The 144,179-nt window shown below is 42.3% G+C and overlaps 2 protein-coding genes across 4 annotated transcripts in view; one reads left to right on the top strand and one right to left on the bottom strand.

Annotated features, from left to right (window-relative positions):
- The window catches only part of prkg3 (protein kinase cGMP-dependent 3), a 38,404-nt gene extending 37,013 nt beyond the window's left edge, over positions 1–1,391 (top strand). For all 3 annotated transcript variants that reach the window (XM_029631892.2, XM_065008917.1, XM_029631896.2), the window contains one exon: positions 324–1,391. In XM_029631892.2, the coding sequence (XP_029487752.1) occupies positions 324–410 (87 nt within the window). In that variant the 3' untranslated portion in view covers positions 411–1,391. The remainder of the gene's footprint in view (positions 1–323) is intronic.
- Positions 1,392–42,654: 41,263 nt separating this feature from the next.
- Positions 42,655–99,216, bottom strand: LOC115108023 (prospero homeobox protein 1-like). Its single transcript, XM_029631891.2, is given in 6 exon segments — positions 42,655–50,876; positions 72,849–73,043; positions 82,689–82,796; positions 90,004–90,308; positions 90,311–92,012; positions 98,876–99,216. Coding segments are annotated over 5 exon segments (2,430 nt in total). The 5' UTR covers positions 91,947–92,012; positions 98,876–99,216; the 3' UTR covers positions 42,655–50,690.
- Positions 99,217–144,179: the final 44,963 nt, after the last annotated feature.

Here is a 144,179-nt window from a genome sequence, read left to right as displayed (position 1 = left end):
GCATGGTGCACATTAATATATGGGAGGTGCATGCAAGCAGATGAGGAAATATGGCTAGGATGGAAGAAAGTATATAAGAAATCCACAAAAGAGCTAATGTAAACCAGGGAAAAGACACACACTCCCCTGTGCCCAATAAAAAAAACACACAACCCTCCCCAAAGCAACAAAAAATATGTTTGATTATCCTCCCCTATTTTGGACCTCAGTAAATGTGTTTTGCCCTTAAGTAGCTGCAATTTATTAACTGTCATATCCAGTGTGACTGTCATTCCCAGGCAGCCAATGATATGAGCTCCCCTTCCCCCCCTCTTTTCCTCCAGGGTCCGTGCTACATCAACTTTGATCGCTTCCCCTTCGACCAGGCTCTGGCTGATGAGGAGTTCTCCGGCTGGGACAAAAACCTCTGACTTGAACCAGAACCTGAACCAGTCCAAGTGAGTCAGAGTTCAGAGGTCACGGGTTCACTGATAGATTTACCCAGATCTTCTTGGTGACATTGGTTTACCCCTTACCTTTAAGACTCTGAACGCAATGTAGGGGTAGGGACACGTGTGCTCATTGAAAGCTGTATGTGTGTGTTGTGCCCAAAAGAAAGATTAATTCATTTTTAAAAAGTTTGGATGTAATGTCTCATGCTGGACAAAGATATGGTTTTACAGTTGACCCTCATTGTACTTTGTAATTTAGGATGCCATTATTGTTAGTCTTTGTTGCTTGTAACATATACTGTCTGTATAGAATACTCAATGTATGTGTTTCACATTAAAATAAATGTATACGTCACCAATGACCCTTAAATGTATACATAGAGGAGAAAAGGTGCTTCAGTACATGTCAACACTGCTGGGTGGAGGCTGAACAGGAATGCAGTCTGTTCTAAATGGAATCCTATACTGTGGTTTGGTACAGAGCACAGGTTTGGTATCACGTCAAGTACTATATAGTATTTGAACATCATTACACACTTCCTCAGTGTCTGTTAGCTTGACTTAAGCTATTTTACTTGACTGTGGTGAATCAATCAAGTCATCAGACCTCTAATGACAAATAACTCTTATCAGGAGGGAATAACAAACAACAAATCAATATGCCTAATCTGTGATGGTGGTCTGAAGTACATCTGATTTATATTGGATTAAAAAGGAACTGGATGATTGATCAACGTGTTTGGTACAAGGGGAGTACAAATTGCCATTGACAATACTACTATTATGATTAATAATATTTTGTATATGCTGCCAAGGACAGCTTCCAGTGTTTGTTACTACTGTTTTTCATTTGTGTAAATCTTCCAGGCCATCTTTGTATACTGAACAAAATATAAATGAAACAGTGTTGGTTTCATGTTTCATGAACTGAAATAAAAGATCCCAGACATTTTCAATACACACATTTGTTTACATCCCTACTAGTGAGTATTTCTCCTTTGCCAAGAAAATCCATCCACCTGACAAGTGAGGCACATCAAGAAGCTAATTAAACAGCATGATAATTACAAAGGTGCACCTTGTGCTGGGAACAATAAAACGCCATTCTAAAATGTGCAGTTTTGTCACAGAACACAATGCCAAAGATGTCTCAAGTTTTGAGGGAGAGTGCAATTGGCATGCTGATTGCAGGAATTCTACCAGAGTTGTTGCCAGAGAACTGAATATTTTTGTCTAGCCATTCATCCGCCTCAATCACCTCATGTTTCAGCATGATAATACACAGCCCCATGTCGCAAGGATCTTTACACAATTCCTGAAAGCTGAAAGTGTCCCAGTTCTTCCATGGCCTGCATACTCACAAGACATGTCACCCATTGAGCATGTTTGGGATGCTCTGGATCGACGTGTATGGCAGCGTGTTCCAGTTCCCACCAATATCCAGCAACTTCGCATAGCCGTTGAAGAAGACTGGGACAACATTCCACAGGCCACAATCAATAGCCTGATCAATTCTATGCAAAGGAGATGTGTCACACTGCATGAGGGAAATGTTGGTCACACCAGATACTGACGTGTTTTCTGATCCACGTCCCTACCTTTTATTTTATGTATCTGTGACCAACAGATTCATATCTGTATTCAGTCACGTGAAATCCATAGATTAGGGCCTAATTTATTTATTTCAATTGACTGATTTCCTTATATGAACTGTAACTCAGTAAAACCTTTGAAATTGTTGCATGTTGCATTTATATTTTTATTTAGTATAAATAACAATTTGTTCTTAAGACTCACCTGGTTAAATCAAATCAAATTAAATGTATTTGTCACGTGCGCTGAATACAACAGACCTTACAGTGAAATGCTTACTTACAGGCTCTAACCAATAGTGCAAAAAAGGTGTTAGGTGAACAATGGGTAAGTAAAGAAATAAAACAACAGTAAAAGGACAGCCTATATACAGTAGCGAGGCTATAAAAGTAGTGAGGCTACGTACAGACACCGGTTAGTCAGGCTGATTGAAGTAGTATGTACATGTAGATATGGTTAAAGTGACTATGCATATATAAATAAAGGTTAAATAAATAAATACAGTGTGTTCAGAATGTATTCATACCACTTGACTTAATTCCACATTTTGTTGTGTTACAGCCTGCATTCAAAATGGATTAAATAGATTTTTTTCTCTCTCACCTGTCTACACACAATACCCTATAATGACAAAGTGAAACATGTTTGCACATTTTTGGAAAATGAAATACAGAAATATCTAATGTACATAATTATTTACACGCCTTTGTCAATACTTTTAGAAGCACCTTTGGCGCTGATTACAGCTTTGAGTCATTTTAGGTATGTCTGTATGAGCTTTGCACATCTGGATTTGGGGATTTTCTCCAATTACTCCTTGCAGATTTTTTCTTTTGTGGAAAGACTTGAAGATTGCTGTGAACCACCACTCCCGATCTACCTTAACGTTAAATCAGGAGCGGTGGTGAACAGCAATCTTCAAGTCTTTCCACAAAGGATTCAAATCTGTGCTTTTGCTGGGCGACTCACATTCTTGTTCTCAAGACATTCCAGGGCTGCGTTTCAAAAAACACACCCTCCTCCTCTTACCCTCACCATATGCCCTAGGAGGAATCCCCGCGGCCATCTTTGTCGTTGGTCCAAATTATTAGCCAAGCAATGGAAGTTGGCAATGTAAGCCTCTCAGCCCCCATTTTTGATTGAGTTTGCGAGGGTACAATTATGTTCACTCCGGAGCCTGAAATACCCCATAATTCAATTCGCAATGATAGTACAACCACTAAGAAAACTCCAAAAATTAAAACCAACATTAATATTGAGCAGAAAACAAGTTATACAAGTGTAAGTAAAAACGAATGTAGATCAGTTAGAAATTGTGCTACTAATGCACATGATGTCTCAAAAACGTATCATAAAAGTGATTATGTTTTTGTTTGGTTAGCTTTTGGAAACATTAGCTTATGCACATAGCTTTCCCTGACATCACACTTATACATTGTCATTTTCAATTTACTTGATATAGTAGGATGTAAGGCACACACAACAGTTCCATGATGACTGAAAACACAACAATTATTGACACATTTCCGGGCAAGAGCGGTCAATTTAAAATGTATTCATTCTTCCCTTGCCCTGCAAGTGTCAACTTGTCAAACATCATGATACGTCATCAGAAATGTCCACTTAATTTGAGAGCTGAGGGGAGAGGGTGTGGCTTCTAAGTGTTTGAAATGTAGCCCAGTTTGGGCTTTGGCTATATGCTTGAGGTCATTGTCCTGTTGGAACATAAATCTTCACCCGAGTCTAAGGTCAAAGCAGGTTCTCATCAATGAGTTTTTATTTATTTGACACCATTCATTGTTCCCTCTATCCTTAACAGTCTCCCAGCGAAGAGCATCCCCATAGCATGAAACTGCCACCACCATGCACCACGGTAAGGATGGTGTTAGATGGGTGATGAGCTGTGCCTGATTTTCTCGAGACATATTGCTTTGCATTCAGGTCAAATTTTTGTCTCATCAGACCACATAATATTTTGCCCTATGATCTCAGAGTCTTTCACATGCCTTTTTTGCAAACTCCAGCCATTCTGTCAGAGGCTTCCGAGAGGCCACTCTCCCATAAAGCCCAGATCTGTGAAACACTGTAGAGACTGTTGTCTGTCTGGCAGTTTATCTCATCTCAGCCAATAAACTCTGTACTTCTGTCAGACTGGTCATTGGGTTCTTGGTCCCCTCCCTGATCCAAGGTCCATCTTGCCTGGTTGCTCAGTTTGTTCAGACAGCCTGCTCTAGACAGAGTCTGGGTTGTTCCATATTTTTTCAATTTCCCAATGATGGAGACCACTGTGCTCGTGGAAACTTTGAACACTCAAAAAAAAAAAAAAAAAAAGCTATTCCACAGATATATGACTCATCACAATTATAACTCAAAGATTTTTTGGGAGCAAAGGTTTCTTCAGAAATATCAAAGGGATAAATGTTTATTGTTGGTGAATTATTGTAACTCCTCAATAAAAAAACATATATACACAGAATATATTTTATGGTCTTTATTTTAAATTAGCAAGGTATGAGTATACAAACTCTTTTGGAGTGATGAATCACACTTCACCATCTGGCAGTCCAATAGACAAATCTGGGTTTGGCAGATGCCAGGAGAACACTACCTGCTCCAGTGCATAGTGCCAACTGTAACGTTTGGTGGAGGAGGAATAATCGTCTGAGGCTGTTTTTAATGGTTCGGGCTAGGCCCCTTAGTTTCAGTGAAGGGAGATCTTAACACCACGGCATACTTGACATTCTAGACAGTTCTGTGCTTCCACCTTTGTGGCAACAGTTTGGGGAAGGCCCGTTCCTGTTTCAGCAAGACAATGCCCCTGTGCACAAAGCGAGGTCCATGCAAATATGGTTTGTCAAGATAGATGTGGAAGAACTTGACTGTCCTGCACAGAGCCCTGATCTCAACCCCATCAATCACCTTTGGGATGAATTGTAATGCTGACTGCGAGCACCGCCTAATCGCCCAACATCAGTGCCCGACCTCACTAATGCTGTTGTGACTGAATGGAAGTCCCCTCAGCAATGTTCCAACATTGAGTGGAAAGCCTTCCCATAAGACTGGAGATTGTTAAAGCAGCAAAGGGGGGACCAAATCCATATTTGGCCCATCATTTTGGAATGAGATGTTTAGGTAGGTATCCACATACATTAGTATCATGTAGTATATATTCACATCACAAAATAACTGATTAAAACCTCTTGGTGCTAGGGGGCAGTATTTTCATTTTTGGAAAAAAACGTTCCCATTTTAAACGGGATATTTTGTCAGGAAAAGATGCTAGAATATGCATATAATTGACAGCTTTCGATAGAAAACACTAACGTTTCCAAAACTGTAAAGATATTGTCTGTGAGTATATTATCGAATAGAAAAACACCTTGAGGATGGATTCTAAACCACGTTTGCCATGTTTCTGTCGACATTATGGAGGTAATTTTAAATATTTTTCGGCGTTGTGGTGACCGCAATTTCCGGGCGATTTCTCAGCCAAACGTGAAGAACAAACGGAGCTGTTTCGCCTACAAAAATAATATTTTGGGAAAAAATGAACTTTGGCTATCTACCTGGGAGTCTCGTGAGTGAAATCATCCGAAGTTCATCAAAGGTAAACAATTTAATTGAATTGCTTTTCTGATTTCCGTGACAAGGTTGCCTGCTGATAGCAAGGCATAATGCTATGCTAGGCTATGATAAACTTACACAAATGCTTGTCTAGCGTTGGCTGTAAAGCTTATTTTGAACATCTGAGATGACAGGGTGATTAACAAAATGCTAAGCTGTGTTACAATATATTTCACTTGTGATTTTCATGAATAGGAATATTTTCTAGGAAGATTTATGTCTGTTGCGTTATGCTAATTCGTGTCAGACGATGACAACGGTCCCGTTCACGGGATGGGGTGTCACTACAGGTTAAAGAGTACAAAGGGAAGCACAGCCACGAGCTGCCCAGTGACACGAGCCTACCAGATGAGCTAAATCATTTCTATGCTCGCTTCAAGGCAAGCAACACTGAGGCATGCATGAGAGCATCAGCTGTTCCGGACGACTGTGTGATCACGCTCTCCGTAGCCAACGTAAATAAGACCTTTAAACAGGTCAACATACAAAAGGCTGCGTGGCCAGATGCAGCCATGAAGTGCTTTGAAAGGTTGGTAATGGCTCACATCAACACCATTATCCCAGAAACCCTAGACCCACTCCAATTTGCATACCGCCCAAACAGATCCACAGATGATGCAATCTCTATTGCACCTCACAGCCCTTTCCCACCTGGACAAAAGGAACACTTATGTGAGAATGCTATTCATTGACTACAGCTCAGCGTTCAACACCATAGTACCCTCAAAGCTCATCACTAAGCTAAGGATCCTGGGACTAAACACCTCCCTCTGCAACTGGATCCTGGACTTCCTGACGGGCCGCCCCCCAGGTGGTGAGGGTAGGTAGCAACACATCTGCCACGCTGATCCTCAACACTGGAGCTCCACAGGGGTGCGTGCTCAATCCCTTCCTGTACTCCCTGTTCACCCACGACTGCATGGCCAAGTTTGCAGATGACACAACAGTGGTAGGCCTGATCACCGACAACGACGAGACCTCCCTATAGGGAGGAGGTCAATGACCTGGAAGGGTGGTGCCAGAATAACAACCTATCCCTCGAAGTAACCAAGACTACGGAGATGATTGCGGACTACAGGAAAAGGAGGACTGAGCATGCCCCCATTCTCATCGACGGGGCTGTAGTGGAGCAGGTTGAGAGCTTCAGGTTCCTTGGTGTCCACATCAACAACAATCTCGAATGGTCCAAACACACCAAGACAGTCGTGAAGAGGGCACAACAAAGCCTATTCCCCCTCAGGAAACTAAAAAGATTTGGCATGGGTCCTGTTACTCTCCAAACTGTTACTACACTGATACATCATGTATTCTATATCATAACACAAGTATGGTCTTTCTCTCTCAGAGGGTGGAGGTCCCTATAATGTTGGGTCACTTGATGCAGCAGAGGATGCTCATGGTCCAGACCATCTCCCAGTACAAGTTTGTTTACGAGGTCCTCATCCAGTTTCTCAAGAATTCACACCTAATCTGTACCCTTACTTCTGACCTCTGACATGGTCCCACATGGCCTGACACAAGGGCAATGTAATACTGGTACAGCAAATAACTCTTAAGATCTTTGGGCTTATCCACAGTGTTGAAACCCACGTCATGGTCCTAAGAAGGCTGGGTAGGGGTGAGTAGCATGGTGATGGCCTCGCTCAGCCCTGTGATAGGCTAGGAGGAGTTTCTGGCATATTGCTTACATCCATCTAGTCCTATTAAGGGCAGGGGAAAGTAGTTATGTTTTCGGATTTGAACACAGCCAGTGACAACTGCTTTTTCCAAACAGGCTAATGACAAAGAGTGTATATTTCATACATCCACATTTAATCTGAAAAGCGTCCTACCATTCAGTCTGTCTCTATTCTTTATGTTGGAGCCAGATGGTTTTTCTTTGTATTTGTGTTAGCCTCTCTGGCCTATGTCTGGTCAATGGAGAAACCTGAGAGGGTTATGGAAATGGTACAGACCAGACTAGCATGCTAGATGTTAGCATTTAAAGTCACATGCTAAAGGATGACCGTTTGATTTTAAAAACAGGTAAGAAACTACCAAGTAAACCCAGGAGATAATTCTCAGCATTTTCATATGTATTCCTCTAAAACAAAATATTTTGTATTAACTTAAAAAATATATTATTTCATTGTCATGCAATTTCAAATGTAAGGGTAATGCACCCTTGCTGATCAAAGTGAACCGAAATGTATGAACAAGTTACACATTTAAATTTTTGTATAGCCCTGTATTGTTAAAACAAGAAACTGTATTACACATAGATTACACATTTCCATTAATTTCTCCATTGAAAATAAGGTAAAGTGAAGGTGTAAAATGTCAGGTGTTACTTTAAAAAAACAGGAGAGGGCACTGTTGTTTGCGATCAAGTATTCTAAGTGCACTGTCTAAGTCCATAAACCTTTCTAAATCTATGGTAAGGCAGACATTTGTAATATAGAGTGAAGACTTGTTTCAACATTTCAATATTTAATATCATTATAATTTAATTTTTTTACTTTTATTTCTCCTAAAGCCATAGTCATCTTCTTCCTGGATGTGGATTATTGGAGAGCATGTTGAAAGATCCTCTTTGCAACTAGTTCTGTGGTGGTTGAAGTAGAATCGGTCGAAAGTTGTTGTCTTACACAAATAGTACAACTATTTCCCTTCAAGTATTCCACTATCCGCTCACCTACTTCAACATTTAAGTCATTTAGCAGACGCTCTTATCCAGAGCGACTTACAAATTGGTGCTTTCACCTTATGACATCCAGTGGAACAGCCACTTTACAATAGTGCATCTAGGTCTTTTAAGGGGGGGGGGGGGGAGGGGGAGAAGGATTACTTTATCCTATCCTAGGATATCCTATTCAAGGTATTTCATCTTGTGCAGTAGTAAATCAAGATATATATATATATATATATATATATATACAGTATATATTGTTCTTTTTCATACAAAGCCATCCATTTTTCATGTACAGTGCCTTCAGAAAGTGTTCACACCCCTTGACCTTTTACACATTTTGTTGTGTTACAAAGTGGGATTAAAATAGATTGAATTGTAATTTTTTTGTCAACGATCTTCACAAAATGTAATGTCAAAGTCGAGAATAAAAAATAAAATTAAAATAAAAACACCAACATATTTTTATTAGATAAGTAACCCCTGAGTCAATACATGTTAGAATGACCTTTGGTTGTGATTAAAGCTGTCTTTTTGCAAACCTAGATGGAAAAATATTACTTGTACAATTCTTCAAGGTCAATCAACTTGAATTATTGATTATTGTTAGACAAGGATTTTTTTTTTACCATAAATTCTCAAGCCGATTTAAGTCAAAACTGTAACTAGGCCACTCAGGAGCATTCAATGTAATCTTTGTAAGTAACTCCAGTGTATATTTGGCTGTGCGTTTTAGGTTATTGTCCTGCTGAAAGGTGGATTTGTCTCACAGTGTCTGTTGGAAAGCAGACTGAACCGTGTCTGTTGGAAAGCAGACTGAACCAAGATTTCCTCTAGGACTTTGCCTGTGCTTAGCTCTATTCCTTTTCCTTTTATCCTAAAAAAAACTCCTAACAGAGCTTCAGATCCCACACGAAGCTGTCAAAATCCAACTGAACGGGAACATCATTTCGGACAGAGAGGAAAGAGATATGAGCACCCAATTGTTGCCAAATTTCCTTTCTTTGAAGAAAAAATAATGGTTAAAAGCCTTGTTAAAAGACTTACTGTCACAAAAATAGGCATAACTGATCAGTTCCTGAAGGAAATTGCAGAACGGCACAAAGTTCTGTACCAAATCTTCAAGGAAAATAGATTAAAAAGGAAACTTGTAGCTCTGATAGTCGATAAACTGTATATTGGTAACCAAATGTTCGGAGACACAAAGACTACTCCATGGCTATTCTAAATATTACAAAATTCCCATAGAGGAGTCGAATAATGGAACACCCAATACTAGCCATGGTAGGGATTGTAATTAAAAATACAGTGGCTTGCGAAAGTATTCACCCCCCTTGCCATTTTTTCTATTTTCTTGCCTTATAACCTGGAATTAAGATGGATTTTTTGTGGGGGGATTTGTATCATTTGATTTATACAACATGCCTACCACTTTGAAGATGCAAAATATGATTTATTGTGAAACAAACCAAAATTAAGACCAAACAAATTGTTAAACTTGGGTGTGCATAACTATTCAACCTCCCCCCCCCCAAAGTCAATACTTTGTAGAGCCAGATTTTGCAACAATTACAGCTACAAGTCTCTTGAAGTATGTCTCTATAAGCTTGGCACATCTAGCCAATGGGATTTTTGCCCATTCTTCAAGGCAAAACTGCTCCAGCTCCTTCAAGTTGGATGTGTTCCGCTGGTGTATAGCAATCAATAAGTCATACCACAGATTCTCAATTGGATTGAGGTCTGGGCTTTGACCAGGCCATTCCAAAATATTTAAATATTTCCCCTTAAACCACTCGAGTGTTGCTTTAGCAGTGTGCTTAAATGAAATCCAAATAAAATCCATTAAATTACAGGTTGTAATGCAACAAAATAGGAAAAACTCCAAGGGGGATGAATACTTTTGCAAGGCACTGTATATATAGAAAAGCAATAAAATACAACAATTGTTAAAGAAATAAACAACAACTACACTATACCATTCTAGATAGGGAATGTTGGAAAATCATTTATTTTAGACTTTCCATTTATAGTATTTCATAAATTGATAAGACCGCATTAGAAGAAGGATAATTAGCTAAATAATACAACTTCAAATATAAGGAATTGGAACACAAAAGTACTCAGAATTAACATGGTAGAGATAAAACACAAAGGACATAGAAGGCACAGTATGTTGGGTATGAGCGGATGTATTGTGATGGAAGGTGGGGTGTGTGGTTTTGTGTTTGGAAAAATGTGGAGTGAAGTGAGAAAAGAGATAGGGGTTGCAGACACCAGAGCCCGTGTGTGTTTGTGAGCAGGGGCTGTGAGAGAGAGCTTTCGATTTTGTGCAGATATGGGATATACATTTTAAAATAAATTATTAATATTTATTTATTTACTGTCCTATCATGATGGAACAGTCCCCAACTCTATACCCCCAGACACCCACCTGAGAGACCCATACACTAAAGAGAAGTCATCTGTTTTATGGGCCTACTATAAACAGCCAAATCAGAAACATTAATGTGATCAGAGATCTACTAAAGCAGCACTGCCCCTTCAAGATTCTGAGCCTGCCTGGCAGGGTTGGTCTTACAAAGCCAAAGCCCCCAGATATGAGAGCATAATATACAAGGAAATTCGAAGCTGTTAATTAGAACCTTGACTACCTTATACCTTGCAGGTGGGGATTCCAGTGGTGTACCCCCACCGTGGCAGTGCTGGCAACACTGGCTGCAGTAACCCATGGGGAAGGGGTCACAATCGGACATTCAGAGAGGGAGCATATTATTGTGGCCCTGGTAGCAGCACAGTCAGGTGTCCCCAGTCCACCTGACTGTGCTGCTGCTCCAGTTTCAACTGTTCTGCCTTATTATTATTCGACCATGCTGGTCATTTATGAACATTTGAACATCTTGGTCATGTTCTGTTATAATCTCTACCCGGCACAGCCAGAAGAGGACTGGCCACCCCACATAGCCTGGTTCCTCTCTAGGTTTCTTCCTAGGTTTTGGCCTTTCTAGGGAGTTTTTCCTAGCCACCGTGCTTTTACACCTGCATTGTTTGCTGTTTGGGGTTTTAGGCTGGGTTTCTGTACAGCACTTTGAGATATCAGCTGATGTACGAAGGGCTATATAAATAAATTTGATTTGATTTGATTTGATTTTGGGTGTTTCAGGGGAAAGGGGGTATCTGATCTCCATCACCTAGGACTTGACAATGGTTAATTAAATCTCCCCATTTTTCACATTTTTGCATGCCTTCACATATAGCTGCAACTGTATATGCATTCGTAAATCAAGGACTTTCATGAGTTGGGGTCTGAAATGGAACAACTGTTGAGCATCTGAGTTTATGGTTGTTTGTGGGGGAAAGGGGTTGTGTGTGTGTGTGTGCCCCACAACTGTTGCTAATGGTAATCCTGGTAAGAGGTAACAATCCTTTGCATGAACTACCTACCCTATTACAAATATTGTTCATGGAAATTAAGCAGGATTTTTTATATATATTTTTATTAGCTATATATAATACAAATTGAGGTGAGGGTGATGGAAATGCTTTTGGCAGCTGATCTGTTTCTATTCTGTGGGTGGCACTGTGTGCTCTTTTCGAAGGATGGGTCCCGGTCTCTCGGGGCCCTGGGATCCGGGGGGACGGGGGTGGTCTGCCGGTCACTGGGATGACAACCCAACTCGGGATGGGGTGGGGTTTTAATGGGTGGAATAGTGGGGTTAAATTGGTTTACTTAGTAGCCATGCAAATATCATCGTATAGCTATATGGACACTCAATAACTATGGTACTTTTTAATGGTGAGTTTACAAACATATATTATGGTAAATGGTGAAATAAGTATAAACAGTTATAATTGTAATGGCTTAGCAGATAAGAAAAGAAGGTCGGTATTTACATGGGTGAAAGAGAAGGAATATAATATCTATTGTTTACAGGAAATTCATTCAACAATTTTAGATGAATTGTGTGGAAAAGGACTGGAGGGGAGAAATATATTTCTCCCATGGGCGAAGAAACTCAAAATGGGGGATGATATTATTCAACAGTAATTTTGATCCAAATGTGCAAATTGTCCAAACAGATCCGCAAAGAAGATGGATGATTTTAAATATGTCATTGGACCAAAAACAGATATGGCTCATTAACCTATACGGTCCAAATAACCATGATCCACGCTTCTTTGAAAATATATATAATAAATGATCAACCCCACAAGCAATACAAGACTCTTATGGTAGGAGATTATAATATGTTTATAAATACCTCTATGGACTGTAAAGGAAATCACACTACAAACTATCATCCTCATGAATGTCATGGATATATTGCAATTAGTGGATATAAGCGGGCTTAACCTCTTGTACCTCTGGGGGCAGTATTTCATTTTTGGATGAAAAACGTTCCCGTTTTAAACAAGATATTTTGTCACGAAAAGATGCTCGACTATGCATATAATTGACAGCTTTGGAACGAAAACACTCTGACGTTTCCAAAACTGCAAAGATATTGTCTTTGAGTGCCACAGAACTAATGCTACAGGCGAAACCAAGATGAAATTTCATACAGGAAGTGAGCCAGATTTGAGGCGCTGTGTTCCAATGTCTCCTTATATGGCTGTGAATGGGCAAGGAGAGAGCCTACACTTTCTGTCGTTTCCCCAAGGTGTTTGCAGCATTGTGATGTATTTGTAGGCATATCCTTGGAAAATTGACCATAAGAGACTACATTTACCAGGTGTCCGCTCGGTGTCCTCCGTCAAAACTATTGCGTAATCTCCAGGTGCGTGCATTTTTTCATTTTGAACAGAGGAGAAACCAAACTGCCACGAGTGACTTATCATCGAATAGATATGTGAAAAACACCTTGAGGATTGATTCTAAACAACGTTTGCCATGTTTCTGTCGATATTATGGAGTTAAACATCCTGACCTCCATTTTTATTTATTTTATTTCCTTTATTTAACCAGGTAGGCTATTTGAGAACAAGTTCTCATTTACAACTGCGACCTGGCCAAGATAAATCATAGCAGTGTGAACAGATAACAAAACAGAGTTATACATGGAGTAAACAATAAACAAGTCAATAACACAGTAGAATAAAAGATAGAGTCTATATACATTGTGTGCAAAAGGCATGAGGAGGAAGGCGAATAATTACAATTTAGCAGATTAACACTGGAGTGATAAATGATCAAATGGTCATGTGCAGGTAGAGATACTGGTGTGCAAAAGAGCAGAAAATTAAATAAATAAAAACAGTATGGGGATGAGGTAGGTGAATTGGGTGGGCTATTTACCGATGGACTATGTACAGCTGCAGTGATCGGTTAGCTGCTCAGATAGCAGATGTTTAAAGTTGGTGAGGGAGATAAAAGTCTCCAACTTCAGTGATTTTTGCAATTCGTTCCAGTCACAGGCAGCAGAGAACTGGAAGGAAAGGCGGCCAAATGAGGTGTTGGCTTTAGGGATGATCAGTGAGATACACCTGCTGGAGCGCGTGCTATGGGTGGGTGTTGCCATCGTGACCAGTGAACTGAGATAAGGTGGAGCTTTACCTAGCATGGACTTGTAGATGACCTGGAGCCAGTGGGTCTGCATCCAGTTTGCTGAGTAGAGTATTGGAGGCTATTTTGCAGATGACATCGCCGAAGTTGAGGATCAATAGGATAGTCAGTTTTACTAGGGTAAGTTTGGCGGTGTGAGTGAAGGAGGCTTTGTTGCGAAATAGAAAGCCGATTCTAGATTTGATTTTAGATTGGAGATGTTTGATATGAGTCTGGAAGGAGAGTTTACAGTCTAGACAGACACCTAGGTACTTATAGATGTCCACGTATTCTAGGTCGGAACCATCCAGGGTGGTGATGCAAGTCGGGCGTGCGGGTGCAGGCAGCGAATGGTTGAAAAGCATGCATTTGGTTTTTACTAGCGTTTAAGAACAGTTGGAGGCCACAGAAGGAGTGTTGTATGGCATTGAAGCTTGTTTTGAGATTAGATACCACAGTGTCCAAGGAAGGGCCAGAAGTATACAGAATGGTGTCGTCTGCGTAGAGGTGGATCAGGGAATTGCCAGCAGCAAGAGCAACATCATTGATATATACAGAGAAAAGAGTCGACCCGAGAATTGAACCCTGTGGCACCCCCATAGAGACTGCCAGAGGACCGGACATCATGCCCTCCAATAAGAATATGATGATTGACAGAGTCGAAAGCTTTGGCCAGGTCGATGAAGACCGCTGTCTTGTATCGATGGCGGTTAATGATATCGTTTAGTACCTTGAGTGTGGCTGAGGTTCACCCGTGACCGGCTCAGAAACCAGATTGCACTGCGGAGAAGGTACGGTGGGTTTCGAGATGGTCAGTGATCTGTTTGTTGACTTGGCTTTCGAAGACCTTAGATAGGCAGGGCAGTATGGATATAGGTCTGTAACAGTTTGGGTCCAGGGTGTCTCCCCCTTTGAAGAGGGGGATGACTGCGGCAGCTTTCCAATCCTTGGGGATCTCAGATGATACGAAAGAGAGGTTGAATAGGCTGGTAATAGGGGCTGTGACAATGGCGGTGAATAGTTTCAGAAATAGAGGTTCCAGATTGTCAAGCACAGCTGATTTGTATGGGTCCAGGTCTATCTTAACATCTGCTATCTGGATTTGGTTAAAGGAGAAGCTGGGGAGGCTTGGGCGAGTAGCTGCGGGGGGCGGAGCTGTTGGCCGAGGTTGGAGTAGCCAGGAGGAAGGCATGGCCAGCCGTTGAGAAATGCTTGCTGAAGTTTTCGATTATCATGGATTTATCGGTGGTGACCGTGTTGCCTAGCCTCAGTGCAGTGGGCAGCTGGGAGGAGGTGCTCTTTTTCTCCATGGACTTTACAGTGTCCCAGAACTTTTTGGAGTTGGAGCTACAGGATACACATTTCTGCTTGAAAAAGCTGGCCTTTGCTTTCCTGACTGACTGCGTGTATTGTTTCCTGACTTCCCTGAACAGTTGCATATCGCAGGGACTATTCAATGCTATTGCAGTCCGCCACAGGATGGTTTTGTGCTGGACGAGGGCAGTCAGTTCTGGAGTGAACCAAGGGCTATATCTGTTCTTAGTTCTGCATTTTTTTGAACAGAGCATGCTTATCTAAGATGGAGAGGAAGTTACTTTTAAAGAATGACCAGGCATCCTCAACTGACGGGATGAGGTCAATATCCTTCCAGGATACTCGGGCCAGGTCGATTAGAAAGGCCTGCTCGCATAAGTGTTTTAGGGAGCGTTTGACAGTGATGAGGGGTGGTCGTTTGACCGCGGACCCGTAGCGGATACAGGCAATGAGGCAGTGATCGCTGAGATCCTGGTTGAAGACAGCGGAGGTGTATTTGGAGGGCCAGTTGGTCAGGATAATGTCTATGAGGGTGCCCATGTTCACAGATTTCGGGTTGTACCTGGTAGGTTCCTTGATGATTTGTGTGAGATTGAGGGAATCTAGCTTAGATTGAAGGACTGCCGGGGTGTTAAGCATATCCCAGTTTAGGTCACCTAACAGAACCAACTCTGAAGCTAATGAGATATACATGGCGGAGGCTCAATCTAGATACTCATCTTGATTATTGTCTTATGTAATTCTCTGACTATCAGGTATGAAGGTAAGTCCCAGATGTAGACAACGGCGAATTAACAATGGTTTAATAATCAAACAGTGGCAGGCAATAGACAGGTCAAGGCAGGCAAGGGTCAGTAAACCAGAGGTGGGGCAGCGGTACCGGACGGCAGGCAGGCTCAGGGTAGGCAGAGGTCAATAATCCAGAGGTGGGGCAAAGGTACAGGTCAGCAGGCAGGCTCAGAGTCAGAGTCAGGACAAGCAAGGGAGGGCGAGTAGAAAAGAGACTGGGAAAAGCAGGAGCTGAGACACAAAACCGCTGGTTGACTTGACAAACAAGACGAACTGGCAACAGACCAACAGAGAACACAGGTATAAATACAGAGGGGATAATGGGGAAGATGGGCACCACCCGGAGGGGGTGGAGACAATCAAAAAGACATGTGAAACACATCAGGGTGAGACATTGACACCAAACGTTTAAAAAGTGTTGATAGGGGATAGAATGCGTTCGGACCATCACATAATTGGCATATATATTACTCTTCCAGAATTTCCTTGTGGATGAGGATATTGGAACTTTAATCAGAGCCTATTGGATGATAACTTGCTTTTAACTAGGACAGAATCATTTATAACTGACTTTTTCCTATATAACATACAGTTGAAGTCTGAAGTTTACATACACTGTCACGTTCTGACCTTAGTTCCTTTTTTTATGTCTCTATTTTTGGTTTGGTCAGAGCGTGAGTTGGGGTGGACATTCTATGTTTTTGTTGTTGTTTTGCATTTCTGTGTTTGGCCTGGTATGGTTCCCAATCAGAGGCAGCTCTCTATCGTTGTCTCTGATTACCATACTTAGGTAGCCTGTTCCCACCTGTGTTTGTGGGTAGTTGTTTCCTGTTTTGTATTTTGTCACCTGATAGGACTGTTTCGTTTTTTCATTGTTTCACCTTTGTTATTTTGTGTTCAGATTAATAAAGTTAACATGGACACGTACCACGCAGCATTTTGGTCTGATCCTTCATAGTCCTCTTCAGACAAGGACGAGAATCGTTACAGAATTACCCATCACAAACGGAACAAGCAGCGTGGTAACAGGGAGCTGAAGGTTCAGGACTCCTGGACTTGGGAGGAGATGTCGGATGGGAAGGGACCCTGGGCACAGGCTGGGGAATGTCGTCGTCCCAAAGAAGAACTGGAGGCAGCTAAAGCTGAGCGGGGCGATATGAGGTAAGGCAACGCAACAGGCACGAGAGGCAGCGCCAAAAAAAAACATTTGGGGGGTGGCACACGGGGAGATTGGCAGAGTCAGGCGATAGACCTGAGCCAACTCCCTGTGCTTACAGGAAGAAGCGTAGTACTGGTCAGGCACCGTGTTATGCGGTGAAGCGCACGGTGTCGCCAGTGCGCGCTCATAGCCCGGAGCACTATAGGCCACTCTCGCAAGTGCCATGCGAGAGTGGGCATCCAGCCAGGCTGTGTTGTGCCAGCTCAGCGTGTTTGGTCTCCGGTACACCGTTTCGGCCCAGGGTATCCTGCGCCGGGGCACTGGGAGGGTGTAGTTCGCCCTATGCCTGCGCTCCGCCCGTGCCGAGCGAATGTGGGCATTGAGCCTAAGGGAGAGGTGCGAGTGGTATGCACCAGATCTCCAGTGCTCCCCCACAGACCGGTTCAACCTGTGCCTGCACTCTGGAGGGTCTGGGCTAAAGTGGTCATCCAGCCTGGAGGAGTGGTGCCAAGGCTACGCACCAGAGCTCCAGTGCTCCCCAACAGCCCAGTCCATCCGGTGCCTCCTCCAAGCACCAGGCCTCCTATAGGTCTCCCCAGCCTGGTGGGTCCGGTGGCTGTCTCTCCGTCTCCTCCCTCCAGGTTCTCCCGTCAGTCCGGAGCCGCCTGCCTGCCCGGCGCCGCCAGAGTCTCCCGCCTGCCCGGCGCCGCCAGAGTCTCCCGCCTGCCCGGCGCCGCCAGAGTCTCCCGCCTGCCCGGCGCCGCTAGAGTCTCCCGCCTGCCCGGCGCCGCCAGAGTCTCCCGCCTGCCCGGCGCCGCCAGAGTCTCCCGCCTGCCCGGCGCCGCCAGAGTCTCCCACCTATTCGGGGCCCGCTGTAAGGGTGCCCAGTCCGAAGTCGGTGGTGAGTGTCGCCACTCCAGAGGCGCCACATAAATGGGCCAAGACTAAGATGGAGTGCGGTCAACGTCCCGCACCAGAACCGCCACCGCGGTGAAATGCCCACCCAGACCCTGCCCTATAGGTTCAGGTTTTGCGGCCGGAGTCCGCACCTTTGGGGGGGTGGGGGGGTACTGTCACGTTCTGACCTTAGTTCCTTTTTTTATGTGTCTATTTTTGGTTTGGTCAGGGTGTGAGTTTGGGTGGGCATTCTATGTTTTTGTTGTTGTTTTTTATTTCTGTGTTTGGCCTGGTATGGTTCCCAATCAGAGGCAGCTGTCTATCATTGTCTCTGATTGAGAACCATACTTAGGTAGCCTGTTCCCACCAGTGTTTGTGGGTAGTTGTTTGCTGTTTTGTGTTTTGTCACCTGATAGGAATGTTTCGTTTTTTTCGTTGTTTCACCTTTGTTATTTTGTGTTCAGATGAATAAAGTTAACATGGACAGGTACCACGCTGCATTTTGGTCAGATCCTTCATATTCCTCATCAGACGAGGATGAGAATCGTTACATACATTTAGGTTGGAGTCATTAAAACTCGTTTTTCAACCACTCCACAAATGTCTTGTTAAACAAACTATAGTTTTGGTAAATCGGTTAGGACATCTACTTTTTGCATGATACAAGTAATTTTTCCAACAATTGTTGACAGACAGATTATTTCACTTATAATTCACTATCACAATTCCAGTGGGTCAGAAGTTTACATACACTAAGTTGACTGTGCCTTTAAACAGCTTAGAAAATACCATAAAATGACGTCATGGCTGTAGAAGCTTCTGATAGGCTAATTGGCATAAATTGAGTCAATTAGAGGTGTACCTATGGATATATTACAAGGCATACCTTCAAACTCAGTGCATCTTTGCTTTACATCATGGGAAAATCAAAACAAATCAGCCAAGAAAAATTGTAGACCTCCACAAATCTGGTTCATCCTTGGGAGCAATTTCCTATTTTCTTGAATGGATCTTTTTAGTGGATAATTTTTAGTGGATAACTGTCACTCTAGCCTTTCAATTAATGTTCAATAAGAGCTATTATCCTGCTGTATTGTTTTACTGGGATCCATAATAAATAGAAATACTCTGAATATAGACATTATGCTTTGATTTGTATGATTGCTTTATAAATGCTGTTGATGAATGTGATGTGTTTGAAGTAACCTTTTGATATTGTAATGACTTTCTCCTTTATTATGAAAATACTTACACCCTCAAAGGTCCAATTTCTTTATCCCAATCATCAATGCCAGCCAAAGCACAATTGTCTTCTATCAGGAAATGTCATCAGACCAAAGTCACAGGTAGACCAAAACCTTGACCTGCACTTTCATAGTGTTTATATACACAATGCTCAAGCCTTAATAACCACAAGCCTTACCCTTACATATTATGTGCCAAACCTCTGGTGGCCAAGTAGTGGCATCGAGGCATCATCGGTTACTCGGAGCCCGTCAGTGACACGCCAAGGGCATGATGGAATTAGTGTGATTCTCTGCTGTTACAGCTTGCTCTGGCCAAATGGTGTAATAATCCGCCTCTGGAGACATACACTCATGCACACACATCTCGCATCAGCAACTGTTAAGAATGGTCTAAAGCTATAAAAATATAGATTTCCCCACATTGCATTGCAGTAATTATTGAACAAATGGAGATGGAGAGAGACATCTGCATGTTAAAGTGTTGGCCCCTCTCTTATGCACAGCAGATGTTCTCCTGTCATTTACTCAAATTACGTTGTTTAGATACACGGCCACGGAGAGAAAGAGAGAGGGAGGGAGTGCACAGAAATGGAGAGATGGGGATAAAGTCACTTGTTGTCTTTCTTAGAAAGCACGTCATTACAAATGCTGTTTTTGCCCTTTTTTTAAACAGTCTAGCTTTATTTTACAGTCATGGAATTTTACCTGGCAATAGATTATAAGTAGTGATGATTATCTTTTGGTGTCTGTCAGATCCAGTGCACCACTATCGGATAGTCACCAATGGTGAAGGTGCATAAAGATGTGCGAATAATTCAACACAATATACTTTTTTTTTTTTTTTTAAATTGCTGGTGTCTTGGAGCCAGAATTGGTATCAATGTATGCTGTGCTTATGACGACGTAAAAAAGAGTGAAGGAGAGCAATGTACAATACAGGGAATGAGGAAGTTGTGGAAGGTGCATGGGGACCGCCATCTTTATTCACCTCCGCTTTTGATTCTTTGAGTCTTTGAATTAATTAGTGAAGGTCAATAGCATCTTAAACAATGTGCTGACATACTGTAATCTTTGACAGGGTTGATTTATCCTAACACCTGAATAACTGGATCTTACAGTGCAACATTCAAAGATCACTAATTTTGAGCCGTTGTTTGCTTATTTATCTATCTAGACCATAATGCAAGTATCTGCATTATGGTCTAGAGGTCAAAGGTCGCAGTGCAGATTTGAATTAAGTGATAAAACGCTCTTGAAGATGATCTGTTGATTTAATAAGCCGGGTTGAGATTATAAGAGAGAAAGTTTGTGTTTGTGTCCACTGAGACTGATGAAAGATAAGGAGAGTTCCTTGTGTTATATTTTGCATGCTTACTGTATTGATGCTCTGAAGTAGTTCCCAGAAAAACCTCTGTCCCATGCCTGCTTTGAGGTAATCTTCTTCCACTTGAGCTTTTAAAATGTTTGAGTTCTCTGTCTTCCTAAAACTATTCCCCCCAAAGAGATGCTACCATGGTTATTCTCATAGTGGACCTCTGAAGTGGGGAAAGGACGTTTTAAATTCACCTGTACCCTGTGTAAATGTATTCAAAGAATACACACACAATTCTGCATAGAATATTAATATATACTACACCCCTTAACTTTTGACACATTTTTTTGTGTTACAGCCTAAATATGAAATGGATGAAATTTTGATTTTGTATGACTGGCCGACACACAATACCTGATAATGTCTTAGTGGAATTATGTTTTTAGAAATGTTTACAAATACATTTCTATTAAAAGCTGTCTTGAGTCAATAAGTATTCAACCCCTAAATACTGTAAGCTCAGGAGTTAACGGTTGCTTAAATAGTCACATCATAAATTGCATGGACTCACTCTGTGTGCAATAATAGTGTTTTACAAGATCCTTGAATGACTACCTCATCTCTGTACTCCACACATACAATTATCAGTAAGGTCCCTCAGTCGAGCAGTGAATTTCAAACACAGATTCAACCACAAAGAAGGACACCGATTGGTAGATGGGTAAAAAATAAAAAAGATGACATTGAATATCCCTTTGAGCATGGTGAAGTTATTACTTATACTTTGGATGGTGTATCAATACACCCAGTCAAAACAAAGATACAGACGTCCTTCCTAACTCAGTTGCTGGAGAGGATGGAAACTGCTCAGGGATTTTCCCATGAGGCCAATGGTGGCTCTAAAACTGTGTTTTGGTTTTGATAGAAGAAAACTGAGGATGGATCAATAACATTATAGTTACTCCACAATACTAACCTAAATGACAGAGTGAAAAGAAGGAAGCTTGTACACAATAAAACATATTCCAATACATGAATCCTGTAGTCACCAAAGTAAAACTGCAAAAAATGTGTCAAAGAGATTAACTTTATATCATTATTGTGGTGGCAAATCCAACATAACACTGAGTACCACTCTTCATATTTTCAAGCATGGTGGTTGCATTATGTTGTGTGTATGCTTGTCATTGTCAAGGACTAGGGAGTTTTTTTGGATTCAAATAAATGGATTAGAGCTAAATACAGGCAAAATCCTGAAGAAAAATCTGCTTTCCAACAGACACTGGGACATAAATTCACCCTTCAGCACGTGAATAACCTAAAACACAAGGTCAAATATACACTGGAGTTGCTTTCCAAGACATCAATTGAATGTTCTTGAGTGATGTAGCTACAGTTTTAGCCTAAATCATTTGAAAATCTATGGCAAGTCTTGAAAATGGCAGTGATCACTACCAACTTGACAGGAACACCTGTGTTCATTATTGTTATTTTATTGTGTTACTTTTTAAAATAGTTTTACTTTAGTTCATTTGGTAAATCTTTTCTTAACTCTTCTTGAACTGCACTGTTGGATAAGGGCTTGTAAGTAAGCATTTGATGGTTAGGTCTACAGTTGTTGTATTCGGAGCATGTGACAAATTAAATTTGATTAGATTAGATTTGATAGTTTTGACCATCTTCCTCCTTTTTCTGTTGCCTCGACATTGACATAATTTGTCCGATATCTACAAAACTGATTTCTCATATGTACTGTATGAATGTGACTTTTCATTCAATTTCCTTAGAAGCCTTCTGTGACATCTGACGGACCAACGTGATTCAGAGAGAGGCTCATACTCCCTCCACCCTCCCAATCCCAATTCAGCCCAGTCTGTCCACATGGACGCCTTCTGTTCAGCCCTCAAATCACGACTTTTATAACAACAGATGCTTCCAAACTTGTCATCTCTCTTAGTGGCTATTGAGATTTTACTTTCTGACCCACATGCTAAGGGGTTCAATTTACTAGATGCACTGAACAGGAGAGAGCATCCAGAATGCCCATACCTAATCAAAATAATATGTCAATTTTTCTTTGTTGTTCTGAAATCCCGTCTGCAGTACAGTAAGGAGCTCAGCATCTAAAGAGGCTTTGGTGCGTTTAGGGGAAAGATGGGTCATATTACAGAGGAACAGAAGCCTGCTTGATTAATGGGCAGGATAATCACCTCATCAAATCACTCTCACTTATTAAATCTTGTTTAATATCGTAATGAGGGCCCCCTGAGCTGCTTTGGTATATTCCCCCTCTCTTTCTCCCTTTCTCTCTCTCTCTCTTTCTCTACCCCTCCTCCTCTTGCTCCCGAGTGTTTTCAAAGCCAACCGGTTAGGCTCAAAGCAAGCTATTCACTCCAATTCTCACTGCCCCTCTCTCTCTTCTTCTATCTCTCTGTAACTCTGTAATTATCTTTCCAGCACTCTCAATTGTGCCCTCGCTTGCTCTTTTTTCTGTCCCAAGCTCGTTCTCTCTTGTTTCTTTCTCACACCTTCTTCATTATTTTGTTTATAGAGCAAGAGCAATTGGAAAAGACGAAAAAAATAGAAAAAAATAGTGTCTCCTGTCCCATCAATATGTTTGTCGCTGCCTCTCTGTAGGGACTACTCTCTAGTATAGGGGTTAAGGACATGGATTGTTCTGTAGTGTAGCGGTTGCATTGACATTTTAGTCATTAAGCAGACAATCTTATCCAAGTGCATTCATCTTAAAATAGCTAGGTGGGACAAGTCATAATAAGTACAATTTTCAGCGATCAAAGTCAGTGATAGTTTGAGGGGGAAAGTCAAGTGTGAGTGTAAATTCACGAGGTTCAGGGAGATGATGTCACAGATCCCTCCAGGAACTTTCATCACGCACACCTGTCCCCTATTTCCACTGATTAGTATTTGTATACGTGTGCCTTTGGTTTCCATGGTCTTGTCGATTATTGTTACTATGTCCGTTGGTGCATGTGAGTACCTGTGCTGTGTCTTTTGGGCTTTCATGCCCTTGTGGATTGCATAAATGATTACAGGTCTCGTCCCGTGTGATAATCATTGTGCGCGTGGGTTATTTATTCGAGATACTGCTCGCTCTTTTGTTTTGGGTTTCTACCCTCTGTTTTGTTACCTGTTTGTTGCACCAATTTGTAAGTCGCTCTGGATAAGAGCGTCTGCTAAATGACTTAAATGTAAATGTAAATGTCTTCAACCCCATGCCTTTACACGGCACGCCGTAATTTGGGCTTAATAAAAACCTCTATTATGCTATTCCTGTGTATGTCTCCCGAATCTCTTCATACCAACGTGACACATGGACTCCTCTGTAGTGTAGGGATTGGGGACAAGGACTGCTCTGTAGTATGGGGGTTATTGACATGGGACTAGGGACCCGCCAGATTTTGGGGCACATCTTTTTCTGTGCATCCAGATGCTTTATTCCTCAATCATCTCAATTTATAGATGGTTGGCAAACAACACACACCTTTTTTCAATTTATAAACCAGTCTTATCCAGCTTGAGGAGTGACAGAAGTTCACTAGGGTTTGGCTTCCCAGGGTTTAAATAAGCACTTCAAACTGTGAGGTAACATTTGTCCTGTCTCCTTACAGGTGATTTGTATCTCCAGGTTCACAATGTTCCCTATCTAACTCTGATAACGCTGATCCTCCACAGTGTGAGTGGCTGTATGTGTGTGTGTGAGTGGGTGTCCGTCAGGGCGCTGGATGGGTTCTGACATCCCCTTCACATGACCTCCAGAGAGACTCCCAGACGATCTCCCTCTGAAAAGAACTACATACCATTGTCTTATTTACAGCCGTCCATGTGTCACAGAGCCATCTTGGTGGCACACACCGCACCATGTGCTTCTCCGAAGGAAGGAAGGAAGTGTCACGACTTCTACCGAAGGTAACTCCTCTTCCTGTTCGGGCAGCGCTCGGTGCTCGGAGTCGCCAGGTTTACTAGACGCTACCGATCCCTTTTTCTTTTTCTGGTTGTATTGTCTGTGTTCCTTTTCACACCTGGTTTCAATTGCTTTGATTTCTGTGGGTATATAGGGCACCTGTTACCTGCCGTAATTCGTGCAGGATTAAGCTTGTGAGTATTAGCGTTCAGTATTAGATGCTGTTTATTGTTTTCGCATTGACGTATGTGTAGGTAGTGTCGGAACTGTGGTTGTTCCTCCCTGTACTGACACGAGTTTGCATTCCTTCGAGCTCGTTGTTTGGATATTCATCTGGGCCAGTTTTGTATTGGTGGACTATGTGTACAGATCTCTACATTAAACACGCTTCTCCAAAAAATCCCTGCTCTCCTGCGCCTAACTCCTACACCTCTCACCGAGACGCACTTTATCACAGGAAGGAAGGAAGGGGAAATATCTCCCCATTGTTCTCTCCACCCCTCCCTCCCTTCTCTTTCTCCCCCTCTTCCACATTGTGAATTATAGTTGTCCCTCTATAGCCATCCCCCGGGTTTGGACCCAACTGCCACTGTAGCCGCGGGTAACAACTGGCCCAAGGTGACCCAAGGCTGTCCCTGGACAGGGAGAGATTTTAGGCTGCATCTTCTCTTCTCCGAGTGCCTCCCATTCTTCTTCCTTTATTGTTGGGGAGCAGCTGTTGCGTACCTGGCCACATATGCAGCATGTATGCTGGCTATCTTGGCAGCTAGGCTCCCTAGGCTTTAGATACCAGAGTGAATCAATTCTTAAAGATGACTTGCGTGTCACATGGGGAGGGAGTCAAGACTTAGGGGCTCTGGTGCTGGAATGTTCTTTGATAAAGGGGAGGGAGGGAAAAAGGTGCATGTCCTATTGTTTCGCCAAGGAGTGCCCTTGGCAGGGAGGAAGGCATTTTTTTATTGAGATGACTTGTTTGGTGGTGTTTTCAGCTAGCATAGGCTGTGGATGTGTCTATAGTAGCTGTGTTTGTAGCTGGCTCGTTGGTCCTACATAAACCCAAAATCCCCCTTAACCTCTAGCGGGGAGCAATCCCGTATCCGGGAGCGTAATCATAGCCTCAGGCACATTACCATAACGCAACGTTTCCTATTCATGAAAATCACAAATGAAATGAAATAAATATATTCAAACACAAGCTTAGCCTTTTGTTAACAACACTGTCATCTCAGATTTTCGAAATATGCTTCACAGCCAACGCTAGACAAGCATTTGTGTAAGTTTAGGATTGCATAATGCTATGCTAGGCTGTGCTGGCAGCAGGCAACATTGTCACAAAAATAAGAAAAGCAACCAAATTAAATCATTTACCTTTGAAGAACTGCAGATGCTTTCACTCAGGAGACTCCCAATTAGATAGCAAATGTTCCTTTTTCCAAAAATAATATTTTTGTAGGCGAAAAACGTCACGTTTGTTCATCCTGCTTGGCTGAGAAATCGACAGAAAAATACTTCAACTATAACGCATTAGCATAACGCAACTTTTTCTATTCATGAAAATCGCAAATGAAATGAAGTAAATATATTGAAACACAAGCTTAGCCTTTTGTTAACAACACTGTCATCTCAGATGTTCAAAATATGCTTTTCAACCAAAGCTACACAAGCATTTGTGTAAGAGTATTGATAGCCTAGCATAGCATTAAGCCTAGCATTCAGCAGGCAACATTTTCACAAAAACAAGAAAAGCATTCAAATAAAATCATTTACCTTTGAATAACTTCGGATGTTTTCAACGAGGAGACTCTCAGTTAGATAGCAAATGTTCATTTTTTCCAAAAAAGATTATTTGTGTAGGAGAAATCGCTCCGTTTTGTTCATCACTTTTGGCTAAGAAAAAAAAACGAAAATTCATTCACTACAACGCCGAACTTTTTTCCAAATTAGCTCCATAATATCGACAGAAACATGGCAAACGCTGTTTAGAATCATCCTCAAGGTGTTTTTCACATATCTATTCGATGATAAATCCTTCGTGGCAGTTGGGTTTCTCCTCAGTAGCAAACGGAAAAGAACTTGCAGCTGGAGATTACGCAATAATTGCGACGGAGGACACCAAGCGACCACCTGGTAAATGTAGTCTCTTAGGGTCAATCTTCCAATGATATGCCTACAAATACGTCACAATGCTGCAGACACCTTGGGGAAAACGTGGAAAAGGTAAGCTGACTCCTAGCTCCTCCACAGCCATATAAGGAGTCATTGCCATGAGGCGGTTTCAAAAAATGCGGCACTTCCTGATTGTATTTTTATCTGGGTTTTTTCTGTAACATCAGTTCTGTGGCACTCACAGACAATATCTTTGCAGTTTTGGAAACGTCAGAGTGTTTTCTTTCCAAAGCTGTCAATTATATGCATAGTCGAGCATCTTTTCGTGACAAAATATCTTGTTTAAAACGGGAACATTTTTCATCCAAAAATTAAAAGAGCGCCCCCAATATCGAAGAAGTTAACGAGTTGTCTGTTTTCAGCTCCATCCTTTTTTTGTTACTTGTTACTTACTTGTTGTTTTTATTTTATTACCCTTATTTCACAGTGGAATGTGTGAGTGGCTGATTATTCAAATCAAATCGTATTTCTCGCATGCGCCGAATGTTTAATGGAGAGAAATGGAGTTAATAAAATATATATATTAATCAAAACGTAGCACAAGACATTTACATAACAATAATGAGGCTGCCTCCTGTACTGCAGCACCAGCTGTGCCACCAGAGACTCTGGGTTCGCGCCCAGGCTCTGTCGTAACTGGCCACGACCAGGAGGTCCGTGGGTTGACGCAGAATTGGCCTAGCGTCGTCCGGGTTAGGGAGGGCTTGGCCGGTAGGGATATCCTTGTCTCATCGCACACCAGCGACTCCTGTGGCGGGCCGGGCGCAGTGCGTGCTAACCAAGCAAGGTTGCCAGGTGCACGGTGTTTCATCCGACACATTGGTGCAGCTAACTTCCATGTTGGATGCGCACTGTGTTAAGAAGCAGTGCGGCTTGGTTGGGTTGTGTATCGGAGGACGCATGACTTTCAACCTTCGTCTCTCCTGAGCCCGCACGGGAGTTGTAGCGATGAGACAAGATAGTAGCTACTAAAAACAATTGGATACCACGAAAATTGGGGAGAAAAAGGGGTCAAATAAAAAATAATGAAGCTATATAGAGGAGGTACCGGTACCGGTACCGAGTCAATGTTCGGGGGTACATGTTTAGTCGAGGTCATTTGTAAAGTGACTATGTGTAGATGATAAATAGCGAGCAGCAACAGTTTTTTTTTTAATTGGGAGGGGTGAATGTAAATTGTCCCGGCGAACATTTGATTAGTTGTTCAGCAGTTGTTACGAACCCCTTTGGCCCTGCAGTCTAGGGGGGATGGAAACGGGACCCTAAACATATCTCATGCAAATCATAATAGTAAAAAAGGAAAAGTGAGGACTAATAACAACATACAACCTAAATCTACTGTCAAACACTTATGGTTTATTTGTTAAACACACAGTAAACAGGGGGGCTGAGCTGGACCCAAGGAAGGAAATAATACATTTCCAAAAAACCCTAAGCTAGTCTTACCTGCTTCAAGCACAGCTATAGCTACATAACCAATAAAATACAGTGGGTGGTCCACCCAGTTCTAACTAGGGTACTTAGACAAAGTTTTCCTACGGGTAATGTATGCCCATGGGCGCCTTGGCTTTGTACCCCCTTTTCCCACCAACAAACAAACAGTCATACACCATAACAATACATACTCACATAGTAATGGACAAATGTGACATGTAGGTGCAAAAACGAAAGAGAGATCACTCCAGAGACAACAGATTGGGATCATTTTAAACCAAGGGAAAGGGGATGTGATTGGGTAAGAGAAAAGGAGCAGGTGTGTCTTCTGATTGGCGACTGATGAGTGACAATCGTGACTAGGGCAGAAGGAAAGAAAATACACACACAGGATACCTGTGTCCGTAACAGCAGTCTTATGGCTTGGGGTTAGAAGCTGTTAAAGGAGCCTTTTGGTCCTAAACTTGGCGCTCTGGTACCACTTGCCGTGTGGTAGCAGAGAGAACAGTCTATGACTTGGGTGACTGGAGTCTTTGACTATTTTTTGGGCCTTCCTCTAACACCGTCTAGTATATATGTCCTGGATGTCTGGGACATGCGCACTACACTATCTAGTGCCTTCCAGTCAGATGCGGAGCAGTAGCCATAACAGGCGGTGATGCAACCCGTCAGGATGCCTGCGATGGTGCAGCTGTAGAACTTTTTGAGGATCTGGGGACTCATGCCAAATCTTTTCAGTCTCCTGAAGGGTAAAAGGTTTTGGCGTGCCCTCTTCACAATTGTCTTGGTGGACCATGATAGTTTGTTGGTGATGTGGACACCAAGGAAATTGCTTGGTGGCTGTGCTTCCCTTTGTAGTCTGTAATAGTTTGCAAACCCTGCCACATCCGATGAGTGTCATAGCCAGTTTAGTCAATCTTAGCCCTGTATTGACGCTTTGTCTGTTTGTTGGTTAGTCGGATGGCATAGTGGGATTTCTTATAAGCTTCCCAGTTAGGGTCCCGCTCCTTGAAAGCGGCAGCTCTCCCCTTTAGCTCAGTGCAGATGTTGCCTGTAATCCATGGCTTCTGGTTGGGTATGTACATACTGTCACTGTGGGGACGACGTCATCGATGCACTTATTGATGAAGCCAGTGACTGATGTGGTGTACTCCTCAATGCCATAGGAAGAATCCCGGAACATATTCCAGTCTGTGCTTGCAAAACAGTCCTGTAGCTTAGCATCTGCTTCATCAGACTAGCCTTGTGAGGCCTGTGGGGTGTTCTATAGCAACATGGAGAACACAATCGGGTTTGCGAAAGTATTTTCTTTCCACAGTTTGTCGGCCAAACCGTTCAGATGCTACAGACCAATTTTCATGGTGTCTCATGGTCGGATAAACACCGCTCACCTTTTTCTGCAGATGCGGAAGTGTTACAAAAAAACTGATATCTCTAGCTTAAACTGACAGATTTTTATGGGAATTTTTTTATTACAATAATTAGATTTTCTTGTAGGCACGGACATCGACCTTAGGGGGTTTTGAGGAGAAGGAGGAGGAGGGGGCAGCAGGCTCGTCCCCGTGTCTTTTTTGGAGAGCCCCGTGTATGTCGGTCAAGTATCCAATTCCTTGGGCCATGCCAGAAATGGATTGATTGGCTGCTTCGCCCACCCCGACTGGGTAGTAGGGGAGCTTGCCTTGCCGAGACCAGTTTCCAACCCCTGCAGCTGTCCTGGTTGTCAATCCCTGTCTTAAGGCTCAAGGCTGGTGGGGCTCCGGGGGTCCCGGGGGGCGCCTGAGAGGCGATTCTCGGTACTCAACAGCATCTGAAAATCTGCCCCAGACACAAAGGGAGTTGAATGTGTTTACACCCCTCAGAAAAGAACAGAGTGGACCTGGCACCCTGACATGAAGTCACAGCACCCAGTTTAGATCCCTTAGTCTTGCAGTCTGGTTGACAGAATTTACGGTACACTGCTGATTGAGACACCGTTGCAGAAATATGCTCACAGTCTTTTCCTAGAACTTCAATACAGTGTCAAATGTTTTATTTGACCTTCACATTAACATGGAGACCCATTGTGACCAACGACGGTTTGCAGGGGAGCCATGCATCTTACAATTACACCACAAATTACACATAGAAAATACAGTAGAAAAAAATACAAAGAGCATAAGAAAACAAATCTTGTTGATAACAGGTGGTAAACGTAATACGGTGCTGATATTTCATGAACAACCCTCTGTGTGCTGTGTCTGTTTTGAAGGATAATATAAAGAGAATGCATCTTTCTCTCTTTCTGTCTCTCTCTCGCTCTCTATCTCTCTCTCACTGAGTTTATCCCATATGTCTCAGCGATTAGGCTTTGCTCAAACACCTCCTGTTCATCTAAGTAATTAAAACATTCGAATTATCAAGGATTATGAAATGCTTTAGATTTAATCCAGCTCTCCATGCATGGCCATGTCGATTCAGAGATCTGGGAGAGGCAAAGGATGCCAATAATGGCACCAAAAGACTGGATAGGAGTGTGTGCGTGTTTTTGGAGGATAATCCAGCCTTGCCCTGAGTGCCATCTGCGTTGGTTTCTCTCTCTCTCTGTCTCTCTCTCTGTCTCTCTCTCTGTCTCTCTCTCTCTCTCTCTCTCTCTCTCTCTCTCTCTCTCTCTCTCTCTCTCTCTCTCTCTCTCTATATATATATATATATATATATATATATATATATATATATAATATGTATGTATGTAGCTGGGTCCTCTCTCCTCGTACCTCTTGCCCAGATTCATGGATGAAAATACTGATGACATTATAGAGAGAGACACTGACGACAGAGAAAAGACTCTTCAAGGTGTGCTGGGAGGCCCAGGGGCAAAGACCTGTTAGAGGTTATATCATGACACTCACACAGACACACATACACAAACAGACAGAAATACAGACACACAAACATGTATGCATGAGTGTGTGTCTCAGCGCTAGTTGACACACTGACAGTTGCACACAGAACAAGCAAGGACCCAGCTTTCCAACAACGACTGCATTGTGATGCAGCTCCTCTTGGCATGTTAGTTACTTCTCGCTCTTTTTCTCTCTTTCTTTTTTCTCTCTCTCATTTTCTCTCTCTCACTCTCTTTCCCTCTCTCACACTCTCTCTTTCATTCTGTGTCTCATGCACCCTGGGTAACAGGCCCATTTTCCTTGTCTCTCAATTTGGAGCAGTGGGTAGGGTAGGAAGGAGTGGGTAGGAAAGGAGTATGAGGGGAGCAGGGGAGGGCGGGAAGAGTAACGGAGGTGCAGAAGGACGAGCTGTCCTTTGTTCTGCCTTCCCAGGCTCCTCTCCTGAGCCTCCGAGGCTCCAGTTGCGTCAGGGGCCGGCCAGGAAAAGAACCCCGGCAAGAATCAGAGAGAGGACACAATGATCTGTCCAACTGGAATCTGCCTCCAGAAAACACACACAGAGGAAGGGGGGCTGAGAGAAAGAAGCGAGAGAGAGTGGGAAAGGAAAAGATGTAGAGGAGAGAGGGACATCAAAATATTGTGTGACATATAAAGGAGAGGCAAGAGGGAGAGGAGGAGAGTGTGTGAAGGAAAGTAATTATGTAACACATTAGAAGTGTGGTAAAGCATTCATTGACATTTGTACACACACACAGACACAGATACATACCATGACTTTACCACCAGGTGTACTACATGTTGCAATGACATGCAGTCAGGATAGGCAAGGTGGTAGTGCTTACCCTATGGTAATCTAATTAAAAAAGCTGTTATGAAAGTTTTTTTTCTCAATGATGTGGGTGGTTTGTATGCTCAAAATCTCCTGAGGAGTATTATGTAATGATAATGCATGATTGTTTTGTTTTTTCTCAATCTGATTGGGTGGGCCTGGCAGGGCCTGGCTCCCCAGTTGGTGGGCCTGTGTCCACCCAGGCCCACCCAAGTGTAGCTACTTACAGAAGAATAAGATTGAAATACATATTCCCATGAAACGTATTGTGGCATACAGATGCAGCATGTATGTTTTGATGCGAAGAACTATCATTAAAAATGATGATGGCCTAATTGATAATAAAGTAGGCCTAATTTGGTGTTTTAGGATAATAAAAATAGAATGTTTTCTTTCAGCCACTGTAGGCATAGGTAATTGTTAGGCCTACATTTGGATGATGCATTTTAGCCTATGTACTGGACAAAAATCGAATAGCCATATGTAAAGTGTTGGTCCGTGTGTCATGAATCAAATCAATCAAATAAAATCAAATGTATTTGTCACATGCGCCGAATACAACAGGTGTAGACCTTAAAGTGAAATGCTTACTTACAAGCCCTTAACCAACAATGCAGTTTTAAGAAAATACCTCAAATAAAAAGTAGGAGATAAAAGTAGCAAATAATTAAAGAGCAGTAGTAAAATAACAATAGCGAGGCTATATAAAGGGGGTACCAGAACAGAGTCAATGTGCGGGGGCACCGGTGTCGAGGTGATTGAGGTAATATGTACATGTAGGTAGAGTTATTAAAGTGACTATGCATCGATAATAACAGAGAGTAGCAGCGTAGACGGGGGGGGGGGAGCAATGCAAATAGTCTTGGTAGCCATTTAATTAGATGTTCAGGAGTCTTATGGCTTAGGGGTAGAAGCTCTTTAAAAGCCTCTTGGCTTCTTGCTCTTGCTCCGGTACCAGAGAGAGTCTATGACTAGGGTGGCTGGAGTCTTTGACAATTTTTAGGGCTTTTTAAAAAAAAAATTAGTTAACTAGACAAGTCCGTTAAGAACAAATTCTTATTTTCAATGACAGCCTAGGAACAGTGGGATAACTGCCTTGTTCACAAGCTGTCCCAGACCTGCTGTTTTCAACTCTCTGGAGACAGCAGGAAAAGTAGAGAAACTCTTAATGATCGGCTATGAAAAGCCAACTGACATTTACTCCTGAGGTGCTGACTTGCTGCACCCTCGACAACTACTGTGATTATTATTATTTGACCATGCTGGTCATTTATGAACATTTGAACATCTTGGCCATGTTCTGTTATAATCTCCACCCAGCACAGCCAGAAGAGGACTGGCCACCCCTCATAGCCTGGTTCCTCTCTAGGTTTCTTCCTAGGTTTTGGCCTTTCTAGGGAGTTTTTCCTAGCCACCGTGCTTCTACACCTGCATTGCTTGCTGTTTGGGGTTTTAGGCTGGGTTTCTGTACAGCACTTTGAGACATCAGCTGATGTAAGAAGGGCTATATAAATACATTTGATTTGAAATTTGATTTGAATTACAGATATTCAATCTTGCAACCTTTCATGTGAAATCCATAGACTAGGGACCTAAGTCATTTATTTAATTTGACTGATTTCCTCACAGTAAAATCTTTGAAATTGTTGCATGTCGCATTTATATTTTTGTTCAGTATAAATGAAACATATCAAATCAAATTGTATTCGTCATTTGTTTATTTTGTCACAAAATGCATGCTATATATCATACAATAGGCAACATGTCGGTACCAACTATCATTGAGAAATTATGACATAACAAAAAATGTGCTCTCCGGTACCTACAAAAACAGCACTGCACCGATGGTGCTTACCCAGCCAATAACCTCACCACACCACATGTTGCCAGTTCAGCTGTGTAGTTAGTTATGATGATGAAATGGCTCACTGAATGCACCACACATTCTCACCACTAGATGTCCCCATACCTAAAGGCCTTCCCTTAACGAGACATATATCTGTCTTTTCTGCAATCTATTTATCCCACAGCTATCGGTCTATAGACTTGACCAATCTCATATATATATATATAAATAAAAACAAATAAAATACCTAATATATATATATATTTATATATATATATATATATATATATAAATTAAATGAATAAAACATAACATTTTCAGAAGGTTACAGTATATCATCAAAAGGGACAGTTTGCATTGGTTGAAAAGCAAATGTTATTGAGTGAAAACTCTAATTCAGTGTTATTGCATAAACTGTAAACCTGAGTGCAAAACAAGCTAACCTTGAGGAAGAGGGACATGGAGGACCTTGGTGTTTGTGTAAAAGTTGTGTGTGCAGAAGAAGAGGTAGCATTCTGTCAACATTGGGAAACGTTTGCTGCCCTGAGATAGTGGGCCATTGATTTAAGGATGGGAGTAAGGCTGTAGGTAAAGTCCACTATCTCTTCTGCTGGGAAGAGCAGAGACGGGAGCCAATGTTTGCGTGACACAGAGACACACAGGCACCAGAACAAACATGGATACCCAACGACAATGACCTCTGAACTCACTGTGAAAATAGAAGCTACTAATGTGACCCAATCAACTTCCTCATCAGGCCAGGGGCAGAGGGAATCTTGATAGTAAATACACACATACACACATACAAAGATAACCAGAGTGAAAGCATATATGTGCGAGTGTGCGTGCGTGCTTGTGCGTGAGGGTCTTCTGATGAGGAGACAGATGGTATTTGATTACATAGCAGACGGTTGGTGTTGTACAAGTACTATGCCTCAGTCCTACCTAAGGAGCCGTAGCTCCCGGTTAAGGCTAGCAAAAAGAGAGAGAGAGGGCTTTATTTTGATCTGGCTCTAAAGAGGCGCAAGTGTCAAATGCATGTTTGTTTGCAATTTCGTCATGGAGAAACTGGTGCACTGGACTTTTTATCCTGACCGTTGGCCAAGTAACCTATGAATAAAGGGGTAATAAATGGTCTAATGGGAGTTCTTTGACATATTACGGTTTCAGCCCTGATACTTTTTAATTATTCATAGTTCACATACCTGCATACTTAATTTCTTGTTCAAGTAAGCAATCTCTCCCCATCGTCCAATTACCAAAGACATGCATTATCAATGGCAGATTTTTGGAGAATTTGCCTTGCAGATAGGCAACGATACAAAGAGATGTGCAAATGTTATGCGTGAAAACATTTAGGCCTACGTGTGCTGCACACAGTGCCATGGAACGAGAGAGGCCATTTATGATGTCATGCTTCTGACCCCATCCTATTTAGAAATGTTGTTTTTGTTTTAAAAAACAGATTGCTTGATTTCCACTTCATATCAAGCCCTCCACTACCCTTACCATAGGCCTACGCTACTAAGGCTGGTTCAACAGGGGAACTACACCCACTGATTTTGCCTTGTTTTTTGGCTTGCTCCGCAAGAAATACAAAAGCAAAACGTGACTTGGCTTGGGGGGTGTGGTTCGATGTTTGTGTTTCTTGGGTGTGTCCTTGCCATTACCAAGACAAACCCATCCGTCAGAACCTTGCCCACATCTGTTGCCCCCACTCAATCGCAACAAACAAACCCCCTGCAGGTTGAGTTCAATAACTACAGGTATGGTGAGATGCTGAAGGAGGCTTTGAATAGGTCAGTAACCTACAGAGTAATATGAGAAGACTGCAATTGCTAAATTGATATAGGTTTTCTAAACTAAGTATTTTGATAACTTTCAACAACCCTTTACATAATACCATAGATACAGTGTTCTGCTCATTTAACAATGTGACCCTTTCATATTTTATTCTCATTCCCATCCAGTACAGATGCAGTGCCGACGAACATTTTGTCTAGTGCTAATGGCAAAGATATCAGAGTGGTCATGCCTTCCTGTGTGGTGTCCCGTATACAATAGGAGTTCCTTGATCCTGGTGCAGAATACACAGTACTACATCGCCATAGGGAATGATACCATTCAATTCAGTAATAAAAAAGACGACACAAGTGAAAGTTGTGTCTAGTAAAATGTTTATGCATGCCAGGTCTCTCTTCATTCAGAGACATCAGTATCAAGTCCCTCTGTCAGTCTAGACTTCATCACATTATCTTGTCTCCATGTGCTGTGTCTCCATACATGTTTTTGTGAACTCATACAGTGCATTCGGAGAGTATTCAGACTCCTTGACTTTTTCCACATTTTGTTACATTACAGCCTTATTCTAAATTGATTAAATACATTTTTTTGTCATCAATCTGCATACAATACCCCATAATGACAAAGCAAAAACTGTTTTTTAGAAGTTGTTGTAAATTTAGTTCAAATTAAAAACAAAAACACCTTATTTACATAAGTATTCAGACCCTTTGCTATGTGACTCGAAATGGAGCTCAGGTGCATCCTGTTTCCATTGATCACCCTTGAGATGTTTCAAAAACTTTACTGGAGTCCACCTGTGGTAATTTCTATTAATTGGACATGATTTGGAAAGGCACACACCTGTCTATATAAGGTCCCACAGTTGACAGTGCATGTCAAAGCAAACACCAAGCCATGAGGTTGGAGAAATGGTCACTAGAGCTCTGAGTGAAATGCTTGTGCTTCTAGCTCCGACAGCGCAGTAATATCTAACAAGTAATAGAGTGGCTTACGAAAGTATTCACCCCCTTGGCCTTTTTCCTATTTTGTTGCCTTACAACCTGGAATTAAAAAACAAAAAAAATTTGGGGGGGTTGTATCATTTCATTTACACAACATTCGTACCACTTTGAAGATGCAAAATATGTTTTATTGTGAAACAAACAAGAAATAAGACAAAAAAAACTGAAAACTTGAGCGTGCATAACTATTCACCCCCCCAAAGTCAATACTTTGTAGAGCCACCTTTTGTAGCAATTACAGCTGCAAGTCTCTTGAGGTATGTCTCTATAAGCTTGACACATCTAGCCATTGGGATTGTTACCCATTCTTCAAGGCAAAACTTCTCCAGCACCTTCAAGTTGGATGGGATCCGCTGGTGTACAGCAATCTGAAACCTCTCAGGGCTAGGCCCCTTTTTTCTCCACTTCCTGTCTGAATGACGTGCCAAAAGCAAACTGCCTGTTGCTCAGGCCCTGAAGCCAGGATATGGATATAATTGATACCATTGGCAAGACAAAACTTTGAAGTTTGTAGAAATGTTAAAATAATGTAGAGGAATATAACACAATATATATGGTTGGAGAAAATTCAAAGCAAAACCAACCAGATTTTTTGTTTTGAGAGACCATCATCTTAGAAAGACAAGTAAAAGGTCATATTGAAAATTAGCTCCCTGGATGCAATTCCTACGGCTTACACAAGGTGTCAGCAGTCTATGTTCAAGGTTTCAGGCTTGTAACTCCAAAAACAAATAATAAATATCAGTTGTAGTACAGGGACACAGTCTTGGAAATTCAGGTTTACGCACGCCATGTAAACAGGACGCACCTGCTAAAATAAGTTTCCTATTGAACATACTTCTATCCGTAATAAATGTTATAGTTTGATTACATTTTAGGGTATCTGAGGGTATCGATAAAATTCATATTTATATCCAAAAATTGCAGTTTACATTGGCACGTTATGGTCCGAAATGCTTGGTCTCAGACAAAGATCCGGTGAAAGTGCAGAGAGCCACATCAAATGATAAAAATACTAATCATAAACATTGATAAACGATGTGTTTAACATACGAATAAAGCTAACCTTCTCCTTAATGCAACCGCTGTGTCAGATTTCAAAAAGGCTTTATGGAGAAAGCACACTTTGTGATTATGTTAGGTCTGCACCTAGCCACAGAAACCCATACAGCCATTTTCCAGCCAAGGAGAGTTTCACAAAAGTCAGAAATAGCATTAAAATTAATCACTTACCTTTGATGATCTTCATCTGGTGGCACTCCCAGGTCTCCATGTTAGAAAATAAATGTTTGTTTTGTTCAATAATATCCCTCTTTATGACCAAATATCTCCTTTTTGTTCGAGCATTTTGTCCAGTAATCCGAATGCTTAAGGCACTAATAAGTCCAGACTAAAAGTTTTTTTTAAGTACAATAAAAGTTAGTAGAAACATGCCAAACAATGTTTAAAATCAATCCTCCGGTTGTTTTTGCCATAAATAATCAATCATATTTCAACCGGACAAAAGCTTCGTCAATAGGAAAGGAGATACAAGAAAGGCACGTTCCCGATCAGGCTGATCAGCATGGCTGATGAATGGAAATTTCCACTGGCCACTGATTGAAAGTGCTGTATCTCCCTCATTTTTCAGAGTAAAAGCCTGAAACAATGCCTAAAGACTGGTCACATGTTGAGGAAGCCATAGAGATCGTGAACTGGGTACTAAGTCTTTGTATGGTGGATAGGCTTTCAATGGAAAAATAGCCTTTCAAAATAATAGTACTTCCTGGTTGGATTTCCCTTGGGTTTTTGCCTGCCATATAAGTTCTGTTATACTCACAGACATTATTTTAACCTCTTCAGTCGACCCTCTACTTTTTTGAACATTCTGTTAAAAATCGCGCAACATTTCAGCGCCCTGCTACTCATGCCAGGAATATAGTATATGCATTTGCTTAGTCTGTGTGGATAGAAAACACTCAGACGTTTAAAAAACTGGTTAAATCACTGCTGTGGCTTTACCAGAACGGCATTTACATCGAAAAGCACAGGAAAAACTGATCACTGAAAATGGGGAAAATATATCCATGCGCTACTTGAACCCATTGATAAACGTGAACCACAATTAATTGACTGAGGTTGCAGTACCTACAGCTTCCACAGGGTGTCTAGAGTCTTGTCATTTCCCTTCGAGTTTTTTCTTGGTCAAACACATACAGGACACCGTATCTAATCCGGTCTAGGACCGGATATTTTCGTTGAGTTTCTAGCCGGACATTTGTCCAGACGGACAGCTAATGATCTTTACATCGCCTCCTGATGAATTTTATCGCTTATTAACGTTTACTAATACCTAAAGTTGCATTACAAACGTATTTCGAAGTGTTTTGTGAAAGCTTATCGTCGACTTTTTGAATTTTAAAAAATGACGTTACGTTTTGAAACGATGTTTTTTCGTTTATCACACAGTCTACATATAACGATATCTAGGCTTTATATGGACCGATTTAATCGAAATAAAGACCCAAATAGTGTTTATGGGACATCTAGGAGTGCCAACAAAGAAGATGGTGAAAGGTAATGAATGTTTTCTATTTTATTGTGCGGTTTGTGTAACGCCGAAATGCTAATTATTTTGTTTACGTCCCCTGTGGGTCTTTTGGGGTGTTGCATGCTATCAGATAATAGCTTCTCATGCTTTCGCCGAAAAGCATTTTAAAAATCTGACTTGTTGCCTGGATTCACAACGAGTGTAGCTTTAATTCGATACCCTGCATGTGTATTTTAATGAACTTTTGAGTTTTAACTAATACTATTAGCATTTAGCGTAGCGCATTTGCATTTCCAGAGCTCTAGTTGGGACGCAAGCGTCCCGAGTAGAAGCAACAGGTTAACAGCTGTGGAAATTTTAGAGTGTTTTCTATCCAAATCTACTAATTATATGCATATCCTGTCTTCTGGGCCTGAGTAGCAAGTAGTTTAATTTGGGCACACTTTTCATCCAAAATTCCGAATGCTGCCCCCTACCCAAGTAAAGTTAAGCAATGGCTTTTTTTTATGGCCACTCTTCCGTAAAGCCCAGCTCTGTGGAGTGGTCCCATGGACAGATACTCTAATCTCCGCTGTGGAGCTTTGCAGCGCCTTCAGGGTTATCTTTAGAGTCTTTGTTGCCTCTCTGATTAATGCCTTCCTTGCCTGGTCCGTAAGATGTTAGGGGGCGGCCCTCTCTTGGCAGGTTTGTTGTGGTGCCATATTCTTTCCATTTGTGACTTCTGAAGGTAATTGGTTGCATCAGATCTTGTTTAGGGGCTGCGTAGCAAAGGGGGTGAATACATATGCACACACCATTTTACAGTTTTTGATTTTTTTTTGCATTTTTTGAAACAAGAAATTGTTTTATATTTCAATTCACCAACTTGGAAAATTTTGTGTATTTAAGTTAAAGGTTGTAATGCAACAAAATAGGAAAAACACCAAGGTAGATTAATTATTTTGCAAGGCACTGTTTTTTTTTACAAATTACACAACATATATCCAATAGACACAAATCTAAGTAGGAATGAATTAAGACTATATACAGTCAGAAGTTTACACTTAGGATGGAGTCATTAAAACTCATTTTCAACCACTCCACAAATTTCTTGTTAACAAACTATAGTTTTGGAAAATCGGTTAGGACTTCTACTGTGTGCATGACACAAGTCATTTTTCCAACAATTGTTTACAGACAGATTATTTCACTTATAATTGTCACGCCCTGGCCATAGAGAGGCTTTTATTCTCTATTTTGGTTTAGCCAGGGTATGACTGGGGTGCATTCTAGTTTCTTTATTTCTATGTTTTCTGTTTCTATGTTTTGGCCTGGTATGGTTCTCAATCAGTGACAGCTGTCTATCGTTGTCTCTGATTGGGAATCATACTTAGGCCGCCTGTTTTTCCACTTTAGTTGTGGGTAGTTGTCTTTGTTAGTGGCCTGTATAGCCCTAGTAAGCGCCACGGTCGTTTTGATTGTTTCTTGTTTTGTTGGCGACATTTATAATAAAGGAAAATGTACACTCACCACGCTGCACCTTGGTCCGGTCATTTTCAATACGACGTATGTGACAATAATTCACTTTATCACAATTCCAGTGGGTCAGTAGTTTACATACACTCAGTTGACTGTGCCTTTAAAGGCAATGCTACCAAATACTAATTGAGTGTATGTAAACTTCTGACTCACTGGGAATGTGATGAAATAAATAAAAGCTGAAATAAATCATTACTATTATTCTGATATTTCACATTCTTAAAATAAAGGGGTGATCCTAACTGACCTAAGCCAGGGTATTTTTATGAGAATTAAATGTCAGGAATTGTGAAAAACTGAGTTTAAATGTATTTGGCTAAGGTGTATGTAAACTTCCGACTTCAACTGTATTCATGGACGAGCAATGTCAGAGTGGAACGGACTAAGAGACAGTAGAATAATATAGAATACAGTATATACATTTGAGTAATGCAAGATATGTAAACATGATTAATTATGTGAATGAGATACCGTAGAATAGTATGGAAAACAGTATATTCAGTAACTATTTTTTCCACAATATAGCAGGGGGTGTAAAGCCATAAAACATATGTTTTTCCAGCAGCAGACTGTGATCGATGATGTCAAAATAATTAAAGTAGTTTGCAATATCAGTTAGTTTTGTGATGGATGAACCGTCTGATTCAATAAATGTTGGAGCTGAGTTTGCCTTTTTCCCCGAAATTACATTTAAGGTGCTCCAAAGCTTTTTACTATCAATCTTTATGCCATTTATCTTTGTTTCATAGTCTAGTTTCTTCTCCTTTTTATTCAGTTTAGACACATGAATTCTCAATTTTCAATACGTTTGCCAATCGGTTGTGCAGCCAGACTTATTTGCAACTTTTTTTGCCTCATACCTCTCAACCATATCATTTTTTTCAATTCCTCATCAATTTTCTTAATAGGTACATGCTTATTAGTAAATGGAATAAGCTAATTTCACAAATGTGTCAGGTGCAGCATCTGCTTTCTCTTTACTACACACCATGGACCAACAAATATTCTTTACATCAACAACATAGGTATCACTACAAAACTTATTGTATGATCTCTTATACACTGTATTAGGGCCAGCCTTTGGAACTTTGGCTTTCCTAGATATGGCTACTATATTGTGATCACTACATCTGATGGATCTGGATTCTGCAGCATTAGTAAAGATATGATCAATACATGTTGAGGATTTCATTAATGTGCTGTTTGTAACTACCCTAGTAGGTTGACTGATAACCAGATCCAGGTTGCAGGCACTATTTAGAGGTTGAAGCTTTTTCCTGAGTGGGCAGCTTGATGAAAGCCAGTCAATATTTAAATCACCCAGAAAATATACCTCTCTGTTATCACATACATTATCAAGCATTTCACACGTTATCCAGATACTGACTTAGCACTTGGTTGTCTATAGCAGCTTCCCACCAGTATGGGTTTTAGGTGAGGCAAATGAACATGTAGCCATATTACTTCAACAGTATTTAACATGAGATCCTCTAATCTTTACAGGGAGGTGGTTCTGAATTTAAACACCAACACCTCCACCATTGGCATTTCTATATGTTCTATAAATGTTATAACCTTGTATTACTACCAATGTATCATTAAAGGTATTATCTAAGTGAGTTTCAGAGATTGTCAGAATATGAACGCCATCTGTTACCAGCATATTATTGATTTCATGAACCTTGTTTCTTAAGCTACATATGTTAACGTGGGCTATTTTGGTTGATTGATACGCAGCCCATGCAGGTATCTCTAGCCAGGTGGCTTTTTGATGGGGATTATTATCTTTATTGTGCTAATTAGATTTTCACCGGGAACGGTTATCGACTCTACGTTTTTTTTTCTAAGAAATATATCATAGCGAGCACACACAGTCAAGCATGCATACAGTTACAAACGCACAAATAACCACACTACTTATTTTTTCTCTCTCTCTCTCCGTCCTCTATCTATGCCAGAATAACCAGGGTGTACACCAGAGCTACAGATGTGTCAAAGACCCCCCCTTATACACATGCACACGCACACGCACACACACACACACACACACACACACACACACACACACACACACACACACACACACACACACACACACATAAAGGTAGGTTGAATTTAGAAATGAGTTTGGAGAGTCAGACATTCTGTAATCTCGTTTACATTTTTATTTTGCACACGCTTGCTCAAGCTTGCACTTATACTGCACATACATTCAGTTCATAGAGGATGAAGGCACGATAGGCAATTCAACTACTCTGTCTGTGGGGAGGGCCAAAGCAGTAGAGTGGGAAAAGTCTGGAGAAAATACAAAGAATGCTTCAAACTTTTCTTTTAGCACTCTACCTGTCCCCTAAAAAAACATAACCTTTCCTACATTTCTCCAGTTAATATTAGCTGTCGAAATCCTCATGTGACAATTTCAGAGAACTGATTGAGTGCTCTCAAGTATCTTCTTCTTTTTAAAGTACACTGCATGACCAAAAGTATGTGGACACCTGCTCATCGAACATCTCATTCCAAAATTGTGGGCATTAAAATGGAGTTGCCCCTCCCCCCCTTTTGCAGCTATAACAGTCTCCACTCTTCTGGGAAGGCTTTTCACTACATGTTGGAACATTGCTGCTGGGACTTCAGCCACGAGCATTGGTGATGGTCAAGACCATCGAACACCTTTGGGATGAATTGGAAGGCTGCCCTGACCTCAAGGTTCTCATGGCACGTGCCAAACTCAGAATCGTCCATCTGACTGCCAGATAGCGAAACAATTCATCACTCCAGAGAACGCGTTTCCACTGCTCCAGAGTCCAATGGCTGTGAGCTTTACACCACTCCAGCCGACACTTGGCATTGTGCATGGTGATCTTGTGTGCGGCTGCTCGGCCATGGAAACCCATTTCATGAAGCTCCCAACGTACAGTTATTGTGCTGACGTTGCTTCCAGAGGCAGTTTGGAACTTGGGGACAGAAAATGTTTATGTGCTTCAGCACTCGGGGGTCCCATTCTGTGAGCTTGTGTGGCCTACCACTTCACAATGAGCAGTTGTTGCTCCTAGAGATTTCCACTTTACAATAACAACACCTACAGTTGACCAGGGCAGCTCTAGCAGGGCAGACATTTTTGACGAACTGACTTGTTGGAAAGGTAGCATCCTATGACGGTGCCACGTTGAAAGTCACTGAGCTTTTCAGTAAGGCCAATCTACTGCCAATGTTTCTCTATGGAGATTGCATGACTGTGTGCTCAATTTTATACACCGGTCAGCAACAGGTGTGGCTGAAATAGCCGAATCCACTAATTTGAAGGGGTGTTCACATACCTTTTGATATATAGTGTATGTTCAATTGGATTGGTTCTACCTCATGAAATACAATACAGCCTTCACATGGTAAAAAAAGAAAACACAACATTGAATAATTTGGGATAAATTAAACCAATAAATTACATAAAATCTGAAAGAAAAATAGAAATATTTTTTTTTTTCGATAACTTATTCAACTCTGTATATAATAAATGAGACTGTATATATGAGCAATGGCAATTTTAGTTGGAATTACTGCACTAGATTTAAATAATAATATAATACAAAAAGCATAAACAAAAGTTGTATACAACGGCAGTATTTATCACTTTAGATTCCACGTACTTGATATTTACAAAAGACTAGCCCAAAAAAACTACTAGTGAAACCATTGAGAAATAGACCCCTTTTAAGTCATAATTCAACATGCAGTAACTTTGCAAAAACACACACACTGGCGCACGTATGCATTCACACACACACACACACACACACACTCACACACTCACACACTCACACACACACACACACACACACACACACACAGGCACGGGACAACCAAACACTCCCCTCAGTGTGATGAATGGAGGGTGTATGTGCATCAAAACTCTTCTTAATTCTGTACCTCCAGTTTTTAGACCAGTTCTATTCTACTCCAATGACAGAATCCAGTGAATGTTGGGTAACTGACTGTCATACAGTATGTTTACAAAAATAGTTTCCCCCTCCATTCTTTCACCAGTAGTTTACGGGGACAATAAATTCCAGTTTTCTTCTCACTAAGGCCTCTCTTGGGTTGTAAAGAGAGACACCAACGACCTTGTGTGGACCAGTCTGGATCCACTGCCAACAGGGCACTATGACATCATAATAAAGGGACACCTACGCCATGTTCCGTCGACAGAAAAGGGATGCTGGTGCAGTTTTCAAGGACATCGCCCACAGAGGGGAACAGACAATATTTTTAGGGTGTTGCATGGCGTAAAAACGTCTCCTCTGTGTCTTTGGGGAAAAGAGATTGGAGAGCAGGTAGAGAGAGTATGTCATATCTCACTCACTCGCTCTGTCTTTTTCTTTTAATCCCTACTCCCTCTATCCCCTTCCAAGTCATGTTAGACTCGGGAGCACCATGATAAAGATCTAAGCGATCGTTCCCTTTTTCAATATGTACAGTTACAGCATCACATGTTATGCTCCCCAAAAAGGAATCAAAAACGTTTTTTATCTCCAAAACACACCCGTTCAATACAAAATGCAGAGAAATCAAATGAAATGTCTTCGCAATCACTAAACCTGCAAAAACTACTGCTGTTGCTTCTATTCTACTTTTAAGATACCAACAAATAACTTTTTTCTGCAACAGATCGAAACTAAGAAATCACAAAAAATACGATCGAAACGTTATGCTTCATGACACAATTCCTGCCAGAGATCCTTCCCAAAGGTTCACTCTATTATTAGCTTTTTTAAATAGATTTACATTTTATCATTCTTAAAAAATACCATATTTATATGCATTTCGATAGCAATATTCTAGAAACCAAACAAACACAAAATAAAACACAAACAAAAAATGTTTGTGAGGTGGTATTAAGGTCGTCATAATCCGTTTAAATAAGGGTCCTTTAAAGCAGGAATAATGTGTTCATTGTAGCTGCACAACGCACAGGAACAACTTTTTAGGGCGGGGTTGTAGGAGGGGAGGGAGGGGGATATTAATCCATGTATCAGATAAAAGTGTCCTTCCTCTCCTTTGTCTTGTGTTACAGGATCTTTTAAGCCGTTGGCTGGTGCCTTGAGACTTTAAGACAAACCCATCCCCTCAATGAGAAATCCCTCTCCTGGCCTCTCTCAGGGATTGGATCTTAAGAAGAACAGTGTCTGGGGGTGAACATAATGAAGGGAGTAGCTCTCTGTCTTTCTCTCCTCCTTTTTTCCCAAACGCTATGTGTCGCCTTTGCAAGTCAGCAGGTTAAGCACGCTGCTCCTTTGGATATTTTTTGACATACAGCGAACCAAAGCCGATGTAGCCGGGGGCAATAACAAGTAAGCACACACACATTACACACACACACACACACACACACACACATACATGCACATACAAACAGACATACATACACACACATACAGTATGTGATCTTTCAGTGCTTAGAATGTACTTCTAATTGAAGGTCAAGGAACTACTACTAACTATATTGTATCAGTAACAAAGCCAGAGCAGGCAGCTTCAAACAAAACAGGATAAAGGGATTCAACTAGATCCCAAAAAATATCAAAACAAAAAGCTAAATATTGAAAGTTAATGTATTTCACTGGAAATAAATCAAGGAATGGTGTATATATATATTAATGTATCAATTACTGAATAAACTAGGCATAAGCACTCTAATAAAATGATTCTGTATCATGGGCAGAGTCTTTGTATCAGGTCTTTGAGAGGTTCTACATTTCCCTCTGGGCTGAGTGGTAAACTCTAACCTTGTATTGTTCAGGAAGAAAGGGAGCAGCTAGTGCTAAGCCAGATTAATGATACAGAGAAGAAGAGAAGAGAGGAGGATGTAGGAGGAGAAACGTGTCTGTGTCCATACAATTTCTGAATGTCTGTGTGTGTATTTTTATCTCCGTTTTTCCTGACCTTGTGACTTGACAAGGCAAAATTCTAGGCCCCAGTTTTAGGCTATAGCCATACTATGAGTTTTTTTCTGGTTAGATGACATGGTCAAGAAAATATCCCTCTCCTCCTCCCTCCCATTACCTACAGTATGGCGCTGACAAGAGGGCTGCCTCACTTCTAGTCCTTAGGAAACTTTGCAACAAGCATATCAATGCACTCACAATACCATCTGCTAACCATATGTATGTGACCAATAAAATGTAATTTGATTTGATCTCTCCTCTCTCTAATATTCAGTAAGCCATCTATGTATTTACCTAGCCATCTATTTACCTAGCTACATATCTGCAAAAAAAGAATTACATCACAGAGTAGTACAGTGCTGTTGTAATAAAATATTAAACCAACTTTTAATTTGCTTGGAGAGTTGCTTCATGTTGCATCCTCTTAGTTAATTGTAATTAGCTTCCTCACAGAATTATGCTGTTGAGATAAACTCCACTGCAAAAAGCAATCATTACAGACATAACTGGGGCCTTATTTTACAGTCCTTTTAAGGTCCAACATTTACATGGTATTAAAGTAAACAGTACTGTTAATGGTAAAAACCGAATTATTACCTAATAATTATAGTTTAGTTTGTCTGGAATTTAAGCACCATTGCATACCATTTCATCCCTGATTACAACCACAAGTAGCAGTAAGTAGCTCCTGTTACCTCATAGGACTGTTAAAGAAAACATTTCTACCTTCCATTTTATCCACACACTATCGTAAACTATGTATAGTACCAGTCAAGAGTTTGGACACACCTACTCATTTCAGGGTTTTTCTTTATTTGTACTAAACCCTCCCTAATCCGGACGATGCTGGGCCAATTGTGTGCCGCCCTATGGACTACCAATCATGGCCGGTTGTGATACAGCCGGGGATCAAACCATGGTCTGTAGTGACACCTCTAACATTGAGATTACCAGGACGTTTGCTCCAAGCATGCACTGACTAACTGGCAAGTGTTATCCCTGACATTTTCAACCTGTCCCTGACTGAGTCTGTAATACCAACATGTTTCAAGCAGACCACCATAGTCCGTGTGCCCAAGAACACTAAGTTTACCTGCCTAAATGACTAACGACCCGTAGCACTCACGTCTGTAGCCATGAAGTGCTTTGAATGTCTGGTCATGGCTCACATAAACACCATTATCCCAGAAACCCTAGACCCTTTCCAATTTGCATACCGTCCCAACAGATCCACTGATGATGCAATCTTGCACTCCACACTGCCCTTTCTCACCTGGACAAAAGGAACACATAAATGAGAATGCTATTCATTGACTACAGTTCAGCGTTCAACACCATAAGTGCCCTCAAATTTCATCACTAAGCTAGGACCCTGGGACTAAACACCTCCCTCTGCAACTGGATCCTGGACTTTCTGACGGGTCGCCCACAAGGTGGTAAGGGTAGGTGACAACACATCTGCCACGCTGATTCTCAACACAGGAGTCCCTCAGGGGTGCGTGCTCAGTCCCGTGCTGTACTCCCTGTTCACTCTGTTCACGACTCCAAAACCACCATTGGACTACAGGAAAAGGAGGATTGAGCACACCCCTATTCTCATCGACGGGGCTGTAGTGGAGCAGGTTGAGAGCTTCAAGTTCCTTGGTGTCCACATCACCAAAAACTATCATGGTCCAAACACACCAAGACAGTCACGAAGTGGGCTTGGCAAAGTCTATTCCCCCTCAGGAGACTGAAAAGATTTGGAATGGATCCTCAGATCCTTAAAAAGTTCTACAGCTGCACCATTGAGAGCATCCTGACTGTTTGCATCACTGCCTGGTATGGCAACTGCAGAGGCACTACAGAGGGTAGTGCGTACAGCCCAGTACATCACTGGGGTCAAGCTTCCTGCCATCCAGGACCTCTACAACTTCTAACCACAAGCTATAAGACTTCTGAACAGCTAATCAAGTGACTACCCAGACTATTTGCATTAGTCTGCACACACACTTTAGTCTGCACACACACTTTTACACTGCTGCTATTCTCTGTTTATTATCTATGCATAGTCACTTGACCTCTACCTACATTTTACCTCAATTACCTCGACTAACCTGTGCCCTTACTCATTGACTCTGTACCAGTACCCCCTGTATATAGTAGCCTCGCTACTGTTATTTTAGTGCTGCTATTTAATAATATTTTTTTTATTTATATTTTACTTAACACTTTTTTTTTAAACTGCATTGTTGGTTAAGGGCTTGTAAGTAAGCATTTCACTGTAAGGTCGACACCTGTTGTATTTGGCGCATGTGACAAATTTGATTTGATTTGAGATGCAGTGCCTTAGACCCGATCTCAACCAAATTGAGATGGTTTGGGATGAGTTGGACCACAGAGTGAAGGAAAACCAGCCAACAAGTGCTCAGTATATGTGGGAACTCCTTCAAGACTGTTGGAAAAGCATTCCAGGTGAAGCTGGTTCAGGGAATGCCAAGAGTGTGCAAAGCTCTCATTATCAACACTTTTTTGGTTACTACATGATCCCATATGTGTTATTTCATAGCTGTGATGTCTTCACTATTATTCTACAATGTAGAAAATAGTAGAAATAAAGAAAAACTCTTGAATGAGTAGGTGTGTCCAAACTTTTGACTGGTAATGTATGTATGAACGAATGAATTAATGATGTAGTCCTTAATGAATGGCCCATAAATGTATGAAGATAACATGTACTCTTGATATTTCAATGCTGGAGTAAATGTGGAAATTCAGCCTTGAAACAATAAGTCATAAACTCAATCAGTAACTGGTCTGTCTTAATACCAAAAGGTCATAAGCTGCATGTCTCTATGTGTGTGTTTATGTATACTGTGTGTGTGTGTGTGTGTGTGTGTGTGTGTGTCACTGCCCCACACACCTCTGTATTTGTGCACTGCCACTGGTTGCACCATGTGCTCTTCCAAACCAACACCTTTTACAGCAATGTTTTCTAGTTGTGCAAAGCTTAGGGTGGAGACTCCCCCTTGTGTATTTACTTGAGCCCCAGGACCGAAGCCTACTCTCTCTCCACTGTCTTCCCTATCAGCAGAGAAGTTCAAACAAAACTTGGACCTATACAAACAGAAAGAGGAGGGATGGGGAATATGAAAATGAGCAAGAGGTTTTTGCCCAAATTGCTGAGAGCAAAGTAATTATATGTAGAGAATTTATACTCTTTTGGAACAATAATAATAATTTATTTTCTGTAACGTTGTCAAGGGACAAATCTGGAAGTGCCAATCTGTATCAAGCAATGATGACAAATAATAATAATAAAAACAACAATAACAACAGGAAAAATAATATGAATAATATACACCCAATAAACACAATGTCCTAATCACAGAAAGCACACTTTAAAGTATCAAGGTCGAGCTCAGTAGATGAGTGATACCAGTCCAGTTCCAGTATACCAATACAGACCAGTACTAGTATTCCAGTATAGTTCAGTAGTTAATAAAGTGTAGTGTAGTGTTGTCCTCCGTGGGATATCCATTGTATTGGGCACCTATTGGGGAGTCACCTCGCATAGTGGGGAGAGCCTATTGAGGACCCCTCTCCCCTTTCGTAGTGTAGTGGGCCAAAATCTATTGGTGACCGCACTAGCATTGTAGGGTCATTCTTAGAGTAGGTAGGGTACAGGGTCGTGGGAAGCCCTTGTCTGGGCATAGTGAGGACCCCTATTTAGTGTTTCTAGTACATCAGGGCAGATAGATCAGGTTTCACACAGTCCAACCACCAAATAGCATGTGTCAAACTCAATCCATGGAGGGCCGAGTATCTGCGGGTCTTCGCCCCTCCCTTGTACTTGATTGATGAATTAAGGTCACTAATTAGTAAGGAACTCCCCACAACTGGTTGTCTAGGGCTTAAATGAAAGAAAACAGGCAATAGGCCTTCAATCAAATGAGTTTGACACCCTTGCTCACAATAGGATAAAAGTATCTTCAGATAGAATCATTTACAAAAAAAAAAAAATAATAATCATAGTCATGATGAAATAATAATAATAATAATAATAATAATAATAATAACAACAACACAATAGCTAGATAACTTGGACAGCCCAGTAGGCCTCAGATTGGGAGGAATGCAACTTCATACTTCATACATTCAAAAAAGCAAGAAAATCAGATAAAAATAAATAAATAAATAAAAACATCAAAAGCATAAAAAAGTGTTGGGCAGGGGGTGGGGGGGGGTTGAAGGCAGGTCATGATAGGTTACTCGTGTAAGAGCTCCTGGAGACAGTTGGGCGACTTAAAGACCTCGGGCACCTCGCTGTCCAGCTTGCAGATCACCTTGTAGATGGCCTTCTTCCAGGATGGGTCCACGTCTTTTCCTGCCACAATGGCGTTGAAGAACTCACGCAGCGTAATTGTAGCCACCTCCAGGAACAGCTCTGGAACCTGCACCAACACAGACAGAAGACAGGGGGTGTTAGTTCAGGTTCTCCTGATGGCATGGTTAGTTGGAGCATGGTGATAGCAACACCATAGTTGTGGGTCTGATGACTGCCACATACATTGAATGTATGTATGAACTGTAACACTATATATATATATAAACTTATATTTCTAAACTGTGTGGTTCCAGCCCTGAATGCTGTTTGGCTGAAAGCCGTGGGATATGAGACCATATACCACCGGTATGGAAAAATATTCATTTTTACTGTTCTAATTATGTTAGTAGCCAGTTTATAATAGCAATAAGGCACCTCTGGGTTTTGTGGTATATGGCCAATATACAGCCAAGGGCTGTAGGGCTGTACCCAGGCACTGTGTTGCGTCGAGCATAAGAACAGTCCTTAGCCGTGGAATATTGTCCATATACCACACCCCCTCAAGCCTTATTGCTTAAGTATATAATACCTAATAATATATTATAATATCAGAGACCTTCCATTAGTAATACTATTATTAAAACGTATCAAAATGTATTGTATATCATGTATTGTATCGTTTACAGTAACACACCGTTATCACAACAATAAAGGGTTGAGTTCGTGGCTGTATTGAGAAGCCCTGTGGTGTTCTGTAACATTGTGTATCACCTGTCTCTTTAGTCGCTACTTCCTAAAAAAAAATCAATTGATATATACAGTACACTTGTGTTGTGACTTATAATGGCTTATTTCTTGCAAATTCTCAGGTTTATATCCCACCCTCCTCCTCCCCCCTCCGCTCCCCAGCTTCAGAAAGACGTCTTTATGAGTGTACTGTAAATATGACCCCACACAACAGCCTGAAAAGAGGAAGTAGTACTAAATGCTTTGGGAACACACAGACACACAGGCTCTTTAGTGTCCATGACAGCAAAGCTCACTAACACCATAGAACCTGGAAAATCTGTGACACCTTACCCCACGCCAGCACACATACACATGTTAAGGAGCACACACACATGCACGTCCACACACATACACACACACACCTGATTTAACCAAGTAGATGACACACCTCACACTGTGAGAGAGAGACACACATGCACACACACACGAGCGTGTACGCATATATGCACGCACACACAGACACACATGCACACACACACAGCCCTGGTTTATTTGGCTGAACCTCTCTCCTTCACTCAAAGCCCCAAAGCAATGCAGGATTCAGGGGTTACCTGCTTGGTTAATGCTGACTGTCTCTCTGCCTGCCTCGCTCTGCAGCCACACACACACACACACATGTTAACACACACACACATACATACACACACACAGGCAGACATGCGGGCAGACACACACACACCTGGCAGCTTACCCAAACGCCTGACAGTGAGCACTCCGCTCCTCTACTCCTGTGTCCTGCAGATACTCATCAGGAGCGTCAGGACACAGCAAGGTTAGTGGCCACCGGAACACACAGACACCCACACATACAGACACACACACACACAACACACACAGGCACGGGACAACCAAACACCACCCTCAGTGTGATGAATGGAGTGTGTGTGTGTGTGTTTGTGTGTGTGCAGGAATGTGTGTATGTCCACTGTTCTTTGTGTGACAAGGTGAGTCGTGAATAAGAAAGTGTACGTGTGAGAAAAGAGTGAGAAATAATACAGCGCGTGAATATATGTGTGCAGATTCAGCAAATGTGTGCCATCTAGGGATAACAGCAGTCAATACAACCTACTGTACAAAACACCATATCTTACTGATGGATAACACTTTTACGACACAATAAAAAATTAAATAAAAATCAGTGTTTGGCCCGGTGTCACCTGTGAAACACAGTGACACAATAAACTGGATGGCAGGAGACTGTGACTGTGTCCCCTATAGACACCAGACTGGTAGGCAGGCAAACAGGCAGGCAGCGGTCCAGTGCAGTACGAGACGCAGGGAGTGCCGCATTACTAAGAATATTCCTACAGGGAATTTCTCCTGACGTTTTGACTATATAAGGACAGCAAAATGCTGACTGCAAGGAGAAGGCAATGTCAAGCAGAAAAGGGTATTGGTATTTCAGATCCTCTTGACTGAGAGAGAGAGAGAGAGAGAGAGAGAGAGAGACAGAGAGAGAGAGCGGCAGGAGCAAGAGAGAGAGAGAGAGTTATTCTTGTCTCTGAGCCCTTTGTCTGTGTGTGTGTGTGTGTGTGTGTGTGTGTGTGTGTGTGTGTGTGTGTGTGTGTGTGTGTGTGTGTGTGTGTGTGTGTGTGTGTGTGTGTGTGTGTGTGTGTGTGTGTGTGTGTGTGTGTGTGTGTGTGTGTGCTTACAAGCTGCCTGCTTGTCGTGGCCAGCAGAGAGCTCTAACTGTTGTGTCCCCCACTCCGTCCTCCCTCCTTCCTTGGGTCAGCTGTTGGACCTTTGTTCCAGAGGCGTTGGTGATAGCAGAATGGGGGGGGGGGCAGTGAGAGAGTGTCCAAAACAAGAGCTTTCATGGAAAGTGATATTATACTGCTCTTGCCCAGTATAACACAATATGAGAGGAGGAGAGTAGGAGAATAGGAGAGAGGGGGAGCCAGAGAAAGGAAGGACAAAAAAAGCGCCAGAGTGTTGTTTGGCGACAATAAAAGTTGTAATATTTTACCCAGCATTCATTCATCCCGCTGTGTACCCTCTCACAACACGCATGTCGCTCACCCTCAACGTCTCCCCCTCCATGGCCCAACCCAAGTCCTGCTGTTAGGGTAGTAAATATTGATGAAGGAGAAGTGGACCTATCATCCCCCTACTGAGGATGGGGGGGTGAAACGAGAAAACGAGGGGGTTCCATGGACAAGCGGCACAGATGAGGCATTTAATCACTCTCATTCATCCTCTGTCTCCCCTACTCACCCCTTCCTCTCTCATTCTCTCTCTCATTCTCTCTCCCTCTGTCTCTCTTTCCCCTTCTCTCTCTCTCATGACAGCTTGCTTTGAGACAGCAGGATAAGCTCTCTTGCAGAAAGGGGGAATCGGATTTCCTCTTTTTCTGATGGGGTAATAAAATATGGCAGAGGACAATGGCAGCTCCTAGACTGCTTGCTGGGGGATATTCACACAACATCATCCAGACTGTCTTAAGACTGCTTAAATCAACAGCAGAAAGGTAGCCAGCCAGGGGGCCTAAATCCACTACTGTTCAAGGGGTGGGAATCTATGTTCTGCAAAGCCTGAGAAAGCTCCTCTAGGTGACTCAGGGTATAGTGTTTGTTTGGCCAGCGTGTTTTATGCCTGCCTTTGGGAACTGTCAGGAGATGTATTGCACCTTCTATTTGCTCAGCGCTGGACAAACAAAAAGAGAACCTAGAAGATAAGCACTGTGTGTGCTGGGCAAGCCTTGAAAGAAGCACACCACACACAGAGCCCACATGCTCTGAGTTCCCCTGGGTTACAGTGCCTTCGTAAAAGTATTCATCCTCCTTGGTGTTTTTCCTATTTTGTTGCATTACAACCTGTCATTTAAATGAATTTTGACATGTAATGGACATACACAAAATATTGTATATTGCTGAATTGAAATTTAAAAAATTGGTGTGTGCATACAGTGGCGAGAACAAGTATTTGATACACTGCCGATTTTGCAGGTTTTCCTACTTACAAAGCATGTAAAGGTCAAATTTGTATCATAGGTACACTTCAACTGTAAGAGACGGAATCTAAAACAAAAATCCAGAAAATCACATTGTATGATTTTTAAGTAATTCATTTGCATTTTATTGCATGACATAAGTATTTGATCACCTACCAACCAGTAAGAATTCCGGCTCTCACAGACCTGTTAGTTTTCTTTAACCTCTTCAACCTATGGGGGCGCTATGTCATTATTGGATTAAAAAAACGTGCCCGTTTTAAGCGCAATATTTTGTCACGAAAAGATGCTCGACTATGCATATAATTGGCAGCTTTGGAAAGAAAACACTCTGACGTTTTCAAAACTGCAAAGATATTATCTGTGAGTGCCCCAGAACTCATGCTACAGGCGAAACCAAGATGAGACCTCAAACAGGAAATGAGCTGAATTTTTGAAGCTCTGTTTTACTATCGTCTCCTTATATGGCTGTGAATGTGCCGTGAACGAGCTTATGCTCTCTGCCGTTCGTCCAAGATGTCTGCAGCATTGTGACGTATTTGTAGGCATATCATTGGAAGATTGGCCATAAGAGACTACATTTGTCTAAATTGGTGCGCAATTGTCAGTGGCACTCATTTTACCATGCGATACAGAGGGAGAAGCACACTTCCAGGAACGATACATTGTTGAAGAGATATGTAGAAAAACACCTTGAGGATTGATTCTAAACAACGTTTGCCATGTTTCAGTCGATATTATGGAGTTATTTTGGAAAAAGTTCCGCGTTTTTATAACTGAATTTTCGTTTTTTTTTGGTAGCCAAACATGACGCAGAAAACGGACCGATTTCTCCTGCACAAATAATCTTTCAGGAAAACTGAACATTTGCTATCTAACTGAGAGTCTCCTCATTGAAAACATCCGAAGTTCTTCAAAGGTAAATGATTTATTGAATGTTTTTGCTGGTTTTTGTGAAAATGTTGCCTGGTGATGCTAACGCTAAATGCTAATGCTTAAATGCTAACGCTAAATGCTAAATGCTAGTTTTGCTATGGTAGAGAAGCATATTTTTGAAAATCTGAGATGACAGTGTTGTTAACAAAAGGCTAAGCATGAGAGCTAGCATATTGATTTCATTTCATTTGCGATTTTCATGAATAGTTAACGTTGCGTTATGGTAATGAGCTTGAGGCTGTAGTCATGATCCCGGATCCGGGTTGGCTCGACGCAAGAAGTTAAGAAGCCCTCCTGTTCTCCACTCATTACCTGTATTAACTGCACCTGTTTGAACTCGTTATCTGTATAAAAGACACCTGTCCACACACTCAATCAAACAGACTCCAACCTCTCCACAATGGCCAAGACCAGAGAGCTGTGTAAGGACATCAGGGGTAAAAATTGTAGACCTGCACATAGCTGGGATGGGCTACAGGACAATAGGCAAGCAGCTTGGTGAGAATGATTAGAAAATGGAAGAAGTTCAAGATGACGGTCAATCTCCCTAGGTCTGGGGCTCCATGCAAGATCTCACATCGTGGGGCATCAATGATCATTAGGAAGGTGAGGGATCAGCCCAGAACTATACGGCAGGACCTCGTCAATGACCTGAAGAGAGCTGGGACCACAGTCTCAAAGAAAACCATTAGTAACACACTACGCCGTCATGGATTAAAATCCTGCAACGCACGCAAGGTCCCCCTGCTCAAGCCAGCACATGTCCAGGCCCGTCTGAAGTTTGCCAATGACCATCTGGATGATCCAGAGGAGGAATGGGAGAAGGTCATGTGGTCTGATGAGACAAAAATAGAGCTTTTTGGTCTAAACTCCACTCGCCGTGTTTGGAGGAAGAAGAAGGATGAGTACAACCCCAAGAACACCATCCCAACCGTGAAGCTTGGAGGGGGAAACATCATTCTTTGGGGATGCTTTTCTGCAAAGGGGACAGGACGACTGCACCGTATTGAGGGGAGGATGGATGTGGCCATGTATCGTGAAATCTTGGCCAACAACCTCCTTCCCTCAGTAAGAGCATTGAAGATGGGTCGTGGCTGGGTCTTCCAGTATGACAACGACTCGAAACACACAGCCAGGGCAACTAAGGAGTGGCTCCGTAAGAAGCATCTCAAGATCCTGGAGTGGCCTAGCCAGTCTCCAGACCTGAACCCAATAGAAAATCTTTGGATGGAGCTGAAAGTCAGTATTGCCCAGCGACAGCCCCGAAACCTGAAGGATCTGGAGAAGGTCTGTATGGAGGAGTGGGCCAAAATCCCTGCTGCAGTGTGTGCAAACCTGGTCAAGAACTACAGGAACCGTATGATCTCTGTAATTGCAAAAAAAAGGTTTCTGTACCAAATATTAAGTTCTGCTTTTCTGATATATCAAATACTTATGTCATGCAATAAAATGCAAATAAATTACTTAAAAATCAAGCATAGTGATTTTCTGGATTTTTGTTTTAGATTCCGTCTCTCACAGTTGAAGTGTACCTATGATAAAAAATTACAGACCTCTACATGCTTTGTAAGTAGGAAAACCTGCCAAATTGGCAGTGTATCAAATACTTGTTCTCCCCACTGTATGTATTCACCCCCTTTGCTATGAAGACCCTAAATAAGATCTGATGCAACCAATTACCTTCAGAAGTCACATAATTCGTGAAATAAAGTCCACCTGTGTGCAATATAAGTGTCACATGATCTCAGTATATATACACCTCTTCTGAAAGGCCCCAGAGTCTGCAACACCACGAAGCAAGGGGCACCAACAAAGCATGCAGCACTATGAAGACCAAGGAGCTCGTCAAACAAGTCCGTTGTGGAGAAGTACAGATCAGGGTTGAGTTATAAAAAATATCAGAAACTTTGAACATCCCAGGGAGCACCATTAAATCATTATAAAAAATGGAAAGAATATGGCACCACAACAAACCTGCCAAGAGAGGGCTGCCCACAAAACTCACGGACAAGGCAAGGAGGGCATTAATCAGAGAGGCATCAAAGAGACCAAAGATAACCCTGAAGGAGCTGCAAAGCTCCACAGGGGAGATTGGAGTATCTGTCCATGGAACCACTTTAAGCCACACACTCCACAGAACTGGGCTTTACAGAAGAATGGCCATAACAAAGCTATTGTTTAAATTTAAAAATAAGCAAACATGTTTGGTGTTCGCCAAAAGGCATGTGGGAGACTCCCCAAACATATGGCAGAAATGCTCTGGTCAGATGAGACTAAAATAGAGATTTTTGCCATCAAGGAAAACACTATGTCTGGTACAGAACCAACACCTCTCATCACCCCGAGAACAACATCCCCACAGTAAAGCATGGTGGTGGCAGCATCATGCTGTGGGGATGTTTTTCATCGGCAGGGACTCGGAAACTGGTTAGAATTTAAGGAATGATGGATGGTGCTGAATACAGGGATATTCTTGAGGGAAACCTGTTTCAGTCTTCCAGAGATTTGGGACTGGGATGGAGGTTCACCTCCAGCAGGACAATGACCCTAAGCATACTGCTAAAGCAACACTCGAGTGGTTGAAGGGGAAACCTTTACATGTCTTGGAATGGCCTAGTCAAAGCCCTGTCCTCAATCCAATTGAGAATCTGTGGTATGACTTAAAGATTGCTGTACACCAGTGGAACCCATCCAACTTGAAGGAGCTGGAGCAGTTTTGCCTTGAAGAATGGGCAAAAATCCCAGTGGAAAGTTGTGCCAAGCTTATAGAGACATACCCCAAGAGACTATCAGCTGTAATTGATGCAAAAGGATACTCTATAAAGTATTTACTTTGGGGGAGTGAATAGTTATGCACTCTCAAGTTTTCTGTTTTGTTGTCTTATTTCTTGTTTGATTCACAATAAAACATATTTAGCATCATCAAAGTGGTAGGCATGTTGTGTAAATCAAATGATACAAACCCCCAAAAATCTATTTTAATTCCAGGTTGTAAGGCAAAAAAATAGGAAAAATGCCAAGAGGGGTGAATACTTTCGCAAACCACTGTAATTCCTAACCTGCACCCGGCCTGGGAGTAGGAACGCTTCCCATGTCTTTCGCTCTGGCTGAGGGCTCTGGCTGATTTTACTATACACGGAATTCTGTGGAGGTTGAGCTCTAACAACGTAACACAATTTCTTTCAACATTTTACCAGCTTCAAATTCTGAATGATTGATGTTGGAAACTGTTCAGCAGGGAAACAGAATCGTAACTTTGAGAAAATATAAGATCTTTGTTGAGCAAAACATCAATCAATAATCTGCAACGGCTTTGATAAACTCTTGGACTGCACTGTCAATTTGGGCAAACAGAACCAATGCCCATTCCTCCCCCTTCCTCCCTGTCTGTCTCCCGCCACCCCACTTTAGCTGATAAGACAATGCCATGGCTGAAGAGTCCAAGAGGAGAGGAGAGAAGGACATTAAATGAAAGGAAAAGAAAGAAAAGGAAAGAGAGGAGAAGGGGAAACCAACCTGAAAGCTGTGTAAATACGTTCCTTGTAGTACTGATAGTGGTAGGGTGGAGGTGGCCTTGGGGCCTTAGCTGAAGCCTTTAGGGGCTGCTGCCTTCCTGCATTTGGCTGCTGCATCGTGTGCTTTTCCTCGTAGGAGAAAACACTGGGCTAGCGTCATCTGTGTGTTTCTCAAGGTGTACCACAGGCAGGGAGTGAAGGACAGGACAGTGTCGAAGACGTTGCTTTCCCTCATCCCTCATCCCCCCCCATTCCCCGCAATCATATCCCTCTTATCCCCTCCCCTCCTCATTAACTCTCTCCAGATGGGTAGTAATATAGTCAGAGAGACCTGTCCATCATGAAAGACCTCTTCATGTATGTTGTCATCTACTTTGCACAACTGCAAAATTCAAGGAACACAACCAATACTGCAATACAGGAGTGAAATGCAACTCTAGCTTTTGTGCTAGCATTGTCTATTAAGATGAGCAAAAGGCACAATACTCTCTGACTGAAACACACAGCACACATTTCATGATCTATTTGATATGCTCCCCAACCCAGCAGAGACCCAGCCGGTGATCTAAATGGGGGTCAGGGAGTGGTGTGTTGGGGCCTCTTATATCAGTAAGCCAGGCAAGCTCCCAGAGAGAGACCAGGAGGCGGAAATAAAGAGGGAATCTGGAAGATAGGACAGGGACATCTGGTGAGGAAGAGAATGGAGGGAGGGGAGGAGGAGAGATTGGAAGAATAGAAGAGCCAGGGCGAAGGAGCGTGTGGGTGGGCGGGTTGACAAAGATGGGGGCAGTAAGGAGCAGAGAGGAGGGGAATTAGGGAGAAAGGAAGAAGGGTGGATGAGAAAGAAAGAGAAAGGGAATAATGTTGCAGATTGGAGGAGGTATTGAGTTGGCAATCATTTGACTGGGAAATGGGACGTGTGTGTGTGTGTGTGTGTGTGTGTGTGTGTGTGTGTGTGTGTGAAAGGGAGGGTCTTTGTCACATCTGCAGCTCTGATGCATACCCTGGTTATTCTGGCATTGGTCCCTTTGCCATGCTTCATTAGTCACACACACACACCGAAAACGTCCAGGAATAATGACATAATCAGCAGCTGTGCCACAAGGCAGGCTGCCCCTCACAAGGTGACCAGGGACAGAAGGTTGGGAGGGGGGGGGTAGAGGATCAAATGGAGTGGAGTATGCAGTTATTCTCATTTAGTATATGGCTATGGAATATGAAGTGTGTAGGAGAGATATAGTATGTGTGTGTGTGTATGAGAGACAAGAGAAGTCAGAGCAAAGCAACAACAAAAAATGCAAAAAATAAATACATTTAAAAATGTAAAAAGACAAGAGAAGTCAGACCACAAGGAGGTCCCATTAAGTAAGTCTACCCCATCCCTGGTGCTCCAGGCTTCAAGCACAGTTCTGCTCACTTAATAAGCACTCAAACATACACACACGGTCACATGCACACTAAAGACGGGACCTGCCATATTTTTCAAACAGAGGCCTTAAAGCTGCAGGACACTCAGTGAAGAGTGACCTGCAGCTCTCTTCTCTCCTTCATTATTTACCCTCTTTCTTTCCCCTTTCTACTAGAGGCTAATAACACAGAGATTGCTAATACTGTTTTGGTGCCTTAAACTAAAGTCTGCAAGGTTAACAGCTAAAACCATTTTTTTCACACACTCTCACAGCAACCTACAGTGCCAGTTACAATAACACATTGTAAAACCAGGATAATGAAGATGTAAATGAATGTGAGCCTTACAGGCTGATCCTCCTTGCTCTCCTCAGGTCATCATTACTGTTCTCTATTAGACACTACAGTATGTATGCCAGAAACATGTCAAATCTATCTCTCTTTGTATCTGTCTATTTCTTTTTCACACACGCACAAACACACACACACACACAGACACGCACGCACGCACACACCCACACCCACACACGCACGCACGCACGCACGCACGCACGCAGACACACACACACACACACGTAAGGCTTTTATTGAAAACACTACACCTGTGTGTGTCTGCTCTGTGTCCACTGGACATGACCTTTCAACCCCACACCCCCCAGAGTTAAATGCAGGTCAGTGATATGACCCACACACACACACAAACACACCACACCACACCACACCAAACACACCCGCTGTGTACCAGAGAGGAATGAGAGAATGAGACAGACAGAAGGGAAGAGGACAGACATTACCCTCTTGGAAAAGAGCAAATGTGAGGGAGGAGGAGAGTGAGGGAGGAGAGTGAGGGAGCAAAGGGGAAGGAAATGTGAAGCTTAAGCAGTGCTATGGGGCACGGCAGTTGGAGAGACCCTGACCTTGGGACTATAAATCTGACATGTTCGTCAAAAATGTGTTATTCACATAGAGTGCTATTTATGTGGTCCTTTACATGTGAGATTTTTTGAGTAAATGTAAGATTTAAAAAATATAAAAAAATCTGTGCAAACACCTTTTAACTTGGTGCTAAAAGATTCCATCTGCAATCCAATCGCACAATGCTGGGTTGTCAATCCAAAATAATTGTATGTAAGGTGAAATCATTTTTGAGTCATGAAAGAGGAAGGCATCACAAAACATTTCTGACATCTGGGACTTGAAAAATACTCATAATCTCAAAACTACATTTTGCAGATAGAACCTTACAGTCCCAAGTCTTTGATTATTCATGTCATAGGTTCTGGTCCTCTTTTAAAATACACCACTTTTTCAGAAGAATGCTCTTTATAGTAGAAACAAATAAATACAGGTGCCTTAGGAGAGGCATTTTGTCTTGTTTTGAGTCAATATGAAAACCTCCATCGAAGGGGTATTCACAAAAATTATAAACTTACCACATTGTATTGACGACTAGCAAGTCATTTATTGACTTTGGGTGTCAGAGACCAGACCAGTATATCAGTTTACTCATCCAGAGCTAAGCTTTAGCACGGATATAGCGTATTGTCATGTTAGGGAACTATTGCGAGATGTGAGATGAAGATGTATTACAGTTTTTTACAATCACTTTGTCACTAATTTTGGAACCTTGATGTCATTTTTCAAAACTCTAGACACAAAACTCAAAACCAATGATCAAAATGCACATTTTTCAAAACTAACACTTTTTCCAATTGCTTGGATACAATACACATAAAGCTAAGATCATTGAACTTTGAACTAAAACTTTGAACTAAAATCACCTGTTCAAAATGACACAACTTAACATCAAAGTATTACCATTTCAAAATGCAATTCACACATTACATCTGAGATGACTGTCTATTCATTTCATTACAATGATCTAAATATCAATTGATACAACTGCTCAAAATGATAAGGTACTGTTGCATTACTCTTAATGCATAGTTTTATGGAAACTGACAAACAATATTCCATGTTTAGATCATGAAAGTTTCAGGATAACGAGGTCCATTGACACCAATTACCATGGAACATGAACCAATTGGACTATATTATCTATGGATGTAATATTTCATTATCATTCTTTATCAGACACTGTTTCTATGGTCCCATGTACCACTTTTCCAGACAATGTTTTCAGATTTGACATTATTGTACACTCATTGGCCACTTTATTAGGTATACCTATCTAGTACTGGGTAGGACCCCCTTTTGCCACCACAACAGCCTGAATTATTCATGGTGTTGTACGTTAAGAGATGCCCTTCTGCACACCACTGTTTTAAACAGCTGTTATTTGAGCATTTGTGGCCTTTCTGTTAGCTTGAATGAGTCTGGACAATCTCCTCTGACCTCTCTCATTAACAAGGTGTTTTTGCCCACAGAAATGCCGCTCACTGAATGTGTTTTGTTTATCGCACCATTCTCTGTAAACTCTAGAGACTGTAGTGTGTAAAAGTCCCAGGAGGGCAGATGTTTCTGAGATGCTAGAATCACCATGTGTGGCATCAACAATCATACCACGGTCAAACTGGCTTAGATTACTCATCTTGCCTGTTCTAATGTTTGGTCGAACAACGTCTAAAACTCTCTACTCTATATACTCTATATATTGAGTTGCAGGCAGCCACATGATTCGCTGTTCGAATGTAACTTTCCTTGAGCTAAATCAGGTCTGTAGAGCTGATAGCATGACCTATGTCATTGTGTGGGATAATGTCAGGCTCCAACCACAATTTACCACCCTGTACTTAACTCCATACTCTCCTGTCCTTAATCCGATTGAGGAATTTTTCTCCACATGGAGGTGGAAGGTACATGATAGGCGCCCTCACGAACAAGCCGCCCTTCTCCAGGCCATGGATGACGCATGCAATGACATCACGGCACACCAGTGTCAGGCCTGGATTCGCCATGCCCGAAGATTCTTCCCAAGATGTTTGGCGAATGAAAACATCCATTGTGATGTGGATGAGAACCTATGGCCAAATCCACAAGACAGGGTTGAGGGAAATATAGAAGTACAGTAATCAACCCTTTGTTTGGCTTTTTACAGTAAGCAAGGTGAGGAACACTGCAGTTGATATTTTACTGTAATCTTTTTCTTTTTTGGTAGCTAATTATTTTTGCTTTGATTCAAAGAAACCTATGTTGTGATTTTATTGTATTTTATCAATAAATGTCAGATTTTGTTCAATGATTCCAGTGTCTGTAATATTCTCTCTACTAGTCATTTTACAGTGATGTATTTACATGTAGTAGCATATTGAAACATGTATCACATATTTTGTACTACAATATTTAATGATTGTATGAACAACTACACAGTGAAACTATCGGTATCTTGTGTGTGGGTGATCTAAATTAATGTTACTATGGTATTTCATGATAAATGAGTTATTTGAACCAATGATTCTGTAAGTGCAAGGTTTCTTTAAAGTTATGAATGCACAATGCAATGTTTTGAACTTTGAACAGCCTGTGTTACAAGTGATGACCGTTTTGAGTTTTGTGTCTAGAGTTTTGAAAAATGACCACTAGGTTCTGAAATTAGTGCCAAAGTGATTGTAAAAAACTGTAATAAAGTTGATGATGAGACTAGAAAGAAGGAAGGGGGGGCTCCCGAGTGGTGCAGTAGCTGTGCCACTAGAGATCCTGGTTCGAGTCCAGGCTCTGTCGCAGCCGGCCGCGACTGGGAGACCCATGGGGCAGCGGGCTAGGGGAGGGCTTGGCCAGCAGGGATGCTCTTGTCCCATTGCGCTCTAGCAACTCCTATGGCAGTACACGGTCGCCAGGTGTACGGTGTTTGCTCCAACACATTGGTGCGGCTGGCTTTTGGGTTAAACCTGTTGCGACTCTAGGAGCAGTATTTTCATTTTTGGAAAACAAATGTTCCCGTTTTAAACAGGATATTTTGTCAGGACAAGATGCTAGAATATGCATATAATTGACATCTTTGGATAGGAAACACTCTAACGTTTCCAAAACTGTAAAGATATTGTCTGTGAGTATAACAGAACCGATGTTGCAGGCGAAAGCCTGAGAAAAATCCAATCCGGAAGTGCCCCAGATTTTGAAAGTGCTGCATTCCAATGAGTCCCTATTGAGCTGTGAACGTGCCATCAACGAGCTTACGCTTTCTACGCATTCCCCAAGGTGTCTATGGCATTGTGACGTAGTTTTACGCATTTATGTTGAAGAATAGCCGTAGGCGGCTACATTGCGTAAGTGGTCACATGGTGGCTCCGAGAGAGATTCTCGCGTAAAATACAGAGGTAGCCATTACTCCAATCGGTCCTACTGAAAAACGAATTGTCCCGACGGATATATTATCAAATAGATATTAAAAAAACACCTTGAGGATTGATTATAAACAAAGTTTGCCATTTTTCTGTCGATATTATGGAGCTAATTTGGAATATTTTTCGGCTTTGTGGTGACAGCAATTTCCGGGCGATTTCTCAGCCAAACGTGAAGAACAAACGGAGCTATTTCGCCTACAAAAATAATATTTTGGGAAAAAATGAACTTTGGCTATCTACCTGGGAGTCTCGTGAGTGAAAACATCCGAAGTTCATCAAAGGTAAACAATTTAATTTGATTGCTATTCTGATTTTCGTGACAATGTTGCCTGCTGCTAGCAAGGCATAATGCTATGCTAGTCTATGATAAACTTACACAAATGCTTGTCTAGCGTTGGCTGTAAAGCATATTTTGAAAATCTGAGATGACAGGGTGATTAACAAAAGGCTAAGCTGTGTTCCAATATATTTCACTTGTGATTTTCATGAATAGGAAGATTTTCTAGGAAGATTTATGTCTGTTGCGTTATGCTAATTAGTATCAGGCGATGATTACGCTCCCGGACCCGGGTTTGAGAGTCACAAGAAGTTTTAAGCGGACAGTTGCAGCGATGGGAGTTGCAACGATGGGACAACACTGTAACTACCAATTGGATACCACGGAATTGGGAGAAAAAAAAAAAGAAAGAAAGAAAGAAAGAAAGAAGGGTTTTCTCTTTATTTAATCATTATACGTCTGTATGTTTCTGTTGTAATTGAAATAATTTTAACATTATTTGCTAGATAGAACCTTCTGACCAAACCCAGATTGACATTTCAGAGCCATATCGAGATTCCATCCCGCTAAAAAAGTTAATTTACTTAGGATTTTAATGCTCTGCACTTTAGTAACATTAAAGGTTAGGACCTTAATGGGTTATGGAAGAAGAATTCACTACAAAACCTTTCTGAGATCTGGAATTTGAAAACTGTCATGCTCAATATCTCAGAACTATGCTTGTTCATATAAAACCTTATAGTTATAGTCCCAAGGTCTCAAGACAGCATCTGGTCTTAGCCTCTCTTAAGGTACCATTAATGGACTGGAGAGGAGAGAGAGATGGAGAAGAGATAGGGATGGATACAAGGGAGAAGAGAAGGAAGGAGCGGTTTAGAGGAAAGCGGTAAAGCCAAGTTTCACTTGAACGGACAATAAAGTTTTCTATAATTTGGGGATTTTGTCGTTGATGAACAGAAAACCCCTTGGCTATGAGAGAGTACAAACCGTGGGAGGGCCGTATCAATTCAAACAGAGGGATGACAGATGGATGGAAAGACAAAAGAGGAAAAGAGACAAAAGTAGTGAGACGTCTTTCCAATACGAGGAACGAGGAAGCAGCTGATAAGGGTGGACACATGATACCCTGAGGATGAGTGTGTGTGTGTGTGTGCTGTCATTGGTACTCTCTAAATACAGAGATCATAGGGACTTCCTCTTTTAAATGCTCTGTAGGGTGTGTCCCTGTGTGTGTGTGTGTGTGTGTGTGTGTGTGTGTGTGTGTGTGTGTGTGTGTGTGTGTGTGTGTGTGTGTGTGTGTGTGTGTGTGTGTGTGTGTGTGTGTGTGTGTGTGTGTGTGTGATGTGGGAGGGAGGGGGCACTGATAGTGGAAACTTGGCCTAGTCCCTCTTATGGAAATATGAGACGTTCCTTGAGCCATCATAAAAATGTATCTTCATCGCCCCCCCTCTATCTGCCTCTATTTCTGACACTTTTTCTCCCACCATTCAGCCTTATGAAAGGGGGAGAGGAAATTGAGAGATATAGAAGAGAGGGTGACAGAGAGAAAGAAAGAGAGGAAGAAAAATTGTTATGGTGTTTTGGGGTGTCAGGAAAGCATAGAAAGGACAGTTGCCTTATGAATGGGGGAGTTGGACTTTTACGGTTAGAACAAATCTGGGAGGAGGACGGGGGTTAGACAGGGTATTTTGATGATGGGGCGAAAAAGAAGAGCGATATGGAAGAGAGAAGAGGGGAAGAAAGAAAGAGCTGAGAAAAAAGGATAGCAAGAGAGAGAGCTGGGACAGGTAATTAACACAGGCTCTTTATTTACAGCTGGTATTCACTGTGCCAGAAGGAATGTGGCATTTATGCCATAAAAACTTCCTAATGGGGGGAAAACAGAACAGGCGGAGAGGAGGGGATGGAGGGCGGGGGAAGGAGGGGGCAGAAGACATGCAAAAAGTGGGATGAAAGAATGAGGCAACAAGGAGAGAGGCAACAGAAGGAAGAGAGAAAGAAAGATGGGAGAGAAATGAAAGAGGAGAGGAAACAATATCTACAAAAGAAGAGCTCAGGAGTGTATTAGTGAGACGGGAGTTTATTAGTGGAGCACAGTGACAGATCAGAATATCATCAAACAAGAAAAAGCACAGACCTGTGTGTGTGTGCGTGTCTTGTGAGTCAGAGATGTGAAGTGTAGATGGAAAAATACTGGATGTGTATCTAGATGCCCCCAAGACCCTTTTCTATAGATCACTTCCCTTCCTTCTCCTTGGGGGCATCCTAGATACAAATCCAGTATATTTCTATCTACACCTCACATCTCTGACTCACAGGGCACACACACACACACACACACACACACACACACACACACACACACACAAAACAACCTCACACGCATGCACTGGCAGACTTCACACGGGCCAAGGCAGTTCGTTTGTGTCGGCGTGGTGTATTTGCATCGCTGGGCAAATTTTTCTTGTGCTCCTCTGTAATCAGCTCTTATATCTCCCAGACACCTGCCGCGAAAAACCTTAATATGCAAAACGTCTACACCCTCCTCCCCCACACCCCCATACCAGCTCCTCAGTCAATAGAAGACTTATTCACCTGCACCATCTCTTTCTCTCCCTCTCTCTCCCTCTCCCTCTCCCTCTCCCTCTCTCTGTCTGCTTGCAAATTTCTACATTCATGTATGTAAATTGAGAGTTCCCTAACCCAGGCCAAGGCTAGTTTCCTGGTACAGGAGAAGAATGCCTGGTCTGTCTTGTCTGATTTGAGTTGGGGAACTTGGGTTGCTGTTATGCTGTACATTTTGGCCTTATGACTTCATATGGAAGTGCTTCTGTTCCTCTTAGAGTAGTTCAAATCCCAAAGTGGGCCAAGAGTGTATGGGGGAGGTGTGTGTGTGTTTATGTGTATGTGTGTGGGTGTGGGTGTGAGGAGAGAAGAAGAGCCCCAACAGACACATAACGGACATAGGAGAGGGAGAGAGAGGCACTTTAAATGTGAGCGCTGCAGAATTCCCCTACCACAAGGGCACTCTCCGCAAAGCGTTGTCTTTCTCTCCTCTTATCCTTCTTTCTCCCTCTCTCTGCCCCTTTTCTCCCCCTTTTCATATTCTCTCTATTCCCCCCGCTCTCCCCCTACATCGCTCCCTTTTCTATCCATCTCCCTCTCTGCCCGTCTTTTTTCTCTCTCTCCCTCTTCCTTTTGCTAAAACAGTGGGACGCTTAACCTTGACAACAGTGAGATTTTCCCTCCTGAAAGTGACACACAAACACACACACATGCACACACACACACACTGGAGAAGTGCTTCGCCAGCACGGCGGCCGGTCCGAGGGACGGCTGTACCCTTCGAGGTGAGCAGGACACTGGGAAATGCAGCAACAACAAAACACACACACCCACTACTCCAGGCCATTCTCAGCTGCAGACCTTTAAAGGCCTATTGTCAGCTGACATTGAAGGCATATTGTGCTGGACTTGATGTTCTGCCACGTTTCATAAGCCTTTAGAACACCCTTACTGTAGTTCTCTCTCAGGGAACACAAGAGGGTGTTTTTTAATTCGCTTTTTTTGTTTTTGATAAGTCATTGAGTTGTTGATTGGATATACAGTGTCTGGATGTTTTTACCCACGGAGTTGCAGGACTGATGGCAGGTTGACTTGTCTGGTTTGGCTAGCTAGCTAGCTATTTTTTGGCATTTAAAATATGCATCCCAGCACTGGGTGCTTCTTGATCAATGAAACCTGACTGCATTACTGAAATGGCAGAGAGCTCATAGGGAGGATGACGACTGTTCTGGACTGATGTGTGCTGGGCTGTTAGCGCTGTAGCAGCCGCAGAGGAACCACCCAAGTAGGTGCTACACGTTAGTTGTGGAGGACTATCAAGTCCAGGCTACAGAGAGGCTGAGGGGAGGGCGACATCTGGGTCAGCAAGCCAACTCCAACACCATCATCTGGAATCAACTCCATCACCATCATCTAGCATCACCTCCATCACCATCATCTAACTCAGTTTAGGAGCCTGTGATTGCTGATCTTCTGAGGGAGGCCTGCTCTAGACTATGACAATGTAGTCCTGTCCTTTGTTTTGTTACGTGTTATATGTGTAACCCAAGTAAGCCTAGTAGGCTAGGTCTACTGTGTAGGCTAGGTCTACTGTGTAGGCTAGGCCTACTAGGTCATACTTGCAAACATTAGCAAAAGTTTAAGTTTAACCCGGACCTCCGTCTCAAAACGCAGATCAGTCAATTCAAATCGTTGACGTAGTTACACGTGGTCTAAAGCTATGTTAGCTGTTCTCATCAGATAACCTGGCAGACGTAGCCCTTTCCTAACCTGCACAGATGGCCGTGATTATATCCGGTTCAAATTCCATAACAGCCCATTCAAATCGTTGACGGAGTTGGATGTGATCCAACACTTGTTCATGAAAATGCACTTAACAGAAGTCCAACGGCACGTTCTGATATCAAATGTGTTTGACTGATTGGTCATACGCCTCAGTGTAGAGCCCCTTCCCACTGGGCAAACATATGTTGAATCAACATTGTTTCCACGTTATTTCAACCCACCAAAAACTATGTGATGATGTTGAATCAACGTGAAAAACTGATTGGATTTGCAAAAAGTTATCACCGTGAGGGCATTTCATATTGTTTTCACCCAACTTTGAGCTATTTCTGAAACTATCCGCCGCCATTGTCGCAACCCCTATTACCAGCCTGTTCAACCTCTCTTTCATATCGTCTGAGATCCCCAAGTATTGGAAAGCTGCCGCAGTCATCCCCCTCTTCAAAGGGGGAGACACCCTGGACCCTGTTACAGACCTATATCCATCCTGCCCTGCCTATCTAAGGTATGATCTCGCCATCACGGTTGACAACTCCATTGTGTCCTCCTCCCAGAGCGCTAAGAACCTTGGCGTGATCCTGGACAACACCCTGTCGTTCTCAACTAACATCAAGGCGGTGGCCCGTTCTTGTAGGTTCATGCTCTACAACATCCGCAGAGTACGACCCTGCCTCACACAGGAAGCAGCGCAGGTCCTAATCCAGGCACTTGTCATCTCCCGTCTGGATTACTGCAACTCGCTGTTGGCTGGGCTCCCTGCCTGTGCCATTAAACCCCTACAACTCATCCAGAACGCCGCAGCCCGTCTGGTGTTCAACCTTCCCAAGTTCTCTCACGTCACCCCGCTCCTCCGCTCTCTCCACTGGCTTCCAGTTGAAGCTCGCATCCGCTACAAGACCATGGTGCTTGCCTACGGAGCTGTGAGGGGAACGGCACCTCAGTACCTCCAGGCTCTGATCAGGCCCTACACCCAAACAAGGGCACTGCGTTTATCCACCTCTGGCCTGCTCGCCTCCCTACCACTGAGGAAGTACAGTTCCCGCGCAGCCCAGTCAAAACTGTTCGCTGCTCTGGCCCCCCAATGGTGGAACAAACTCCCTCACGACGCCAGGACAGCGGAGTCAATCACCACCTTCCGGAGACACCTGAAACCCCACCTCTTTCAGGAATACCTAGGATAGGATAAAGTAATCCTTCTCACCCCCCTTAAAAGATTTAGATGCACTATTGTAAAGTGGCTGTTCCACTGGATGTCTTAAGGTGAACGCACCAATTTGTAAGTCGCTCTGGATAAGAGCGTCTGCTAAATGACTTAAATGTTAAATGTTAAGGTCTTCGAAAGCCAAGTCAACAAACAGGTCACTGACCATCTCGAATCCCACCGTACCTTCTCCGCTGTGCAATCTGGTTTCCGAGCCGGTCACGGGTGCACCTCAGCCACGCTCAAGGTACTAAACGATATCATAACCGCCATCGATAAAAGACAGTACTGTGCAGCCGTCTTCATCGACCTTGCCAAGGCTTTCGACTCTGTCAATCACCATATTCTTATCGGCAGACTCAGTAGCCTCGGTTTTTCTGATGACTGCCGTGCCTGGTTCACCAACTACTTTGCAGACAGAGTTCAGTGTGTCAAATCGGAGGGCATGCTGTCCGGTCCTCTGGCAGTCTCTATGGGGGTGCCACAGGGTTCAATTCTCGGGCCGACTCTTTTCTCTGTATATATCAATGATGTTGCTCTTGCTGCGGGCGATTCCCTGATCCACCTCTACGCAGACGACACCATTCTATATACCTCCGGCCCGTCCTTGGACACTGTGCTATCTAATCTCCAAACGAGCTTCAATGCCATACAACACTCCTTCCGTGGCCTCCAACTGCTCTTAAACGCTAGTAAAACCAAATGCATGCTTTTCAACCGTTCGCTGCCTGCACCCGCACGCCTGACTAGCATCACCACCCTGGATGGTTCCGACCTTGAATATGTGGACATCTATAAGTACCTAGGTGTCTGGCTAGACTGTAAACTCTCCTTCCAGACTCATATCAAACATCTCCAATCGAAAATCAAATCTAGAGTCGGCTTTCTATTCCGCAACAAAGCCTCCTTCACTCACGCCGCCAAACTTACCCTAGTAAAACTGACTATCCTACCGATCCTCGACTTCGGCGATGTCATCTACAAAATAGCTTCCAACACTCTACTCAGCAAACTGGATGCAGTTTATCACAGTGCCATCCATTTTGTCACTAAAGCACCTTATACCACCCACCACTGCGACCTGTATGCTCTAGTCAGCTGGCCCTCGCTACATATTCGTCGCCAGACCCACTGGCTCCAGGTCATCTACAAGTCCATGCTAGGTAAAGCTCCGCCTTATCTCAGTTCACTGGTCACGATGGCAACACCCACCCGTAGCACGCGCTCCAGCAGGTGTATCTCACTGATCATCCCTAAAGCCAACACCTCATTTAGCCGCCTTTCGTTCCAGTTCTCTCCTGCCTGTGACTGGAACGAATTGCAAAAATCGCTGAAGTTGGAGACTTTTATCTCCCTCACCAACTTCAAACATCTACTATCTGAGCAGCTAACCGATCGCTGCAGCTGTACATAGTCTATCGGTAAATAGCCCATCCATTTTTACCTACAGTAAATGTTTTATATGTATAATAATATTCATCCACTTTTTCACATATGGGTTATTTTAATCAAGGATCAATGACCAACAGTGAACAGTGTTTTCCTTAACAAAAATTCTTGACGCGAGGGGGGCTCAAACCCACAGTTAATGTGGCCTGTCAATGAAGCAATGATGAAGACGGTATATGACAACTTAAATGTTGTATAGACCTACTTTATATTTTCTTCCTTAAAAGCGCATGTAAAGTATATCTGGAACGGATGAGCAAAAACGTGGGATTTTGTCATATACCTGTATGTGAAAACTTCTAACGTTAGTAGCTAGTAGCCTAGTCAAGGATCTTGAAATATTGGTACTCTACACTTGAGACAGACCAAGTAGAACAAAAGTATCATTGTCAGCTAGTGAGGTTACCATAGGCCTAACGTGTGCCAGGTTATCTGGTGAGACCAGCTCCAATGTAACGTTCTATCACATGCAATGACATCGACAATTGTAATTGGCTGATGCCAATGACAAGGGGGTCCAGGCTAAATTGTAAACTTTTTCTAATGTTCCGAAGTATGGACCTACTACGTTTATGTTTGTTAGTTTCTTAACTATTTATTTAAGAGGACCACAATTCATCCTTGATGATTTTAAATCCATGCACGTGTGATTGTATTGTGTTTTAAATTGTCAAAGCAATCTATCTAGTCCACTAAGGGGAACTCACCCTTTCCAGGTAGTGTATGTATACTGTATGTTTGGTCTCAGGACAAAAAATACTGAGTGAGCTGACAGGTAGTGAGTAGTACTGAATAAGTGTCGCACTTAACGGTGTCCTACCTCAACAACATTAGCCTTATTAAACTGTGCATCACATTAGTTTTCAGGCGAGGCTATTGTCGCACAGCAGTAAATGGGTGTCGCACTAAAAGCGGTTCTACCTCAAAGTCGTTGGCCTTGTTGTAGTGCATGTTGAGGGCTCGGTAGAGCTCGCAGTCACGGCTGACGCTCATCTCCTCCACTCCGGTGACACCGTCGTTGATGGCCTGCCGGGCAAACTTCTCCATCTGGATGTAGTAGAACTCCCGGAAGTTACTGAACCACTTGATGAGCTGGGATGTGATGCAGCGGTTAAACTACAGGAGAGGAGAGAGAGGAGAGAGGCTTTAATAATAAGGATTATATGACAATACTGTTAGAATGCATTTTTTCACACTATAGAAGTTAACAGGATTGGGATCAAATCAGAATTTTGGAATGAACCTCAATTCAACTCATGAGTTGATATTTGAATTGAATGGCCACACCTCACAGGATGTCGAAATTGAATTTGAGTTTGTGACAGGAAATATAATTTAATTCAGTGCAATTCAATGAAATTGCACTCAGTCATAGAACATGAGTGTTTCATTGAATCTAACAGGTCACACTTCCAGACACCAAAGAACATGTCACTTTTATCTAGCACCAAAGACCATATCACTTAGAAACAATGTTCATATACGTTTTTAACCTTAGTGTGTGGAAAGGCAATTATATTTTCTCGACAAACAATGCAGTTATATTAGACGCTACCTTATTGTGTTATGTGTTCTAAAGCCACAATCTGTGATTGGGGCAAAGATTTTGTGGACGTGTACTTTTTGGATGTAATGTAAACCCATTGATTCTTGGAGAATGTAACCCCGCCCCCCATGGTTACAAACAATACAAATGTAAACCAATTTAAAACATATGGGATAATAGCTCTATCACTTAGCATAGACTTGTTCCCAAAAATGTTAGCTAAAACTCAGCTGTGTGCTTAACATGCAGCTAAGCTAATGACGGCAATTTGGCCCCCTAGTCCTTGCATCCAAAGCCTTGTTAGTGAATTGGAGGGTGGGAAGTAACATTATTCAGATCACATCTCTAAGCTTTTTGTGACAAGAAGCCATTTTGTCTTGATTTTCAAATGATGTATTTTAGGTTAAACTAATGCATTCTGGGAAATGTAGTATTTACCCCATATTAAACTAAATGTAGGTGATTAATGAAATATAACAACTTAGGATAATATTTGCATACAGATTTTGTTTTTCTTGATCATTAAATTGAAGAGTTTGTCCTGAAAATTGTACAACATGTTTATTTGTATAGACTAGACCTAATATAAAATAGAAGAGGCATTTGAATTTCAATGAGTTTAACTGAATTAAATTATATTTCCTTTAATTGAAATTGTGATTCTGATCGTTTTTACTACATCAAATTCAATTCAAATTCAAGAATTGAATTGGAATTCAGGAGGCATTCTCAATTCAATTCTGAATTGAGCCCAACCCTGGTAGTTAAACTGTGAGAGATAAAGGGTCAGAGAGATTTTAAATAATAAATATCATAATTATGAAAATAATTATTTAATAAATAATGGTTATTTATTTAACCTGGATAATTAATTGACATCATGATAATACCAACACTGATAATATTGGATTATTTTATTTGACATTATAAAGTATATAGGGCCACATTATTGTGCAGAACCAATTGTTTTAAGGCTTTCTGGGCTCTGTGATGAAGACATCAATGTTGAGCGTAGTTAAGGGGGCATAGGGGGATTCATATCACATCAGGGAGTCTGGAGGCAGGATGATAACAGAGAGAGAGAGATACAAGACAAGAGAGAGAAAGACCGCAGCAGGACTAAGAGAGAGAAGATAATAAAGAGAGACATAAAGTAAGACAGAAGGAGAGAGAAAAAAAGAGCAAGCGTGTGTGTCTGTTACTCTTTTCCCTGAGGGACCGGACCTCCCCCTATCATAACCGGGGCTGGGAGGGGAGCGACCACAAACACATAATTGACCAGGAAAACGATTAAGTCATCATCTAAAGCTCCCTTGCCCGCAGGGGGCTCAAACATGTACTTAACCCCATTCACCATTTACCCTGCACTGCACCCTGCTTCTCCAGACCTCTCAGGCTACAAGAAAAGAAAATAAAGTGGGAAAAGGAAAAAAAAGTGAGGGAGAGAGGAATAGAGAGAGAGATGATGAGTGCTGAGAAGGTCTGGCTATCTGATCTGTGTGGCTGCATGGATTCAATAGGACATAAACCTATTAAAGGCCTAGTGGCGCTGGAGCTGTCTTCCGTTTTGCCTCGCTACTGAAAACACATTGTCCAAACAGCCAGACAGGGAGATAAGGACCTCAGGGCCCAGCACAGTCCCCAGCCTGGACAGTCACACACACATACGCACACACATGCACACATGCACGCATCCCTCAAAACCCTTTACCTCAGCCCTCAGCCCCCAAAATCCTTTAACTTATTCCTCAGCCCTTCCCCCTCCTCTAAAAGCCGTACACCCCCCTATCCCCCTATCCCTGCCCCGCCCCTACACCAACTCCCCCACTCTCACCCTCCACCCCTCCTCTCTGCTCTTTTTGTGATTCTGTTAGAATAGGAGACAAAACGTTACTAAATGCTGAGCAACCACTCGCTGGGGTGGGAGAGCGGTTTTGACATGGAGATTAGGCTCTGGCTATTGTTCCAGAACACATTCTCATCTGATCCGGGCCGACACACACACACACATGCACACACACTAGCGCAGGCTCACACACGGCCTCATTTGAGCTAAGCATGGGCTGGGACAGAGAAGAAGGAGAGAGCAAAAAAGGGAGAGATAAAATGAGATAGGGAGAGTATGAGAGAGAAAGGGACTGGAGGGGGGGAAAGGAGGGGTCACTCTTTTCTGGAATGGTCTGTGGGTGACATAATGGAAGGAGGACTGAAAGAGTATGTCTGCCTGACATTGTTTGGCATGGTCGGGTGGGGAGGGGAATGGGTGGGGGTGAGGGATTGGGTGGGGGTGAGGGGAGGGGTGAGGGGTGGGGAGGGGAGGGGTGAGGGGTGGGGAGGGGAGGCGAGGGGGGGGGGGGCAGAGCGGTGAGGCCTAAAGTGCAGGGTTAGCAGAACAGCGGGCGGGTTAGAGTTAGGAGGGGGAGGGAGAGGGGTGTAGAGAACTGCAGGGCTGGACAATAGACCTGGGCAGTATAGGAACGTGAGCTGTCAGCAAGCAAGGCTCATGACATCGAAGTGTCAAACAAACAAACTACTGACTCTTACAATTACACACACACAGGGGCTATTACTGTACACAGGCAAGAACCAACATCCACAACACAGACTCTGAGACAGACACACTCATGCACATACATTTGCGAGTTCACTATCACAGATACGTCACTACTCAGACACATCACTCTCTCTTGGATGGGTTGGAGTGTGTGTGTGCGTGCGTGCGTGTGTGCATGTGTGCGTGCGTGCGTGCGTGTTTGCGTGTGCGTGTGCGTGTGTGTGTGTGTGTGATTGAGGGCTGCATACTGAGATTAAAGTCAGTGAAAGAGATGTCATCACTCACACTGGAGACCTTTAGTGTCACTTCATCCCTCTGACTGATAGACTTGTCACTTTGGACAGGGATGGCTTTCATTATACAGGCTAGGCTTTATACCTCAACATCTATCTGACACAAAGCATGGTTAAATCTACTGTATGGAATATCTACTGTACGCGGATGAAATGTGGTTTAATCACATGTTACATGTATACAGAGAGAGAGAAAGAGAGAGATTCAATGTGTGTCTACTAAAAGTCTTTGTTGCTACAACAAATCAGGTACCCATTCTTGTTTCATTAAGTTGCTTGTGGGGGGATAAATATCCCCTGATATCAGCTAGGGACCAGAGTGTTCAGTGGTCCGTCAGTGTTCTGTCGGGGGGAACTATTTCAAAGCAACACATCACCGGGACTCCTAAATCTGAGCCAAGAGAGACATGAGATGTCCATGGCCTGTTGGAGTGTGTGTGTGTGCCTGTATGTGTAGGCGTGATTAGCTAAGAGGGGAACGAGAGAGGAACGGTGAGAGCGTATTTCTCACACTCACACTCGAGAGCCTACAAAAGGTCAACCTTAAGCGTTAACTATAAAGGAACAAAACAAACACACGCTTCCCTACCATGCAACCTACATAAAACTATGCACACAGCGCCAGAGAAGGAAAACACTCTAGTCCCAACGATTAAGCTCTTTTCAACACCGAAACAAAATCCTACTCATTATCTGTAAGACAACAGGGACATTCACTATACATACAAAAGTATGTGGACACCACTTCAAATTAGTGGATTTTGTCTATTTCAGCAAGACCAGTTGCTGACAGGGGTATAAGATTGAGTACACAACCATGCAATCTCCATAGACAAACATTGGCAGTAGAAAAGCCTTACTGAAGAGCTCAATGACTTTCAACGTGGCACCATCGTATGATGTCATCTTTCCAACATGTCAGTTTGTAAAATTTCTGCCCTGCTAGAGTTGCCCCGGTCAACTGTAAGTGCTGTTTTTGTGAAGTGGAAACGTCTAGGAGCAGCAACGGCTCAGTCACAAAGTGGTAGGCCACACAAGCTCACAGAATGGGATCGCCGAGTCCTGAAGCAGGTAAAAATCATTCCAAACTGCCTCTGGAAGCAAAGTCAGCACAATAACTGTTCATTAGGGTGCACAAGCCTAAGATCATCATGTGCAATGGAGTGGTGTAAAGCTCACCGCCATCGGACTCTGGAGCAGTGAAAATGCGTTCTCTGGAGTGCTGAACCACGCTTTACCATCTGGCAGACCGATGGACAAATCTGGGTTTGGCGGATGCCAGCAGAATTTATTTTAAATTGAACCTTCATTTAACTAGGCAAGTCAGTTAAGAACAAATTCTGATTTACAAAACAGCCTACAGGGGAACAGTGGGTTAACTGCCTTGTTCAGGGGCAGAACGATAGATTTTTACCTTGTCAGCTCAGGGATTCGATACAGCCAACTTTCTGTTACTGGCCCAATGCTCTAACCACCAGGCTGCCTGAAGTTCCAATGTATAGTGCCAACTGTAAAGTTTGATGGAGAATGAATAATGGTCTGGGGCTGTTTTTCATGGTTCGGTCTAGGCTCCTTAGTTCCAGTGAAGTGAAATCTTAACGCTACAGCATACAATGACATTGTAGATCATTCTGTGCTTCCAACTTTGTGGCAACAGTTTGGGAAAGGTTGCTTCCTGTTTCAGCACGACAATGCCCCCATGCACAAAGCGAGGTCCATACAGAAACGGTTTGTCAAGATCAGAGTGGTAGAACTTGACTGGCCTGCACAGAGCCCTGACCTCAACCCCATCGAACCTTTGGAATGAATTGGAACATCGACTGCTAGCTAGGCCTAATCACCCAACATCAGTGCCCAACCTCACTAATGCTGTTGTGGTTGAATGAAAGCAAGTCCCTGCAGCAGTGTTCCAACATCTCGTGAAAAGCCTTCCTAGAAGAGTGGAGGCTGTTGGGACAGCAAAAGGGGGACCAACTCCATATTAATACCCATGATTTTGGAATGAGATTTTCGACCAGCAGATGTCCACATATTGTTAGTCATGTATTGTACATGTCATAATCTTATCCAGTAATATTTTAGAGAGCTGCTGAGTAAATTTAGGTCATGTTAAATCATGTTAAATCCCCATTCTGTATTATCAGTGATCGTTGTAGTATGACATTACAAATACAGCAGACTGCAAGACCTCAAAGGAGAGAAACACACCAACAAGGTGTCTCCTGCACATTGTGATGACATTGACAGTAAAGTCAAAGTCACCCAGCAGCTCTGCTCTGGACAGACAAACAGGTACACTCTGCTCTGCGTCCATCTAGCTCCCTGCCTTCCAAACAATGGAGAGGAGGAAGAATCCATACACATGACCTCAGACCAACAAGCTATTTGAAAAACAACAAGAGGAGCAGAAAGAGAAGCGGCCCGTCCCTCTCTGCCTAAAGCCCATCCATAGTCATCAGGGCTTTCTACCGCTTCCTGTTTTTGCAGGGGTGAATTGTGGGAGATAATCTCTTGTTGTCTATTGGCTGACTCTACAAAAACCAGTCCTGAAATCCAGCGCCTGGCTTTTCGTCGTGCGGGGGGAGGATGCCACACCATCAGCGAAAAAAAGAAAAGACAAGGAATGACATGTAAAAGGAAAAACCTCCTGACCTCATCCACTCCACAGCACGACTTGTACAAATACTGAGGCCAGTGTGCCGAATACACACAAAGGCCTGACAGAAGGAGAGATAAAGAGATGAAGTGAAAGAGAAAGAGCGAGAGAGAGAGAGAGAGAGAGAGCGAGAGAGAGAGAGAGAGAGAGAGAGAGAGAGAGAGAGAGAGAAAACGAGAGAGAAAACGAGAGAGGGAAAGAGGGTTGTGGGGGCAGTGAGTGACCAAAACAAGTGCTTTCATGAAAAGAAAGAGAAAGAGAGAGAAAGATTCACAACAGAATCAGTTTGGGACATCCTTGTTTGTGTATTCAGCGTTCATTTATGACCCCAACATTTTAAAACAACACTGACATTTACTATCTCTGACATCACATCAACTTCATATTTTCTCAAGTAACGTCTGAAATATGGAAACCAGACATAACGCTAAGATTGTGTTTAGCCTATTGTTCATCCATCACACCATAACAATAACCTATGTATGACCTGTCTGGGCATTTGTCAAATCAGAGAAGCTGGTAATTGGCGATCAATACTAATGGCTAACTGAACCATGTCAAAGCACACAAGTTAATCCATCATGGTGTGTAGTGTAAGGATAGCGTAATGCTAAACTGTTGCAGCGAAAACAACAATCACAGTATGTTTCAACTGTCACAACATTTACCTATCAGGTCAGTAGTAAGAACGTTCTTCCACCATCCCTAGTAAACAAGCGCCAAGACGGCGCAGCATCACGCCATTGTCGGGCCAACCCACTTCCCACGCTCATTCGATTTAGTATTTGTATTTACTATGGATCTCCATTAGCTGCTGCCAACACCTCTGTTGGTATGTCTTATGGGGTATGCATGAGTGTCTGAGCTGTGTGCTAGTCGTTCCTGATTCTACCTGGATTCTTTTGGAGAGTCTCCATTAAAGAACACCCTCTGTGTTCTGTTAGACAGGTAACAATTTATCCTCAATATAGCAGGAGGTGTAAAGCCATAACACATATTTTTTTACAGAAGCAGACTACAATCGAGAATGTCAAAAGCCGCACTGAAGTCTAACAAAACAGCCCAGACAATCTTTTTATCATCCATTTCTCTCAACCAATCATCAGTAATTTGTGTAAATGCTGTGCTTGTTGAATGTCCTTCTCTATAGGCGTGCTGAAAGTCTGTTATCAATTTATTTACTGTAAAATAGTGTTGTATCTGGTCAAACACCATATTTTCCATAACTTTCCTAAGGATTGGTAACACTTCACACTTCACACACTCCGTGCAGGCCTCGATCTAGAGCAGGGATGGAAGGTTGCCGACGTCGACTTTGAAATTGTAGGGGAAGGAGTATGGGTAGGCAGGACGGCAGCACACACAGGTACCCCCAGCGATGAAGGTGCAGGCTCCAACGTGGCGAAACTATTCGTTGTTTGTATCGGCTCCAGGCCTCTCGTTGGGAGTGTAGGCTGCTTTGTGGCAGGCCACTGTCTTCCGCTTCTAAAGTCTTGTGAAATGCGACCATCATTGATTGCAATGCTCCTCTTGCAGTGCTCCTTCCACTCCGCCATAAGATGGGAGAGGAGATGCAGAAGATATCTCCCCGGGCAACACCGGCCAATCGGATAAAGACTAATGACAAGACGGAGATGCATCCAGCATGCGCGAACGCAGTCCAGCCACTGGCGTAGAAAAGGTAAACATTCCACCCCAGTTTTATTTGTAGGCTGGCTACCTGTGTGATCAAAGAAGCCACCTCAAGCCTATAATCCTCAGCAAGCAAACAATTGCCACATTGGAACTTTGAGTGATTCAGTTTGTCCTGAAACAAAGAGTAGTAGATACAGCTCCTACAGCACGGGAACTGTTCATTTACCCCTCCAGACAAAGAGGGCTCCATTGGAAAACTCAACTGGGACAAACTTCTTTAGCTTGCTGGCTAACGTTAGCAGCTTAGCTAGGTTGGCGGGCTCTTTCAAGCAGACATTAACCGGTCAGTTAAGCAGGGTTCTGCTATTTAAAAAAAAGCCTATACCGTAGGCTAAGGTCATCAAGGTAAAATGTAAAAAACTAAGTCTAAGAATAATGCCGCGATCAAAACAACTGGGAACTTGTACCTTATTAGTCAAGATATTATTAGCTCTTAGAGCACATGTCTAAGAATGCCACTCTCCTTGCCTTGCATCAGCTAGCCATGTCTAATTAGTTAGCCACTAGAGTCTCCAAAGATGGTGGATGAATGAAGGTGTCCCACTCATGCCGTTGACCATTGAAAATAATTGTCACAGTTCCGTTCTCGTTAAGGGGTGGCTCTCCCATAGGCACCAATCCGATTGAAGCTGGGTCTGGTCTGCTTAGTTCATTGACTGTATATGAACTGGCAGCTCCCATTCCCATATACGGACACTAGCTTAGCTCTGCCTCCTCCATTGTCCTCCACTGTTAGCCAAGACAAAGACACTACAATCTTAATACCATTAACTATCGGTCACAGTTTTTACCCTCCTTATGGTCCGAGAGGGACTCAACAAAAACAACAACAACAAAACTTGGCCGCATATAAGACACCAGCACAGCTATTGTGTAGCCTTGTTGCGTTGTTCACAAGCCAACTTGTGCTTTGTTTGATCACTCCCTGGCCTTGTCCCCACATACCTCATGCTCATCCTTACCATTTCCCTCACCCACTCCCTCCTTCTCCGTTCCCACCCTTACACCTGCTCAGATAACCCCTCTTCTTTCTCTGCACTCTATTCTGTCCTCTCCCCAATGTCTATCCCTCACTTGTCCCTACCGTTCAGATAACCCCTTTTCTGCATGCTATCCCATGATGGGGCGGCGGCATAGCCTAGTGGTTAGAGCATTGGACTCAAATCCCCGAGCTGACAAGATACAAATCTGTCATTCTGCCCCTGAACAAGGCAGTTAACCCACTAGGCTGTCATTGGAAAATAAGAATTTGTTCTTAACTGATTTGCCTAGTAAAATAAAGGTTAAAAAAAAAAACATGTCTATCGCTCCCTCTCAATTCCTTTGCCATTCTGTAACGTCCATGCTCCCCCGCTGGCTTCTAAATATTACCTATTGCACCTTCCTCACCTCTCTCCTTGTATAAAGCCATGACTTAGTAGGGAAAAGATCCTCATACAGAAGCAATGTAAGACACACAACAGGCACTTCACATTAGTACAGCACTATGCCGGAAGAACATCTCGGGGGAAGTGAGAAGAGTAATTGCTTCACTCAACTTTTAACTGCAGTCTGAGGTGAGAGCACAGGCATAGAAAAACACAGAGAAAAAGTAAAGGAAGAAAAGTCCAGGCATGGTGATCTGTCCTTACAACTTGTCACCGGGGGCAAGGACAGTCACTTCCGCTGGGAAGACAAAGGACAGACACACAGACGGTGATGAACACACCTGCACAGTTAGATAACTATGGAGAGGAGTGCCAGCCCAGAGTATGTTTTCATGAGCTTCATGTAGCACTTATCCCTTAGGCACAGATCTAGGATCAGCTTACACTCACCAAATCCTTACCATAACCACTGGGTAAATAATTCAGTTTAGGATTTTGGGAGGGTAATCTGATTTTAGATCAGTGCCCAAGGGCAACTTCTACTTCAGGGAGCTACATTCGTCTAGGGCCTACGTCATCCTACTCCTTTTCATGATGATAGAGGTGGAAAGGTGAGGGATAAAAGGTTGGGGTCCCGGGGTGTGGCTCACCTTGACGTCGGAGAAGAAAATCTTGAGCATGTTGGAACTGGGGTAACGGGCGTAGAAGAACATGAGCTTGGCCTTCTTCAGGTGGTTGGGGGAAAGACCCTCCTGAATCTGAACATGTCTGCCGTCAAGGAAATTTATATTTTTGGGGGGGATGGAAAATTATAATTAAAATGGCTGACCTTGCAATGCTTTTCAATTTGTAGTCATATAGTTATGGTAGGGTAACTTGACCTAAAACCACTGCTATTTCAGTTGATGTGTCTTTAATATAAATAACATGTAATTAACATGTACTTAATGTACAATAATTAGTCAGTTAATTGTTTTCCTTGAAGACTATAATAGATATAGGCCAAACCAATATTATGCATTTCACATTCATTATTTTAGGATAGTGATAGCACTGGAGAAGGGTAGGGCTGATCTTGAATCAGTTGTTAGAGAGTAGTGAGTGACCCAGGGCCAAACCATTTGCTTGCGATTAGCATCCACTCTTAATCAGGTGTGAGCGTGTCACGGTAAATAAAACGTTGGCCAGCGCCACAGCTGGTGCCTTTACATAAGGAGCTAATTTCACAGTCAAAGTAAGCAAACGCCTTTCCCTCTTCCCCCCATCATACCCCCCTCCAACCTCCACCCCAAAAAAGGAAGGGGGAAAAATGAAATTTGCATATCACAGACAAAGAAAGCAGTTAACACTGGTTATGAGAGAGGAGCCTAATGGCTTGGCGACAAGACATGACAACCAAAGACAGGATCCATATTAATATAAAAATAAGGTTTTAAAGGGACAACTCTGACGAAGTCTTTAAGTGCCTTGTCTCTCTATAACAGAGCTGTAGACCTTATTCATTTAAAATACACACGTCATAGATTTTAGAGACTAAGGTTTTCCAAGGGAAGTCTCAGGAGGAAGCAGGGGGTGGATGGGGGAAGGCACATTGAACGATAGAGTTGTTTCAACTTCATTTACACCCAAGCTCGTCCCCCAGCCTCCAGCCTTCCTAGTGCTGCCAAACCTTGGGAGGAGGAAGAGGGGCTCCAAGGCAGTGAATCTCTCCAGCGATGGGCGCTGCATCCCTGGAACACATCTGTGCTGCGGACGGGCCCAACCCATTTCCATGGTGAATTAATGGCTGTATAATTCAGCGAATATCAATCTGGGGCTAAGACAATGAAAAGAGATGAGGGTAAACCCACTCTCTCGTTGAGCGGAAAGCAATCTCTAGTAACTATTATATCTTGAACCGACAAATAAAGGGCTACTCTGTAAGTCTGTAAGTAGGACAATGTCATAATACCTTTTCCTTCTGGATTGTATGTTTATATAGCTACGGTTGGAACTTTTCATGGTATAATGTATCTACACTCAATAATGGGGTGTCATGACAGTCAGTCAAGGAAGGCATCAGCTGTTTTGATGCGCGGGTCAGCTGTTTGTTCACCCGCACCCGTCCGCAATTGGTAATAACCCATCCGTAACCGCCCTACTCACTCAACTGGCCAGTTTGTTAGGTACATATACATCACCTGGAACATGAGAGCAAGTTCAGTTTATTTGAGTGGCCTGCACAGTCACCAGACCTCAACCCAATAGAGCATCTTTGGGAAAAGATAGAACTGGCTGTTCACAGCATGTGTGTACCGCCAACCAATCTACAGAAACTGCATGATGACATCGCTTCAGCATGGACTAACATTCATGTGGAACGTTTCCGACTCCTCGTAGAATACCCAAACCCACAAATAGGCTGATAGTAAATGCGCTGTACAGTCAGACGGTGGAACATTTTTAGGACAGGAGGTGCAGGATTTATTTTTTAGCCTAATTTATATATGTTTCTGCTTATAATTTTTGTTTGGGTATTTGCAAGTCAACTTGTCTTACTAGATACATACAGCTTCACTTCTGTCATATCTGCCCTAGAAGCCCTAGAAGACTAAATAAACCCTTGCTCGATGAAATCGATGAATGAATGAATTTAATCTCTGCTTCTCTCACGCAGCAGGTGTTTAGGGGCCGGTGAGAAAATACAAAACATGTTTTTAATATATTTTTCGTGCAGCATTTCAGTTTGACCGCTTTTTACCAAATTTAAAGCAGTGAAAACAATCCAACATGTTTCTAATAGGATTTAAGTTTGGCTTGGATGAATATCTTATGTGGTTGAAAAACTATCAGTTTCTATGATGCTGATAAATATAGCACCTTTACAGATGGTCCCTAACTGCACATTCTTTCTCTCAAGATGCTGAAAGAAAGAAATCATATTTATCCACTCCTGTTCTCAAGTCAACATTTACATTTAGTGTATAATTTTACTGCAAGAAATGCTTAAACCTTGCAGGGGTTAATATTATACAGTAGGTGTCCAGATTTCAGTTAGGCTATTAAATGTAACCCATCTGTACAGTAAGCCTATTAAGCCTACAGTTCCCTTGACGTGTCATATTTGAAGTCCCTGTCTTGTGACTCTCAAATAGCACCTCACACATAGCCGGCACTGCTATCATCCTCTTTTACCACTTCACAAAATCTTCCCTGAACATTACTGTTCTGGCCCTCCCTTCTCTTTATTTTCAACTCTCCATTTCACAGCTTTTCTCTTCTTGGATTCAACTTTGACATCGTCCCTTTTGCCTCATTGGATCGACGTTAACTTTTTCTGCCCAAGTTCTCAAAAGCATTTGGTGATTGGTGTGTATTTGGCATGCATACAGTTAGGCCCTAAAGCAGGGATCATCAACTAGATTCAGCCGCGGGCTGAATTTTTCTTAAGCAGATTGGACAGAACATAATTAGAAATTCTTTGTAGACTGCAAATTGACAGCATGTAGCCCAAACAGATATAATATTTGTCTAAAACATAATCATTTCAAATCACAGATTTCCAAAATAAAATCACTTTTAGCTTATTTGTTGGTGTTTTTACAGTCTTTTATGTCCAAAAATAGTGAGGAAGGGTTGGCCTATGGGGAGAACCCTAGCAGGCCTGGCCAACAGGCCTGGCCAAAAGAGCAGCACTCCACTCTCCACATCATCTGCTCCAAGAGCGAGGGATACCATGGCCTCTCAGAGCGAGCGAGGGATACCATGGCCTCTCAGAGCGAGCGAGGGATACCATGGCCTCTCAGAGCGAGTGAGGGAGCGAGGGATACCATGGCCTCTCAGAGCGAGCGAGGGAGCGAGGGATACCATGGCCTCTCAGAGGGAGCGAGGGATACCATGGCCTCTCAGAGCGAGCGAGGGAGCGAGGGATACCATGGCCTCTCAGAGGGAGCAAGGGAGAGATTTGAAATGTGTTTATTCCTGTGGAACTTTTGTGAGTGTAATGTTTACTGGAAATGTTTTATTGTTTTTTTTCTTCACTTTTGTTTATTATCTATTTCACTTGCTTTGGCAATGTAAACATATGTTTCCAATGCCAATAAGGCCCCTTAAATTGAAAATTGAATTGAGAGAGAGGGAAGCAAGACAGAAGAGAAAGAGGCATGGACAGAGTGGGAGAGGGTTGTTCTCTTCAAGTCTGGCAAGATGACTTGCTGCTGTAAGGACACAATCATGTTAGTCTCATAAGACTGGGCTTTCCCAATGAGACTACCACGCTCTCGCTTCTAAATCAAGATGAATTCAAAACGAACGACAATCCCATCATTACATAGATTACATTTATATGTATAAATAAATTGAAGTTGCAAAAATCTACAAACACAGGATCCTCTCCCTATGCTTCAATATCAAGCAACAGTGAATCTTGATGAATTAATATCTCTAACAGCTTGCAAATGTAATAGTGATTGGACTTGGGGTGACACACAGCTATTATTTAGCCATGTTGGTGCCCTTGTACCAGCAAGGTTACTGGTATCTGAGCACATCTGACAAGATATCATCATTCTCCCCAGCTCTTCCCAAGTCAAGAGAGAAAATAGCTGTTCCACTTGCTCATTTCAGGTGTAAGGTCAATATACAATGAGGAAACTGATGGAAGCCATCTGCTGCGCGACGCTCCGGAACGCCGATGAACTTCAACACAAAATGTCTGACAATCTGTTGTCTTTAGTTATTGTAGACGTGAAATTAACATGTGGCGGAAATTTTAAAAACCTGTAACACATGGCCGTGTTGTTCTAACTATTCTTCCCATTAAAGGGAGTACATCTGTTAATTAATGCCCCAAAATTATATGCCACATTAGAGATAAAAGCATCTGACATATACAGTATGTACAGTTGAAGTCGGAAGTTCACGTACACCTTAGCCAATTACATTTAAACTCCATTTTTCACAATTCCTGGCATTTAATCCTAGTAGAAATTCCATGTCTTAGGTCAGTTAGGATCACAACTTAATTTTAAAAATGTGAAATGTCAGAATAATAGAAGAGAGAATGATTTATTTCAGCTTTTTCATCACATTCCCAGTGGGTCAGAAGTTTACATACACTCAATTAGTATTTGGTAGCATTGCCTTTAAAATTGTTTAACTTGGGTCAAACGTTTAGGGTAGCCTTCCACAAGTTGTCCTTGTTGTCCTTAAGCCATTTTGCCACAACTTTAGAAGTATGCTTGGGGTCATTGTCCATTTGGAAGACCCATTTGCCACCAAGCTTTAACTTCCTGACAGATGTCTTGAGGTGTTGCTTTAATATATCCACATAATTTTACTTCCTCATGATGTCATCTATTTTGCAAAGTGCACCAGCCCCAACTGCAGCAAAGCACCCCCACAACATGATGGTGCCACCCCTGTGCGTCACGGTTGGTATGATGTTCTTCGGTTTGCAAGCATCCCCCTGTTTCCTCCAAACATATCAATGGTCATTATGGCCAAACAGTTCTATTTTTGTTTCATCAGACCAGAGGACATTTCTCCATAAAGTACGATATTTGTCCCCATGTGCAGTTGTAAACCGTAGTCTATCTTTTTTGATGGTGGTTTTGGAGCAGTGGCTTCTTCCTTGCTGAGAGGCCTTTCAGGTTATGTCGATATAGGAATCATTTTACTGTGGATATAGAGACTTTTGTACCTGCTTCCTCCAGCAACTTCACAAGGTCCTTTACTGTTGTTCTGGGATTGATTTGCACTTTTCGCACCAAAGTACGTTCATCTCTAAGGGAACAGACTGCGTCTCCTGCCTGGGCAGTATGACAGCTGCGTGGTCCCATGGTGTTTATACTTGCGTACTATTGTCTGTACAGATGAATGTGGCTCCTTCAGGCGTTTGGAAATTGCTCCCAAGGATGAACCTGACTTGTGGAGGTCTATAATTTTTTTTCTGAGGTCTGGTTGATTTCTTATGATTTCCCCATGATTTCCCCATGATGTCAAGCAAGGAGGTACTGACTTTGAAGGTATGCCTTGAAATATATCCACAGGTACACCTCCAATTGAATCAAATGATGTCAATTAGCCTATCAGAAGCTTCTAAAGCCATGACACCATTTTCAGAAATTTTCCAAGCTGTTTAAAGACACAGTCAACTTAGTGTATTTAAACTACTGACTCACTGGAATTGTGATACATTGAATTATAAGTGAAATAATCTGTCTGTAAACAATTGTTGGAAAAATTACTTGTGTCGTGCACAAAGTAGATGTCCTAACCAACTTGCCAAAACTATAGTTTGTTAACAAGAAATTTGGGGAGTGGTTTTAATACCTCCATCCTAAGTGTATGTAAACTTCCGACATCAATTTTAGTTATTGTTTTACTCTCCCTCTCCCTCTCTTTTCATCCTCCCATCAGGAGAAACAGTGTAGCAGAGGATATTATGGATCTCTGGGAAATGCTCCTCCCTTTTGGTCAGAAGACAAATGAAGACAATCACTGTTATGAAAGAAAAGCAGTTCGCTGCGTACACCTGTTAACGTCCATTTCAAAGAAAAGAAAGGGAGGAGCGGGAGAGAAAGAAACCTTTTTTTTAATTATTTGGGTGCCAAGCAACTGCTGAAAGCTCCCCGGGCTGTTGACAGATATTTATGAAACGAGAAAGAAATAGAAAAGAAACGACAACGATTGTTTGTTTTTACAATGGGGGATGATAAGACACAGGTGGCCATAAATAAACATCTTTACTGAGTCCTCAGGTGAACCCTATCTACCATATACACACACACACACACACACACACACACACACACACACACACACACACACACAAACAAAGGCCAAGCCCTGAGGTGATCATAACACAGACATAGATCAGCACTAACATACAGTAGCCATGTCTAACTTTTAGACACAGTCAAGTAAAAAAAGAAAAAAACATGCTCTCGAATCTCAGCCAAAACATGTCCAAGCCTGTTAGACCATAGATACACTGAGTGTACAAAGCATTAAGGGCACCAGCTCTTTCCATGACATAGACTGACCAGGTGAATCCAGGTGAAAGCAATGATAACTTATTGATGTCACTTGTTAAATCCACTTCAATCAGTGTAGATTAAGGGGAGGAGACAGGTTAAAGAAGGTATTTTAAGCCTTGAGACATTGGAGACATGGCTTGTGTATGTGTGCCATCGGAAGCATTGGAGTCAACATGGGCCAGCATCCCTGTGGAACACTTTCAACAACTTGTGGAGTCCATGCCTGGCAAATTGAGGCGGTTCTAAGAGCAAAAGGGGGGCTTGCAACTCAATATTAGGAAGGTGGTCTTAATGTTTTGTACACTCAGTGTACACTGTACATGTGTGTCGTGTGTGTCATTGATATAACATTTTCAGTGACAGTGATCACGCAAAATAACTTCTACGGAGCCTTCATGAGTGAAAGGTCTTTGCAAAGACAGGTCTGAATGGTAGAGGGATAGGGAGGTAGCCTATATAGGAGAACAGGGCAAACTGAACGGATCAGTTGAGGCTATTAGGCCCAGTCCCAGTTGGTTGACTGTGATCCTCCCATAGGTACCTTACCTCTTTATCTGCAGCCCATGATTGAGGTACACAGGGGTTAAACTATCAGTACAGAGAGCCATTGTGCTCAACTTCAGCTTTCTATAGCGTTTGTCTCTTTCAGTCATGTTTCAAATGGGAATCAGGGCTATAAATGTCGTGGAGACATTATCTGAACAATGGTAGAGTGACTAGAGTGCTTTCAACCAATTAGTAGAGCAAAAGGTATATGATCAAATAAAAAAAGGGATGTTTTAGAGAGAACTGAAAATAAAATAAATGTGCTGATTTAGCAATAATATGCAATAGTCATCATAACAATATATTAAACTATCTAAGAGGAACAACCAGCCCTTCTATAGCATCTCTAACTCTCTCTCCCTCCCCACCTCCCTCCCTCTCTCTGTGTGGTGAAGGATACGGTGCTGCCTGAGTATGGTGAGATGTCGTTCATGTCGCTCATGTCTCCACACTCTGACTTGATGAGGGACAGGGAGAGCCCCTCTGCAGTGCTCCCAGGGTTGGTCGGAGAGAAAGACCGGTGGTGGTGCCCCACATGATGCCCTGATGACATTTTGGTCCGCAGGCTGGTGGTCTCCCTGGACAGGTCCATGGAGTCTGGGGAGGAACGGTCCTTCCCTGGGTAACCGCCGGAGGGTGGGCCCAGAGGGCTCTGGAAGGGGTAACCCATGAGAGGAAGGGGAAAGGGGTGGCGGAAAGAAGGGGGCTGAAGGTAGAGAGGGAGGAGGGGTGCAGGGAGGGGTGGTGATGGCCCCCGTGGGCGCCCACGGCTGAGGATTGGTGATGGTGCTCCATCTGCGTCTTCCTCACCACCAGGGGCAGCGCCTCCGTCTGGTCGTTGGCGCCGGGCACAGGTATGCTGCCGAACGACTCCAGGGGATTGGGAATGACGACGTCGCCAAAGCATTGCAGGCGCTGGTTGACTGTGTGGAAGTTGGGGCCCTTGACGTTGACACCAAACCTCTCTGGGGGCATGGGGAGGGGAGGGAAGACTTGGGGTGGTGTGGGGCGAGGGGGCTTGGCAAACACCTTGACCACTGTGTCCACCACCTGGTTCATTGCCGAGTTGAGCTCCTGTTTCAACGTCTCAGCCAGCAGCTTGCCCTCTGCATGGTGCATGGAGGAGGAGGGGCCCTGACCAGGACCTTTTCCCCAGACCAGCCCCTCTCTCCTGAGCTTGTCCCCCTCAGCCAGTAGGGCCTGCTCCTGGAGCAACGCCCTTGCTCGGTCCAGGAAGTGTCCCGGATCCAGGTCTGACATCTCATTGTCGGAACGGTCTGTCCGGTCATCTCCTCCAGCATCAGACCTCCCAGCGCTGTCCTCAGACATGTTGCCTAGGTCATGGGCCAGGTCATGCTCCGAGTTGTCGGTGGAGTCATAGATCTGGAAAAACTTCTCCTGCAGCTGGCGCAGCTGCTTCTGCATGTCCTCCAGCTGCAGCTTCAGTTGTCTGCGCTCCTCATGCTTCTGCTCTTTACGCTGGCACACCAGCTGGGTGAAGCTCTGCTGCTGCTGCTGGGGCAGGCGCTGTTTCCTTTTGTTCTCCCGGCTGCACACCTCTCCCCTGGGGCTGGGCGGCTGTGGGGGGCAGTTCATCTCCATTTCTCTGTCCCTGTCACCGTCCATCTCTCGCTCTCTCTCCCGTCCACATTGTTCCAGTTCGTGGTCCCGCTCACCGAGGTGGCGTGTGGGCACCACCACCCCGGGTGAGTGGCTCATGCCCCGGATGATGTTCTCCACTCGGGCACGCTTGGCCCGGAGGTGCTCGTCATTGAGGCGCTCTAGGTCAAAGGCGCCCAGAGCCGGGGGATGGCCAAAAGGGGAAAGGCACTCCTGGGGGCTGTCCTGGGACGAATTACTGCAGGCGTCCTCCTGGGGGGCTTCGGAACCCCCACTGGAGAGGCCCGACCTGGGGAACCCCACATCCTCTCTATCTCCTCTCTCCCCTCTCTCTCCTCTTCCGTTCTTGGCCATGTTGTTCTTGAGGAGCTGGGAGATGATAGTGGCACCGGGGAAGGCGTCTTCATACGAGTTGGCTCTCTTCAGGAGCTTCCGGAGCACGTTGGACTTGGACTCGCTGTTGGTTGCTGTGACGACCCCAGCGTGGCCGTGCGGCTGCACCATGGAGCAGTCCATGGAGTCTGCATCGGAGCCATGGCGGTGGGAGTTGAGAGAGTTCATAGCACCGAAGATTGCTGCTTTGGCATGGGCGATGTCGGCGCTTGTTGTGGCTGCTGCTGCTGCGTTGGCAGCGTTGCTGCCCACAGTCCTCTTCACCCCGATGTCCACTCGTCTTCTCTTGGTCTGTCTGCTCAGGAAGGAGTCGCTGTCATGGTCCGGCATCACGGTCTGCTGCTATTGGGCCATATCCCACAAAGCCACTCCTCTAGCCCCACTGCTGAATGACACCTGTAGAATGAAAACATAAAGGAAACATGGTCATAACACTGTCATGGCCGATATATTTACACCTGTTGTGACATATATTGTGTTATTTTATGGCTTTTGACACAACATAAGAGTGTCAAAAGCCATATTTATTCTAATGTGTTTACCCCTGTCAAGACGTTTTCCTTCGTTTGAAAAATGTATTTCTTAAGTCCTTTGTTGTTGTTATGAATTTTTCACAGACACGTTTTTTTTCTCATTATATTTCAAATAAAATCCCATACACTTCATGACACCACATGAAGAATTATGACCATCCTGTGTCACTTTACTTGGACTAAGAAAATACACTTTGTGGCACTGTCAAGAAGCATTATGAACATAATAATCATATGAACCAGATAGGCCTATCGTGGACATGCCCCTTGTGTCAAGTCATCAGACAAAAATAGGGTGTCTTGTCCTGCTTCTGAAACCGTGGTATAGGGTGCCATTTCACACGCACCCTACATTTTCTCTGTCTGTCCCCTGTTCCACACTGCCTGCCTGCGCAACACTGAACCAGTTCCCACGCAACACAAAGCTTCATAAAATGATGATAATTACTTAAGCACTTTTCCTCATTTCCATGTTTGTGCGGCTTCAAGCCGGTACAGAAAACCATTAAGTCAAAAGACTAAAGAGAAAGGCTGACATTGGATTAAGAATACCACAAAGACACAGTAAACTCAGTGGAACTCCTTTCTGACTTAATTACAATCTCTTCTCCAAAAGTCATCTGTAGGTAATTTACATTTTAGGTTACATTTTAGTCATTTAGATTAGAAGTTGCCCATACCCAAAGCAATTCATTACGTGCATGTAGGGTTCTTCAATTTGATTTCAATCACATTTTGACCACACCCCTTCATACAAAACTTTCTATACATATTTGCCGATGGTAGAAAGTTACTTTTGGACTTGAATGTCAAAACTATTTGGAGATAGAGGTGCTCAAAGTTGAACCATTTTGCACATCCAATCCTATGATGAGACATCCATTCCTTCATCACTTGAAAATATAAACAGTTGAATTTTATGCAATTTTTTATAAATGTTACAAACATGGTTGTTTTGTTTTGTAATTTCTTGAAAAATAAAGTTTTAATACAAAATATGTACATTTTTTGAACGTTTAAAGTCAATTATCTAGAAATGCATGGAGTCAAGATTCTTTTCCATTTTCCCATGTTGTAGATTATACATGATTTTACATCATCTTTGGTGTTAGTGTTGTGCCTGCAATCGTTTGAGACACAGAATACTCTTGAGTTCAGGGTGGGTATAATTTCCGTCATAGAAATAGAATTCATAGAATGGACATATACAGTGGGGCAAAAAATTATTTAGTCAGCCACCAATTGTGAAAGTTCTCCCACTTAAAAAGATGAGAGAGGCCTGTAATTTTCATCATAGGTACACTTCAACTATGACAGACAAAATGAGAAAAAAAATCCAGAAAATCACATTGTAGGATTTTTAATGAATTTATTTGCAAATTATGGTGGAAAATAAGTATTTGGTCAATAACAAAAGTTTCTCAATACTTCGTTATATACCCTTTGTTGGCAATGACAGAGGTCAAACGTTTTCTGTAAGTCTCCACAAGGTTTTCACACACTGTTGTTGGGATTTTGGCCCATTCCTCCATGCAGATCTCCTCTAGAGCAGTGATGTTTTGGGGCTGTTGCTGGGCAACACAGACTTTCAACTCCCTCCAAAGATTTTCTATGGGGTTGAGATCTGGAGACTGGCTAGGCCACTCCAGGACCTTGAAATGCTTCTTACGAAGCCACTCCTTCGTTGCCCGGGCGGTGTGTTTGGGATCATTGACATGCTGAAAGACCCAGCCACGTTTCATCTTCAATGCCCTTGCTGATGGAAGGAGGTTTTCACTCAAAATCTCACGATACATGGCCCCATTCATTCTTTCCTTTACAAGGATCAGTCGTCCTGGTCCCTTTGCAGAAAAACAGCCCCAAAGCATGATGTTTCCACCCCCATGCTTCACAGTACGTATGGTGTTGTTTGGATGCAACTCAGCATTCTTTGTCCTCCAAACACGACGAGTTAAGTTTTTACCAAAAAGTTATATTTTGGTTTCATCTGACCATATGATATTCTCCCAATCTTCTTCTGGATCATCCAAATGCTCTCTAGCAAACTTCAGACGGGCCTGGACATGTACTGGCTTAAGCAGGGGGACATGTCTTGCACTGCAGGATTTGAGTCCCTGGCGGCGTAGTCTGTTACTGATGGTAGGCTTTGTTACTTTGGTCCCAGCTCTCTGCAGGTCATTCACTAGGTCCTCCCGTGTGGCTCTGGGATTTTTGCTCACCATTCTTGTGATCATTTTGACTCCACGGGGTGAGATCTTGCGTGGAGCCCCAGATCGAGGGAGATTATCAGTGGTCTTGTATGTCTTCCATTTCCTAATATTTGCTCCCACAGTTGATTTCTTCAAATCAAGCTGCTTACCTATTGCAGATTCAGTCTTCCCAGTCTGGTGCAGGTCTACAATTTTGTTTCTGGTGTCCTTTGACAGCTCTTTGGTCTTGGCCATAGTGGAGTTTGGAGTGTGACTGTTTGAGGTTGTGGACAGGTGTCTTTTATACTGATAACAAGTTCAAACAGGTGCCATTAAAACAGGTAATGAGTGGAGGACAGAGGAGCCTCTTAAAGAAGAAGTTACAGGTTTGTGAGAGCCAGAAATCTTGCTTGTTTGTAGGTGACCAAATACTTATTTTCCACCATAATTTGCAAATAAATTCATTAAAAATCCTACAATGTGATTTTCTGGATTTTTTCCCCTCATTTTGTCTGTCATAGTTGAAGTGTACCTATGATGAAAATTACAGGCCTCTCTCATCTTTTTAAGTGGGAGAACTTGCACAATTGGTGGCTGACTAAATATTTTTTTGCCCCACTGTATATCCTTTTGGATCACTGGAATTTAGCTGGTACATCATTTACATTTAAATTTAATTGAAATTTGAACTTCCAGTTACAACCACAAAGATGGCCGCTGGTCCACCCAACATTGAATGTCAACTTAAATGGGGATGTCTATTTTATTATCTATATTTATATGATTTCAATAGGTTGTCCATGGAACATTTACAGTGTAATTTAAAATAACTGATATTCCCATTAAAGTCAACATTCTCTGATGTGTGGACCAACCATCTTTGTGCTACCAAATTTTGAAAGTTTAAAACATGCTGTCTCTCAACCTATGGTGGGCACAACACAAACACCTCAGATGATGTTTAACATATACATTTTTTGATAATTCATGTTTAAAGTTAAAAAACAAGAAATTATAAAATAGTTTGGCAACCCTGTTTGTAAGCTTTTAAATTATATAAAACTCAACCGTTTATCTTTTACAGTGATGAAGACATGGATGTCTCATGGTAGGGTTGGGCTCCGCTATCTCCTAAATGTTTTGGCATTCAGGTCCAAGAACTTACTTTCTGACCCCTTCTATACTGGGCAAATATGTATAGAAAGTTTTGTTCAAATCAAAAGGGAGTGGTCAAAAAGTGACTGAAATCAAATTGAATGACCAGAAAGTACAGGACGTGTATTCATCCAAACCACATATCACACCCATTTAAAGTGTTATAATAACAAGTGCCTCAAACAATACAACCTATTTGCAGATTGCTTCTTATATTTTACTGACTGAATGCGCACTGATTGAAGAAGCAACTTAGAGCACTACGACAAATATTTTGTCACCATCCAGACGGAATCAGAACCCCGTTGTAAGCATCGGCTGACGACTACGCATGTCATCATCAGAGGTGTAGGACTTGTATCCAGTATATTTACAGAATGAATTAACATTTGCTGGCAATAGAGAAAAAATTCAAACTTTTATGTAAAATGTAAGAATTATTTTGTTACATTATTTAATATTCCTTAATTCCTTCTTCCAAATCTCAACTATTGTCTATCTGTGCAGACAATACTGTGTAAGATAATAAGACTTCAACCTGGCGAGTCGTTTTACTCAAAGCCTGATCCTTTAAAGACCACTAAAGCCCTGCTAAGCAGAACAGCGGTGAGATAATCTAATAGGAAATCTATATTAATAACATATATGTATAGGGTGAATAGGGTTTTCTATGCTTGTCAATTGTGTGAGTTCTTACTGGAGAACCAAAGTAGAGTACATTCATTTAAATCTGTCAAACACTATTTAGGATTTTAGTGCAATAAAACGGACAATGCAAATAGACTGTCAAAGACATTTTGAACTGACAAAATATAGATGTATATAGGTATATCTAAATATTCATCAACAGCTCATATTGTTACTGAGTGTTTTGACTCATTTGTCAAGACATATTTTGAGGGAGAATGTAATTTTTTAAAACAAATGTTTAGATCTCTGCTCAAACCACTCAGAGTCGGATATAAAAATGGGGCCAGTGTGAAAGTATTTATAATCTGAGCCCATTCTGTCTATAAAGAATGAGCCCATTCTGTCTAACCCCCGTCACTTAGTTGAACTGGGAGTAAAAATCACCTATAGGATATATGTCAAAGTAATTGATGCCATAAGTAACCATGCATAACAAGCATCATTTTCTCTTCTAATAAACACAAACTCACATTCTCTCACACTCCTCCCCCCCCCCCCCTCTCTCGCTCACACACACACACACACAAACACACACAATTTTAGATGGAAACTGTTTGAGATAGGCTTATTACTGAGTTACTAAGCAATACAAGAGCAACATGCGGTAAGATGTACACTATTTAGCACATTATTGGTGTAACTAAATGAAGAAGAAACAAGGTTGGGGAAGCTTGACAGATTTGTTTTATCTCATTACAGAAACAAAGTCTGGCAAAACAAAATTAAATATATTACACAGACTAAACAAATGTCGGTATATTATTAAAATTATTAAAAGCATGTCTGCTTCTAGTTATGACAAATGGCTCTGGCTCAACTCTTTCCATCCATCCATCTATCCATCTCCAGAAGTTCAAACGAGGGTGAAATATCTCCAAGAAAACTTTGACTTGGGTGCCACAAGAGCTTAACAATGGGCCAGGTCATTGTCGCTCGAAAATAAAGCCGCTAGCATCTGTCGTTTCCGATGGCACATTTTCCACCCCCATTGCCCATGCGCAGTCTATTGGAATACCTTTCAACAATTTCAAGGAAATATGAGCACATTTGAACAATGAGCTACGCTCATCTCTCCCCCTTCGCTCATTTTGAGTTTGAGTTTGATTTTTGATTTTTTTTTTACAGGGACAGTGCACATTAATCAACGTTTCAGTAAATGTCCCGGGTTTAGCATGCCGGCTAATTTTCAACCACAGTGCCTGGGCAGGTTATTAAAAAATAATTAGAATAATAATACAGACAATCAATGAGCAGTGAGCACACGCAGGGCAACATTGGACAAGCAAGACGTAGCATGCAGACAGACCAACATAGCACAAAAAGCAACAAGACAAAATCCATAAAAGCAACAAAGTGTTTCCACACCTCACAAGCTACAGACAACAGACAACATGGAAAGCGGCAATAGACAACTAGGGATTATGTTCACAAGTCTGATTGGCCTTTAGCCATGTCATCATGTTTTTTTTTTTGTGAAAGTGTGATAGGTGGTGCAGTTGTGTGTGTTCCCGGGATCTTTACAGCTCTGAGAGAGAGAGAGAACGGGGCACCATGAAGGTTAAAAAAAGTTCATAACCCTTTGGATTTGTAACATGGCAAAGTAACTATTCAAGCAAGTCTGACTTTTTTAACCTTTATTTAACTAGGAAAGTCAGTTAAGAACAAATTCTTATTTACAATTACGACCGACCTCGGCCAAACCCAGACGACGCTGGGCCAATTGGGTGCCACCCTATGGGACTCCCAATCATGTCAATTACATTTCTATTCCACGTTGGTTCAACATCATTTAATTGAAATGACGTGGAAACAACATTGAATCAACCAGTATGTGCCCAGAGGGATAGGCCGCAGATGTAGTCAGATTTGACTTCTCTTAGCAGTTTGGGAGAACTTAGGTAGCAGAGCAGAAGGTTAGGAGAATTAGGTTAAGGTCAGGAAAAGGGTTAGGGTTAGCTAAAATTGAAAATAATGATAATAACATTTGACAAAAGCTGTTTCCTTCTAGCCATGACCAGGTTGTGTGTGTCTGTGCCAATTATCACTGTTGTCTCCATAATGTGCACTTTGGACGCTTTTTCCCTCATCAACATTTGCTCGTTCTTGGCACTATCACCACAATAATTATTCCAGGGAAACAGTTAAACCACTACTAGACTGAAACATTCAAAGAGTAGATCCCATTTATCTGATATGATATTTATCAGATATTAATAGTGATAAAACCAAGCTTGTTAAAATCGAAACGACTCACAAGCGTAATACACTGAACGAATAAGACTACACACAACAAAGACCATATACGAGACTTGAAGGTGTAGCCCACACAGATTCAAAGATAACGGACTTCAGCCTTTGATCAAATCAAACCAAGTCAGACAGCCTTGAAAGTCTTTAGCCTATATGCTAAAATAAATCATTTATTCACAAATAACACATTTTAAAAGACAGTAACTTACTTTTAAAAGTGAGAAATAATCTGTAATAATAAAGTATTCTGCACAGCAACTTAGTCACACTTTAGGTTAAAGAAAACAATTCAGCCTAATAATATCGTCAAAGACAGCTAATGTTGTCTTTCATTAGAATAAATTCTGCTGTTTATCTTTTGATTTGTTTTTGTTTTTCTGCCCACCAAACGCACTCGACGCAAATGAACAAGAGGGAGGTATCTGAGGACAAGGTTACTTACCCGCAGATGAAGGGAAAGGCCTTTTTTTTACTGCTGAAAAAAAGAATACGGACTATGGAAGCTTCGCCGCGAAACGTTCAATATTATAATTTCTCAGGGAAGGAAGAGTATGAGTAAAGTGAGTGATGAGCGCGACCGTAGGACATAAAAATAGACATACAAGAGCTATTTTGCTCCGCTCTCTGTCATCTTCTCTCGAGGGGTGAACGACTGGTGATGATGTCGTAGCAGCTTGACCGAGGCGCACGCGATGCAGAGCTTCGACGCTCGAGCTCTCCTCCACCAACAAGATTCACTTTAAGACACAGCTGAAGGAAACAGGAAGACGGCGCGTCATACGCTTGGTGATGTAACGGATCGCACCTACCAATAAGAACCGTCCGTCGTATACCGAGGAGTACAATGCACTGAACTTGACCGAGGAACGGGACTTCAACAGACCAAAAAATTATCTTATTTTGTTTACAAATAAATGATTTAATATGTAAGAAAACCTCATTGAGAAGTAGCTTATGGCATTACAATACTGTTAATAGGCCTAATGTTTGCATGAACATTCATTTTATGGACATGTTATGTGTGGATAAATGATAATAGCAGTTTTTTTAAGGCACAACATTTATATGTTTTAAATGTCCTGAATACGTGTTTATGTCATTTAAACTCATGTTAAACGGTGTCCATTAAAGACACACATTCCTCACAAATTTTACGCAACATTTTTTCATTTAGTTTTTTATTTCCAAGTTTGCCTTTCGATAAGAGATGAATTGTCGTGTCTCGGTTAGGCCGATTGAGTTGTGTTTAGTGCAACACTATCCTTGTAACAACGATAAGATTAACTTTGTGAGTCTCCTGAGTCCAGGGGTTGAACGTAACTGCCCGCAGGGGCTCAGAAAGGCATGGTGTCGGTATATCACTATCCTGGTTTGATTTACCAACCACAGACGAACACGCTAAGGTTTGAATACACTATATCATGGAAATGTTATTATATTATTGCCTGATAACACTGGCCAGAGTCATTTCAAATACGAGTTTATGTTACATTTTATTTCATTCACAGGTATTTCTGTCACGGAGTGAGACAAAATTCCATCCCTCTGTTTCACTGCATATTAGGCTAATACTGTATTTACTACTGAGCAAACATCAATGTGTGTCTTTTAGTATAGCCTATGCATTTAAGTGGGCAATTTAGATGATCAATTATAGGCTACGTAATGCTCACATTTGATGTTTTATATTTGTCATTTGACATTTAGGCAATTGGTTACGGCGTTCAGTTTGCAAGAGGTTTGCTTCAGAAAGTTTTCATTTTGTTCTTTGCAATTCTTGGCCTTACTTTTTACCCTCTGTATATTTTAATTGAAGACACCTGTAACAAATAACCAGCACCTAATCAACTGAATAGGCATATTATCCACTTCAACATATTTGTGATTTATAGACTAGTGAATTTCAGTGTACAATTCTCACGCATGTTTGTAGTAGATTGCTAAAATTTAAATGTAATATCTGAACCGGTCTTCTTAAAATAATCTAATGTCTTTAGCCCTAGTTCCATATGTGTTCATAGTAAGTATAACTAGAGGCTAAATGTTCCCGATAAATTAAAATATAGGTTATATATTTCAATCCAAATGTGTGAATAGCATTATTTGTTATTTTGAAAAATTATTTCTAATGGTTTATTAAGTCGTGTGTTGAAACTTTTTTCAACAGGCTCCTCTTTATGCCGAATAATTGTCCATGACTTTCAATCTGCAACATTGATTTATAATGGACGCGATACCGCGTTATACACTCATTGTAAAGGGGTTACTGTGAATTTGACAGTAGCTTACAGGCAGCTCGATGGAAAGTAAAATTCAGTATTTCATATTATAGTACACCTACTGCAATATTAAGATAGTATCAAAGAAAGTACTGTCTAATGACACACATTACAATGCCTAAAATTGACGGTATTATACAGTAAAAAAGTAAATGCTACCGTAATTGGAATGAATTAGTTCATGACATTAATTGAGGGGAGGGGTTTGTATTAACAGTATTTTACTGTAATTACACGGGATGGTGCAAGCAGGTTGGCTGCTAGGTAAAGTGTTTACACATTAAGGTATAGGAATGATATATATCACTTGCACTTCTAGAGGCCTTAATAAAGGCTTCCAAACTGGCAGTGGCTACAGGGCAAAACAGACCAAAAGGACATGGCGAAATGCATGGCAAAACCATCAAAGGTTAAAGACTTGCTGCCACTCAAATCTGTCCCCTATACAAATTGATGGGGCACTATAAATCCACATTGGAGTTAAATCGGTCAGATTCTCAGGCACGCCTCAAAATATGTTAATGAGCCATACACAAAAATACCATGCACCAACTAGTGGTCAAAAGGTTTTCGTTGCTCCAAAGATGTGATATGTCAGTGTACCATATTCTATTGGGTGGAATTAAAGTATCATTCGAAATACAGCAGCAAGTATTTCCCCACCCACAACATTTTCCCACAATGCACCATAATTTACAGTATGTTGCAGTAAACCGTTTCAGAGTATTTTACTCTTGATAATACCTCATATGTACCTACAATTGGCAGTTTTCTGTTGCAGTGTAGGCTACTTCTTATTGTGGCTGATGCTATTATCACATGCACTGATATCACTGTTAATACGATTTCATAGGAATCAGAAATGTGGTTATCCATCAATGTGAAGACATATGTCCCCTGAATTTATTTTTCTAGAGGAGCTTTAAAAATAAGTGTAAATTGTTGTTATTATTATTGTTATCATCATCATGTAGCCTATGTCTAATGCCTATGAAAATAAACAAGCATTTATCAGCTGAGACTGGGCTATCTTGAATCAAATAGGCTATAAATTGCACCTATTTTTATGGAGTTAGAGTTGTTTTTTAAACCCTTAGCTGAAAAGTTTCAGTCCAACTTTTTTCAGTCCATTATGCCGGCTATAATAAAACTATCCGTGACATAAACAGGATTCTGATGTGCTTAATGAGAAGTCTTGTGATTTTCCTATGTCTCTGTCAAATGCCAAAAAGGAAAGGCGCGTCTCTTTTCCATGTCGCAAGCAAGTGTTTTTGAGGACGAATAAATTGCAATGAAGTCAGCAAATTTAGTGTCTGGAGTCTCTTTTTCAAAGCAGGTGTCCCGGTCCCCGCTCCCCAACTCGGCCAGCTCATTTGGCTTCAACTCCCCATGGTGCCCTCGGTGCATACACTCCATGGAAAAACAGTCTGGGACATTAAAGAGACTGTGTTTGGAAAAGGAAGACTCGGATGAGGTGTAGCGGAAACGTGTTCGTTAACACTGGCACCTCTTATCTCGGTCCATTCCAGACCAACCCTATTTATTTCAGACTCATTTTGGCTTTCTATAGAGAGCGCCGAATCACCACTTTGATGCTGCAAGACTTATAAATTGAGCGTTACGCGCTGATGTGTGCTTTATTGACATGTGTATTATTATGGTTTAAGTTGGTGTATCGACATGGGAGGAGGCATTAAGGGAGAGAGTGACAACATGATTTTCTCTCGGAGGTTTTATCAACGTAATTTTTTTACCATAATCTGTTGGCCAGTCATGGTAATAGGCGCGCGCACAAACCGGGCAGGCAGGCATTCCACAGTGCTGAGGTGGGTCACTGGCCTATTTCCCTCCTCACTAATTTGGCCCAACAATGGGCCTAAAGAGGGAAACATTTTGGATGGGGATTAATTACAATAAGCATAATTTATATATAATATTTATAATAACAATAATAATAATGATTATGCTATTACAGACACAATTTCACCGAAACATTACTTAATGTAATTATGTCATATTTTTATTTCACTCTATGGATATTGTTATTATTGTATTATTTAATGATAATTCAAATGTAATCTATTCCACTATTAATAAAACCAAATAAAAGATTATTGGTGCATACACAGATGTGCAGATGTTATCACAGGTGCAGTGAAATGCTTGTGTTTCTAGCTCCAACAGTGCAATAATACCTAGCAATACAAAACAATACACACTTAATGCAAAAAGTAAAAAGAAAGAAATGAAAAAATACCAGAAGGAACAATGTCAGAGTCTGGAATCATAAGAAACGTGTAGCCTTTTCATACACATTCCCCAGAATCTTAGTGCATGAATGTCAACCGGCTTATAACACAAAAACAAACTAAGCCAAGGCAATATGATTTCCCAAGTAACTACCTATCATGCCATTATTCTTAGAATCAGGCTATCAACATAAACAGACAAAAGTATGTGTGGAAGTAGCCTGTTAAGCACCTATGCTTACAAAAACACCTCAATCAGATAATGACATGATTGTCTGACCACAACGCTCCACACTTTTCACAAGACACAGTGTCAGAACAATTATCAGAGAGAGATGGAGGAGAGAGAGAGAGAGAGGGAAAGAGAGGTGCTATTTGTGAAAATACAGGCAGAGAGAGGTAAGACTAAAAGCTCTTTTGTTCCAGAGGTTCTGTGTCCTTGGAAAAAAACTGAATTGGTTCAAGAGAAGAGAGGAGAGGAGACGGTAGCTAGGAATGAGTGGGAGACATTACTTCTAAGAGGAAAATTTAGGATTATTCCATTGCTATCTGTGTCTATAGGCTGTGTTTACACAGGCAGCCCAATTCTGATTTTATGCCAATAATTAGTCTATTTCCCAATCATATCTTTTGCCAATAATTAGGCAGATGATCAGATTTGGGCTGCCTGTGTAAACACAGACTATAGCTCTGTATATACTGGAGAGATATCTACCTCCACAAAATGGCTAGTCAAATGAATTGTCCACATTATGATTAAATGGCAGAATAACAGTGAGACTGTGGTTTGTGGCGCCCCTCTCATGTTCCTTTTGACGACTGACTGGCAGATTTATACCAGAGCTGGTACTGTGCTTTTCTACCAGGCCAGCCATGCCCGAAATCACACAGTGCCTCTCCACACCCCTGGGCATTGGTGGCGAATATAGGAGGGTAGGTGTAGCACTGTGTGGGGTTTGGGAGGGTTTGGTTGTGTTTTGGGGTCCTCAATTGCTGGATACTGTAACCAAGGCCTATTTCATGATGAATAATCCAATCCGAGGTCTCTCCAAATCTTCTCTGAGAGGAGTGGGACACATTTTAAAAACACACGCACACATTTAAATTTTAGTCATTTAGCAGACGCTCTTATCCAGAGCAACTTACAGTAGCAATTAGGGTGAAGTGCCTTGCTCAAGGGCACATCGGCAGATTTTTCAGAAATTCTAAATAGCGACCTTTCGGTTACTGGCCCAACCAACCACTAGGCTCCCTGCCACCTACAGGTAGCATGTCAAATTGCCAACACAATTTGACATGTTACCTGTTGATAAGAGTTAAAACTTCTTCGGGATCGGTGTCCCGTCCACGGGACGGTTGAGCTAACGTAGGCTAACGCGATTAGCATGAGGTTGTAAGTAACAAGACAATTTCCCAGGACATAGACATATCTCATATTGGCAGAACGCTTAAATTCTTGTTCGTCTAACTGCACTGTCAAATTTACAGTAAATATTACAGTGAAAGAATACCATGCTATTTTTGTGGAGAGTGCACAATTTTGAACTTGAAAAGTTATTAATAAACAAATTTGGCATTTTTGAACAGTCTTGATACAACATTTTTAACAGAAATGCAATGGTTCATTGTATCAGTGGCGAAAATCCACCTAGTGGCCAAAATCTAAATTGCACCTGGCCTGGAATTATACATTATGGCCTTTCTCTTGCATTTCGAAGATGATGGTACAAAACAAATAACGTTTTTTCTTTGTATTATCTTTTACCAGATCTATTGTGCTATATTGGGGCAGCAGGGTAGCCTAGTGGTTAGAGCGTTGGACTAGTAACCGAAAGGTTGCAAGTTGAAATCCCCGAGCTGACAAGGTACAAATCTGTCATTATGCACCTGAACAGGCAGTTAACCCACTATTCCTAGGCAATCATTGAAAATAAGAATTTGTTCTTAACTGACTTGCCTAGTTAAATGAAGGTAAAATTAAATATTCTCCTACATTCCTTTCACATTTCCACAAACTTCAAAGTGTTTCCTTTAAAATGGTACCAATAATATGCATATACTTGCTACAGGCAGTTAGATTTAGGTATGTCATTTTAGGCTAAAGTTTTTTTTTAAAGGGGTGGATCCGTAAGAGTTTAAAAAAAAGTAATAATAGGGAATAACGTGCTATAGCCTAAGAAAAAATAAACACAATCTCGTATCTGGAGAAGTGTCATGTTATTTGGATACCATGGCTTTCAGTTCAGAATACATGTCTTGGAAATAATGGGCAATTAAAACAATGCTCACTGAAGCTGTAACAAACATGGCTTCAATCAAACCTTCATTAAAATTGCAGTTGTTTTCTAAACATCTTAATTGGTCTTACAATGATCTACTTTACATCTTCGGCTGTTCTATGAGCCACAACTGCAGCTAGAAATGCAAATGTTCATCTCAATTCTGGTTTTCATATTTTGGCACTACAGGAAGCTTTTACACACACAGTTGAGTGTCTCTTTAGCCAAACCTTGAAATGCATAATAATAAATCAACATGGTAGATGAAAAAAAAGAGAAAACAACAACTGTTATCAGAGGGTGGGCTAAGTCAAATAGAATCTATGCCAGGGAGGCAGCGGACCGAAGAGCACTGCGTGCCTTGGAGGTGCTTCGGCAGAGACACGCTCTGAAATGCCCTGGAACTACATTAAACCCAGCCGACATCCTTAAAACAAACAATGGCACCATGAAATAGGGGCTTATAGTGCTCAAAGTCAAAGAGCCCCCTTAGCACTTTCTCTTTCAGTCTCTGTCTGCCTGTATCCCCACCTCTGTTCTCTCTTTCCCTCTCTGAAACACACAGAGAGGGACTCTTCTTGGGATTGCACGCACTCTCATGTCATTGAAAACATGCACAGCACCCACAGGAGAGACCAACATTGTTCATATTGACCTTTCAACTAAAAAATATCACTTTTGTGGCTAAACATGCGGTGCTGGGGTAGGCTAATCAAATCTTACTATCAGGAATCAAGGTAAGACCCAAGTGCAGACTGTGGGAAGTAACAATGTTTATTGAAACCACAGGGGCAGGCAAACGACAGGTCATGGCAGGCAGGGGTTGATAATCCAGAGCAGAAGCCAAGGTACTGGACGGCAGGCAAGCTCAGGGTCAGAGACAGGCAGTGTTCAGGCTGCCGGGTACTGGGTCAGGACAGGCAAAGGTCAAATACCAGGCGGACAAGAAAAAAGAGACTAGAGAAAAACATCTGAAACAAAGCGCTGGTAGGCTTGAACAAACAAGACAAACTGGCAACAGACAGACAGAAAACACAGGTATAAATACACAGGGGATAATGGGGAAGATGTGTGACTGAAGGGGGTGGAGACGGAGGAGGGTAGAGAGAAGCACAGGTGAAACAGATCAGGGCGTGACACTTACGTCAGTGGGACCAACAATATTTTCCCCTGGTTTTACCCCTAAAGCATGGTTTTACTATGGGTCTATTACAGATTGCAAAGACATGATCAACCGTCTCCGCCAGTGAACCATATGATTATTAAGGCATTATAAGTGCCCAGTTCCGCACTGCCTCCATGTGCGTGCCTGCCTTGGTGTGTCAAAGCTGCTCCATTTAGAAGTGTTGAGGGATGGCTTTGGGCGCACAGCAGGGATATAAACACTGGAATTCCATCTTTTCCATACCCACCCACCTGTATTTCATATTTAGCTGTTTTCACCATGTCTGTCATGTGCCCACACCAGTAAGCCCCTGCACGGGCAAACGTGTGTCAGAGATAGAAAAAATGCTAAGCGGGCGGCGGTCTGCTTTCGCTCTTGTGATCCTCAGTAATTATATTTGTTGGCGGGGAGGTAAGTGCTGCTCCCCGGGGGTGTTGTATTCGCTTCTCCATATCATAAAACCACATTACAAGGAACTGCTAAGATATTCTACAATAACAGAAGCAAGGGTGTTAAAATCAAAGAGAAGCCAAATTAAATCTAACAACACTTTATGGAAAATACATGGAAAGGATTGGATGGGAGATACATTCACTTTCATACACATTCACTTTCATCTAATGGCATACTAGACTGGTACAGTAACCCATACACAAACTAACCCACCCACACACACACATGCCCCCCCACACACACCTTCCTTAGGGTTGCCGGAAGATTTCTTCCAGAGTATGGTCTGTTAACTGTTATCTTAAACATTGGCACCCCTCTTCTAGTTGACATACACCCATGAGCTTTGAGCCCATGTGTGGATGTTTGGGCTAGCTATCAGCAGGCCTCTAGACTGGAGTGTCCTATCATCCATGACCTTTTTTGACCTCTCAGTGACCTTTCAAACCGATAACATTCTAGAGTATTGGAGGGGTCATGTAAACACCAACACACACAGCTACAGTGCCTTGCAAAAGTATTTCCCCTTGGCATTTTTCCTATTTTGTTGCATTACAACCTGTAATTTAAATAGATTTTAATTTGGATTTCATGTAATGGACATGAAGACCCTTGCAGCTGTAATTGCTGCAAAAGGTGGCTCTCCAAATTGGTGAAGTGAAATTAAAAAATTAATTGTAAAAAAAAAAAAGGAAAGACAGTGTGTGCATATATAGTCACCCCCTTTGCTACGAAGACTCTAAATAAGATCTGGTGCAACCAATTACCTTCAGAAGTCACATAATTAGTTAAAAAAGTCCACCTGTGTGCAATCTAAGTGTTACATGATCTGTCACATGATCTCAGTATATATACACACCTGTTCTGCAAGGCTCCAGAGTCTGCAACACCACAAAGCAAGGGGCACCACCAAGCAAGCGACACCATGTAGACCAAGGAGCTCTCCAAACAGGTCAGGGACAAAGTTGTGAAGTTCAGATCAGGGTTGGGTTATAAAAAAAATCAGAAACTTTGAACATCCCAAGGAACACCATTAAATCCATTATCAAAAATGGAAAGAATATGGCATCACAACAAACCTGCCAAGAGAGGGTCGCCTACCAAAACTCATGGACCAGGCAAGGACGGAATTAATCAGAGAGGCATCAAAGAGACCAAAGATAACCCTGAAGAAACTGCAAAGCTCCACAGTGGAGATTGAAGTATCTGTCCATAGGACCGCTTTATTAAGCCATACACTCCACAGAGCTGGGCTTTATGGAAGAATTGCCTGAAAAAAGCCATTGCTTCAAGAAAAAAATGAGAAAACACATTTGGTGTTCGCCAAAAGGCATGTGGGAGACTCTCCAAACATATGGAAGAAGGTACTCTGGTCAGATGAGACTAAAATTGAGCTTTTTGAACATCAAGGAAAACACTACGTATGGCACAAACCCAACACCTCCCATCACCCCGAGAACACCATGGGGATGTTTTTCATCGGCAGGGATTGGGAAACTGGTCAGAATTGACGGAATAATGGATTGCGCTAAATTACAGGGGAATTCTTGAGGTAAACCTGTTTCTGTCTTCCAGACATTTGAGACTGGGACGGAGGTTCACCTTCCAGCAGGACATTGACCCTAAGCATACTGCTAAAGCAACACTCAAGTGGTTGAAGGGGAAACATTTAAATGTATTTGAATGGCCTAGTCAAAGCTTAGACCTCAATCCAATTAAGAATCTGTGTTATGACTTAAAGATTGCTGGACACCAGCGGAACCATCCAACTTGAAGGAGCTGGAGCAGTTTTGCCTTGGAGAATGGGCAAAAATCCCAGTGGCTATATGTGCCAAGCTTACAGAGACATACCCCAAGAGACTTGCAGCTGTAATTGCTGCAATAGGTGGCTCTCCAAAGTTTTGACTTTGGGGGGGTGAATAGTTATGCATGCGCAAGTTGTCTTTTTTTTCTTATTTCACAATAAAAAATATGTAGCATCTTCAAAGTGGTAGGCATGTTGTGTAAATCAAATGATACAACCCCCCCCAAAAAAAATCAATTTGAAATCCAGGTTGTAAGGCAACAAAATAGGCAAAATTTCTCAAGCCAATGTATCCTCACATACATGCACAAACTAGCCAATAGTATGTTTTACATTGATGACACTTGTTGATTTAGATTTGGATTGGGATTTTACTGCGATCCTAATTAGCCTACGTCTATGTCGACATCTAGTCTTGTGGTCTGACACATAACCAAAAATACATCACAGACAAAAATACTTTACAATTTACAGGCATATAAAAACATTAACAAAGACATTATAGACTTACACTCATACATACATTACTACCTATACATATGCCTTAACTAGGTTAATTAGGTAAGGCGTTTTATTGTGAGGTGTTGTTTTATTTGTTTTTGAAAGCATATTTAACTGTTTGCTTGAGTAATTTGAGAAGGAAGGAAGTTCCATGTGATCGTGGCTCTATTTAATACTGTGGGTTGCCTTAAATTTGTTCTGTTAGTAGTATATGTAAGTTGACTATACAGACAATTTTTGAATTTTTTACAATATTTCATAGAAAAACAAGAATTGATGTAGTCAATCTCTCCTCTACTTTGAGCCAAGAAAAACGGACATGCATACTGTTGGCATTAGCCCAGTTCTGGGCCAGCTCCAGCTTTTCTAGGTCCTTCTTTGCAGCACTTGACCATTCCACAGGGCAAAACTAGAGCCTGCAGGACTTGTTTGGTTGACTGTGGTGTTAAAAATGCTTGGTGCACATCAATTTAATTATGCATAAAAACATATATTTTCTGTTTTTGTTCCAATGGCAATGACCGTAATCATCTGATCATAAAATGCTTGGTGCACATCAATTTAATTATGCATAAAAACATATATTTTCTGTTTTTGTTCCAATGGCAATGAACAGGCTCTATGAGCCAGGCTCATAGTGGACGTACCCCACTAAGAGAAAATAAAACTAACAAATGAAAAAGAAGGCAGTGTTGGATAAAAATGTAATTGTTTCCCTTGATTTTGATATAATGCAGGGTGAAGCAAAGCAAACAACCCACCCTAGCCCTCCCTGTCTCTGTCTTTCTCTCTCAAGCTGTCTGTTACTTATTGTCATGAACTGAATTTGTACTGAATATGCTGTACTCTGTTTTCAATATTCTATCTCTTAATGTGATGCCATTTTCTGTGCTGTGTTTTAATTCTTCAGAGCCTTGCCTCATCCATTCTCAGTTGGGCTATGTATAAGTACACTTCAGCTACAGGTTATAGCAGCTCATGGACCACAAAGCTGCTTCCTTCAAAACACACACGCACGCACTCACACAGAGCGCTGTGCGCACACACACATGCACATACATCCACATGCACATACATACACTCAGATACACAAACACGCACATTATCCCTGTGTTTTCAAAGACTTCTCTGTGGATAGAGGCGTCTGCCAGCGCAGCCATAAATCACGTTGAGACTGGTGTGGAGGGCACCATGCACCTTGTCCACGCCGCCCACACTATAGCGCTAAATAAACCATAACATCCTGCCTCTCGTGCCGCCCGACACACCAAACGCGACCCAGGAGGGGCGCATGATGAACCCACTCTCCCCTCCCTCCCTCCCTCCCTCCCTCCCTCCCTCCCTCCCTCCCTCCCTCCCTCCCTCCCTCCCTCCCCTCTTTCACTGGCATCGGTGTTTGAGCTGGCACACATTGGGGATTGCTTCAGCTCGCCTCTTTCGCACGTTGGCCCTCTTCCACGTGTTTAGAGGTCACTCGTTTTTCCATTCCAATGACTTCCTGCTTCAAGAGATGGTCAGAAAATAGCAGGAAGTGAGCACTTAACTTGAGGATGGCGACTCCCTCTTCCTGTCGTGTGCCTGGTTGGGCTCAGGTGTGTTGGACACACTACACTACCTGGGTTCATCCCCCTTTCACTACAACACTCCACTCTCAGAGGAAGTATAATGTTTCTGGAATGCGATGTGTTGCGTAGAAAATACAGGTTTTATGACCTGGCCATATAAAAAGAGAGGGTGTGAGCCAGGCTCATAGTGGACGTTCCCCCACTAAGAGAAAATAAAACTAACAAATGAAAAAGAAGGCAGTGTTGGATACAAATGTAATTGTTTCCCTTGATTTTGATATAATGCAGGGTGAAGCAAAGCAAACAACCCACCCTAGCCCTCCCTGTCTCTGTCTTTCTCTTTCAAGCTGTCTGTTACTTCTGTGACAATCTGTGCAGTGTGTGTGCGCGTGACAGCTTCACCATACCTCCATGTCACAGACATTGTTTAACCTGGCTATATATGACCTACAGTCATAACACCTGTGTATCATTCTAGATACATTGGCACGGATCCGGAACTTTCATTACGCACACCTGGCCCCTATTCCCAGTGATTAGTAATTGTATCAGTGTGCCCTTGGTTTACCAGTGTCCTGTCGATTATTGTTACAATGTCCATTGGTGCGTGTGAGTACCTGTGTGTGTGTGTTTTGGCTTTCGTGCCATTGTGGATTGTGCAGATGATTACGGGTCTCGTTCCCGTGTGTTAATCATTGTGCTCGTGTGTTATTTATTAGAGGTACTCCTTGCTCTTTTGTTTGGGTTTCTACCCTGTGTTTTTGTATAGTGTTTGTTTGGTCTTCGTCCCCGAGTCTTTACACGGCATGCCGTAATTTTTTATTGTAAATAAAAAACCTTTTACGCATTCCTGCGCCTGTCTCCCAAATTATTCCTACCAACGTGACATACATTCTCTAATTTTATCTACTGTTAAGAATAAATTGAACATGACACATCAATGTGTCTTAACTTCTTTGGGACTGGGGGGCAGTATTGAGTAGCTTGGATAATAAGGTGCCCAGAGTTAACTGCCTGCTACTCAGGCCCAAAAGCTAGAATATGCATATAATTAGTAGATTTCAATAGAAAACACTCTGAAGTTTCTAAAACTGTTTGAATGATGTCTGTGAGTATAACAGAACTCATATGGCAGGCAAAAACCTGAGAAAAAATCCTACCAGGAAGTGGAAAATCTGAGGTTTGTAGTTTTTCAAATCATTGCCTTTTGAATATACAGTGTCTATGGGGTCATATTGCACTTCGCAAGGCTTCCACTAGATGTCAACAGTCTTTAGAACCTTGTTTTAAAGATGCTTCTACTATGAAGGGGGAGCGAATGAGAGCTGTTTGACTAAAGGTTCTGGCAGAATGCAATGAGCGAAGTCATGCGTGAAGCTGTGAGTCATGCGCACGGCTGTGATTCTATACATCGTTTGACATGTTTCTACGAACTGTAACCTTTTGACTTTTTGTCTGGACCTAGTGCTTGCTCCTGGTGCATTTTGGATTACTGTACTAAACGAGCAAACAAAAAGGAGTTATTTGGACATAAATTATGGACTTTATCGAACAAAACAAACATTTATTGTGGAACTGGGATTCCTGGGAGTGCATTCCGATGAAGATGATCAAAGGTAAGTGAATATTTATAAAGTTATTTCGGAGTTTTGTAACATCTCTCCTTGGTTGGAAAATGGCTGTATGTTTTTCTATGGCTTGGCGCTGACTTAACACAATTGCAATGGTGTGCTTTTACCGTAAAACGTTTTTGAAATCAGCGGTTGCCTTAAGGAGAAGCTTATCCTTAATTGTGTGTTAAACACTTGTATCTTTTATCAATGTTTATGATGAGTATTTCTGCAATTTGATGTGGCTCTCTGCACTTTCACTTTCATGAACTTTATCGAACAAAACACACATTTATTGTCAAACATGGAGTCCTGGGGGTGCCATCCGGTGAGGATCATCAAAGGTTAGTGATTCATTTTAACGCTATTTCTTTCTTTTCTGAAAATGTGTGGTTTTCTGTGACTAGACGCTGACCTAACATAATCGCAAGGTGTGCTTTCAAACTTCCTGCTACTCATGCCAGGAATATAAGATATACATATTATTAATATATTTGGATAGAAAACACTCTGAAGTTTCTAAAACTGTTTGAATCATGTCTGTGAGCATAACAGAACTTATGTAGCAGGCAAAACCCTGAGGACTAACTGTTCAGAATGTTATAATTTTATTTCCTCTCTCTGTTCCCTGAGTATTATTGCGAAGGGATATTTCTTAGGAACCTGTTTTCAGTTCCTACCGCTTCCACTGGATGTCACCAGTCTTTGGAATTTGGTTGAGGTTATTCCTTTGTACAATGAAGAAGTAAGCCAACTAGGAACTGGGTACACTTTTGTGAGTTGCGCAAGACGTGAAAAGTGGCGCTGGTTTGTTTTCATTCCTGTATTGAACACAGATTGCCCCGTCTACAATTTGATTGATTATTAACGTTTAAAAATACCTAAAGTTGTATTACAAAAGTAGTTTGAAATATTTTGGCAAAGTTCATAGGCAACTCTTGAAATATTTTGTAGTGTTTTTTGTAAGCTGTTTTTTCTGGATCAAACACGCTTTATAAATGGACATTTTGGATATATATGGACGGAATTAATCGAACAAAAGGACCAATTGTAATGTTTATGGGACATATTGGAGTGCCAACAAAATAAGCTCGTCAAAGGTAATGCATGTTTTGTATTTTATTTCAGTGTTTTGTGTAGCGCCTGCAGGGTTGAAATATGCTAACCCCTTTGTTTACTGCTGGTGCAGATGGTGCAGGCTATCAGATAATAGCATCTTGTGCTTCCGCCGAAAAGCATTTTTTAAATCTGTTGGCTGGATTCACAACGAGTGTAGCTTTAATTGAGTATCTTACATGTGTGATTTAATGAAAGTTTGAATTTTATAGTATTTTATTTGAATATGGCGCTCTGCATTTTCCTTGGCAATTGGCCAGTTGAGACATTTGCGTCCCGCCTATCCCTAACTAGTTTTAAAACAAATATAGTGATACTGTACATAACTTGACATTTTTTCCATACATTGTGGGAGGAAAACCAACCTTCCAATTAATGGCAATGCATTTATTAGCCACTATAAATACTAGGTTACACAGTTTCTACACAGTAAACAAAAACAGGCAGAAGGGAGAATCTGTAGACATGCTGAGATTAAACAACATAGTCTTTGCCAGATTTTCAGCCAGCCTTCACAAGACCACTACATATGAAAATATGTCTCCTTTAATGCTTTACACCTCAAGAAGAAGAATACCATTTCTGAGTGCATGTAATTCAGTTTCACTGGCATATAGTATGTTCTATGGTGGGTGTTAAACTGCAGTAATTTATGTCTGAGATCATATGAACATGACTGGGCATTCAAACATATCTGTATCCATTCATCACCATCAATAACGTCTCCCAGGTGTTCCTCAAATTTTTGTTTTACAAGTTTTGTGTCATCGGGAAAAGCCTCTATCAACCTTAAATACAGTTTGGAAATCAATTTTGGAGGTTTGTCAGACTGCCTTAAAATAGCATATGGCTTGTCCAGTGTTTGCTGGACAGAGAGAATAAAGTGTTGTATCTGCAAAAATCACCTCACCTCTGTCACAGGCTGGTCTTCCCTGGCTGCCTGACTCTGCTGAGGCCATTGTCACCATCTGATCCTCCTAAGCATGACAAATAATTACCTTGGTGTAATTATGCCTGCAAAGACATGGGTGTCACGACAGAGATGATTGTGCGCAGGTCCCAACAGAGATCATTGTGGCGCGGTCAGACAGAAAACACCCAGAGAATGATTGGGGGTTCCAATTTTAATATCACCTAACAGTCACCTAACAGCTACTTCAACAAATGTCAACCAATATTATTGTCAACATTTGGTTACAGTTTATTTTACAGTTCATGACTTATCTGATATTTTCTTAGAAATAACTTAGTAAAATGTGTATCTACCAATTACTTTCTCTCTTCTTTATTTTAGTTAAATAAATATTTAAATAAATACCATTGCAAATAACAGCTGAACTGTTTAAACTAGATGATAGGAACACTGTGGACAATTTTCAGCAAGTTGAAAACATGAAATACAGAAATAAACACTTTTCCATAAACAAGGTCTAAATCATGTTTGATGCACTCTGTAAGTAATTATTTTTGCTGAACTGTTTAAACAAGATGATAGGAACACTGTTGACAATTTTCAATAACAAACAAAAATTAAAAGTCTAAATGAACTGCCTGAGTTATATCATGTTCCATGACAAAACTACTTAAGATTAAGGTGCAACTTTTATAAGGTCTGGATGCCTTAAATGTAATACAGTACAACAGAAGGAGTCTGTATTCAAAACATGCCCATGTCAAGGGAGATTTAGGAATCTCTAGCTGCTTGGCTGCTCAGTCCTGGCCCTGGGGGTCTGCTGTACTGTTGTCATTCTGGCCTTGCCCTAACACACCTGAAACCAATAATGAATGTTTCGCTAAGATCCTAAAGCTGAGTTGGGTGTGTTGGGTTGGAGCGCTACAGGGCCGTGGACCCCTAGGGAGAGGTCGGGGCGACCCAGCTATGTTGTGTGCAAGTAAAAAGAGCTCTACGGTACTTTTAGGCCTATGTTACAAATTATATGGAGGATGTGATGTTTCTGTGTGTTAATGTGTGTATGTTTGTTTTCATTAAACTTTTGTTTTTGAACCCTTTCCCTTGAGACATAAATAAAAGATAGGAAGGAAGTTTTGTTGGGGAGTGTGTTGTTATTGACTAGACTGGTGGGGGTCGGGGTGTAGGCGGCTCGGGTTGGCTGGGCGGTCTGATTGAAATTGGACATAGAGGACATCTTGAAGACAATCAGAACGTTATTTTAAAAAAATGTATGCCCCACCCACACACACACTTATAAAACCAAACTTGCGTCCCTGATAATCTCAGATCTCTAGTCTGTTAGCCCAGAATGATGCTCCTGATCTGGGTCAAGACTGCGCTGGGCCCTGGGTCCTCTGGAGTTGCTGGGGCTACTGAGGCCATGTAGTCATGGTGGAAAGGGCCATGCCAGAAGCTCTTGGAGTAAGATCATCAGAGCAGATGGACATATATCTCTACCTCTCTATCTCCCCCCAATGTCTCTCCCCCTCTCTATCTCTAAAAGACAGATGACTTTGGGATGAACATATTTTTGCAGTCCCACAGATGATTTTGAAACGGTCCTCTTCTTGCTTTGTATGCGTTTAATACCTGTTGTATTAAAAGCACATATTTTTCGCATTATTCACACGCTTAGAATTCACTGCTTCAACTCAAGTAGTGTACCTCTCCTAGTTGGGTGTGAGAGTTCAAGTGTGCCTAGAATGTGTGGTCTCATTGAAATAGAGTAGGCTGCCGACATGGGTGGAGAATCGTGTGGCAGTTTACTTGAATGTGAAATTAACTTAAATATGATTAGACTGTGGTTTACTACAGTGTCTGTAAATAAATATTGATAATGAAAAGAAGGGAAGGGCGCTCAACCAACTTGAGTCGAAGTGCAATCAAAAAACGCAATCATAATCACAATGCTCACATAGGTTAGGCTACTATGGTGAGTGAGCGTTGCGCCTTTTCATTTTGAATAAATATGGATTACACATTTATTTGTCTCTGCATGGAAATTGTCCTCCTAACCTAAAAGGTAGGCTATATCCTATAGGACTATGCAAAACGTAGCAAGTGTCACTGTCTCAATTAAATAGAGTAGGCTACAGCCTATGTACAGTATACATGGGCGGAGAAGCCCGGAACAGACCAATAACGTAAAGTTGACATACTGACGAATGCAAATGGCATTGCACTGAAAAAAATGTCAGAAAATCAATATTCAATTGTTTGGCTGATGGTTTCATCATTTGATTCAGGTCTAGTTCGATTGAGGCAAAAAATAATAGCTAATGTAAGCCAACTTTTGGCAAGCTCTCTCTCTAACGGTACATCAAGTGGCAAAAGCTTGTCAAGTGAATTTACTTCTGTAACGTGACAAAAATAAGGCTACAAAACATGTCCATACAAACAACTGCTGTTAGATAGTAATAATCGCCACCTGATATCACTATCTGACAGATAACCAGAGGCTAGATCTGACCTGGCTGTGGTAGCTACTAGCTAGCGTAGCTTATTCATTCACCTCAGTCGAGTAGGAATTAAAGGTTAGCTAATGTTACGGCAGTTACAATACTAGCTCAGCACTGCGAATAAACACTAGTTTCATTTTTTTCTTCTGTTGAGTTAAACAAAAGCACACTGTTGCAATGTTTTGTATCACATTCCAATTATAAAACTGGAGGGGACAAAAATGCTATTTCAGAATGTGGGGGGGACATGCCCCCGTTCCCACGGAAAGTTGCGCCCCTGGAGATGATCATATGGTCACTGAGGCAGAGAGTGAAAATAAAGTGGACAGCACTTAGCTAAAGATTATCCTTTCAGAGGAAAGGATGGAGAGGGAGCAACAAAAGAAAAAGGAGATGAAAAAGAGGCAAGACATGGAGAGAGGTGGTGGGTATATAGAGGGAGAGATAGAAACAACAGTAAGTGAGAGAGTTGAAGATAAAGTGCGCGGGAGAAAGAGGGTTAAAAAAGGGGGGGTGAGAGTGAGAGAGGGAGAGGGTTTGGGCCTCTGTTTAATCCATTTATTTTCATTCCTCTTAGCATGTCGGATTAGAATAATTTTATTTAAACTGTCAGTTTGAGCTGGGGATTCAGAAATCTGGATTTTATAGGGATTATTATTATGGAGAAAATGTACACACATACACACTCTCTCTATCTGTCTCCCTCCTTTTCTATTTTATTCCCTAATAACCTGCCTGACCAACAAATAGTGTTTATTGTAGGGATACAGACTGTGTGTGCAGTGTGTGCAGTGTGTTTACACTGATACACTCAACACACTGGCTATGACTAATGTTGATTTTCTCATCACACTTAGACAACAGAGAGAGCCAGGTCTAAGTGAGATGAGGCTGCAGCCTGTAGCAGACTGACCATAGAGACACAGTACCTTCAGTCCAGATCTCACCTATCAAGGTTTATCATCTAATCTACATTAGGATAAGGCAAGAAAAAAACACCACCTTTTCCTCCTGAGGTCAAACATTTTATTCCCTCTCTTCTCATTACATTAAAAGATGAGGGAGGCCTCACAGTCGCTCTGCGATATTTAAAGATTACCTCTCCTTCATCCATTTAATTGAACTGACATTGTCTCAGTCAGAATGACATCTCGTGGGACAGCGAGGGTTAGTTCAAATCAAATCAAACTATTTGTCACGTGCCAGGTGTTGACCGGATGTAGACCTTTACAGTGAAATGCTTACTTTACAAGCCCTTAACCAACAATGCAGTTCAAGACAGAGTTATGAAAATATTTACCAAGTAAACTAAAGTAAAAAAATATATTAAAAAAGTAACACAATAAAATAACAATAACAATATCAAGGCTTTTCCAGGGGGTACCATTTCCCGAGTAAATGTGTGGGGGTACAGGTTAGTCGAGGTAATTTGTACAAGTAGGTAGGGGTCGAGTGACTATGCATAGATAATAAATAGCGAGTAGCAGCAGTGTAAAAACAAATGTGGGATGGGGTCAATGTAAATAGTCTGGGCGACCATTTGATTATTTGCTCAGCAGTCTTATGGCTTGGGGGTAGAAGCAACAGGTTAAGGAGCCTTTGGGTCCTAGACCTTGGCGCTCCGGTACCGCTTTCTGTGCGGTAGCAGGGAGAACAGTCTTTGACTTGGGTGACTGGAGTCTTTGGCCATTCTTTGGGCTTTCCTCTGACACCGCATAGTATATACAGTGGGGCAAAAAGGTATTTAGTCAGCCACCAATTGTGCATGTTCTCCCACTTAAAAAGTTGAGAGAGACCTGTAATTTTCATCATAGGTACACTTCAACTATGACAGACAAAACGATAATTTTTTTCCAGAAAATCACATTGTAGGATTTTTAATGAATTTATTTGCAAATTATGGTGGAAAATAAGTATTTGGTCAATAACAAAAGTTTATCTCAATACTTTGTTAAATACCCTTTGTTGGCAATGACAGAGGTCAAACGTTTTCTGTAAGTCTTCACAAGGTTTTCATACACTGTTGCTGGTATTTTGGCCCATTCCTCCATGCAGATCTCCTCTAGAGCAGTGATGTTTTGGGGCTGTTGCTGGGCAACACAGACTTTCAATTCCCTCCAAAGATTTTCTATGGGGTTGAGATCTGGAGACTGGCTAGGCCACTCCAGGACCTTGAAATGCTTCTTACGAAGCCACTCCTTCATTGCCCGGGCGGTGTGTTTGGGATCATTGTCATGCTGAAAGACCCAGCCACATTTCATCTTCAATGCCCTTGCTGATGGAAGGAGGTTTTCACTCAAAATCTCACGATACATGGCCCCATTCATTCTTTCCATTACACGGATTAGTCGTCCTCGTCCCTTTGCAGAAAACAGCCCCAAAGCATGATGTTTCCACCCCCATGCTTCACAGTAGGTATGGTGTTCTTTGGATGCAACTCAGCATTCTTTGTCCTCCAAACATGACGAGTTGAGTTTTTACCAAAAAGTTATATTTTGGTTTCATCTGACCATATGACATTCTCCCAATCTTCTTCTAGATCATCCAAATGCTCTCTAGCAAACTTCAGACGGGCCTGGACATGTACTGGCTTAAGGAGGGGGACACGTCTGGCACTGCAGGATTTGAGTCCTTGGCGGCGTAGTGTGTTACTGATGGTAGGCTTTGTTACTTTGGTCCCAGCTCTCTGCAGGTCATTCACTAGGTCCCCCCGTGTGGTTCTGGGATTTTTACTCGCCGTTCTTGTGATCATTTTGACCCCACAGGGTGAGATCTTGCGTGGAGCCCCAGATCGAGGGAGATTATCAGTGGTCTTGTATGTCTTCCATTTCCTAATAATTTCTCCCACAGTTGATTTCTTCAAACCAAGCTGTTTACCTATTTCAGATTCAGTCTTCCCAGCCTGGTGCAGGTCTACAATTTTGTTTCTGGTGTCCTTTGACAGCTCTTTGGTCTTGGCCATAGTGGAGTTTGGAGTGTGACTGTTTGATGTTGTGGACAGGTTTCTTTTATACTGATAACAAGTTCAAACAGGTGCCATTAATACAGGTAACGAGTGGAGGACAGAGGAGCCTCTTAAAACCAGTTATGCATTAGGGGGCGCTATTACATTTTTTGGATGAAAAACGTTCCCGTTTTAAACAAGATATTTTGTCACGAAAAGATGCTCGACTATGCATATAATTGACAGCTTTGGAAAGAAAACACTCGTTTCCACAACTGCAAAGATATTGTCTGTGAGTGCAACAGAACTGATGTTACAGGCGAAACCTAGATAAAAATCCAATCAGGAAGTGCTGCATTTTTTAAACCGCCTCATGCCAATGACTCCTTATATGGCTGTGAATGAGCTACGAAGGAGCTTATGTTTTCCACGCATTCCCCAAGGTGTCTACAGCATTGTGACGTCTTTTTAGGCATTTCCATTGGAGAATCGCTGTAAGGGACCATATTTAGCGAGTGGTCACATGGTGTCTCCCGGAGAAAATCTTGCGTTTTTGGAAAAAAGGAACATTTGCTATCTAACTGGGAGTCTCCTTGAGTGAAAGCATCCAAAGTTCTTCAGAAGTAAATTATTTAATTTGGTTGCTTTTCTTATTTTCGTGAAAATGTTGCCTTCTGCCAGCAGAGCTAGCATAGCATTATGCCATGATAAACTTACACAAACGCTTGTCTAGCGTTGGCTGTAACGCATATTTTGAAAATCTGAGATGACAGTGTTGTTAACAAAAGGCTAAGCTTGTGTTTGAATATATTTATTTCATTTCATTTGCGATTTTCATGAATAGGAAAAGTTTTTCTAGGGGTATTTATGTCCGCTGCGTTATGCTAATGCGTTTGAGGCTATGATTATGCTCCCGGATACGGGTTTGCTCGTTGCAAGAGGTTAAAGAAGTTACAGGTCTGTGAGAGCCAGAAATCTTGCTTGTTTGTAGGTGACCAAATACTTATTTTCCACCATAATTTGCAAATAAATTCATAAAAACTCCTACAATGTGATTTTCTGGATTTTTTTTCTCATTTTGTCTGTCATAGTTGAAGTGTACCTATGATGAAAATTACAGGCCTCTCTCATCTTTTTAAGTGGGAGAACTTGCACAATTGGTGGCTGACTAAATACTTTTTTGCCCCACTGTACTTATGGCCTGTTGTAAGCTGAAAATCCCACCTTTCCAGGACTCCTCACCCCACCCCAAACTCCACCCTTAACACAGTTACCATTCAAAAACAAGCTGTTTTAAAATATAAAATGACATTGCGACCAAAGAGAACAGACGAAATAGACATCGTTTTCATCAAACCAGCATCTTTCTATGGTGCTACCCATTCCATGGTCAGGACCGTAATCTGACGTTTCCATTCTTCTTCTGACAACAGAACTTGACCAACTGCTCACCAGGGGCCGTCAAGTCCGTTATGCTGTTCTGCTATTCCAAGGATGTGTAACAAAAGAGATACCATGAGTCAACACAGAATATCAACTGGGATGAATCCCGAGGCAAATGTGGCTTACCAGTGAACCTTCGGGTGTTCATCATTAATACCGTGTCTCAGACATTTTTGCCCATGACTGATACAACCATTCGGTTATTTGAAAATGAAATAATCTCCAAAATATTAGTATTTTTTCAACACAGATCAGATTTGCCATAACAAAAAATGCCCCTTAGATATTAATTTAATTCTAAATATAATAAAATTGTAGCCTACTCTAAATATTATTGTTGGCGGAGAGTCACGTCATTAAATTTGTTTTTTCTCGATATACTGTAGATTTACCGTTTGCGAAATATGTCTCACTAGTGTGGCACAATGTGCTGTTAAAAGTGGTGTAGGTCTTATTTATTTAAAAATCATATTGAAGTTAGAAGCAATAGGATTTGACACAATAGCCTACCCGATGTGGTCAACTATTTCAGCACCATTTCGTGCTGCTTTGAGACAAGCAAGGGGGCTGGTCTTGATAAGTCAATTTGATTTTGATTTTCACAGAATCTCCATTTGGGTAATGGTTAGACTACAATTAGGGTGTGAAATGTTATGCTCTTAGTACTGTAGCCTACTCCAAACTGTACAGCGCCATATTTTCCTAACGGAAATTGACAATATTGAAGGCTACCAAATGCTCCTCAAAGATGCCCTCTGGTGATCAAACTAACACTAACTAGCATTAATGGTAACAATGGCTGACAATTAAATAGAATTCTGTGGCAGCCCCCAAGGTGTGCTGCAGTACAATACAACTTTTACAGGAAGAACAACTCTACTCTGTGTGGCGACTTACGGTCAGATGCCTAGCAGTTGCCATACCAGGTGGTGATGCAACCGGTCAGGATGCTCTCGATGGTGCAGCTGTATAACGTTTTGAGGATCTGGGGACGCATGCCAAATATTTTCATTCTCCTGAGGGGGAAAGGGTGTTGTTGTGCCCTCTTCATGACTCTCTTGTTGTGTTAAGACCATGTGGAGACCAAGGAATTTGAAACTCTCGACCCGCTCCACTACAGCCCCGTTGATGTTAATTGGGGCCTGTTCAGCCCGCCTATTCCTGTAGTCCACTGTCCTTTGTCTTGATCACATTGAGGGAGAGGTTGTTGTCCTGGCACCACACTGCCAGGTAACTGACCTCCTCCCTATAGGCTGTCTCATTGTTGTCACCAACAGTGTCACCAGCAAAGCACCCCCACACCATCACAACTCCTCCTTCATGCTCAAGGTGGGAACCACACATGCGGATATCATCCGGTCACCTACTCCGGATCTCACAAAGACATTGCGGTTGGAACCAAAAATCTCAAATTTGGACTCATCAGACCAATGGACAGATTTCCACCAGTCTAATGTCCATTGCTCATGTTTCTTGGCCCAAGCACGTCTCTTCTTATTATTGGTGTTCTTTAGTAGTGGTTTCCATGCAGCAATTCAACCATGAAGACCTGATTCATGCAGTCTCTGAACAGTTGATGTTGAGATGTTTCTGTTACTTGAACTCTGTGAAACATTTATTTGGACTGCAATTTCTGAGGCTGGTAACTCTAATGAACTTATCCTCTGCAGCAGATGTAACTCTGGAAAGGTCTTCCAGGGGCGGTCCTCATGAGATCGAGTTTCATCAATAGCGCTTGACGTATTTTGCCACTGTACTTGAAGAAACTTTGAAAGTTCTGGACATTTTCTGCATTGACCTTCATATCTTAAAGTAATGATGGACTGTCGTTTCTCTTTGCTTATTTTAGCTCTTCTTGCCATACTATGGACTTGGTCTTTTACCAAAAAAGGTCTATCTTCTCTATACCACCCCTGCCTTGTCACAACACAACTGATTGGCTCAAACACATAAAAATGGAAATAAAATCCACAAATTCACTTTTAACAAGGCACACCTGTTAATTGAAATGCATTCCAGGTGACTACCTCAGGCAAAGGGTAGCTACATTGAAGAATCTCAAATATAACATATTTAGACTTGTTTAACACTTTTTTGGGCTACTACATGATTCCATGTGTGTTATTTCATAGTTTTGATGTTTTCACTATTATTCTACAATGTAGAAAATAGTACAAATAAAGAAAACCCATGGAATTCGTAGGTGTGTCCAAACTTTTGACTGGTACTGTATATCTCCACTGTCCATCCCACCTTTTCAAATGGCACACTTATTCATGCCCCAGTGTTTAACCTGTAAGCCGTGCCCTATTCAAACACGTATATAGTAGTTAATTTTGTATAGCATGGCACATAGATGTCATAGGGTTTGGGTTAATGGGGTCGGGTGGGGAGGTGCAGCATGTTGTCTTTACCACTCATAAAAGAGTTGGAGCAAAGTGCTAAGACTGTGTTTATCCTAATGCGTAAACACACTCACAGAAACTTTCTCTCAATGCGTTGCACCCATCAGTTCTTGGGAAGTAGGCTAGGGACCTCCGGTCACTGCTCTCTCAGCTTTGAGTTATCAGAGTGAGGGTAGGAAAGAGAGAGAGAATGGGGGAGACAGGGAGGGAGGAGGGATAAAGGGTGAAAAATCGGTGATGGAGGGGTGAAAGTGGGGGATGGAGGGAGAGGGGGGGGATCTTCCAGAGGACATCTGTCACAGCGAACAACTTGCAAGCTTTTTCTAGCCCTTCTGTGACCCACATATTCTCTTGCATGACTGGCCAAGAACTATGATGGTCGGGATAGGGCCTTAGCCCCTGCCTTACTGCAGGGAGACCCCACAAGATATTAGGAAGGTGCTCTCAATGTTTGGTATACTCAGAGCAGTGGCATTCAGTGCCGTTTAAGATGAGGGAGGACAATTTTTATGGCCTTATTTCTATTACAGCATATTGAATGTCTGACATTCATATTCCATTCACCCAGCTCAATGTTACATCGATAGGTTTAGGCTACTACATGATACTCACATTGTCTCTATACCTATCATGAGGTTTCTACAACCGACCCTATGAATAAAAGTTTACAACGTAGATGCACAGAGGTAGAGAGAAACATTTGAGATGACAGTGAAATATGGACAGACAATGACATATTCAATACTGCATTACACTCTTGCCTGCATCTAGGGTGTAATAATTAGTCCAACATTTGCAAATTAGTTTCTATTGGACAAATTCATGTATGTTTATCCCAGTTTCATTCCATTTGCTTCCGGTTAAGAAATGTTTTTCAACAAAATTGATGGAAGGAATACACCCCTGATCACGTGTAACCACGGTTCACTTTCATAGCAGACACGTTGTATTCCTTTTCCTTTCGCTGTGGACTTCAATGCACAATGCATCAGCTGTATGTGACCAGGCAAAAAAACTTTCCAAGCCAAACCATATCCTAACCGCTACACAGAGCCTACATCGTTGTCACCATATTAGCTAAAGTAATACCATAGTCAACATAGCTAATATAATTAACGTGTTTGTAAACCCAAAACTGTACAACAGTGTACAGTCAGAAAAGCTGTTTAGTACTTACATCGACGGTCCCCGGTGGCAATACATTTGTAAAACCAAGAGCTTCACTTGGAAGAGTTCCAGTGTTGTGTTGGATAGTCATAGCCAGCTAGCTAACATAGCATTCCTCTGTTTGAACAGGGTGTTTGAGTAGGCTAATCTAGCTAGCTGCATTTGCTAGCTAAGTAGGTGAAACTGAAAGTGAAATTAAAAATCACTCTCTCTATCTCTCTTGCATCATTTGCTTTATATTGAAGCCAATGTACCCAGAGTTGGATGGAAGCCAGGTGTCCTCCGGCTGCACTCAATATTTGGAAGGTGTGGTATACTTAGAGTATGTTGATGCCATCCTGTCAGATGCTTTAAGATGTTAGTACCTATACATGTTCTGTTTGGCTCTGAATGTACATGTGGGGTATTGGAGGGGAAGCACACTATTGGGAGTAAAATATTAAATATCTTAGAGTATTGAGAGTTCAACCACCTACAAAATTCCTGACATGATGACTCCTTGCTGTCCCCAGTCCACCTGGCCGTGCTGCTGCTCCAGTTTCAACTGTTCTGCCTTATTATTATTCGACCATGCTGGTGATTTATGAACATTTGAACATCTTGGCCATGTTCTGTTATAATCTCCACCCGGCACAGCCAGAAGAGGACTGGCCACCCCACATATGCTCTCTCTAATTCTCTCTTTCTTTCTCTCTCTCGGAGGACCTGAGCCCTAGGACCATGCCCCAGGACTACCTGACATGATGACTCCTTGCTGTCCCCAGTCCACCTGGCCGTGCTGCTGCTCCAGTTTCAACTGTTCTGCCTTATTATTATACGACCATGCTGGTCATTTATGAACATTTGAACATCTTGGCCATGTTCTGTTATAATCTCCACCCGGCACAGCCAGAAGAGGACTGGCCACCCCACATAGCCTGGTTCCTCTCTAGGTTTCTTCCTAGGTTTTGGCCTTTCTAGGGAGTTTTTCCTAGCCACCGTGCTTCTACACCTGCATTGCTTGCTGTTTGGGGTTTTAGGCTGGGTTTCTGTACAGCACTTTGAGATATCAGCTGATGTACGAAGGGCTATATAAATACATTTGATTTGATTTGATTTGAATGTAACCCTTGCTTATATGGTTCCCTGAACATGAGTGATTTGAAATTATCTTAACAATTCAGTTTGATCCAAGGCCTCAAAGGTTGTAAGAAAGTAAATCGACTCAAAATGTTCAGTCCAATTGGAATACATACCACAGCCTCTTGTAGTTAAAACAGTCATTCCATTTATTGTATTACACTAAAATATTACATTGTTTACATCTTTAACCTACATGTGTTGATTAGAGTTGTGACCATGTGTTCCATATCCCAGACAGCAGGAAGCTGTCTGTAGCATAGCGTCCAGTAGGCTGACTACAGTAGACGTGTGAGAACATTTAGCCTCCTCCCGCAGGTGTTTGAGCAGTACAGTAAACAAAAACAATGCTGCACACACACACCAGGCTTATTGTGTATGTGAGTGTGTGGAACCTAACTCATCTTTCCTAATCTGAGATTATTGTATTTACATCCTGAAGGGGAGACATTTAAATGGGAGAGAAAACAATGGTTGACTTTATGAGAGGGAATGGGCTGTGATGATGTGAATTCTTCAGCAACCTCCATTTAACCCCCACCTCACACACACACACACACACACACACACACACACACACACACACACACACACACACACACACACACACACACACACACACACACACACACACACACACACACACACACACACACACACACACACAATTTTGCACCACAACTTTCATACACCCCTATAGTACTTATGATAGTGTCTACATTTAATAACCCCTTGAAAATGGTACATATGTGTGAAGTTTTGCCTCATGTTTCTTAAAGTGTCCTATAAGTATGTACGCACTTTAATGCATATTTGTGTGAGGGCATTGGTGTATGAGTTTACTTCCGTGCTTGGGTGCGTGTGTTTGTACAGTAGGCTGCTCCCAGGGGATGCATGTAATCCTACACTGAAAACATTCATTAACACAATTTCAAATCTATTCTTCTCCATCGTGTCTGTTTCTCAAACTAGACACAAATGTACTTGTCCTCTTGCTCAGTTGTGCACCGGGGCCTCCCACTCCTCTTTCTATTCTTGTTATAGCCAGTTTGCTCTGTTCTGTGAAGGGAGTAGTATACAGCGTTGTACGAGATCTTCAGTTTCTTGGACATGTCTCACATGGAATAGCCTTCATTTCTCAGAACAAGAATAGACTGACGAGTTTGACAGGGAAGGTCTTTGTTTCTGGCCACTTTGAACCTGTAATCGAACCCACAAATGCTGATGCTCCAGATACTCAACTAGTCTAAAGAAGGACAGTTTTATTTCTTCTTTAATCGGAACAACAGTTTTCAGCTGTGCTAGCATAATTACAAAAAGGTTTTCTAATGATCAAATAGCCTTTTAAAATTATAAACTTGGATTAGCTAATACAACGTGTCATTGGAACACAGGCGTGATGGTTGCTGATAAAGGGCCTCTGTACGCCTATGTAAACTTTCCTTAAAAAATCTGCTGTTTCCAGCTACAAAAGTAATTTAAAACATTAACAATGTCTACACTGTTTTTCTGAACAATTTGATGCTATTTTAATGGACCATAAAATGTGCAAAGACATTTCTAAGTGTCCCCAATCTTTTGAACGGTAGTGTACATTTGTTCTAACTTATGCCCTAGTTTCTCACCCTCACATCCAGTCCCTTATATAATTCAAAAAGGGTTTCTCATAACTCACAAAATGACCCTTTCCTCTTCTGTAATTTTGCTATCATTGATTCATAAGATGAAGTCTCCACCATGAGTTTGAGCCAATCTGTTGATTCCGGACCATCTGCGCTCTTCCAGTTACGTGGTATGAGTCAAGCCGCGGTAAGAAAACCCACTGAGGCAAGACCAAACTCTTCTTTGCTAATACCTGGTGGTAAAATAGATATATCTCCTAATCAGCACAGCTGTGGAGACTCTGGGATAGGCTGTCCCACCCATTCTTCAAGCTTTTTAAGAACCCCCTTCCAAAAAAGGGAGCACCATGGGAAATGGTAGCATGCAGAAAGGTACCTACTTCACCCTTCCATTGCCAGCATATCATTATTTTGCAATAAACCCTTTTTAAGTAACCTAACTGGGGTCCAGTAGTATCTATGAATAATCTTATAATGTGTACATTTACCACTTGTATCCCTGGTACACCACTCTACATTGGAAACAACATATTTCCATACATCCTCCTCAATGCTAAGATCCCTCTGCCAAATCAACCTTCATTTCTCACAGTTTCCATATTGTGCATATGAGACTCTTTTTATAAAACACTGTGACGGCCCTGAATTCTTCTGAACCGTCTCAGTGCTTCTCCTTCCAATAGGGCGCTTACCCTTTAAGTCCCAATTAAATAGCCAGCATCAGCTGCACAAAAGTGGGGTTGTGGTGGAGACGTGAATGAGGATGTGTTCAACCCTCAGTTCCGAAGCATTTCTATTCAGAACAGGGCTCCGGGCAGCCGAGCGGAAATGGAGGAAAACTCGCCTCCCTGCGGACCTGGCATCCTTTCACTCCCTCCTCTCTACATTTTCCTCTTCTGTCTCTGCTGCTAAAGCCACTTTCTACCACTCTAAATTCCAAGCATCTGCCTCTAACCCTAGGAAGCTCTTTGCCACCTTCTCCTCCCTCCTGAATCCTCCTCCCCCTCCCCCCCCTCCTCCCTCTCTGCAGATGACTTCGTCAACCATTTTGAAAAGAAGGTCGACGACATCCGATCCTCGTTTGCTAAGTCAAACGACACCGCTGGTTCTGCTCACACTGCCCTACCCTGTGCTCTGACCTCTTTCTCCCCTCTCTCTCCAGATGAAATCTCGCGTCTTGTGACGGCCGGCCGCCCAACAACCTGTCCGCTTGACCCTATTCCCTCCTCTCTTCTCCAGACCATTTCCGGAGACCTTCTCCCTTACCTCACCTCGCTCATCAACTCATCCCTGACCGCTGGCTACGTCCCTTCTGTCTTCAAGAGAGCGAGAGTTGCACCCCTTCTGAAAAAACCTACACTCGATCCCTCCGATGTCAACAACTACAGACCAGTATCCCTTCTTTCTTTTCTCTCCAAAACTCTTGAACGTGCCGTCCTTGATCCAAATCAGTCAGGTTTCAAGACTAGTCATTCAACTGAGACTGCTCTTCTCTGTATCACGGAGGCCCTCCGCACTGCTAAAGCTAACTCTCTCTCCTCTGCTCTCATCCTTCTAGACCTATCGGCTGCCTTCGATACTGTGAACCATCAGATCCTCCTCTCCACCCTCTCCGAGTTGGGCATCTCCGGCGCGGCCCACGCTTGGATTGCGTCCTACCTGACAGGTCGCTCCTACCAGGTGGCGTGGCGAGAATCTGTCTCCTCACCACGCGCTCTCACCACTGGCGTCCCCCAGGGCTCTGTTCTAGGCCCTCTCCTATTCTCGCTATACACCAAGTCACTTGGCTCTGTCATAACCTCACATGGTCTCTCCTATCATTGCTATGCAGACGACACACAATTAATCTTCTCCTTTCCCCCTTCTGATGACCAGGTGGCGAATCGCATCTCTGCATGTCTGGCAGACATATCAGTGTGGATGACGGATCACCACCTCAAGCTGAACCTCGGCAAGACGGAGCTGCTCTTCCTCCCGGGAAGGACTGCCCATTCCATGATCTCGCCATCACGGTTGACAACTCCATTGTGTCCTCCTCCCAGAGCGCTAAGAACCTTGGCGTGATCCTGGACAACACCCTGTCGTTCTCAACTAACATCAAGGCGGTGGCCCGTTCTTGTAGGTTCATGCTCTACAACATCCGCAGAGTACGACCCTGCCTCACACAGGAAGCAGCGCAGGTCCTAATCCAGGCACTTGTCATCTCCCGTCTGGATTACTGCAACTCGCTGTTGGCTGGGCTCCTGCCTGTGCCATTAAACCCTACAACTCATCCAGAACGCCGCAGCCCGTCTGGTGTTCAACCTTCCCAAGTTCTCTCACGTCACCCCGCTCCTCCGCTCTCTCCACTGGCTTCCAGTTGAAGCTCGCATCCGCTACAAGACCATGGTGCTTGCCTACGGAGCTGTGAGGGGAACGGCACCTCAGTACCTCCAGGCTCTGATCAGGCCCTACACCCAAACAAGGGCACTGCGTTCATCCACCTCTGGCCTGCTCGCCTCCCTACCACTGAGGAAGTACAGTTCCCGCGCAGCCCAGTCAAAACTGTTCGCTGCTCTGGCCCCCAATGGTGGAACAAACTCCTCACGACGCCAGGACAGCGGAGTCAATCACCACCTTCCGGAGACACCTGAAACCCCACCTCTTTCAGGAATACCTAGGATAGGATAAAGTAATCCTTCTCACCCCCTTAAAAGATTTAGATGCACTATTGTAAAGTGGCTGTTCCACTTGATGTCTTAAGGTGAACGCACCAATTTGTAAGTCGCTCTGGATAAGAGCGTCTGCTAAATGACTTAAATGTAATGTAAATGTCTATTCCATTTGTTTTGTTGCCTTTAAAAGTGTGTTTTGTAGCCTAATAGAGTTTACCCAGGATCGGATCCACTCTTTGCGTCAGTGGACTACACCTCTCCGTTGTTCTTCATGGCCTTTCTATGCTGGAGATCTGTTGGCGGATTGGATTGTCTGACTGACCGACTGACTAACCTAAACTTACCCAATCCGTTCAAAGAGGCTACAAAGAAAACTAATGGGACTGTAGCGACTGTGTTGACTTCAAATCGGGGGTGTGAACTAGGTTTCTATTCAAGCGTTGATCGACATGGTAATAGCTCTATAGTATTGGAGAGTTGAAAAAACGTACCCTCCGCTATATCTTGAAATGTCATGTCTTAACATACAGCAACCATAAAGCAACTATTTATGTCTTACAATCTCTCTCCACCAGGTGTAGCACTTCTCTCATAATTTAAAAACAAGAAATGGACAGTGACGGGGGTAAGGGGGATACCTAGTCATTTTTTGCATTATCATTGCATGCGATCATCATTCTCAAAGCCGCTGTTAACTTCTAAGATCCCTTTAGCACCGCCCTAAAAACCTGATTCGAATTCGACACAAACCTTCAAATAGGTATGTAATGACACATTATATAAACTCTTTATAGAGTTTTATTTACATTTCACCATTTAAAAAAACACCAGACGGGGCTCATTGCCCGCTTGAATTAAGCAGAAACGGGCAGCGTTTAGGTCATGTCATTTATTTTGTTGTAAGGGGGAGAAATTGTGCTTTACAATGGTATTGACATTACAGTTGATCTGGAAGTATTACTTTTTTGGGGCGCTAAAAAAGGGCAATTGTAACGGACCAAGGCGATGAACGAGTTTACGTGAGTTTACTATACAACCTTTTTGTATACGGTATTTCATTTGTTTTGGTGTGATGTATACTGTGAAGATTTATGTAGTTAGTTGTAGTTGAGGACGCTTGATGGTTGTGTGGTAAAATAATTGTTATTTTCATTGTATGATTTGATACGGGGTTTACGCTACACTTGAATGAATGGACAAACATTGCGTGACAAAGGTCACTTGAGTTCCCTGAACTTCTTTACTGGGCTGGACTCTTTTAGGCCCGAGGTACAGGATATTTCTGGAGGAACCAGAGCTCATTATTTGTTATATTGTTATGTGTGTGTGTGATCATTTATGTTGGTAATACAACCCACGCAAATGAATACAGTTGTTTTTGAATTCCTTTCCAATGTTTTAAGGGTTTATGAAAAGTGTATTTCCATCCTGACTTCTACATAAGTCCTTTGTATTGCTGTAGACTTGATGGAGCAGATGGGACTCATTCCCTCCAAAACCAAAAGGAGAAACCAATATTTTCTCTGGTAGGCACAACCTACCTGGCACCCCTATAAATAATAACTTCAAGTCAAAACCGTTACAACACTCAAATCAAATGTATTTGTCACATACACATGGTTAGCAGATGTTAATGCGAGTGTAGCGAAATGCTTGTGCTTCTAGTTCCGACCATGCAGTAATATCTAACAAGTAATATAACCTAACAATTTCACAACAACAATGAATGGGTGATGCCCGAACGGCATAGGCCAGATACAGTAGATGGTATAGAGTACAGTATATACATATGAGATGAGTAATGTAGCTTCACACTGAAGTGGAGTGTGACATTCCTGGTAACATGAAATATTGTTTTAACAAGTTTTCATCTCTCTGGAGGTTAATACTCATAAGAGATCCCATGCTGCTCCTTAGTTGTAAGTATTTCCAAAAATCTCCCTTATCTGGCAAATTAAAAGAGGACAGAAGCACTCCATTCTTATATAGATCCCCTTGTGCATTCAGGCCTTGTCTAAGCCATTCCTGCCAGATAAATGTATGTTTTCCTATGCAAAACTATGGGTTGTGCAATATGGAAGAATCGTTTTTTAATACTGGGAGCCCATACCTCTTGGGAATGCTGTAGGATTGGGTTAGCCTCTTCAGTTGGCTGCCTCTCTATGCGTTTTGGTGATAAGGCCTCAATAGGCTGTGATAGACCTCTCAAATTGAGTCCAACCCAAATGGGAATCATAATTGCCACATTGTCTGGCCAATTTGGCTACTTCAAATGATATGGTGTATTGTTCTACATTGGGTAATGCTAGTCCTGCTTAATCCCCTGGAGCATCTACAGTGGCTTGTGAAAGTATTTAGAGCCACCTTTTGCAGCAACATCTAGCCACTGGGATTTTTGCTTATTCTTCAAGGCAAAACTGCTCCAGCTCCTTCAAGTTGGATGGGTCCCGCTGGTGTACAGTAATCTTCAAGTCATACCACAGATTCTCAATTGGATTGAGGTCTGGGCTTTGACTAAGCCATTCTAAGACATTTAAATGTTTCCCATTAAAACCACCCGAATTATGCTTTAGCGGTATGCTTAGGATCATTGTCCTGCTGGAAGGTGAACCTCCGTCCCAGGCTCAAATCTCTGGAAGACTGAAACAGGTTTCCCTCCCTTTCTGGACACTCTTCCGTAAAGCCCAGCTCTGTGGAGTGTACGGCTTAAAGTGGTCCCATGGACAGATACTCCAATCTCCCCCGTGGAGATTTGCAGCTCCTTCAGGGTTATATTTGGTCTCTTCGTTGGCTCTCTGATTAACCTCTTGCGACGAGCAAACACGTATCCGGGAGCGTAATCATAGCCTCAAACTCATTAGCATAACGCAGCGGACATAAATACGCAAAAAATCGCAAATGAAATTAAATAAATATATTCAAACACAAGCTTAGCCTTTTGTTAATGACCTCCTTTCCTGGTCTGTGAGTTTTAATGAGCTGCCCTCTCTTGGCAGGTTTGTTGTGATGTCATATTCTTTCCCTTTTTTAAAAATGGATTTAATGGTGCTCCATGGGATGTTCAAAGTTTCAGATGTTTTTATAACCCAACCCTGATCTGAACTTCTCCACAACTTTTCCCTGACCTGCTTGGAGAGCTCCTTGGTCTTCATGGTGCCGCTGGCTTGGTGGTGCCCCTTGCTTTGTGGTGTTGCAGACTCTGGGGCCTTTCAGAACAGGTGTATATATATACTGAGATCATGTGACAGATGATGTGACATTTAGATTGCACACAGGTGGACTTTATTTAACTATTATGTGAATTCTGAAGGTAATAGGTTGCACCAGATCTTATTTGCACCCCTTCTGAAAAAACCTACACTCGATCCCTCCGATGTCAACAACTACAGACCAGTATCCCTTCTTTCTTTTCTCTCCAAAACTCTTGAACGTGCCGTCCTTGGCCAGCTCTCCCGCTATCTCTCTCAGAATGACCTTCTTGATCCAAATCAGTCAGGTTTCAAGACTAGTCATTCAACTGAGACTGCTCTTCTCTGTATCACGGAGGCGCTCCGCACTGCTAAAGCTAACTCTCTCTCCTCTGCTCTCATCCTTCTAGACCTATCGGCTGCCTTCGATACTGTGAACCATCAGATCCTCCTCTCCACCCTCTCCGAGTTGGGCATCTCCGGCGCGGCCCACGCTTGGATTGCGTCCTACCTGACAGGTCGCTCCTACCAGGTGGCGTGGCGAGAATCCGTCTCCACACCACGTGCTCTCACCACTGGTGTCCCCAGGGCTCTGTTCTAGGCCCTCTCCTATTCTCGCTATACACCAAGTCACTTGGCTCTGTCATAACCTCACATGGTCTCTCCTATCATTGCTATGCAGACGACACACAATTAATCTTCTCCTTTCCCCCTTCTGATGACCAGGTGGCGAATCGCATCTCTGCATGTCTGGCAGACATATCCGTGTGGATGACGGATCACCACCTCAAGCTGAACCTCGGCAAGACGGAGCTGCTCTTCCTCCCGGGAAGGACTGCCCGTTCCATGATCTCGCCATCACGGTTGACAACTCCATTGTGTCCTCCTCCCAGAGCGCTAAGAACCTTGGCGTGATCCTGGACAACACCCTGTCGTTCTCAACTAACATCAAGGCGGTGGCCCGTTCCTGTAGGTTCATGCTCTACAACATCCGCAGAGTACGACCCTGCCTCACACAGGAAGCGGCGCAGGTCCTAATCCAGGCACTTGTCATCTCCCGTCTGGATTACTGCAACTCGCTGTTGGCTGGGCTCCCTGCCTGTGCCATTAAACCCCTACAACTCATCCAGAACGCCGCAGCCCGTCTGGTGTTCAACCTTCCCAAGTTCTCTCACGTCACCCCGCTCCTCCGCTCCCTCCACTGGCTTCCAGTTGAAGCTCGCATCCGCTACAAGACCATGGTGCTTGCCTACGGAGCTGTGAGGGGAACGGCACCTCAGTACCTCCAGGCTCTGATCAGGCCCTACACCCAAACAAGGGCACTGCGTTCATCCACCTCTGGCCTGCTCGCCTCCCTACCACTGAGGAAGTACAGTTCCCGCGCAGCCCAGTCAAAACTGTTCGCTGCTCTGGCCCCCAATGGTGGAACAAACTCCCTCACGACGCCAGGACAGCGGAGTCAATCACCACCTTCCGGAGACACCTGAAACCCCACCTCTTTAAGGAATACCTAGGATAGGATAAAGTAATCCCTCTCACCCCCCCTCCCCCTGAAAAGATTTAGATGCACTACTGTTCCACTGGAGGTCATAAGGTGAATGCACCAATTTGTAAGTCGCTCTGGATAAGAGCGTCTGCTAAATGACTTAAATGTAAATGTAAATGTATTTAGGGCCTTCATAGCAAAGGCGGTGAATACAATGCACGCACCACTTTTCTGTTTTTTATTCTTTCAAATTTTTTTAAACAAGTCATTTTTTTCATTCCACTTCACCAATTTGGACTATTTTGTGGATGTCCATTACATGAGATCCAAAATAAAATCTACTTAAATTACAGGTTGTAATGCAACCAAATAGCAAAAACGTCAAGGGGGATGAATACTTTTGCAATGCACTGTAACTTGTTCACATTTGTCTTTGTTTTCCCCATCCCAAAGATAATCCTAAATCATTTGATTGTATTGCTTAAATAGTAAGGGAGAAATGGTCACGGAGCATGGACACATAATTCAACTGTGGGGCCACAAGCATTTTAACAGTATTTATTTTATCCCATAAAGTAAGATTAAGCAACCTCCAATCCAAGATGGCGTAGCAGTCAGACGTCCTTTGTCCTCATCTTATCGTGTCCCATGTATTTATTTATTCACATATTTTTCTTCGCATATCTATTTTTATATTTTTTCTAAAACTCAACTTCAAAAAACTCTCCTGCAACCCGCCTCACCCAATGTGGTGCAGATCTGTTTTTTTCTAAAGTATTATTCACCACGAATAAGGAATCCCACAACAGAAGCTAGCCAGCTCACTAGCTACTAGCTAGCAGTCAGCTAATTACTGCTAGCGGTCATCAGCTAACCTTTAGCTAGTTTGTACAACGCGACTCAAACCAGAGCATACCGGACCTATTATCTTGTCCATATCCCCAGATTCCTAACGCAAGCTCAGGACATTTTCACCTGGATCTTCGGCGCTAGCTAGCTGCTATCCAAGTACTGGCTAATGTCGGTCCCGGAGCAAGCACCAATTAGCCTGGATCCCATGCTAGGCCCTTTCTCCCGGCTTGCTAGAGACCCATCAGCCACTCCTGGGCTACAATACCCGACCCCTTCTACTGCCGGTATGGGGCACGGTACACAGCCTTCCTTCACGACTAGATTATGACTTCATCTGCTCGAGGGGGTACTCAACTGGCCTCTACATCGCAACCACCCCTGAATGCCCACCCGCAAGCCGCGCCCGCTAGCTGCTAGCTGTCTAGAGCATATTGGACTGTTAGCTGTATAGATCCATCGGCCAAATTCTTGGGGCACTATACCTTTTTTGTCAATTGGACTTGGACCCCTCTGCTACTCGGAACCCTACTAATCCATCACTACTAATCCATCACGACTGATCTATCGACGTCACCAACGTGGAGACCAAAACAGACTTAACTTCGTCGAGAGGTCCCTCAAAGGCCCTTTAGCTAGCCCCGGTCTGCTAGCTTGTAGCCCTGGCCTGCTAGCTTGCCGTGTCTCCAGCCAGCCCAACCACTCACTGGACCCCTATTAATCACCCAGCTATGCATGCCACTCCCTAATATTAATATGCCTTGTCCATTACTGTCCTGGTTAGTGATTGTCTTATTTCACTGAAGAGCCTCTAGCCTTGCTCAATATCCCTTAACCTACCATTTAGTTCCACCTCCCACATATGTGGTGACATCACCTGGTTTAGAGATTGTCTAGAGACAATATCTCTCTCATCATTACTCAATGCCTAGGTTTACTTCCAATGTACTCACATCCTACCATACCTCTGTCTGTACATTATGCCTTGAATCTATTCTTTCATGCCCAGAAACCTGCTCCTTTTGCTCTCTGCTCTGAACGCACTAAACAACCAGTCCTGTTAGCCTTTTTCCGTACCCTCATCCTACTCCTCCTCTGGTCCTCTGGTGATGTAGAGGTTAATCCAGGCCCTGCAGTGCCTAGCTCCACTCCTACTCCCCAGGTGCTCTCGTTTCTTGACTTCTATAACCGTAAAAGCCTTGGTTTCATGCATGTTAACATTAGAAGCCTCATCCCTAAGTTTGTTTTATTCACTGTTTTAGCACACTCTGCCAACCCGGAAGTCCCAGCCGTGTCTGAATCCTGGCTTAGGAAGTCCACCAAAAACCCTGAAATGTCCATCCCTGACTATAACATTTTCCAACAAGATAGAACTGCCAAAGGGGGCTGTGTTCCAATCTACTTCAGAGATAGCCTACAGAGTTCTGTCTTACTATCCAGGTCTGTACACAAATCATTAGAACTTCTACTTTTAAAAATCCATCTTTCCAGAAAAAAGTCTCACTGTTGCCGCTTGCTATAGCCCACCCTCTGCCCCCAGCTGTGCCCTGGACACCATATGTGAATTGATTGCCCCCCATCTATCTTCAGAGCTCGTGCTGCTAGGTGACCTAAACTGTGACATGCTTAACACCCCGGCCATTCTACAATCTAAACTTGATGCTCTCAATCTCACACATATTATCAATGAACCCACCAAGTACAACCCCAAATCCACAAACACGCGCACCCTCATAGATATCATCCTGACCAACTTGCCCTCCAAATACACCTCTGCTGTTTTCAACCAAGATCTCAGCGATCACTGCCTCATTGCCTGCATCCGTAATGGGTCTGCGGTCAAACAACCACCCCTCATCACTGTCAAACGCTCCCTAAAACACTTCAGCGAGCAGGCCTTTCTAATCGACCTGGCCCGGGTATCTTGGAAGGATATTGCCCTCATTCTGTCAGTAGAGGATGCCTGGTTATTCTTAAATGTGCCTTCCTCACCATCTTAAATAAACATGCCCCATTCAAAAAATATAGAAACAGATATAGTCCTTGGTTCTCTCCAGACCTGACTGCCCTTGACCAGCACAAAAACATCCTGTGGCATTCTGCATTAGCATCGAACATCTCCCGTGATATGCAACTTTTCAGGGAAGATAGGAACAAATATACACAGGCAGTTAGGAAAACTAAGGCTAGCTTTTTCAAACAGAACTTTCCATCCTGTAGCACAAACTTCAAAAAGTTTTGGGACACTGTAAAGTCCATGGAGAATAAGAGCACCTCCTCCCAGCTGCCCACTGCATTGAGGCTAGGAAACACTGTTCCCACCAATAAATCCACAATAATTGAGAATTTCAATAAGCATTTTTCTATGGCTGGCGATGCTTTTCACCTGGCTACCCCTACCCCGGTCAACAGCCCTGCGCTCCCCACAGCAACTCGCCCAAACCTGCCCCACTTCCCCTTCACCCAAATCCATATAGCTGATATTCTGTAAGAGCTGCAAAATCTGGACCACTACAAATCAGCCGGCTAGACAATCTGGACCCTCTCTTTCTAAAATTATCTGCCGAAATTGTTGTAACCCCTATTACCAGCCTGTTCAAACTCTCTTTCGTATCGTCTGAGATTCCCATAGATTGGAAAGCTGCCATGGTCATCCCCCTCTTCAAAGGTGGAGACACTCTAGACCCAAACTGCTACAGACCTGTATCTATTCTACCCTGCATTTCTAAGGTCTTTGAAAGCCAAGGTAACTTCACTAGGGTAGGGGGCAGCATTCGGAATTTTGGATGAAAAGCGTGCTACTCAGACCCAGAAGCTAGGATATGCATATAATTGGTAGATTCGGATAGAAAACCAAATAATGTCTGTGAGTATAACAGAACTGATATGGCAGGCAAAAAGCAGAGGATAATCCAACCAGGAAGTACTATTATTTTGAAAGGCTGTTTTTCCTTTGAAAGCCTATCCACCAAACAAAGACTTAGGACCCAGTGCACGGTCTCTGTGGCTTCCTCTACATGTGGCCAGTCTTTAGGCATTGTTTCAGGCTTTTACACTGAAAAATGAGGGAGATACAGCACTTTCAATCAGTGGCCAGTGGAAATTTCCATTCATCAGCCATGTGCCTGATCAGGAATGTGCCTTTCTTGTTTCTCCATTCTTATTGACTAAGCTTTTTTCCGGTAGAAGTATTATTTATTATTTATGACAAAAACAACAGGAGGGTTGATTTTAAACATCGTTTAGCATGTTTCTACTCACTTTTATTGAACTTAAAAAAAAACTTTTCGTCTGGACTTATTAGTGCATTCGGATATCTGGAGAAAACACGTAAACAAAAAGGAGGTATTTGGTCATAAAGAGGGACATTATCGAACAAAACTAACATGTATTGTCTAACATGGAGACCTGGGAGTGCCACCAGATGAAGATCATCAAAGGTAAGTGATTAATTTTAATGCTATTTATGACTTTTGTGGCTGGAAAATGGCTGTATGGGTTTCTGTGGCTAGGTGCAGACCTAACATAATCACAAAGTGTGTTTTCTCCGTAAGGCCTTTTTGAAATCTGACACAGCGGTTACATTAACTTGTTATGGCTGCGATCCCGATATAGGGATAAGTGTCATCAACAACCGCTGAATAGCATAGCGCTACATGCAATAAATATTACTATAAATATTTATATTCATGAAATCACAAGTGCAATATAGGAAAACACAGTTGAACCTTTTGTTAATCCACCTGTCGTGTCAGATTTTGAAATTATGCTTTTACAGCGAAAGCAATCCAAGCATTTGTGTAAATTTATTGATCGCACGATAAAACATTAAGTACACATAGCATCAGGTAGCTCGGTCGCGAACATCAGAAAAGCAATCAAATGAATTCTTTACTCATGTGACCACTCATGTGACCACTTGACGCAATGTTATCGTTCTGGCTCATTTTTCAAAATAAAAGCCTGAAACTATGTCTGAAGACTGTTGACACCTTGAGGAAGCGATAGGAAAAGGAATCTGGTTCATATCCCTTTAAATGGAGCAAAGGAAGGCTATGGAACATGGAGTTTTCAAAATAGAAGTCACTTCCTGCTTTGATTTTCCTCAGGGTTTCGCCTGAAATATCAGTTATGTTATATTCACAGACAATATTTTGACAGTTTTGGAAACTTTAGAGTGTTTTCTATCCAGTACTAATAATAATATGCATATATTAGCAACTGAGACTGAGGAGCTGGCCATTTACAATGGGCACCTTTTCATCCAAGCTACTCAATGCTGGCCCTGCAGCCTTAAAAAGTTAAGGAGACGTTTATCTTTATTCGTATGTTTAACACTTGTATCGTTTATGATAAGTATTTCTATCATTTGATCTGGCTCTCTGCACTTCACTGGATGTTTGTTTGAGACAATGCATGTCTGACCATAACGAGCCATTGTAAAACTGAGATGTTTGGATATAATAAATATGAACTTTATCAAACAAAACGTACATGTATTGTGTAACATGAAGTCCTATGAGTGCCATCTGATGAAGTTCATCAACGGTTAGTGATTCATTTTATTTCTATTTCTGCTTTTTGTGACTCCTCTTTGGCTGGAAAAAATGGCTGTATGGTTTGGTGACTAAGTGCTGACCTAACATAATCATATGGTGTGCTTTCGCAGTAAAGCCTTTTTGCAATCGGACACTGTGGTTGGATTTACAAGAAGTTTATCTTTAAAATGGTGGATAATACTTGTATGAGGAATTTTAATTATGGGATTTCTGTTTTGAATTTGGCGCCCTGCAATTTCACTGGCCATCCCACTTGTAAAAGAGAGGTTAACAAACAGATTACCAACCATTTCGAATCTCCCCGTACCTTCTCCGCTATGCAATCTGGTTTCAGAGCTGGTCATGGGTGCACCTCAGCCACGCTCAAGGTCCTAAACGATATCATAACCGCCATCGATAAGAGACATTACTGTGCAGCCGTATTCATCGACCTGGTTAAGGCCTTTGACTCTGTCAATCACCGCATTCTTATTGGCAGACTCAACAGCCTTGGTTTCTCAAATGATTGCCTCGCCTGGTTCACCAACTACTTCTCCGATAGAGATCAATATGCCAAATCGGAGGGCCTGTTGTCCGGACCTCTGGCAGTCTCTATGGGGGTGCCACAGGGTTCAATTCTTGGGCCGACTCTGTATACATCAATGATGTTGCTCTCGCTGCTGGTGATTTTGATCCACCTCTATGCAGACGACACCATTCTGTATACGTTTGGCCCTTCTTTGGACACTGTATTAACTAACCTCCAGATGAGCTTCAATGCCATACAAATCTCCTTCCGTGGCCTCCAACTACTCTTAAATGCAAGTAAAACTGAATGCATGCTCTTCAACCAATCGCTACCTGCCCACCCGTCCAGCATCACTACTCTGGACGGTTCTAACTTAGAATATGTGGACAACTACAAATACCTAGGTGTCTGGTTAGACTGTAAACTCTCCTTCCAGACTCGTATTAAGCATCTCCAATCCAAAATTAAATCTAGAATCGGCTTCCTTTCGTAACAAAGCATCCTTCACTCATGCTGCCAAACATACCCTCATAAAACTGACCATCCTACCGATCCTCGACTTCGGCGATGTCATTTACAAAATAGCCTTCAACACTCTACTCAAGAAATTGGATGCAGTCTATCACAGTGCCGTCCGTTTTTTCACCAAAGCCCCATAAACTACCCACCACTGCGACCTGTATCTTCTCATTGGCTGGCCCTGGCTTCATATTCTTCGCGAAACCCACTGGCTCCAGGTCATCTACAAGTCTCTGCTAGGTAAAGCCCCGCCTTATCTCAGCTCACTGGTCACCATAGCAGCACACACCCATAGCACACACTCCAGCAGGTACTGTATATATATATATATATATATATATATATATATATATATATACACACACAGACATAGGCTATGGTCATTCTCATACAAACAAACAGACCCTCACTCACAATGACTAGCTAACGTTTACTTTACCCATTTCATTACATCTTTATATATTGCAAATAAAATGTAAAAACAAGCACAAATAATATTTTATATTAATTTCAAACAATGGCATTAGTATGAGAGGAACTTACCAGTCCAAAACAATGTCCTCTCCGTTCAAAAAATATGCCTCAGTTTCAGAATCAAAACTATGGGAGCTAATGGAGTCTTCAAAAAGCAGATCTGTCTCACTTTCACGATCAATTTCCTCTAAAATTGTTTCTACATTCGTATATTTAGTCTTAGAATGAGCTTTGCTTGACTTATTAGCCATGATGTTAGATGGATAAACAGCTGAAGATGCAAACATCCGAAATACTGCTGTGCGTAATAATGGTTGAATTGGCAATGGTGAAAGAACAGTCTTTACGCCAGCGTTCAATGGAAAGGTTTGTCTTACAACAAAGAACCATGGGTTATTGCTGTTTACCTCTGCTCATTGGCTATCTACCCAGCTAGATTTCAAGACAATCAGTGGTCATTGGGTTAAAATACAGTCAATCAACGAGACAGTGGTCATATGGGCTCAATGGGCTCGTCACTTGTTATCTTCCAATCAGTTTTTCCGGGTCAATACGTCCCGCAAAATGACCCATCAAGTTTGGTTGTGTTACAAACAAACAGTTGATTGCAAGGAAACCAAACATGACTGGATAAAGTCAGGGAAAGTCTGTCTATTTTACGTTAGATGTTACGTCAAAATTGAATGACACGAAATTCAATGAGATAAGCGTTCACAAAATGTTTTGTGTTAGGCTATAAAAGATGGATTTAACCGAACAAAAGACCATTCATTGTGTAACAATGAGCCTTGGGATTGCAACCAGAGCAAGATCTTCAAAGGTAAATGATTTATTTCAATGCAATCTGTGATTTTGTTACGCAAGTGCTGGTTGAAAAAGTAGTTTGATATGGGGGTCTGTGATCAGACAATCATGTATTCTTTCACAATAAATCATTTTTTAAATCTGACAACGCAGTTGGATTAGCAAGCTTCTAGGCTTTCGAACCATGTGAGACACTTGTATTTCCATGAATGTTTAATATGTCTATTTATGTAGCGATCACCGTATGTTGTCGAATTTAATCCCGCTAACGGGTTCGGTGTGCAGAGAGGTTAACCCACTTGATAAATCCAGGGCCAAAGCCAAACTTCAGGGGTATATGTCAAGAAGACCCACTCCACGCTATAGATTGCCTTCTCCGCATCTAGGGAAAGGGCTGCCACCTGAGTATCCTCTTTTTGACTCCGTCACATGAGATGAAGCAAATGTCTAAGATTGTCTGTGGAGGTTCTGCTTTTTACATATCCCACCTGATCTGTGTGAATAATATAAGGTAAAACCTTCTTCAGCCTCATGGCTATTACTTTGGAGAGTACCTTACAATCAACTCCAATTAAACTGATAGGGAAAATACTCCCTGGGTTAGTGGGTTCTCTATCCTTCTTGAGAAGTAATGAAATGAGTGCCTTATTAAAAGTGTCAGGTAGCTGCTCCAGTTCCAGAGCTTCTGCGTACACCCGTGTTTATAGAGGAGCTAATACATCAATATTCCTCTTATAATACTCAACAGGGGAGCCTGGTGACTTTCCATACTTCATTGAGGTGATGGCTGTTCTTATCTCAGATTCTAGTATAGGAGCATCCACATCCTTTATTTGATCTGGGGACACCCCCGGAAGCTTAATCTTTTTTAAAAGGCATTACATTTAGCTGGGTCTAAGTTACATTCAGACTTATAAAGAGTCCAATAAAAGTCACAAAACAAATTGTTTATCCTTTGTACCAGTGTTCCCACGTCAATTTTTGATAGCTGGTATTACAAAACTGCCATATTCCTTTTTCAATTGTCTAGCAAATAATTTACCTGTTTTTTTCACCACTTTCATAAAAGTTTGTCCTCACCAGAAACATTGCATATTCAGCCTTTTTGTTTTAGATCTCATGTAATTGAAACTTCAGATCAAACTTGTTTCAATAGTGACAAAGTATTTTTCTTGGATAACTATTTTTCCAGCGCTTTAATTTGAGACTCTAGTTTTAGTTTTAGTTTTAATTTGAGACTCTAGTTTTTCAACTCTATCTTCTATTTTCTTTCTACTGGTGTGTGCTATTATTTTGCCAATAACATTAGCTTTAGAGGCCTCCCATACTGTACTCAATTTGTCAGTGGAACCAATGTTTGTTTGAAAAAAACACTCAAGGTCTTCATTGAGGGATGTTTTGTCTTGGAATAAGGACGTATTCATCCTCCATCTAATGCTTTTCTTAACCATATCAGCCTCAACTGCTATACATAAATGTACTGTTGCGTGGTCAGTCAAAGCAATAACCCCTGTTTTACTATCTATCACATCTTTAGTCATACTCTTGGAAATTAGGAAGTAATGTATCTGTCATG

This window comes from Oncorhynchus nerka, linkage group LG24 (genome assembly GCF_034236695.1).
Source record: "Oncorhynchus nerka isolate Pitt River linkage group LG24, Oner_Uvic_2.0, whole genome shotgun sequence".
NCBI lineage: Eukaryota > Metazoa > Chordata > Actinopteri > Salmoniformes > Salmonidae > Oncorhynchus > Oncorhynchus nerka.
This window is presented reverse-complemented; position numbering and strand designations above follow the sequence as displayed.